We start from the raw sequence: 144,179 nt of genomic DNA on the forward strand, positions 1-144,179 counted from the left end.
AGAGGAGTGACTGAATGGATGACTATATTTCTAGAAAATAGATCTCAGTGAATGGGAGTAGGCTGAGCTTTATCTGACCCTGTAATAATTAAGAGGGGAATTCCTCAGGGCAGTATTATTGGGCCTATTTGTTTTCTTATATATATCTATAAATGAAATGAGTAAAGAAGATAAGTCACAAGATTGTGAGCAACTGCAAAACGACCTCGATAGTGTTGTGGGATGGACAGTACGCAATGGTATGATTATACTACAAATAATTGGAATACAAGAATCAGCTGATCTTTATTTATATTCTCTTGGTACACTACAGCCTTTGTTCACTACTGTAGCCAACCATGCCAATATTTGAATACGTGTTTAACTTTGTTGGTAATCCTTGAGTACCGGTAGTCCTTGCAAATATCTAACTTTAGGCCTAATTGGAGTTTTCATTTCTAGTTGTGCTTAGAAATAACCTATTGTAATTAGGATACGTCTAAACATAATTAAAAAATTATTGTAGTGTATTATAGTAACTTATTCAAAATTAGAGTGCTTATTCTATTGTTTTGAGTAGTCTTGCGAATTTCAAAGTTTAATTGTAATTTCCTTTTCTCTTTGTGCTTAGTAATAACCTGTTGCAATTAGAATAGTCTGAACGTAGTTTAAAATTATTGTACTGTATTGTAGTATCTGAACATAGTCTGAACATAGTTCAAAATTAGTATAGTGTATTAACATAGTTTAAAATTATTGTAGTGTATTATAGTATGTTATTGGAAAATAGTGTGGAATATTTGAAAATACTGTGGTATCTGTAGTAACCCTCTTACTAGAATTCTGTTGTAGTAATTAGGGTAGACTTAACTGCAGTTGAGAATTGTGTAATTCTTGGTATTATTTTCTGTATCCAGTAATTAGCAGCAATTTTCATCCTGTTAGGGTTTTGTAGGAATAAAAAATCATACAACTAAGTAGTGTTGTAGTGCGGTAGTAGCCTATATTAATTACCTTTTTGTCGTGTGATCTTCGTGAACTATCCTAGACAATATTTCTTTCCTTTCCTTTTTATTTTCACAGAATAAGCTGTGTTATTTTTCTTTTCTTTAAATTATTCAGTAAAGAATGGCTAAGGAGTGCAAGTGTAGGAACTGTGGGTGTGGCCAGGCATTAAGGAATATGAGGGGGAGTTGGAGAGTTTGAGGGAGATCATTAGGATTCTCACAGAGGATAGGAAGGAAAGTAGGCCACCCTCAAACAATGTACAGGATATAGTTGGTGTAAGAGAGGGATGGGAAGGAAAGCGGGAAATTGTAGAAGACAGGTGGTCTGATGTTTTAAGGGGAAGGAGACTGCAGGCTAAGTGCTCCATTCAGGATCAGAATTCAGGACAGGTGTCTGTGAGAAATCGGTATGAGTCACTGCAGGTAGAAGAGCCGAGGGAAGATGAGGAACAGGGAACTTTTGCTGAGAAATGTGGAAGTAGGAGAATGGGAAAAGGTAGTAAAAGGAAATCTGGAGTAGTGGATTGGAAAAGACAGGGGGAACAGGGTCATGGGATGGAAAAAAGGGAGGAGGAATTAGCTTCTGCAGCTATCAGGAAGGATAGGACTGACCAGGAGGTGAGGAGATCAAATGAGGTGGGTAGGGTTGAGCCTCTGGCCATGGTCCATTGTTAGACATGTCGGGAAAGTGTGTGGAGGAAAGGTTACCAGGGTAGAGTGTTATCCAGGAATTAGGTTAAGGCAGATGTTGAGGAAAGTTGAAGAGGAGGAGGGAAAGGAGAAGGTGGTAGTGTTTCACGTTGGTATTAACAGCGTAAGACAAGCAGGTATAAGTACCAACATAGTTGGGGATGTGTGGGACCAAGTAAATGCAGCATGGGTGAAGTTTAAGGAAGCAGATATTATCAGTGGAATACTGTGTAGGAGGGCTCCTGACTGAAAGGTGATTGGGGACTTAAATGAGACTATGGAGTGGGTATGTGGGAAATGGAGTGAGATTTCTAGATCCTAATGGGTGGGTAGAAGATAGGGATCTGTGCTGAGATGACCTTCACTTAAGCCGCAATGATATATAGAAGGAAATTTGTTTAGAAGGGTTATATTGAGGTACATTCAGGGAAACCAGGTGGCCTAGGGAACGGTGATAAGGGAACAGGGAACTGGAAATCGAGTAGGGATGGCATAAAAATATTAGTGCTCAACTGTACAAGTATTGTAAAGAAAGGAATAGAATTAAGTAATTTAATATATATATACCCCCCATGGCACTACAGTTGTTGAAGGGCCTTGGCCTACCAAGTGACTGCTGCTCAGCCTGGAAGCCTGCAGATTACGAGGTGTCATGTGGTCAGCACGACAAATCCTCTCAGCTTTCTAGACCGGGGCCGCTATCTCACCGTCAAATAGCTCCTTAATTTTAATCACGTAGGCTGAGTGGACCTCGAACCAGCCCTCAGGTCCAGGTAAAAATCCCCGGGTAAGAGGCAGGCAGGCTACCCCTACATGACATAAAAATGTTAGAGTTGAACTGTAAAAGTATTATAAAGAAAGGGATAGAACTAAATAATTGAATAGATATATCAGATATTGTAATCATGGCTGAGAAATGATATAATGGATGCAGAAATTCTCTCACGGAACTGGAGTGTGTATCATAGAGATAGGATAGGAATGGTAGGAGGGGGAGTTTTCATTCTGGTGAAAGAAGAATTTCTAAGCCATGGAAAGGTTAAAGATGATGAACATGAAATTCTAGGTGCAAGGCTCATCTCTAAAGATAATAGGCAACTTGATGTCTGGAGTGCACAGACCAGGAAATGGTAGCTCAGACGCTGATTCAGAATTATTTGATAAGATAATCTGCTATATGGGAAACGATAAGGAAAGGAACGTGATTGAAGCGGGTGATCTCAATTTACCAAATGTCAATTGGGAAGGCAATGCGAACGACAGGAAGCATGACCAACAAAAGGCAAATAAGTTAATATGGGAAAGGCATCTGATTCAGAAAGTGATGGAACCAACTAAAGAGAAGAATATTCTGGATGTGGTGTTGGTAAAATCAGATGAGCTCTATAGAAAAACCAAAGTAATAGATGGTATTAGTGATCACGAAGCTGCTTTTGTGGTAGTTAAAAGTAAATGTGAAAGAAAGGAAGGTATTAAAATTAGGACTATTAGGCAGTACCATATGGCTGATAAAACAGGCATGAACTTTGGGATGGGTTTAAAGCGATTGTTGGGGAATGTGAAAATATGTTTGTACCTTTAAAGGTGGTAAGGAGTGGTAAAGATCCACTATAATATAACAGAGAATTAAAGAGACTAAGAAGGAGGTGCAGGTTGGAAAGAAATAGTTAGAAATGGCTGTGGAAATAAGGAGAAATTGAAGGAACTTACTAGGAAATTGAATCTAGGAAAGAAGTCAGCTAAGGATAACGTGATGGCAAGCATAATTGGCGATCATACACATTTTAGTGAAAAATGGAAGAGTATGTAGGCCTATAGGTACTTTAAGGCAGAAACAGGTTCCAAGAAGGATATTCCAGGAATCATTAATGAGCAAGGGGAGTGTGTGTGCGAGGATCTTCAAAAGGCAGAAGTATTCACCCAGCAGTATGTAAAGATTGTTGTTAACAAGGATGATGTCCGGATAGAGGAGGTGACTAATACTAAAGAATTATTAAAATTTACTTATGACAACAATGACATTTACAGTAAGATACGGAAGTTGAAAACTAGAAGAGCAGCTGGAATTTATAAGGTTTTAGGGAATATACAGAAGAGCAGGTAGCAGGTAGGGACCCTCTTCGGATGCAGCCCCTGCCTATGTGAGTCCCAGAGCACACTGACCCGGTGTGTAACATCTGGTATGGGTCCCAGCTCAGGGTTACGAGTGAAGACCTCAATGGTATCTACGGCGGAGAAGGTGGACTTCTGTACAGTGGAGATGGCGAAAGGGGCAAACCCGTAGTGTCTGTACTCCAGAGGAGCGGCTACGAAAGGCGTCTGGTTCCATGTTAGGGGTGGCCTAATTTTGAACCTGGCAGTATGTATAAAATGCCTTTGGGTGTGGCGAGCCCATCGTAACAATAGCCTATATGGACAAAGCAGATATGGTGCCTCCGAAAAGGTTAGGGCGTCCCCTGCTAAAAGCGATGCGCAGCTCTTCAGGTGCTGGGGGAACTGTGAGAAATGGGCAACCAGCACCAAACTTCATGAAGATTGCAACAGCAAACGTCCTGACACTGACAGGAAAGACCGAGGAACTGGTTGACTTTATGAAAGAAAAAGATATAGCCATACTTGGACTGTGTGAGACGAAGAAAAGGGGCACAGGAGAGATTCCTCTGAAAGAAGGATACAGGCTGTATTACAGCAGGGTCCTGCAGCAAAAAATGGAGTGGCCATCATACTTAGAAAAGATATCCAAGAATATGTGGAATAAAGAAAATCTGTCAGCGATAGGATGATGGTGATGAGACTCCACTTTGAAAATGGTGTGAAAGATCTATTTCAGTTGTATGTGCCACAAACGGGGTGCATAGATGAACATCTGGAGGACTTTTTAGAGGAAGTGGAGAGACAGATAGAAGATAAGGAAGTGATATTGATGGGAGATCTAAATGCACAAGTGGGAATGGAAAGACAAGGAAAGGAAGATGTTGTAGGGCCCTTTGGATATGGAAAGGTAAACCCAGAAGGTGAGGTGTTGGTGGATTTTTGCATGAGGAACCAAATGATTGTTGGAATCACCTGGTTTAGGAAGAAGAACAGTCAGAAGATTACAAGGTATGGTTGGGGAGACAGAAGAACAAAGACCATGATTGATTATATAATCATAGAAAAAGAACATCGGAAGAACCTTGTAGATGTTACAGCTATGCCAGAAGAAGCCTTTGGTGGAGATCATAGAGTTGTGGTAGGAAAATTGAAAGTGGGAAAGATTGAAAAACCCCCATTAAGAAGAGAGAAAAGAATTGAAGTGTGGAAGTTGAAGGAGAAAAGCATACAAGAAGAATTTCAAAGGGAAATAATACCCTTGGTACCCAGGACGGAGGTGGGGAGTGTTGAAGATGAATGGGAAAGATTTAAGGAAGCACTGGTGGGATGTGCAGAAAAGGTATGTGGTAGAACATCAGGAAATGTGAAGGACAAAGGGACACACTGGGGTGGAATGATAGGGTAAAGATGAAAGTGAAGGAAAAGAAAATGGCATGGAAAACATCTAAGACTGAAGAAAGTAGAAGAAAATATGTGGAGGCCAAGAATTTGACCAAGAAAGTAGTGGAGGAAGAAAAGAGGAAGAGCTGGGCCTTATTCACACAGAAGTTGAGAGATGATATGCAGGGCAGCAAGAAATTACTGTATGGTATCCTAAGAAACAAAAAGAGAGATCAAGTAAACACCAGATTTGTGAAGAATGAGGACGGCATAATATTAACGATGCCAGAAGAAATAAGGAATAGATGGAGAGAGTAAGAACTGATGACAGTCATTCAATGGACGACCAGGAAAGGCAATTAGTCGATGAAGAAATCGATAAAGAAATTACATTGAATGAAATTGAAATGGCAGTAAGAAAGATGAAGAATGGAAAAACTGCTGGAATAGATGAAATTTCAGTGGGGATGATAAAGGCAGCTGTAGCTGTAGGCCTGCAGTGGACATATTGAGTTCTCAGGATTGTCTGGGAGAAAAAGGAGGTCCCTGATGATTGGCAAAAAGGAATAATCATCCCAATTTTCAAGAAAGGCGATAAGAAAGTTTTGAAGAACTATAGGGGAATTACTATAATATCCCATGTTGCTAAGATAATGGAGAGGATACTGGAAAGTAGGATAAGGTTGAAGGTTGAGAATCAGATACTGGAAAATCAGTTTGGTTTCAGGAGTGAAAGGTCAACAATAGAGCCCATTTTCAATATGAGACAGCTAATGGAAAAGCAATAGGAGTACGGGAATGGTATGGTGATGACATTCATCGACATTGAAAAGGCATATGACAGTGTCCCCAGGACTAAAGTTTGGGACAGTCTGGTGCAAAAAGGAATTGGACAGGGATTAATAAAAATTATCATGGCAATGTACAAGGAATGTTGTAGTTGCGTTAAACACAAGTTGGCAGGACAAGTTGGTTCAAAATAACTAGTGGGCTGAGGCAGGGAAGTGTTCTATCACCAATCCTGTTTACCGTAGTAATGGATGACATAATGAGAACAGCAAAAGCAGAATATGGAGGAAGAGAAATGAACATGCTGTTATTTGCAGCAGATATTGTGATTTGGGGAGAAGACGACAGGAAGGTTCAAGAACAGTTGGATGTGGTGATTGGGAAAATAGAAAAATGTGGGTTGAAAATAAGTGTAGAGAAGAGTAAAACCCTTGTTATGACTAGAGGGGAGAAAGGGAAAGGTCAAATTAGACTAGCAGACAAGCCCCTGGAAGCAGTGGAAACATTTAAATACCTGGGGAGTGAATTAATGGAGAATGCCTGACTGGATGCTGAAATTAGTAAGAGGATTCAAGCTGGAAGCTGTTTCTATCATAGTGTAAGAAACATGTTATGGGACAAAGATGTGCCAATTGAAGCAAAGGAAACTATGTACAAGATGTATTACGTACCCATAACTATTTATGGGGCAGAAACTTGGACAGTGACAAAGAAGGATGAGAGTCGAATACAGGCAGCCGAAATGAAGTTCTTGAGGAGAATGTTACAGAAGAGTAGAAGAGACAAAATAAGGAATGAGAAAATCCTGTAAGAAATTGGAGTGGAAAAAATGAATGATAGAATTGAGAAGAGCCAACTAAGATGGTTTGGGCACATAAAGCGAATGAGTGATGAAAGAATGCCAAAAAAGGTGATGGAAATGCAAGGAAGGAGAGGCCGTGGTCGACCACAATTGAGATGGATGGACACAATCCAACGCAGTATTATAGGAAGAAACCTGGTCTGGGACACAGTGTTGGAGGTGGAGTGGTGGAAAGACAGAAGAAAATGGAGAGGAACCATATTTGCCCCTACCCGGCTACAGCTGGATAAAGGGAAATGATGATGATGACAGAAGACAATGGGTTGGGATATAGTATCATATCTGAAGTGCTTATTTGATTATTGTTTGCATGAAGGAGCTATACCAAATGAATAGAGAGTTGCTATGGTAGCCCTGTGTATAATGGAAAAGGTGTTAGATATAAAGCAGAAAATTACAGGCCAGTCGGTTTGACATGCTTTGCATGTAAGCTTTGGGAAATCATTCTTTCTGATTATAATAGACATGATTGCGAAATTAGTAACTGGTTTGATAGAAGGCACTTTGGATTACCATTATAGACTGTTGTGCCTTTCAGCGTTCAGTCTGCAAGCCTCTGTGAATTTATTAAACGTCGCCTCAATTTGCAACTAGTGTTGTGGCCTCATTTAGTTCTATACCTTTTATCTTTAAATCATTAGAAATCTAGTCTAAACATTGTCGCCTTGGTCTACCTCTACTTCTCTTACCGTCCACAGCAGAATCCATTATTCTTCTAGGTAACCTATCCCCTCCATTCGCCTCACATGACCCCACCACCAAAGACGGTTTATGCGTACAGCTTCATACATTGAGTTCGTTCCTAAATTAGCCTTTATCTCCTCATTCCTAGTACCCTCCTGCCATTGTTCCCACCTGCTTGTATCAGCAATCATTCTTGCTACTTTCATGTCTGTTACTTCTAACTTATGAATAACATATCCTTAGTCCACCCAGCTTTCGCTCCCGTAAAGCAAAGTTGGTCTGAAAACAGACCGATGTAAAGATAGTTTCGTCTGGGAGCTGACTTCCTTCTTACAGAATACTGTTGATCGCAACTGCAAGCTCACTGCATTAACTTTACGACACCTTGATTCAATCTCACTTACTATATTACCATCCTGGGAGAACACAGAACCTAAATACTTGAATTTATCGACCTGTTCTAGATTTGTATCACCAATCTGACATTCAATTCTGTTGAATTTCTTACCTACAGACATCAATTTAGTCTTCGAGAGGCTAATTTTTATACCATACTCATTGCACCTTTTTTCAAGTACCAAGATATTACACTTCAGGCTTTTGGCACAGTCTGCCATTAAGACCAAGTCGTCAGCATAGGCCAGACTGCCTACTACATTTCCACCTAACTGAATCCCTCCCTGCCATTTTATACCTTTCAGCATATGATCCATGTAAACTACGAACAGCAAAGGTGAAGGATTACAGCCTTGTCTAACCCCTGTAAGTACCCTGAACCAAGAACTCATTTTACCATCAATTCTCACCGAAGCCCAATTGTCAACATAAATGCCTTTGATTGATTTTAATAATCGACCTTTAATTCCATAGTCCCCCAGTATAGTGAACATCTTTTCCCTCGGTATCCTGTCATATGCTTTCTCTATATCTGCAAAACATAAACACAACTGCCTATTCCTCTCGTAGCATTTTTCAGTTACCTGGTGCATACTGAAAATCTGATCCTGACAGCCTCTCTGTGGTCTGAAACCACACTCGTTTTCATCCAACTTCCTCTCAACCACTGATCGCACCCTTCCTTCCAAGATGCCATTGAATACTTTGCCTGGTATACTAATCAATGAGATACCTCAATAGTTGTTGTTGTTGTTGAAATCCTTCCTGTTCCCTTTCTTATAGATAGGTGCAATTACTGCTTTTGTCCAATCTGAAGGTACCTTAGTAACACTCCATGCTAATCTTACTACTCTATCTATGGAGCCATTTCATCCCTGCCTTCCCACTATACTTCACCATTTCAGGTCTAATTTCATTTATTCCTGCTGCCTTATGACAATGGAGTTTATTTACCATCCTTTCCACTTCAAGCATAATTTCACCAACATCAATTTCCTCCTCCCCTTGAGCTTGGCTGTTCTTAACACCACCAGGACGATTTCTTTTTACATTGAGAAGATGTTCAAAATATTATCTCCACCTCCCCAGTGACTCCCTGGGATCTATTATGAGTTCACACCGAGCTCGAAACCTGCAGTCAGTTAAGTGCGGCCGGTATGCAATTTTCGGGAGATAGTGGGTTCGAACCCCACTGTCGGCTGCGCTCAAGATGGTTTTCTGTGGTTTCCCATTTTCGCACCAGGCAAATGCTGGGGTTGTACGTTAGTTAAGGTCACGCCACTTCCTTCCCACTCCTAGCCCTTTCCTGTCCCATCGTCACCATAAAACCTATCTGTGTCGGTGTGCGTAAAGCAACTAGCAAAAAAAAAGAAAATTATGAGTTCACCTGAATTGCTCAAAACACTGTTCATTTCTTTTTTCCCTGCCTTCCTAAGAATCTTTATTACTGTCCAGAAAGTTTTCCCTGCTGCTTGACCTAGCCTTTCCAGGTTATTACCAAAATCTTCCCGTGACTTCTTTTTGGATTCAACAACTATTTGTTTCGCTCTGTTTCTTTCATCTATGTACAAATCCTTGTCTGCCTCAGCCCTTGTTTGGAGCCATTTCTGATAAGCCTTCTTTTTACGTTTACAAGCTTCTCTCACTTCATCATACCACCAAGATGTTTGCCTTTTTCCATCTTTACACACAGTTGTTCCTAGGCATTCCCTTGCTGTTTCTACTACAGCATCTCTGTATGCCACCCATTCACTTTCTATATCCTGAACCTGCTTATTGTCTACTGTTCGAAACTTCTCACTGATTTCCTCGTCCTGGAGATTTTCTACCCTTATTTGTTTGCAGACAGATTTCACTTTCTCTACCCTAGGCCTAGAGATACTTAGTTCACTACAGATCAGATAGTGGTCTGTATCATCGAAAAATCCCCGGAAAACTCATACATTCCTAACAGATTTCCTGAATTCGAAGTCTGTTAAGATATAATCTATTATGGATCTGGTACTCCTAGCCTCCCATGTGTAGCCTTATGCTTGAAGAATGTATTCGTAACAGCTAAACCCATACTAGCACAGAAGTCCAGCAAATGCTTCCCATTCCCATTAGCTTCCATATCTTCCCCACATTTACCAATCACCCTTTCATATCCTTCAGTTCTATTCCCAACTCTCGCATTGAAATCGCCAAATAGCTCTATTCTATCCTTGCTGTTGACCCTGACCATGATGTCACTCAATGCTTCATAAAACTTGTCAACTTCACCTTCATCTGCACCCTCACATGGTGAATACAGGGACACAATTCTAGTCCTAATTCCTCCAACTGACAAATCTACCCACATCATTCGCTCATTTACGTGCCTAACAGAAACTATGTTGCGTGCAATGGTATTCCTGATAAAGAGCCCTACTCCAGACTCTGCCCTTCCCTTTCTAGTACCTATCAAGTACACTTTGTAATCTCCTATCTCTTCCTCATTATCTCCCCTTACCCGAATATCACTTACTCCTAGCACATCCAGATGCATCCTCTTAGCTGACTTAGCCAGTTCTACTTTCTTTCTTCCATAAGCCCCATTAATATTGATAGCTCCCCATCAAATTCCATTTCGTTTGCCAAGTTGTTTCCAAGGAGTCCCTCGCCTGTCAAATGGGAGTGGGACTCCGTTACTCCCATAGGTCCGAGGCTTTGTCTAAAATGTTCCGAGCTCGGTCTCAGTTTGGGTTTAGGAAAGGTTATTCCACTGAAGCTCAGCTTGTAGGATTCTAGCAAGATATAGCTGATATCCTGGATTCAGGAGGTCAGTTGGACTGTATCGCGATTTACCTAGATCTAAGGCATGTGACAGGGTAGATCATGGGAGACTACTGGCAAAAATGAGAGCAATTGTACTAGACAAAAGAGTGACTGAATGGGTGGCTATGTTTCTAGAAAATAGAACTCTGAGAATCAGAGTAGGCGAAGCTTTATCCGTCCCTGTAATAATTAAGAGGGGAATTATTCATGGCAGTATTTTTGGACCTTTATGTTTTCTTATATATATAACAATGATATGTGTAAAGAAGTGGAATCAGAGATAAGGCTTTTTGCAGGTGATGTTATTCTGTACAGAGTAATAAATAAGTTACAAGATCGTGAGTAACTGCATCAAGAATGTTGTGAGATGGACAGTAGGCAATGGTATGATGATAAACGGGATTAAAAGTCAGGTTGTGAATTTCACAAATAGGAAAATTCCTCTGTTTTAATTATCTCGTTGAAATAAAAGAAATAGCGTATGGCTTTTAGTCCCGGGAGTGTCCGAGGATATGTTTGGCTCGCCAGGTGCAGGTCTTTCTATTTGACGCCCGTATGTGACCTGCGCATCATGAGGAGGATGAAATGATGATGAAGACAACACATACACCCAGCCCCCGTGCCAGAGAAATTAACCAATGATGGTTAAAATTCCCGACATTGCCGGGAATCGAACCCGGGACGCCTGTGACCAAAGTCCAGCATGCTAACCATTTAGCCATGGAGCCGGACATTACCCCATTGATGGGGTGAAAGTTCCATTTGGCGATCATTCAGTACCTAGGTCTTAATATAAGGAAAGATATTCACTATGGTAATCACATAAATGGGATTGTAAATAAAGGGTACAGATCTCGGCACATGGTTATGAGAGTGTTTAGGGGTTGTAATAAGGATGTAAAGGATAGGGCAAATAAGTCTCTGGTAAGACCCCAACTAGAGTATGGTTCCAGTGTGTGGGACCCTCACCAGGATTACTTGATTCAAGAACGGGGAAAAATCCAAAGTAAAGATGCTCGATTAGTTCAGGAAGATTACTGACAAGAGAGTAGCGTTACAAAAGTGTTGCAATGTTTGGGCTGGGAAGACTTTGGGGAAAGGAGATGAGCTGCTCGATTAAGTAGTATGTCAGTTTAAGATATTACCAAAATTTATTAGGATCAACCTATTCAGTACAATTGAATTTCCAAAGTTAGGACTTACATCCTATTACACTAAAATTTAAGGGACATGTTTCAGCCTTTTTACACTCATACTTCAAAGATAAAGGGCGAAACATGTCCCTTCAAATTTTAGTGTAATAGGATGTAAGTCCTAACTTTGGAAATTCAGTGTATTGAATAGGTTGAGCCTAATAAATTTTGGTAATATCTTAAACTGATGTACATTTCAATACGGACCAAACATGAAATTTGATGTAAGTAGTATGTTCCGAGCTGTCAGTGGAGAGATGGCATGGAATGACTTCGGTAGACGAATAAGTTTGAGTGGTGTCTTTAAAAGTAGGAAAGATCACAATATGAAGATAAATTTTGATTTCAAGATTACAAACTGGGGAAAATATTCGTTCATATAAAGGGGATTTAGGGATTGGAATAACTTACCTAGGGAGATGTTCAATAAATGTCCAATTTCTTTGCAGTCATTTAAGAAAAGGCTAGGAAAACAACATATAGGGAATCTGCCACCTGGACAACTGCCCTAAATGCAGATCAGTAGTGATTGATTGATAAACTGTGTTGAAAGTCAGGTTGTGGATTTCACTACTAGGAAAAGTACTCTCAGTTTTAATTATTGTGTTGATGGTTGAAAGTTCCAGATGGGAATCATTGTAAGTACCTATGTGTTAATATAAGGAAAGATCTTCCTTGGGGTAATCACATAAATGGTATTGTAAATAAAGGGCACAGATCTCTGCACATGGTTATGAGGTGTGTTTAGGGGTTGTAGTAAGGATGTGTAGAAGAGGGCATATAAGACTCTGGTAAGACCCCAAATAGAGTAATGGACCCTCACCAGGATTACTTTATTCGAGAATTGGAAGAAAAAAAAAAAAAAAAAAAAAAAAAAAAAAAAAAAAAAAAAAAAAAAAAAGCAGCTCGATTTGTTCTGTGTGATTTCCGACAAAAGAATAACGTTACGAAAATGTTGCAAAGTTTGGGCTGGGAGGAGTTGGGAGAAAGGAGACAAGCTGCTCGACTAAGCACTATGTTCTGAGTTTTAAGTGGAGAGATGGTGTGGAACAACATTAATTGACCAATAAGTTTGAGTGGTGTCTTTAAAAGCAGGAAAGATCACAGTATGAAGATAAAGTTGGATTTCAAGAGGTCAAATTGGGGCAAACATTTGTGTATAAGAAGGAGGGATAGGGATTGGAATAACTTACCAAGGGAGATGTTCAATAAATTTCTAATATCATTGAAATCATTTTAAAAATAGGCTTGAAGAACAACAGAAGGTTATCTGCCACCTGGGCGATTGCCCTAAATGTAGATCAGTAGTGATTGATTGATAGTGAAACTTGAACAAGGCCAAGGACACCAGTCATCATACCAGACAGTGATGGTGAAATGGAAGTTTCATTAGACAGTGATGACTATTTCAATAGTAAAGATGATGTACCTCTGTCAACATTAGGAGGTAACTGGGGAAAAATCACTGCAATAAGATCGAGTGTCCAAATCTTTTAGAGTAGAGTATGTGGGTGTTTTATGTAATATGGAAATAATCTCTATCTGAGGTATTTTTTGTTTTTATTCAGGGAGGATTTCATAGATCATATAACTTTCCAGATTAACTGGTATGCTACCCAGGGAGGCAAACCTGCTGGTCTTCTCACAAAGATCTTACAGACGCATATGGGGTTAGAGGAGACAAATTGGGTTAACCCTCAACTCGAAAGATCGGTCTGTCAGTCTGCTAGGTTATTTTATTTCTCCGATACTGGCAACAGCGGTGAGCTTTTATTCTTTTTTGCTAGGGGCTTTATGTCGCACTGACACAGATAGGTCTTATGGCGACGATGGGATAGGAAAGGTCTAAGAGTTGGAAGGAAGCGGCTGTGGCCTTAATTAAGGTACAGCCCCAGCATTTGCCTGCTGTGAAAATGGGAAACCATGGGAAACCATCTTCAGGGCTGCCGATAGTGGGATTCAAACCTACTATCTCCCGGATGTAAGCTCACAGGCGCGCACCTCTACACGCACGGCCAACTCGTCCGGTTGGTGAACTTTTACTTTGTTCTTTGACCTTTCAGCTAATAAACTACAGTGTGTTTGTTGTCACCAAACTGTTTAATGCATTGTTATTGGAGTTATTTGCCAAGAGTATCATTGTTCCTTGCTTAACTTGTCCATCTTACATCCCTGTATGTCGTATAATGTAGTATTTATCAAATACAGCATAGCTGGAAATTCTGTTTGAAGTTGATTTCTCTTAGGTAATTGTATTTATTATATTCCCCAGGCATGGAAAATATCTCTTGCCATATTGCAACGACAACGAGGCCAACCGATGCTGGTTTTTGCTCGAGATTCAGAGAATGGTTGGATGTCGATAACGTTGAGGTGGAAGATTCTGACCAAGATCCAGATTTCATCGTCAGCAAGTAGCTTTTAGCTTGTGTGAAATGAAGGACAAGAGTACAGTGATGTTCTTGTGAACTATTGAATCACCAACAGAATTAACCACAGCAAACAGAAAAAACTCAGATGGTAGTGTTACAGAAGTAACATTGCCTGAAAGTAGCACTATCTTACACAGCAAATATGGGATGTGTAGCCAAGGCAAACATGCTAAAATCCTTCTCTGCTCTTGACAAACAGTTAAAAAGATCATGGTTGTGATTATGTTGATATTTCATTGACGTTTCACTTGTGAATGGTCACATTTTATACTGCTTGTCTAATGCAAGTAAGAATATGCATCTGAAGGATTTTCGTAGAAATGTTGTCTCTGGCCCATTTACCACTCCTGAATTGATGTATTTTAGAGAGGTGCTTTGAGTAGAGGGTTAAGGACATTTTTCTCTTATCGGTACTAGAAAGACAGAATACAAAATAGAACATAATGTGGGAGAAAGAGTTGTGCTTGATTTTGAAGGCTTGGAATACAGTATAAGGGTTATCACATCTATTTTAGACAATTACTTCACAGTCCTAGCACTAGTTGAGAAACTGAAATGAAAGGGACTCCGTTCCTGTGGAAAAGTAAGGAGTAACCGGAAAAGGATACCAGTGCAGAAATATGACAAAGAACTCGAGAGGGGTGACTGACAGGCAAGTAGCTTGTAGCTTGTGTCAAATGGAAGGACAAGAGTAAAGTGATGTTCTTGTGAACTATTGAATCACAAACAGAAGTAATCACAGTAACATATGAATAGTAACACAGTAAAGGTTTCCACCTATTCAATACTAATATGTATTTACAATATTATAAATTACATGGAACTAGTTTCGACCCACCTAGGGGTCATCATCAGCCATATTAAAGCATACATATGTTTTTTGTCAAATCCTAAAACATGTTATTTTTAACTGTAATAATTTATAAAGTGAAGTGTGGTAATGAGATGAGAAATGTTAGTATGGTACAGGTGAGTAGTAATTAATAATAATATGAGAAATATATATACAAAGCAGTTTGGAACAAAGTACAAGTGGTGTAAAAATATAAACTCATGGATATCAGTAGTCCTCGTACTAAAGAATACAATGTAAAATAACACATATAAACATATTTACAAGTATGTACAAAGTCTGGAGAGTAAAAAGGGATACTCTTTTAATGCCGAGTCAGCTTGACACTGATCAGCTTAAGCATAGAATTAGGCATTTGGTGTATTAAAGCTGTGTTGACCGGCTGCGTTGTTGATTGTTGGACATGAAGTTATTTTTGAATTTCTGGTTAAGAAGAAGGTGGATACTGCGCGTGGATGTATTAATTCTCAGTTCTTAGCGGAAACCAAATTGGACCTGTTAAAATGGAGTAAGCCGGTAAAAACAAACAAACAAAAAAAAAAAAAAAAAAAAAGGAGATAGGAAAAGGTTAACATAAAGTGAAAGGACGCTTACCTCACACTGCGGTGTGTGTAGTATAGCTGATGGTGTGCGACTGGTGACGGGAAGTGAAATGTGGGTAGAGAGGGGGCAGGCGCGTGCGGGTTAGGAGGGGGTTAGGAAGAGTGGGGGTGGCTTGGGGCGGGGTGGGAGCCTTAAGGCAGGACTGAAGGGTGCGGGAGAGAGGGTAATTGTCTCGGAAAAGTACCTTTGATTAGACTTAGGATTGAGTTTTGGTTGGCTGCGTTATTGTTTCTGAGGAAAGTGATGAATAGATCGAAGAGTATGTTGGGTTTCTCTGAGATTTCATTGAGATTGTCACTGGCGTTGAAGTATTGGTCTAGGTGTATGTAGTAATTTTCCATTATGTTGAGTAAAGGGCCCTTGTTTGCTAATTCGAGGATGTCCATGTCCTGTTCGATATTGGTGAAATTATGGTTATAATCATGCATGTGTTGGCCGATGGCTGAAAACCTGTTGTATTTTATTGCGTTAGTGTGTTCGTGGTATCTGGTATTGAAGTTTCTTCCGGTTTGTCCGATGTAGGATTTTTCACAGGTGTTGCATTTGATCCTATACACTCCTGATTTTAAAAAACTGCTGGTCTTGTTGATGTGTGAAGTATTGTGTAAAACGTTCGTGTAATTATTGTTGGTTTTGAAGGCTATTTTAACGCCTTGTTTCTTGAAGATATTGGTTAACTTGTAGATATCATTGTTGAACGTGAAGATGGAAAATGTTAGAGGTTTAGTTACTTCTTTTTTGAGGGTAGTTTTAGGGCGATGTTTGTGTTTATTGATTATCCTTTCTATAAAATGATGGCTGAAGCCGTTGAATTTTGCCATTCCGCGGATTGTGTTAAGTTCGTTCTTTAGATCTTTCTTGGACATAGGTATGCTGAAGGCTCGGTGAACTAGGTTATTGTATGTGGCTCGTTTGTGGGACTGGGGGTGCACTGAATCTTGGCGAATGGTGGAAGCTGTTTGAGTAGGTTTTCTGAATATTTTATAACTGAAAGAATCTGAGTTTCTAGTGATAGTTAAATTTAGGAAGTTGATTTTTTTATTTGATTCGGATTCCAGTGTGAATTTGATATGAGAATCAATAGTGTTGAGTCTTAAGAGGGTGGTGGAGGTGTTAATTGATTTCTCATTCATGATTACGAAGATATCGTCAACATATCTGGCCCAAAAGAGAATGTTTCCAAATTCATTGTCAATTTTGGTGTGTTCGAGGAAGTCCAGGTATCGTAATCATTTTTGTTTGAATGCTGTTGTTATAAAAAAATGATGTTCAATGGAAAATTATTCCCAGGTTTCAGATGGACTTGCCAGAATGAAACATGAAAAATAGGCTGCATGTGTGGAGTTGCCACCGCTGCGTTGTTTTATTGCTCAAGGTCTGGCAGTCATCCTATTATTTCTGTCTTATGTGTATTATTGATGTTTGTATGAAAATATGCACAGTAAAATACACTGATTTCAGTAATATATGGATTACATTTTCCTCATTTTATAATGAAAGAATCCCCCCAGGCAATTTTAGTGGGGGGAAATATTTGAGATGAAATCATCGGTGGGAGGGAGGGGAACCCTCCCTTCCCCCCCCCCCCCCCCCCCCCCCCGGCGATTTTGCACCCTGGATGGTAGCGTTACAGAAGTAACATACCTGAAAATAGTACTACCTTACACAGCAAATATGGGATGTGTAGCCAAGGTAGACATGCTAAAATCCTTCTCTGCTCTTGATAGACAGTCAAAAAGACCGTGATTGTCATTATTTTGACATTTCATTGATATTGCAGTTGTGAATGGTCACATTTTGTACTGTTTAGGTAATGCAAGTAAGAATATTCATCTGAGGGATTTTCATAGAAATGTTGTCTTTGGCACAGTTACCACTCCTGAACTGGTCCAGTAGGAAGTAAGAGTTTCAAAGACCCTTGTGGCAACAGAGAATAGAAAGTCTGAATCAAAACACATGCCAATACATGGCTCTTCAAAATGCTGTGCATGCTGCAGTACGAAGAAGGCACCTCTCAGAACAAGATGGCCATGCATGACACGTGGGGACGATTTGTGCCTTTCATCTGTCAGGAACTGTTTCCTCCCTTTCCATCAGTAATTATTCATTTAGTGAAGACTGAACAATACCTTGTGTCTTATGTAAAAGTTTGTGTAATTAGAGTAAATGACTTGTATTGTTAAGCACTGGCCTACAGGCACAGTGGTCTCAAATAAAACCACCCCATAATTTTGGACCTTTTATTGAAAATTTTTTTTTAGAAATATTACTTTGTGTTGATGACTTGCATATGTGATTGCCACTTTTTGTTTCAAAATTGGAAAAAAATAAAATAAAAATATTTCTTTGCCTCAAGGAGTTAATGAATCCCACAAGAGGAAACCTCTGACTTAAATGTCTGGTAAGTGGGTTAGGATATTGTTATCTGTATTAAATTCTTGGAATTTATGCACCATCTTTTGCCACTTGAGACAATATTTTAGTTTATCATTTATCACTAAACATGACATCTTACAAGATCCTCTCTAATTCAGTTCCATTCTTTTTTTAAACCAAAATCATTCACTTAAGTTTACTCCATAATACATAAAATGCATAATAACCCTTTCCAATGGTCAGAAGGCAGGATCCACAACTCTACCCTGAGGTTGGATGTAATTGTTGATATAACAATGTGGCATTTTTTTACCGATGCACATATCACCACACCAAGTGCTACTTTTTAATACCACGTTAGGGACTTTCTCTTTGGATCATAATAGCTTGAAAGCTGATCAGACACATCTATGCCTTACAGCTATTGAAGTCTAGCCTAGCCTAGCCTCTGGTTTAGGTTTTGGCTGATAACTGGCAGACATCTGCATCTCAGCCCCATAGCAACTTGAAATCATAACAACATTTTGCTTGTCTTTCCATTTCAAGACAGTTATATTTTCTTTCTGATGTGCAGTAACTTCACCTTTTTTGGGGTGACCTTCTTTACTTTTATAGCCCATGGGAAGTCTGCTGTATTCGTGCGCAGAGTGCCACACAAATCTGTCTTTCGCTGTAGTAGATATTTAGCTAATCCAACACTGTTGTAAAAGTTATCACGCACCATAATCCGTCCAGTTTCCAGAAAATCATTGCACGAAAGAACTATTACACGTCCTGGCTTATCCAAATTGTCAATTACAGGGTCATGTCCTATGTAGATACTACAGTTCCATACATATCCATCGTGTGTGCACAGTTTATAGATCTTGAGACAATATTTGTGGGATTTTGATGGGTTATATTGGCAGAAACATATTTTACCCCTAAAAGGCATCATAGATTCATCAATGACAATGCCCTCTCCAGGTGTCAATAGACCCTTCCAGTTGTTGACAACAGTGTCTTAGTAGTGGCTTTATTTTGTACAGGCGATCAGTTTAATCTGTGGGAAGTGTATTGTCGGCACAACGTACTATCAATGAGAAATGGTTGTATGACATATTTACATTATGAAATATTGGATGATTAATATATTGGATCTACCTTCCAGTGTGAAATATGAGAAGCTGCACAATGCCCATCAACATACAAAAGCCTATAAATTTTAGTAGTTCCTCTCGTGTCACATCTGTCCACAACTTAATGTGGCTATACGTACCATGTCCACCTTTTTCTTCAGTTGGACCATATACAAGTTAGTCTGCATTACCATAAGGTCGAGTACTTCATTCAAAATTTGCCGATAAATAGACACAACAGAATGTTCACCTTGCATATGAAGGATTGGCCTTTTGTCACATTGTTGACGCAACAATGGTAATATTACATCACTCCACCCATTTTCTTTATCCTATTTATTTCTTCATGGGATAGGCATATTACCTCTTTGGCTATCCACTCTTTGGGACCAGCAGACCATGTGGACGGATCTTCCAGACTACTTGTACCTACCGTAGATTCTACTGCAGGTGGTTCCACAACATACGACACATTACTATCTGAATCTGAAATTTCACCAGCATTGAAATCAGGATTGGTGATATCATCACACAAAAGAATACTTGCTTCTTGGATATCGCTGCCATCTTTGTCTGATACAGACTCATTGTCACTGAAATCATAATCACTCTCCTCCAACATCAGCTGCTATTGCTCGACTGTTACTTTACGAGACATCTTCTCAAAAAATCATAATAAGACAAGCTGTAACCTTCCAGCACATACCCTCTAAGGCATACTTGACTCAGTGCTGCCAGTAATGTAACAATGTAACAAACGAAGAATCGGACTGTGAAACACGTGGTTCACAGGCCTGCAGGGACTAAAAGGTTTTACCACGCCCACGAGCCACATGTTGTTCACTGAAGTAATACCTTCCATTAGTAAAAAGTCATTGGGACTTGCTGGGATGTTTTCATGTTCTGTTTGGGACAGGGAACGTGTTAAGGACGAGAAACATGAGATTCTAGGTGTAAGAGTCATGTATGTATGTTGGGTATTCAGCCCGAAGGCTGGTTTGATCCTCTGCAGCTTCGCCAACAGCTGTCAGAAATAGCCTAGGCGTCACTGAAGAGGCGTACTAGGGAAATGAGGAGTGAGGTAGTTTCCCATTGCTTTCCCCACCGAGCCAGCCGTTGCTATTACATATCAGTCTGCCAAGCCCACTGAAATGCATGCACCAACCAACCCTATGAGCGATATTTTCACACCATTCATAACAGGGACTGGCTGCATAAGGAATGGTATTACTAGCATCACTCATACCTCAGTCACTTTCATATTGTCAAAGCCAAGGATGAGACTGAGACAGGTCAATGAAAGTAACAAATTTGATATAGCCCATACCAGGAGACACAGTGCACTGTAAACACTACAACTCGCCAGCAAGGGCGTGTAAGAGTCATATCTTATGATAATAGGCAACTTGTTTATGGGGGGTATAGACGTGGATGTTGTGGCACTGACACTGATGCAGAATTATTTGATTAGACACAGAAGGGAACGTGATTGTGTTTGGTGGTGTCAATTTACCAAATGTTGATTGGGAAGGTAATGTGAATGACAAGACGTATGACCAACAAATGGACAAAAAAAAAAAAAAAAAAAAATCATTAATCTGTTAAGAACACCTGAATCAGAAAGTGATGGAACCAGCCAGAGGGAAGAATTTGATGGACGTGATGCTGGTAAAACAAATGAGCTCTGTAGGGAAACTGAAGTTATTGGTAGTGTAAATTACACCAGCCTGCAAAGATTTTCCGGAAAAATTAGTCGTATGTGATATACGTTCTATTTAGTGTCCTTATGTAAAAAAATAATACCAGTTGTTTTGTATCACATACATATTTGTCACAAGTCCGTCTCATGTTTATGCTAATGGAGCTTCGTTGTTGTAAATGAGGTTTGGATTGGTTGTATTGAATGCAGGTATGGACATGTCTGAGAGAAAATATTGTATGTGCTCTGCTTTGGAGGGGAGTAGGTAATCATACAGGAACACTGGAAGAACAATTAGAGCAGTTGCAGTTCGTGCATGCACAATGTCAGACAAGGTCAAAATGCCACGATCGCATTTCTCCATAGTCTGAGAGGAGAATTTGAGAACGTGTATCACGCCTTTGTCTACAAGTTACAATGTGCACTTGAAGTCAGTTGAGTGAATAAGTGAGTTTGTGTTAAAATGGTAAGTGGCAGTGATGTTTGGAGGCAAAAATGTGTGAACAATCCCAGCTCTTTCTGTTATATATGTGGCCAGTATACAATTAAAGGCTAGAAGCAAAATATTACGCCATTTATAAAAAGTCTGTACTTGGCATATTTTAACATGAATTTAGGTGATCAGGACAAGAATTTCGCACCCCATATTGTGTGTAAAACGTGTGTAGAAAACCTGCAGCAATTGTACAGTGGGTTGTTGCCGTCAATGCCATTCGGAATCCCAATGGCTTGGCGGGAACAAAGAAATCATTTTGATGAATGTTATTTTTGTATATGTAAAGTGTCCGGGTTCAATACGAAAAACAAAAGGCACATTGTTTATCCCTGCCTTCCATCTGCCGTAACCCCTATACCACATGGACCTGATATTCCTGTCCCAATACCACCAATACAGTTACCAGAGAGTGTGTCTTCATCATCTTCAAGTGCGGAGGATGGTGGTGATGATACCTTTGTACCGTCTTTATAATCAGTGTGATTTAAATGGTTTGGTGCATGACCTAGGCCTCACTAAAGAAAAGAGTGAACTTTACTTCCTGGGACAAATTCATATTGTTACACAAATCGGGCAGAAGAATTCCGGCAGTTTTTTGTTCACAAAGACGAACTTGTGTTTTGCTGTGATATCCTTGGCGTGATTCATCGTCTTGGAACTATTTACCAAGCAAAGGACTGGCATCTATTTATTGATACTGGTAAAAGAAATCTCAGAGGTGTTCTTCTGCACAATGGAAACTTGCTTCAGTGCCAGTCGCCCATTCAACATCTCTTCATGAAAACTATCACAATTTATCTGTGGTGTTGCAGAAACTGAACTACAATGAACACAGATGGTTACTGTGCTGTGATTTAAAAGTGTATTAGGCAGCAAGGAGGATATACAAAGTTCCCGTTTTTTTCTGTGTGAGTGAGACTCTCGGGACAGAGATCATCACTGATTAGTGTCTGAGTGGCCCAAGAGGAAACAGTTCGTGTCTGGAGAAAAAAACATTGTAAATCGTCCATTAATTGATCCTCAAAGTGTGTTATTGTCCCCTTTACATATTAAATTGTGAATTATGAACCAGTACTTGAAGAGTTTGGATGGAGGCAGTCCCTGCTTTCGGTACCTCTGTCTGAAATTTCTATGACTGTCAGGTGGCAAAATTAAGGAAGGTGTTTTTGAAGGCCCCAAAATTCGGAACCTTATGAAGAATCTGACATTCACTGAGCTCGATAGCTGCAGTCGCTTAAGTGCGGCCAGTATCCAGTATTCGGGAGATAGTAGGTTCGAACCCCACTGTCGCCGGCCCTGAAGATGGTTTTCCATTTTCACACCAGGCAAATGCTGGGGCTGTACCTTAATTAAGGACACGGCCGATTCCTTCCCACTCCTAGGCCTTCCCTGTCCAATCGTCGCCATAAGACCTATCTGTGTCGGTGCGACGTAAAAAAAAAAAAAAAATCTGACATTCAGTACGACGATGAACAAAACACAGCTTCAGGCATGGGAATCATTCAAGGATGTTTATAGCAAATTCCTGGGTAATGTTAAAGATGTCAACTACCAACAGATTATGGAAACCATGCTGTACCAACTTCCAGAAATTGGGTTGCTGCATGAGCTTAAAATTAAATTTCCTGCACAGTCATGTGGATTATTTTCCTGCAAATTTAGGAGCATTCAGCGAGGAGCATGGCGAGCGGTTCCTTCAGGATCTAAAAGAAATGTAATGAAGGTATCAGGGGCGATGGGACGTCTCCATGATGTCAGATTACTGTTGGTGTCTGGTGTGAGATAACACTACTGAGGAACACAAACACAAATCAACACAGGGTTTATTCACATCAAAGTGCAGCAAACAGTAGTGTTCTTGTAGTGAGATTCATACATTCTAGCAGTGAACATGTTACTTTTTTTTTGTATATTCATTGCAATTTGATCATATCCCATCAAAACTACATATATATGCTCTATTATGGTGTTTTCTATCAAAATTACAATATGTCAAATAGCAAAAAAAAAAAAACTGTGTGTGTTATAGGCAAAAACAGTTCAACCTTTCACCGGAGAGAATTTTTTTTTTTGCAGGCCGATTTTATCACAAAGCTTTGTTGTAGTTAAAAACAAATGTGATAGAAAGGAAGGTTACAAAACTTGGAATATTAGGCAGTACCATATAGTTGTTAAGACAGGCATGAGAGAGGTTTTAATTAGTAATCATGATCGGTAGAAAATGGTAAATAAAAATGTAAACAGCTTATGGGATGGGCTTAAAGCAACTGTTGAGGAATGTGAAAAGGTGGCAAAGAGTGGTAAAGACCTGCTATGCAATATCATAGAAATAAAGGGACTAAGGAGGAGATGCAGATTGGAAAGAAATGGAGTCAGGAATGGTTGTGGAAAGTAAGGAGAAATTGAAGGAATTTACTAAGAAATTAAATCTAGTGAAGAAGTCAGGTAAGGAAAACGTGATGGCAAGCATAATTGGCAGTCGTATGAATTGTAGTGAAAAATGGTAGGGTATGTATAGATACTTTAAGGCAGAAACAGGTCCTGAGAAGGACATTCTAGGAATCATTAATGAACAGGGGAAGTGTACTACCGGTACTGTATATGGTTTACAGAAGGCAGAAATATTCAGTCAGCAGTATGTAAAGATTGTTGGGTATAATGTCCAGATGGAGTAGGTGACTTATACTAACTGAAATTTACATATGACGAAAGATTTACAATAATTTACAAAAGTTGAAAGCTAGAAAAACAGTATAAGAACATTTACTCTTTTGTCGGAAATCACCCAGAATAAATTGTATTGAGAATGTTTGCTCTTACAATCATGTTGGCACAATGACAGGAGGGCATTCGAAAAGATATTGGATTGGAAAAGTATTGCTGTAGGCCTATTATGTATTGTGACAGCATGGGATTTTTAAGGTGCCTGTTCATTGAGAATGTTAATGCTTTTGAGGTAAGGTATGTGTTTGTATACTTTAACATTGTTCTAGAAGTTTATATAGAGGTGACATTAGGTGCCAATAGTGAGAGGTAGGATTGCGAGAGCAATGTGATATTGACAATGAAGAGGCCATAGTAATAAAGTAATCCCGGTTTATGTCGCCCTGTTTGTAGTATTTTCAAGAAAAACTGTGAAACAAAGGGGTGTGAGAAAATATTTAATACAATTTTATTTCATTCAGAGGTGCCTGTGAATATTCACAAGTTGTCACAGAGAAGTTGCAACAAGTGTTGGAATGACTCATTTGGCAAGAGGAAGCCATTGTGCATGGAAGTTTTCCACATGACCAACATAGATTTAAGGTTATAATAGTGGGCAAAAACCACGTTTAGTATTCCTGTGTACAAATCAGCAAACTCACATCCTGAAAATGATATTGGGATAAAGCTGTATCCAGGACGTGTTTTTAAATGGTATAAAAAGTTAAAGAAAGTGAAGAAAACCTTGATGATGTCCGACATTCTGGACAGGCATCCACATTGAAAATTGAGGCGAACACCACCACCACCATTATATTGCAAGAAGATTGTTGGTCAAAGATGGCAAAAATTTCAGCCACGGTGCATATCTCCTATGGATCAGTTAAAGATATAATCTGCAATGATTTAAGCAAAATTTGTTCCAAGTTTGCTTAACGAGGAGTGCATGTTTCATCTGGTCATCAAATGCCAGCAGTAGTTCAACAGACTTTCGGGACTCTTTTCTCACAGGTTATGAGTCCTGCTTTCATCACTCTGATCCAAAAAAGAGGGAGCAGAGTGCTGATTGGAAACATGCATCCAGCCCCAAGCCCCTCCCCAAAAAAAAGTGCAATCAAGTGCAGGAAAAGTCCTACATTGGTGTTGTTTGTGATCAAAAGATTCTTAACAGTATACAGTAACATGCTGAACTACAGTGATGTTTGATATAGTTTTGGCTGAGTTTAGATGCTATGGTAACGGAATAGACCCCGCCAGATAGCGGGAAATAACTCAAATCCGTTAGGAGTGGCTTTGAGTGAAGGAGCCACTTTATGTAGAGTGGTTGCCCCCTCAGTGGAGGAAATGACACTGGAAGCCATCAAGCATTTTGGCCCGATAGCAAAGTGGACAGAGAAGGAACGTTCACAATTCAGTTCCCAATGGTTGTGGAAGCAGAGATGGATGCCAGATGGATTGACTGAGAAGGTGTATGTCAAATGTATTTTTGGTCTGCAGATACTGTAGTCTTTTGCAGTCCCTGTGTTCAACCCTGCATGTCTCATTTCATGTGTGCTGCAGCATTTGGATGCGAGATCATAGTGTTTGGGTCACTCCTCAGCAAGTTGGATTCCACCTTAAACAAATCCACGCCAATTGCACATTTTCTTGCATATGTTCTCTCATACTATGAGGTTCAACAACAGCAATAGGATAAGGATAGGAGGAGCAGATTTCAGCTAAAACTGGGAGTTTCTAGTCTGGACCTGCACGTTTGTGGCAGATATATGATGGTCATCTTTCTGAGACCTTTGACTACTCAGGATTTCAGACCTGCATCTTTGTCTGGGCAGGAATATTCAAGAGTACTGCTGCTCACTCCAAATGGGGAAGGCCCTAAATAATTGGGGCTAAGCCCTTGCAGTCACGCTTTTTGCCCTGCTGGGTGGACGTATTCAGCAGATCACCCCACATGCAATCAGAGAACTACAAATCATCTACTAATTACATTTGGGATATGGAATATTAAGACACCCTTGGATGTAAATAATGAAGACAGACTTCAAAGATGAATGGCACTTGTCACACACAAGGTTAATAAATTGGACATCATTGTTGCTGCCTTGAGTGAAACCAAATTGTGTGGTGGTGGAAAAGTTCAGGAGTTTGGATTAGGCTGTACCATCTTTTGGAAGGGAAGGGAGGAAGAGAGTCATATGCATTGTGTTTGCCATAAAGACAAACCTGGTAAGTGTCGTCTACCTCACTCCCACAGAAATCAGTGAGCAGTTCATGACTCAGTATACCACTGTCGAGATATTTTCATCACTCTCATCTCCTCATTTGCTCCCACTTTAAATGCTTATGAAGCTGTTAAGAACAATTTCTATTACCAGCTGAATACACTTATCAGCAATTTATCACCTAAGGACAATCTGTCATTGCTTGGAGATTTCAATGCCAGAGCTGGCAGTGGTAATTGACTGTGGGAAAATGTGAAGGGCAAACAAGATCTTGGAAAAATGCAACATCAATAGGTTATTACTTTGTGGCCTGTGTGCTGAGCGTGAACTGTTCATTGCCGCTACTTAGTTTTTTTTCCTTGCTAGTGGCTTGACGTCGCACCAACACAGATAGGTCTTATGGTGACGATGGGGTAGGAAAGACCTAGGATTTGTAGGAAAGCGGCCGTGGCCTTAATTAAGGTACAGCCCCAGCATTTGTCTGGTGTGAAAATGGGAAACCACGGAAAACCATCTTCAGGGCTGCTGACAGTGGGATTCATACCCACTATCTGCAGGACGCAAGCTCACAGCCGCGCGCCCCTAACCGCATGGCCAACTCGCCCGGTCCAATACTTAGTATTGGCTAGCTAACTGTTTAAGACAACATTGTAAGCAATGGCATTTTCTTCACTATGTCATTACCTGGTAATGTAATAGAAAATACAGTGCTGTTTGGAGAAAGTAAAACATCAAGCCCGAGAGCTGTGATCACAATGCAATTTATTTCACAGATTAGGGACATGACAAGACACAAATGATTACAATTACAGACCTGTACATGCATGGTGACTATGGAACTTCAACACGACATAGCACCACCACGTGCTGCAATCAGAGCTGCTAGACGTCGTGCCATGGAATCAAAGAACACCTGAATATGCTGCTGGGGAATACTCTGCCACACAGTTTGTAGGCGCGTCCACAAATTATCAACAATGGCTGCAGGAGAACCTGAACGAACAAGTTGCCGACCGACCATATCCCAGACACGTTCGATTGGCGACATGTCGGGCGAACGTGCAGGCCAGCGAAGCAGTGGCATTTATTCAACTTCTTCGAACAAGGCTTGCATATTCCTTGCCACATGCAGCCGGTCATTGTCCTGCTGGAATATGGCGTATGGAAAAGCCTGCAGGAGACGCAGTGCCTTGGGATGTAAAATCTCCCTGATGTAGCGGTAGCTGTTTAGAATGCTCTCAAGATGTAGGAGGCAAGATTGCATGTTATAGGCAAAGGCTATGCTATGTGCTTTACGTCGCACCGACACTGATAGGTCTTATGGGGACGATGAGACAGGAAAGGCCTAGGAATGGGAAGGAAGCGGCTGTGGCCTTAATTAAGGCACAGCCCCAGCATTTGCCTGGTGTGAAAATGGGGAAGCCACAGGAAACCATCTTCAGGGCTGTCGACAGTGGGTTTCGAACCCACTATCTTCCAGATGCGAATAGGCAATGGCGCCCCAAACCATCACACCTGGCGTTTGTCTGCTATGCCGCTCTACAATACAGTCTGCTTGATTGTGTTCACCACGGTGGCATTTAACGTGTATGTGTCCATCATTTTAGGACAAGTTGAAGTGGGAGTCCTCCGAAAACACTACATTTTCCCACTCGGCACACCAGTGTCGGTGTTCACGTGCCCACTGCAGCCTGCGGCGTTCGTGGCTGCTGGTCAATGGAAGCCGGAGCAATGGTGTAACACCAGTCCAACCCTCAGAGGACGGCATCGAACCGTCAATGCAGACATGTCCAAACCCGTCGCAGTGCTCCAACGTCGAGCCAACACTGTGGACGAAGCTCTTCTGTCTGATGCAGTCAAGCGGACATGGTAGAGGTCATCTCGCACTGTGGTTACATTGTGTCATCCCAGTACCCTGTCGGGGCTGTTCCACATACGCCTCATTGTTGAAGCAGCATGCCGTGTATGAGCCAAAGTGTCATGGAACGACAGACCCACCTTCCGGAGCCCAATCATTCTGACCCATTCGAATTCATTCACATGCTGATATTCCACCCTGTGATGTCAACGAGGCATAGTGGCAGTTAGGTACAGGTTTCCACTTCGTATAATGGCTCCGCACTGACTGAGCACTTTGTAACACCGACCTGGCCGGTCACATACAGGAGGGCACTGCTGGGCCTTCGTTCACGCTATCTCTTTGCAAATTAAATCATTTATTATGGTTCCACATGTGCTTTGATTTTGGCTTGTTTCAGACCATTGGTTCGGAGTGTTTCACTTTCTCCAAACAGCAGTGTACTTTTTGATCACCAAGACTGCAGGAAATATTGATGACTGTTGGTAAGCTGGACAGATCACAAACTTCTGATCTGCTGACTCAGAATCTCTTTCCACCAGAAATCGCCTGTGCATCGTTCTTGTTCGCACAGAAGGAAATTTAACATCCCTAAACTTTTAGATCAATCCATTATTGCACAATTCTGGCATCTAACACAAATACCACAATTGATTCAAACTGTTCTTTTTGAGTCAGCTATGGAAACAGCGACTTCTGCAGAGTAATCATAAAGCATAACTGTTGTTTAACAAATGTGAATTCAAAACCTTGTTCTTCATTATGTACACTTTGGAGACATTCCCAACATCAGGGAGGAATCCATTACTTTCATAGGTGCTTTTTTAGATGAGACCAAGACTGATTCACTATAAAGTGATCTTGAACTAACAGATGTCTTTGAAGAAGAAGAAGACGACGCAGCCACAACTGGTTGGGAAGACGTTCAGACAGTAGTTAATGATAAAACAGGTAAACTCATGTCCTCATCCCAAGGTGGTGCAGCTCTTTTCAGGCACACTCCCATTGGAGGTGAGCTGCATGTACCATTTTAACCACATACCAGCCCTCCTGCCATTCTTAAATTTCTGGCAGTGCTGGGGATTTAACCCGGACCCCCGAGGAGGACGACAGCTGACAGTGCTAACCATTATGCTACCGAGGCAGACAGTAGTTAATGATGAAGTTTAAGTTGTAATTCTTTTCTTCTGCTGCTTTTCCATCACATTGTGGGGTCGCGAGTGCGAACTGTGTTGCACGTGTGGATTTGGCACTGTTTTACTGCAGGATGCCCTACCTGATGATAACCCGATGTGGAGGGATGTAATCACTATTGAGTGTTCCTCTGGTGGTTGTTATTTTGTTGTATTGTCTGAATACAAAGACAAGAGTGTTGGGATAAACACAAACACCCAGGCCTCCTGTGGGTGGGGGATGCAGACGAAGAATACACCCACGGTATCCCCTGCCTGTCGTAAGGGGCAACCAAGGGATGATTGTAATAGAACCATGAAACTACTTGTGATTAGTACTACCACGCAGGGAACACCATGGGTCGCTTTTACTTGCACGTAGTACCACTATGTTAAGTATCATATAGGTTTATGATTACGAGCACCGTGCAGTCAGCTCCCCACTTAGAGTGCACTGTCAGCTTTTACAGTACCTGTGATTAGTACCGTTACATGAGCGACACCATGGTTCTGGCTAGCCTATGATTAGTACCCACTATATGAGGGATACCACGGGATAGTACACTTATGTGAAGAACACCATAGGTTTGCGTTGCCTGTAAATTGTGCCGCAATGTGCGAAACACCATAGGTCTGTATTACATGTGCGAATTTCATTACCTGTGAGTAGTACCATAATGTGTGGAATACCGCGAGTGTACTTTACTTTTGTTTAGTACCGCACCGTGCTAAATACCATGGTTCTACTTTCCTAGTGATAAGTACCATTATGATGGCCGGTGACTTGGATTTTGCACCCCTTTAGACTGCAAGTATCATCGATTCAGTATTGTGCTTTAGAAGGAGTCCCTTGTTCAGTAATACTGTTGTTTTCCGTCAGTTTCTGTGGATGTGAGGCACTGGGGGTAGGATCCACTGATTGTTTTAAATTCATATCTATCCATTCATTCTTTGTCCTTACATTTTGAATTCTGATTAGTGGAGGATTCTGGACTTATAATTTGTCATTACATTTGGTCTCATTTCGTACCATTAGGGGGTCAATGACCTAGATGTTAGACCCCTTTAAACAACAAGCATCATCATCTGTCCCTGTGTATTTGTGTTAACTGTGCTTTTATCACATTGATTCTATTTCACTTCGTGTTTGCGTATTTTAATGTGTTACTTTAACTTCTCACTTGAATTATATATAAAAGAACATGTCCTGACTGACTGACTGACTGACTGACTGATTCATCACCGCTGAGTCAAAACTACTGGACAAAAAGATATGAAATTTTGAGGATACATTTATATTACAATGTAGGTGCTCACTAAGGGAGGATTTTTGGATATTCTGTTGCTAAGGGGGGAAAAGTGGGGGGGGGGGGGGTGAATTTTTAAAATGAGTATATCTATATCCCAAAAACTTTAAAATTTACAGATGTAAAAATTGGTATTTGGAATCTCCTTTAAACATAAAGAAACATGCATTTGGGAGGGGAGATCATCTTGGTAGGGGGGATGAAAACGGAGAGGAATTCCGTTTACGAGGATACATATAATTCAAAACTGAAGATGTTACAGTCATGATAATTGGTATTTGGAAGCTCTGTTAAAGAAACGGGTACTGTTTGTTTATAGAAAATTCACTTGAGTGGGGAGTCTGAAAGGAAGTAAAAAATTGAATTCTTTTTCTGGAGAAACTTATATCTCAAAACTGAAGGTTACAGATGTGGAAATTGGTATTTTGAATCTCCTTAAAAAAAAGAACACACATTTTTTGGGTGGGGGGAAACCAACTTAACGGGCGGAGGTGGAGTGAAAAAGGAGTTGAATTCTTTCCATGAGGATACTTATAGCTCAAAAACTGAAGATTTTACAGAGATGAAAATTTCTGTTTGGAAAATCCACTTCAGGGGGGTGAATTAATTGAAAAATTAGTTGAATTCATTGTATGAGGATATTTATATCTCCAAAACCAAAGATGTTACAGATGTGAAAATTAGTATTTGGAATCTCCTTTAAAAGTAAAGGAATACGAATTTGTTTTGTATTTTTTTTTTCGGAAAATCGACGTAAGGTTTGTGGGGTTGAAAATAAGTAAATAAGGAGTTGAAATATGCTTATGAGGATACTTTATCTTAAAAACTGAAGCTGTTACAGACATGAAAGTTGGTATTTCGAATTTCCTTTCAAAATAAAGAAACTCGTATTTTTTGTTTTCGGAAAGTCCACTTAAGGCAGGAGAGGGGTGGAAAGAAGTGAAGAAGAAGAAGAAGAAGTTGAATTATTCTTATGAGTATACATTTATCTCAAAAACTGAAGGTGTTACAGACGTACAGGCTTGAAAACTGGTATTTCAAATCTTCTTTAAAAATAATGAAACCTGTATTTTTTTGTTTTTGGAAAATCCAGTTAAGGGGCTGAAAAGAATTGCAAAAGCAGGTGAAATTTTAAAATGAGTACCGGTATATGTACATTATATGTCAAAAACTTGACATGTTAGAGACAAAAAAACCTTGGTATAGGAAAGTCCTTCAAAAATACAGGAACACGTACCTTTTTGTTTTCGGAGAAGGCACTTAACGGGGTGAAAAGAAGTGAAAAATAGTTGAATTATTTTTATGATTTATATCTTAAAAACTGAAGATGTAACAGACGTGAAAATTGGTAGACTATTTGGAATCTCCCTTAGAAATAAAGAAACATGTATTTTGTATTTTTGGAAAATCCACTTAGATGGGGTTGGGGTGGGGAAAGGACTGATAAAGGGGTTGAATTCTTTTTATGGGGAAACTTATATCTCAAAAACTGACGATGTTACAGATGTGGGAATAGGTATTTGGAATCTCCTTTAAAAATAAAAAACATGTATTTATTTTTTCAACTTGAGAGAAGACCGTTTCTCACATGTACAGTTCTGTGTCGTATGGTCGTCATAGCCCCAAAAAGGTAATACCACAAACATGCTTTACAAAGAATTTCTGGGGTAAATCGAACTCAATTTTTAGGTGAGTTTTTATACTTTAGGAATTTTCAGATAATGTCTTAGTACAAAGCAGAGGAACGATTACTTTGATCAAATTATGAAATTCACGCGAGCAAAGCCGCGGGTAATTGCTAGTGTACAGTGTATATCTGTACTTGCAGGCAATGTCATATTCCATTGCCACCTGTATTTTCTTCAATTTTACTAGAAATTAAGGCATTGTGAATTAGATCCACTGATTGTTTTACTCTCATAATCATTTTTCATCACCATTTATTTTAATCTCCAGTCTTCACTCCTATACCAAGTTTTTTGTCTCTAACATGTTAAGTTTTAAAATTTTAATCATATCATATCATGTCGTCCATCTCGTACCATTAGGGGACGATTGACCTTAGATGTTAGGCCCCTATAAACAACAAGCATCATCATCATCATCATCATCATCATCATCATCATCATCACAAACACCCAGTTCCCTAGCCAGAAGAATTAATCACATGTGATTAAAATCCCTGACCTGGCCAGGAATCGAACCCAGGGCCCTCTGCACCAAAGGCCTCAACGCTGACCATTCAACCAAGGAGTCAGATGTAAGTGGTAATTGCCTGGGCGAAATTGTGTTGAAAACAACTAATGAACTGCATTTGCATCTTTCCCAGTATGTAGGTATTGGAACAGATGGGTGTGGAGTAAAGCTTTTTGAGTGAGGGTCAGGTCAAAAAATTCAGAAAGTGGCAACTAATGCAATTGTGACACCTTACTTTAGCCAGTAGCTAAACAACAGCATATTAGAAAGTTCTGAAATGACCATCATCAAGAAAACTATGAGTGTGTTAAAAGAGGCGATTTCTTTCCCCCCCCTCTCATTCAAGAAAGGCTGGCCCCGTGGTGTAGGGGTAGCATGCCTGCCTCTTACCCGGAGGTCCCGGGTTCGATTCCTGGCCAGGTCAGGGATTTTTACCTGGACCTGAGGGCTGGTTCAAGGTCCACTCTGCCTACATGATTAGATTGAGGGGCTATCTGACAGTGAGGTAGCGGCCCCGGTCTTGAAAGCCAAGAATAACGGCCGAGGGGATTCGTCGTGCTGACCACACAACACCTCGTAATCTGCAGGCTTTTGGGCCGAGCAGCGGTCGCTTGGTAGCCCAAGGCCCTTCAAGGGCTGTAGTGCCATGGGGTTTGGGGTTTTCACTCAAGAAAGAAATTCAGCTCATCATAATTTTCTAGGGAAGAAATTGTCTCATCTATCTAAAACAAGACGAAGTGAATGACACAGTGGATTTCTACAGTTCACCACCAGCTTGTCCGACATAGTCTCAGTTCTAAACAAGATTGCTGAAAGGAAAGAAGAAACATCAGCTGGAAGAGCATCCATATTAGTGACAGCTTTGTAGAAATGCAAATTTATAATAGGAATATTCTGCCCTTGCAACATCCTAGCTTTGACACTTCCACTAAGTGGTATCATATTGCCAGGGCATCTCAGTTGGCCACATGTTTTCTGTTAACACTGAATAAATGAAAATCTGCAGAAATACTTCACGCAGGACAGGATGTTTGTCAGAAATCCCTGCCAGTCTCGTAATATTTACTTTCATTTCTCTAGACAGATTTTGCACTGTGATCCAAACTGAGTTCCTTCCTTTGCCAGAGTTTTTAAGTAGTTCTGTCTAGCCATAATTTGCTGACTTAGTCTGATGAATGATGAAACTGTTTTATACTATTACTCTTCATCATGGCATAAACACAGCGAGAGTCCACCAATTTGTCTTCTTAGACACAGTATATTGTAGTATATTGTAGCCTTCATTTCATCAATCGTGTCAATACCTCCATTTGTAGTACAGAATGTTAGAATCGTTCATCAACAGTAGCCTGTCAGCAATGTGCGTGGAGGAGAGCAGAATATAACCATCCAATTTCTCTTTGGTACATACAAAAGTATTGTCATATTTTCAGCAAATCCACATGGACTGCTAAATTTTTCACAGTACTTTTCCTCATCGAACATTGTGGGAATTTCCCATTTGATTTGTTCTTCCTGAGAGGTAGTCTTTGATGTTGCAGTTCAGCTGGCAGTTGTATAGAACCGAACCAGTTATCTGTTGTAACATTACATGCTGCTCCTAATATTGGTTTAGCTAATTTCAGGACAGTTTGGTGGGGTTTGTTATTCTGTTGGAATGGCCCGGTTGGTTATTGACCCTCATATATTACCACATTTATGACAAACATTGTGGCATTATACATGGAAAATATTTTTTGTGCTGTAGGCTCTACCTCGCTGGTGTTTGGCTTCATATCATTTATATTCAGAAACCACAGCGTCCTCAAAAAATCTCCAGCGTTTTGTTTATGGTCGTGTACTCACCAACAGAACACTTATTCTTGCAGCACATATTGAACTTTTCAAAATTGTGTCTGATGGGTGCAAGCTTACCAAGCTGCTATCTCTCCTTTCTGCCAGTCATTTCATCAACGTGAAGTGCATTCAGAAGGAATTTGAGCCTTCTCGGAAGCATCACTGCTGGGAAATACTCCACCACTTGAACAATCCTAGGCATGAACCTCATTCAATTTTCAATGCCTGCAAGGTACGAAAGGCCAAACAGTTCCTTGATTTCTACTATATTTGTATTTATGGCTTCCCTCTCTCTACTACAGTATTTCTGTATAAAGAAATCCTTGGATTTGTATACTCAACTGTTTTCCCCAACATGCTGTCAAGGTAGAACACATTCCATGATCTTATAGGTGTTCTTGCATCTGTAAGGTATTGAGAACTACCAGTGAAGAACAAAGTGAATATTCCAGTCCATTCTCTATTGATGAAATAATGACTGCACTTAAAGATGTGAAGGCAGGTAAGGCACTAGGACCTGATGGAATTCATCCAGAATTTCTTTTGAACTGTGGCAAATACTGCAAGAAGTGTTTGGCAAATTTCTTCTCTGACATCAAAGGAGCAGGCATAATTTCCCTAGAGATGAAGCACTCAAAAATTGTTGTTCTTCTCAAGCCAGGTAAACCAAGTGACCAAGCAAAGAGCGTCCAGTTGCAATATTAAGCACTATTTACAAGCTGCTTGAAAGACTTCTTTATAACAGAATCAGCTCATTGATACTCCAACGAATCCCTGTGGAGCAAGCTGGTTTTTGCCTAAAGCGTAACTGTATTGATCAGGTGATGTCACTAACAACCTACATAGAAGCAGGTTTCCAAAAGAAGCAGAAGACATCAGTTGCCTTTAAAGATCTACCTGCTGCATACAATATGGTATGGAGAGATGGCATCCTTTACAAATTCATGAAAGTATTATCTTGCAAAAGAACAGCTTGACTTATTAACAGTATGCTAACTAGCAGGACCTTTCAGGTCTAAAAATCTTAGTAACGGCTTACCACAAGGCTCTGTGTTGGCTCCACTGAAGTTCAGTTTGTATATTGCCGACATACCAGACACCATCTCGAGAATGTTTGCGTTTGCAGATGACTGGGCCTTAGCCACAAGACGTCAGAATTTTGAGACAACTGAAGCTACTTTAATATCTGATGTATCAGACCTCGGTATATATTTTCGCAGATGGAAATTGCAACTAAATTCTGTAAAGACAGAAACAGCATGCTTCCACCCCTGTAGAAGATTAGCAAACAGGCAAATTTCTGTCTACTTTGAAGGCCATCAACTCAAGTACAACACCCAACCCAAGTACCTTGAGATTACTTTAGATAGAACGCTCTCCTACAAGATGCATCTGGAAAATACTGCAGCCAAAATAAGAACCAGAAACAATATCCTCCGTAATTTATGTGGCACTACATGGGGTTCCTCCACTGACACACTGTGCATCATTGCACTTGGATTGATCTATTCACTGGCAGAATATTGTTCTCCAGTGTGGCTAAACAGCGCTCACACAAGAAGACACTCAGCTAAGTACAAGGAAATTTTAGACAAACCCCAGCGTCCAATACATAATGACATGGAGGATTTACAAAGACACTGGCTAGTATCTAGGCATCTACCAATGATCACTGGTAGGGAAATAACTAAGAAAAACTTCAAATTATTATTTCCTGGAGGCAAAGCTGGCAAGAAAACTGCCTTCCAAGCTGTCAAACTCTACCCAGCATCACGAGGAAACCTCCTGCATTTGAATAGCCTTGCAGAATTTGGTCTTTCTTAAATAGAATAGCAGGTGCACAGATGCTCTCCGTAAGTGGAATAAATTATGATCTCAAAAATGTGACTGTGGAGCTGACAGGCAGACAATCCGCCACATTATACAGGACTGCACGACCAGGTCCTATAATGGGGACTTCACTGAGCTCCTGATGGCATCTAATGATGTCATAAAATGTGTCACGAATTCAGTAGTGTTGTATTTAGAATATAACAAAAATTTTATTCATTTTATATGCCTAATTGTCACGTGTAGCCATACGATAAAGAAATAATAGACCCCTGATAAATGGTATTGAAATTGGTAAAAATTGGTGAAAATGAAAATGGTATTGAAATTGTAGCTTTTAATATGTTCACTCAAGATGGCTCTAAAATGAGCCAAAATATGTCTCATTGAATTATTCCATCTAAGATAGTTATACATGTAATGGAGAGCATAATAAATCTTTTTTCCTTTGTAAAGTGAAACCTGATAAATGGGTTACAATATTCTGTCACATTGCTCTAATATTTTGGCAATGGCAGTGCACAAACCACTTTGTTAAATACCCGTGTAGAGGAAGTGGGTTGTGATAATTCTTGGTCTTGCAGTGACCAGGTGACTCTTGGAACACAGTCAAATATTCAGATGCCAATTCTTCACTTCCAGAATTATGCTCACTATCTTCTAGTATATCAGCATTAGTTCTTCTTCTTCTTCTTCTTCTTCTTCTTCTTCTTCTTCTTCTCCTTCTTCTTCTTCTCCTTCTCCTTCTCCTCCTCCTCCTGTGCCAATATCTTCATTAGAGTGTAACAGCTCAAGTAGTAAATTTCATATTTTTTTTCTTCTTTTCTACTATAATCATCCATTCTTCTGCTGTTATAGAAGATAAATCACATTCAACAAAGTTTTAACACAGGAGTGCAATTATTGTCTGCCCAATACACAAATAAAATTAAATGACTAGTTGTAGTTGTAAGAATGGCAGTAGCGCACTATATTGCATACAGAATTCTACTTCACAACAATGTATATTTCAAATAAAGCAATAAAAACTCTCATCCAATTCATGCAAGAATGAAAACTTTATATTGTAGCCAACAAGGAGAGATAAAGAAGCAGCTGTATGAGACCTGAAGTTTTTCAATTGAAACAAAATATTAATGAAAATATTTCTATACAGAACCAAATTCTGGATGTGACTACTTATATATTTTTGAATTTAAGTATACATCTTGTTAGTCACATCACTGTCAATTAAAATATTTGCGTAAATGACTGTTTCTGAAGTCGAGAATGTGTTGACAAGAATACATGAAGTGTTTAGGTCACCAAGAGCATCTGTACAAGGTTTTATGTCAGCACATCTCATTTCTGGTTTCTCTGTAAATACTTTCTTTGAAACTTGGTCTCTACAGTGAGACCAGCAGGAAAGAGACCACAAGGAAGGTCTCAAAAGAGGTGGATGCATACAGTGGAGCAGTATATAAAGTAGAGAGGAGGAAGGCTAGAAGAAATATTGGAGGCAGGAATAGAGTGGTGCATAGACAGGCAACAACAGAGGCTCTTGATTCATAATGTGACCCAGAAGAGAACTGGAAATGGGAACAGAAGAAGAAGAAGAAGAAGAAGAAGTAGTAGTGAGGGGTTCATTTCTGGGTCTGAATTGGAAAAGTGTCCTAAAACCTGAAATACAATTCTACTCTCATAATTTTTGTCGAGTCTGTGGAGAAATTCCTTGGAAAAGGGAACTATTTAGGTAATTAAGAAAAAACTGGCAAATTTCCAATTTTCCTGCTGTACGTTTTATCAATAATTTTCACAAGAAAAAGAGATATACAGTATATACAAACATACATATATACATAGATGAAATTGATTTCTTAATGCACAAAGATTCTCCGTTTGCTTGAAACACAGTTATGCAATATCAGTGTACATTATTTAGGCAAACAATGACGTCATTACAGTACAATCCCTCTAGTTCAACTTTGGGTACATCAGGCACCGGAAAGTCTGGCTGGCACCTAACCTTGAGTCATGTGTTCTTCCTTATCTACCTTTCTGCTCAGACAGACAGGTCAGATCTTGTTTCCGGTTATGTACACAGTAAAAATAGATCAGTTGGTTGATACGGTAGTTTCGTTAAAGTGCAGATATACTGTACTGTGTGTTCTCAATATAATGAGTGTTAAAAAGGAAATGTACACATGTCAGTATGGAACAAAGACTAAATGCTTTAGTGTGCATTGATAAAGGTGAATACCGAGCTCGAAAGCTGCAGTCACTTAAGTGTGGCCAGTATCCAGGTATTCGGGAGATAGTGGGTTCAAACCCCACTGTTGGCAGCCCTGAAGATGGTTTTCCGTGGTTTCCCATTTTCACACCAGGCAAACGCTAGGGTTCTACCTTAATTTAGGCCACGGCCGCTTCCTTCCCACTCCTAGCCCTTTCCTATCCCACCGTCGCCATAAGACCTATCTGTGTCGATGCGATGTAAAGCAGCTTGCAAAAAAAAAAAGAGAGAGAGAGAGAGAAGATAAAGGTGAATCAGTACTAACTACGGGTAATCTTCTTTATGTTGGTAAAAGCACAGTTAATGACTGGCACCATAATAGAAAGTCTGTTCAGAGTTTCTGTACTCATATGGAAACAGAGGAAGAACTTTCAACACATCACACTGTAACACATTCACTCACATATCCAACCATGGTCAGAGAAGGTTTCACGTGCATAAAATACAGTATCTGACCTTAGTCAGATTTGAATTCACGCTAACCTTTTATGTTCAAATGTATGTTAGATGACACAGTGTATCGGTTTACTGGTAGATAGCCGACACATGAACATTTTACTACAGCATGTGTTAATTTCCCACATTGTTTGATGTACGATCTAAATAAACACATGCCATTCCCAAGGTCTTTGAAGTACGCGGTTGGAATTCAAGTGGCGCTGAGTGATGAAACAATAGTCATGGCAAGTATAAAGTCATACAAGATCATCTTGTGAAGGTATGTACAGATTTTTAGGGTGTATATTATAGGAGTGAGACTAAGTTAAAGCCATGTGTTACTTGCTACCCAGCGAGTCAGGGTGGTACCTAAAAACCGGTGGACTGCATGATTAATTAACCGTGGAGGGAGGTGGGAGTGAACGTGTTAAGAAAACCTAAAAGTGAATTAGTAGACGATGCGTTGTGGGTTTGGTTTATGCAAGAGCACCAAGGAGGAACTCCATTAAGTGGCCCAATTTTAAAAGTGAAAGCAACTATCCCCCACTAAAAACTTCAAAAAAGAGGGCACATTTTTGGCTTATGATGTATGACTTACATGCTGGAATTAATTTCCTTAGAATGTGAGGCAAAATATTTCAGCAGGCCAATCTGCAGCAAGTGATTAAAAAAAAAGTTCAGTGATGTCATTACCAAAGAAAACCTTACTCCAGAGCAAGTGTATAATATCAATAAAACAGGACTGAACTTCAAACTTTTGCCTAAAGGACCTTTTACTTGAGCTAAGGAAACTTCTGATTTTAAGGCCAGAAAAGAAAGCATTATGGTTGCTTGTGTTCAAATGCCATAGGGACCCATAAGTTGCTCCTTTTTGTGATTGATAAATTGGCAAAACTAAGGGATTGTATGAATTTGAACACTTTATCCTTTCCACTATACTATAGGTCACAAAAATAAGCTTGGATGAACTCTTATCTGTTTAAGGAGTGGTTTATTATTGAATCTGTTCCTAAAGTGAAACACTAATTAATGAGTTTGAAGTTGAGAGTAAAAGCATTGCTAGTTCACGGGAACTTGAATGTGAAGGTGAGAGTGGTATTAAACTCTTATTTCTGCCACTGAGTGTAACAAGCCAGTGGATCATTGGGTCATTGAATGTTTTAAGAGGAAGTACCTCTGAAAGCTTCTTTCAGAGATTTTAGTAAAGCTAGATACTAAAGATAATGCAAATCTAATTGATGTCTTGAAGGAAATCAACATGACAGATGTGATATTCACTGCCTGACAAAAAATAAAAGCACCCAGAGGAAATGATCGGATGTTAATGTAACTTCGTGCACTTGCACACCATCAGCGGGTATGTAAATGATCAGAGTTGCAATTCTCTGTGACAGGTAGAATGGCCACCAGAGTACATTAATGTTGTTCATGTTTAGTATAGTTACCAGGCCTGGTAGGGTATATAAGGGATCACTGTGAAGGACAAGGAGATGCAGTGTACTCATGTGAGATAGCGTTACCAGCACCTGACAGAGTTCGAAAGGGGCCTCATTGTGGGTCTCCATTTGGCTGACTGGTTGAATTGTGCATATCTAGATTTGTGTGGCATTCAGATGTGACAGTGGCCCAGTGTTGGACTGCATGGGAACATGAAGGCAGGCATACGTGTTGTCAAGGTACCGCTCGACTACGTCTGACTACCACAAGGGAGAATCGCTGTATTGTACACCAAGCTCATCGTAACCTATTGACATGTGTGCCTGCTATCCAAGAACAAGTAATGAACTCCCTACAACATCCTGTGTTTTAGAACCTTTTAGAACCAAGCCACATAAATATTTGTCCTCTTGAATTCCAACTTTATCTTCATATTGTGATCTTTTCAACTTTTAAAGACACCACATAAATTTATTCGTTTACTAATGTAATTTCACGCCATCTCTCCACTGACAACTTGGAACATTCCACTTATGATGTAGATGTTGATTCCCAGGATCTGTTGATTAACAGGGTCTGTTAAAGCTTTGCCTACTCTAATTCTCTGAGATCTATTTTCTAGAAATATAGCAACCCATCCAGTCACTCTTTTGTATAGGCCAATTGCAGTCATTTTTGCCAGTAGTCTCCCATGATCCATCCTATTAAATGCTTTAGACAGGTCAATCATGATGCAGTCCATTTGACTGCCTGAATCCAAGATATCTGCTGTATCTTGCTGGAATCCTAAAAGTTGAGCTTCAGTGGAATATCCTTTCCTAAACCCGAACTGCCTTCTTTCGAACCAGTTATTAATTTTGCAAATATGTCTAATATAATCAGAAAGAATGCCTTCCCAAGGCTTACATGCAATGCATGTCAAACTTACTGGCCTGTAATTTTCAGCTTTATGTCTATCACGCTTTCCTTTATACACAGGGGCTACTATAGTAACTCTCCATTCATTTGGTATAGCTCCTTCATGCAGACAATAATCAAATAAGTACCTCAGATATGGTAATAAATACCAACCCATTGTCTTTAGTATATCCCCATAAATCTTATCAATTCCAGCTGCTTTTCTAGTTTTCAACTTTTGTATCTTATTGTAAATGTCATTGTTATCATATGTAAATTTTAATACTTCTTTAGCATTAGTCACCTCCTCTATCTGGACATTATCCTTGTAACCAATAATCTTTACATACTGCTGACTGAATACTTCTGCTTTTGAAGATCCTCACATACACACTCCCCTTGTTCATTAATGATTCCTGAAGTGTCCTTCTTGGAGCCTGTTTCTGCCTTGAATTACCTATACATACTCTTCCATTTTTCACTAAAATTTGTATGACTGCCAATTATGCTTGCCATCATGTTATCCTTAGCTGAATTCTTTGCTGGATTCAGTTTCCTAGTAAGTTCCTTCAATTTCTCCTTATTTCAACAGCCATTTCTAAATATATTTCTTTCCAATCTGCACCTCCTTCTTAGTCTCTTTATTTCTCTGTTATAATAAGGTGGGTCTTTAGCATTCTTTACTAACTTTAAAACTCCCTCATGCCTGTTTTATCAGCCATATGGTACTGCCTAATAGTCCTACTTTTAAGACCTTCCTATCACATTTATTTCTAACTACAACGAAAACAGCTTCTTGATCACTAATACTTCGGTAATTTCGGTTTCTCTATAGAGCTCATCTGGTTTTACCAACACAACATCCAGAATATTCTTCCCTCTAGTTGGTGCCATTACCTTCTGAATGAGCTGTTCTTCACATATTAACTTATTTGCCATTTGTTGGTCATGTTTCCTGTCATTCGCATTACCTTCCCAGTTAACATTTGGTAAATTCAGATCTCCCGCTACAATCACATTCTTTTCCATGTCGTTTCCCACATAGATGATTATCTCATGACATCATTCTGAATCAGCGTCAGTGCTACCCTTTCCCGGTATGTACACTCCAAAGACATCAAGGTGCCTATTATCTTTAGAAATGAGCCTTACACCTAGAACTTCATGTTTGACATCTTGAACTTTTTCATAACTTACAAATAGTTCGTTCATCAGAATGAATTCTCCCCCTCCTACCATTCCTATCCTATCTCTATGATACACACTTCAGTTCCATGAGAATGTATTTCTGCATCCATTATATCATTTCTCAGCCATGATTCAACTCCTGTAACAATATCTGGTAAGTATATATCTAAATGTATATTACTTAGATCTATTCCTTTCTTTACAATACTTCTGCACTTCAACACTAGCATTTTTATGTCATCCGTACTTGACTTCCAGATCTCTGTACTCTTATTACCACTCCCTAGACCACCCCATTTCCGTGAATTTACCTCCCTATAACCCTTCCAAACAAATTTACTAACTTATACGTACCACTGCGATTTAAGTGAAGGCCATATTTAACGCCATAATATTATCAACCAGATGAGCTCCAATATTGTATGTGAGCCTCCAATCCTGGAAGTGATATAGAACATCTGAAGAATCACAAAACTGTAGGCAGTGATAATATATCTGGTGAGATGATTAAAAGTATGGGTGGAGAGGGTATTGCCTTATTCCAATTAATCTGCAGTAAAGTGTGGAGTACGGGATTATGGCCTTGAGACTAGGTTACTTCCATATTCATACCCTTACACAAAGAGTGATCCACATTGGACAACAGCAACTATTAAACTATCGCTTTGGTCTTGCATGTCAGCAAAGTTCCATTACATATACACCAGCACCTAAGGCCATTTCTGCAGTGTAAATTTCCTCCAGAACAGGAAGGTTTTGTTCAAGGTCGAGGCACAAGGGAGTAGATACTTAACATCCAACGACTCATTGAAAAGATGAATTTATAAATTCAACATACCAATGTTGATTTGCTTTTTAGATTACAAGAAATCATTTGACTGTATTCACTGGTGCAAGCTTTGGGAAGTATTGCATTAAATGGACATGCCTCCTCATCTTACTGCTTTGATAAAAAGCTTATATGAAACTGTCGCCACTCAAGTTAAGCTGGACTGTGGCTTATTGGAAGCCTTCACAGTGTCAAAAGGAGTGAGACTATGTTGCATTCTGTCCTCGCTGTTGTGCAACATATACAGGGCTCAGGACAGCTAGCATGGTGGAGTGTCAGTTGGAGGAATACATGTTTTGCTGATGATACTATCCTATTGGCAAACAGTGAAGATGAACATGCTAAATTGTTGCAGCAGGTAGAAAATGAAAGTCTTCAGCTTGGATTGAAAGTGAATTGCAGCAAAACCAAGATGATGGTTGCTGATAGAGGAAAGAAGCCCCAATTTAGTGGTCGTCTAGGAGGCCCATATGTTGTTAGTGAATTTACCTTGGCTCCTTGCTGAGCAAACTGGCAGTTGTGAGAATGAGATCAGAAGAAGAAATGTTCTTGGAAAAGTTGCTACGGGTAAGCTTTGAATGATCTGCTGTGACTAAGCAATCAATAAAAAAACTAAAGAAATATCTGGTTTTTGTCTTAGTATTTTCAGTCTTCTTCTATGGCTGTGAAACATGGTCAGTGAATGCCAAGGACAAAAAGCGCATCAACGCATTTGAAATGCGTTGCTGGTGGAGGATGCTACGAATACCTAGGATAGAGAGAACGTGTAACTCTTCCATAATCAAAGAGCTTGGTAACCCAAACTGACTTTCCACTCTTGTTAGATGGAGAAACCTGCAGTTCTTTGGGCATGCATCAAAAGAGAGAAAATAGCCTTGAAAAGCTAGTTGTTCAAGGAAAAGTAAACGGTATCATGCCGCATGGAAGAGGTCCCAGAAAATGGATGGACCAGATCAAAGACCCAGCTCACGCACCTCTTCGAGTGAGAATCTGGAAAGCAGAAGACTGTAGACAATAGCGACTGCTGGTGGACACCATTGAATAGTGAAGTAAGCATGAGATCACGATACTCAGACATGAGTTATGTGACCGAGAAGAAGAAGACACTTATTTAATACCATCTTAGAATTTATCTTAGTATTTATAGCATACTGAGCGGAGTGGTTGCATGTGTTAACATGCTACGGCTATGTAGTCAAGCTCTACATTTGGGAGATGCATGGGTTCAAATTCCACTGTCGCCTGTCCTTACCCAACTTCATTCACCATCATTCATTTCATATTCATTAGCTCCTCAACTAAGGTTGGCACAGGAAGGACATCCATCCATTAAAATAAATGAAAAAACATATAAATTCATCTCATCTCATCCCTGACCCCGTATCAAGAAGCATATTGCCAGTTATTCGGACTAGGGTCTGGACCCGAGGTGGCCGAACTAGAGGGAGTGTACTGTATACTGAAAGCAATTCAGTATAATTTTTAATGGGAAAATGAACCATTAAAATTAAAATATAAATTATGATAATGTTTTCTTAACTATGTACTAGGCAAGTTCAGGAGATGGTATGGTAACTTTCCAAATATCCATATTTACATTTTATCCATGACAGCCGAGATGATAATTGACTAGATTGTACTGTACATCAAAGCTAAGGAAATTGACAAGAAATATAAAATCATTTTGAATGTCATAGAATAGTCCCAGAGAATAATTAATACTAGAGCCTAAATTGTCTCCGTATCAAGTACCATTTCGGCTTGAGTGAGCAGTTACTTAATACAGTTTTTCTGTAATTTTAACACTTTTTAATTAATACCACTTCTCATTAGATGATGTTCCAGTTTTCATTACATTTTCTTGCAGAGGTGATGATGACCAATGCGCCTGTTGTGATCGGTTTGAGATATGAACAACAACAGGTGTGGCAGGAGCTTCGCCTTTATGATTTCTTTTTGTAGGTTTTCTATTACAATTCTGCGGCAAAGAGTCATTTGTTCCAGGAGATGTTGGAGGTAATGGCATATTGACAGACTGCAAACTAGCAGCTCTATGAAGAGATAACCGTAGTGGCTTCTTGGGTGGAGTTGGTCTCTGCATCTTTGTTTCCCCAAGATGATGCTTTTTGGGATGACTTATAATATGTGAAGATGATTCTGAGCTGTAGTCTAAGGATTTGGTGCTGCGAACATCATGAGGCCTAACAGCGTGATGTCTACCTTCATGCCGATGCTGGTGACCGCTGGTTGGTTCCGAATCAAAATCTAATGATTTTACACTTCGTGCATCATGGGATTTGTGAAACCGCTGAATGCCTGATGAAGATTCTGATGCATAATCAAGAATGGACTTCAGACTTTTTGCTTCAGTAAGCTGATATCTACCCTCAGATCTTCTATGATGATGAATTTCAGCTGGCTTTCTCTGCTGTGATTTCTTATGATCTGTACTTGTGGAATGATCTGAGCCATAGTCCGACACTGAGTGACTATTTTTTATCCTGCATGAATCAGAAATCTGTTGCTGAGAAGAATATTTGTATTGAGGAGATGGTTCCATGCTGCATATGTCAAGTGAATTAATATTCCTTCCAGTGGAAGTAAGCTGAGAGTACCGCTTTTCATGCTTGAACGGACTTTGGAGATGCTGGATGCCTCCAGAAGAGCAGTCTGAGCCAAAATCTAAAGACCTAGTACTTCTAGTATCATGGTTCTTCATTGGACTGTTGTTAACACTTGTTGAGTTGGCTGGTTTGGGTCTCAGAGTTGGTAGGTTTTGACGACATTCTGCTGGACTTTTATTTCCTACATCAAGACCTGGGAGATTGGCAATCAAAGCTGTCACCTGAAACAACAAAATTTACAGTATTTTATATTACATTGAAAGATATTTTAAACCTGAAGTTATGAAATTTTTAATATGTAAATCAAGAAAAACATCTAGATCTTTAGAAATAGTTACTCGTTTGTAGATTTTAGAAATATCATAATAATGTTATTTTTTACATCCCACTAACTATTTTTTTAATTTTTTTTTTTACGATTTTCGGAGATGCCGAGGTGCCTGAATTTAGTCCCGCAGAGTTCTTTTACATGCCAGTAAATTTACCAACACGAGGTTGACGTATTTGAACACGTTCAAACACCACCGCACAGAGCCAGGATCGAACCTGTCAAGTTGGGGTCAGAAGGCCAGCGCCGCAACCACCTGAGCCACTCAGCCCAGCAGGAAAAAATATCTTAGCAAGATCAACATTAATGGCAGCCCTCAACCTGAAAGTTATTTGGATCCTCAACAGACCCATCATCAGCTGTTAAAGTTAGCTTAGGTGTCACTGAAGAGGTAGTTTCCAATTCCTTTCCTCACTGACCCAGACGTTGCTTGTAAGTATCAGCTTGCCGAGTCTACAGAAATATGTACATCAACTGACCCTATGAGCTAAAATTCTGCACTGGCTGAATAAGGAATAGCTTTGCTAGTATTGCTTGTACCTCAGTAACCTCCATATTGTCAAAGCTGAGGATGAGAAAGAGAAAGAAAAGTGAAAGTAACCAATTTAATCTAGCCCATATCAGAAGACACTGCACTCTGCATACCATATCTCACTGGAGATGTATCTAGGCAGTCGTGAGGAAGAAAATGTAGAAAACATTGTCGTAGATGAACGAAACACAAGTCTGTGTTACAAAAACACATTTGAGATGGAGTATACAGAGTATAAAGTGTATGATAATATTATAGAATATTCAAAAGAATGATATTTACACTGATCCTTTGACTTTAAATACAGGAACTCTTCACAAGGGATGGGATAAGCCATTAACACTGTACCACATCTTCATAATTGGGAAGTAATTGAGTAAAAGTAATGAAATTACTTGTTACAAATACTTTTAAAGTAGGTTTTACTTACAATCACTACTTTTTCCCAAATGCAATGTTTATTCATAATTTACTTCTTTAAATACAATTGTAATTGTTACATTCTGATAATTGATATACTCGTATCAAGAGTTTGGCGAAGTTAAAGCCCCAGGTTTTGCAAGGGGTGACACCAAGGGTATAAACTAAAGTCAAGAATATGTAGGAACATTGTGATACCATATTCAGTATGATAATTAGGTATCCATCCTCAAGTCACCAAAAAATATCGATACTCTAATAATATCAGGCACAGATATCGATACTTATAGTATCGTTTGATATTAGCAGTACTGTGCAGGCAGTTTCAAAACTAGAGACAACAAAAGAGCAGTAATGAATTAATGATCAATAAAACTTTCAAAACTATATACTGGGTGGTTCACCAGCCACTTGCGAATTAGTTTATGCATCCCATCACGTTTATCACAATTCTGAAATACATTGGACCCTCTCCCTAAACCATGGTAATATAACGAGATGTGTGGTTATGGGCTAAAAATGAGCAGGAATAATGAGTACCACTATTAATTCATTGCGAGTACCCCGAATGAACCGGTAAAAAGAGCACATACAAAGAGTATGTACCTTGCAACACACAGAACAGGAACAGGTATTGTATATGCTGGAAACTGGACATCGCATATTAAGCCTTGCTATGGCTCACTTGGCAGTTGTGATAGTGGACAATGCACAAAAGTTAAAATCCCTTGCAATTATCTTTTAATTTTTTATTTTTATTTTTGCCATCAATTGCTTGGGATGTGATTGATTGATTGATTGATTGATTGATTGATTGATTGATTGATTGATTGATTGATCGATCGATTGATTGGGCAAAAGCAGTAATTGCGCCTATCTATAAGCAAGGGTGCAGGAAGGATTGCAACAACCAACGAGGTATATCATCAATCAGTATACCAGGCAAAGTGTTCACTGGCATCTTGGAAGGGAGGGGCTGTCAGGATCAGATTTTCAATATGCACCAGGTAATTCAAAATGCGATGAGAGAAATAGACAGTTATGTTTTGTAAATCTAGAGAAAGAGTATGACAAAGTACTAAGGGAAAAGATGTTCACCGTATTGGGGGACTATGGCAATTGAGGGTAGATTACCGTATTAAAACCAATCAGAGGCATTTATGTTGACAATTGGGCTACAATAAGAATTGATGCTAGAATGAGTTCTTGGTTCAAGGTACTTACAGGGGTGAGAAAAGGCTGTAATCGTTCACCTTTGTTGTTCATAGTTTACATGGATCATCTGCTGAAAGGCAGTAAAGTGGCAGGGAGGGATTCAGTGAGGTGGAAATATAGTAAGCAGTCTGGCCTATGCTCATGACTTGGTCTTAATGGCAGAACGTACCAAAAGCCTGCAGTCTAATATCTTGGAACTTGAAAATAGTGTAGGTGCAATGAATATGGTATGAAAATTAGCCTTTCCAAGGCTAAATTGATGTCAGTAGGTAAGAAATCCAAGCTGGAATAGGTAGATAACTACAAGTATTTAGGATGTGTGTTCTCTCAGGATGGTAGTATAGTAGGCGAGATTGAATCAAGGTGCAGTAAAACAAATGCAGTGCGCTCACAGTTGCAATCAACAGTAGTCTGTAAGAAGGAAGTCAGTTCCCGGGCGAAACTATCTCTACATCGGTCTGTTTTCAGACTAACTTTGCTGTATGGGAGTGAAAGCTGGGCGGACTCAAGATATCTTATTCATAAGTTAGAAGTAACAGGCATGAAAGTAGCGAGAATGATTGCTGGTAAAAACAGGTGGGAACAATGGCAGGTGAGCTGCATGTACCATTTTAATCGCATACCAGCCCTCATGCCATTCTTAAATTCCTGCAGTACCGGGAATCGAACCCGGGCCTCCAAGGATGGCAGCTAATAATGCTAACCCTTACGCTACGGAGGTGGATGTTTAGCAAATTAAAGCCCGGCTGTGTGGCTAAATGGATAGAATGCTTCCCTTTGGTCTGATGGCCCCGGTTCAATTCTTGGGATCAACCTCCTCGTACAAGCTTCCTTATTCCAGCAACATGTTGTGATTCACAGGTGATGGAATTTGTGTTAATGGTAATTATTTTATTAATGTGAAAATAAAATATTCTAATTTTTGAGATCAAGGTATTGTAGGAATTGATATCATATATTCAAGTGTATTTGGTACCATAATTAATTACATATAATTTTAGAATCACTATTTCTCTACAGCCATATTTATTTTAAAACAATATTTTCATATGATGAGAACAGTTCAGTTACAATTCACAGAGAAGAAGTGGTGTGCAGCTGTGAGCTTGCCTTTGGGAGATAGTAGGTTTGAACCCCACTGTCGGCAGCCCTGAAGATGGTTTTCCATGGTTTCCCCATTTTTACACCAAGCAAATGCTTGGGCTGTACCTTAATTAAGGCCATGGCTGCTTCCTTTCAACTCCTAGCCCTTTCCTATCCCATCATTTATACCTATCTGTGTCGGTGCGATGTAAAGCCAGTTATTAAAAAAAAACAGAGAAGAAGAATTCTTTACTATTGCAAATGAAGAAGATGCAATGCTGCAGGTAGGCTGTTGGAGATCTTAGATTTGCAGTATGACATATTAGACATAATTCTAACAGAAATAACATTCAATTGTTGATATAATTAGATTAACTGAAAAGTTAATATTACCTGTGGCCCTTTCTGAAACACTTGTAGTTCAGTCTTGCCAGTTGATGAATTCTGCTCTACAGATGCTGTAGATGAAGTTTGAGTGGGAGGTGGAGTAAGTCTGCTCAATAGTTCAGCTACCTGAAACATTATACTGATTGTCAAATAAAGGCAGAATAATGGAAATAAATAAAACTGGATAAAAAAATACTGAAGAGGGAAGTATTTGTGTTTGATTGCTCCAAATTAGATGAAAATTGGTAGGGTAGCTGAAATTTCATCGCTGAAGACAGTTGTAGGATTCTTTTCTGTGTAAAATAACACGTTTGATCAAACAGGTAATTACAAGTAGCTGTGGTTAGTAACATTATGCTATAATGTTTGGTCGCAATATTGAAAATGACTGGAAGCACCCTATAGAATTAATAATATTATCAATTGCAAGTGTAATACGTAAAAGGCAATTGCTTGCATAGTGAGCACTTAAGTGTTGATATGGACAAGACATGTTTCCATTTATCTTCAGTCAACATCAAAATAAAGATGCGGCTTTCAGTGAATTGTTCAACACATAATGCAGTACAAAAATGAACACATTTGACAATAGCCACATCACTGTACATATCACCTTAATTGTTGTGACCAAACGTCATAGAATTATGTTACTAACTGCAACTACTTGAAGTTACTTGTTTGATCAAATGTGTAATTTTACACAGAAAATAACCCTACAGCCGTATTCAGCAACTATATACTTCCCTCGTGAGAAGAAGAACTACTTATTGAGGCAAGGGTGTGCAAGACATTTACAGTAAATGGGAGATTAACCTCTTAACTTAAACCTTGAGAGATATCCTGGGAAAGTAAAACCCAGAGAATATTCAGGCAACCTAACAGCACACAATAAGTAAACCTAAATCAGTAAACATAAATGTTTTGAACATCTAGTTACATAAGTAGCTAGAGGATTGTATATAAAAATACTGACAATTCTGACACAAATTCCTGTCATAGTGCAAAAGGGAAGGAAACGGGAAGGGAATCGAGATATATTTGTGAAGGCTGTGATGCAGCTCTGTGTATTGTTCCTTGCTTCAATCCATATCATACGGCAACAAACATCTGAAAGTAATTTACATAGAATTATTCAGATGAATTCTGCACACCCACGAATATTTGCCAATTGCAGCTGCACACCCACTATAGAACCAAGATAGAGAAGTTGCCAAAATAACCACAACTAAATGTACAACATAGTCAGCTTTTCATTCGGTTTATAACACTATGATATCGTAAGTATCTTATTACACTTTGGCTAGTTTAGTGTTTGTCAAATTTTACTTTCTTTAGCTTATCCCACTTATTTCTGGGGTCGCTGGAGCCATGAAAGCTCATTTTGGTTTTGGCCGAGGGTGACAACATATGATTTTTGTGATGAAAATTTCAACCCAGGATCAACTGGGATTCGAAGCTCAGCCTTCCAGATGGAAAGCCAGTAGTTAAGCCACTGAGATAATCACGCCCCCAGTTTAGTGTTTTTCAGCATGGAAAGTTTAACCTTTAAGTACATTATACACTTTTACTATCACACGAGCAAAACTGCTGTACAAACTCAGACAAAAATTTGTGCTGTTTATAGTGAAAACGTTGTACTGATCAGACATGAGTGGTTTTCAAGATTCTTGTCAGGATATTTTATTTAAAAATTAAATCTTGCACTAGCAGACCTATGAGTACTAAAGCACAAAGTCTGAAGGAGTTATCTGAAAACAACCCAAGGATAACAATGAAGGAATGAGCACAAGAACTTAATATATCACCCCGTAATGTGAGGAACCACCTGAGTAGGTTTGGTTGTGCTCTTCACTGTGATAATTGAGTACCACATGAACTGAGTGAACAGAATTTGGTTCAGAGTGTGTCTATCTGTGATTCTTTGTTGAGACTTTCTTGGGCTTCTTTTTCTTGACAGGAATGATGGGGAGCATTATCAGTGGTTACTAGACATTTAGGGGACAAACCAGGCAGAAGTTTTTTGTGAAGCCATTTCTCAAAATTCTGAGAATTCTTCTTGTGGTAATCTCTGCGTTTACTCTTTGTGGTAATCTCTGTGTTTACTCTTTGCTTTAAAAGTCAGTCAGTTTGCTTCAATAAAACTCTCTATCACCACCTGAATGGGTGATAACTAGTCTCTGTTCCAAACTAGACTCCGTCCCAAGCTATCTTAAGGGATGACTCCAGTTTCATCCTCATATTACGAATACTTCCTAACCATGCAATAAGGTTGAATCCACATTTCATCAACATACCGGGCAAGTTGGCCATGCGGTTAGGAGCGCGCGGCTGTGAGCTTGCATCCGGGAGATAATGGGTTCGAATCCGACATGGGCAGCCCTGAAGATGGTTTTCCGTGGTTTCCCATTTTCACACCAGGAAAATGCTGGGGCTGTACCTTAATTAAGGCCACAGATGTTTCCTTCCAACTTCTAAGCCTTTCCTATCCCAGTGTCGCCATAAGACCTATCTGTGTCGGTGCGACGTAAAGCCACTAGCAAAAAAAAAGATATTTTACAATATCTCGGAGGTAGCGAGTTCTCCAAGCAACTCCACTATTCTTTTCCTTTGACATGGCACTAAAATTGTTGCGTTTTTTGAAACTAGTCGCTACTTCTTGATACGTCTTCTTCAATATCTCCCTGCCCTCTTTGAAATCAATTGATTCCTTAAGAACCCTCAGTAGTTTCCTCATCATAGGAATTTCTTCTTTATCACTTGAAATCGATGGACCTTCCCTCTAATTATACATCCATTCATGTTGTCCAAAATTATGTGCTCTAGGCCTGTTCTTGCTGGGTGTGATCAGCTTCTCATTTCGCATGTAGTCCCACTCTTTTTAATTTGTAGTTGATACAGATACATCTAAATTAGGAAATGTTATATTTTTGGGTACATAAATGTGTAAAAGTTTATCCAGATATTAATATTCATTCAAAATTGAAAGAAAAATAGGAAATACCAGTCATTTCAGCTGCTTTCTTTGTTACTTGGGAATGTGGAATAACATAATATTTTGCTGTCTCTGCCATACGGTGAAATAACATTTTAAATACACTCCTCTCTCCTCTGTACCAGATGTTCTTAGCCATGTATGTGCAAACCCTGAACCACGTGATAAGCAACATGCAAAGCCGGCAAATACCATTTAGTTTAGAATAATAAATAACAAAAATTGACCTTAATTATAATTTTTAATTATTTTTTTTAACTTTTGCAAGTATTTCAATAAAATCTCGATTTATTTCAGTTAAAACTATCTTCAGCTATGCCAACAGATGTTGGTCAGTCAAATGGGGTCTGTACTTAGACTTGGCATAGCTCATTTATGAAAACAGTCGTTCACACAAACAGAAGCAAACATAGCCAAAACACATTAGCAATTTTGAACAAAAAAGGCTAAAGACATTGTCTCCTGGGAACACAGAAAAATTTATCTTTCCATTCATCATGAAGTTCACATTTAGATGTTGATTTTGTTGACTTTGAATATGCCATAATAACTTTCAAGTTGGAACTGTGCCACTGCCCACCACCAACTGTTATTCAGTTTTACGACACGAAAGTGTGATGGATGAATAAACACTGATCTCCCACAGTGCCATCTCTTACAGACTGAGTGAGGGTCAAAAGCTACTTGTGGTTTGTGAGCCAGAAAATGCCCATATATGTGCTTATCTCTGGACCCCTGCAGACCAGTGAACGTTGAGTGAGAGCTGAAAATGTCCGCATGATGCCAGGGGGACTGATGAACAAAACTGTGCTTATGGGAGTGGGAGAGGGGAAGAGAACGGGTATTTCTACTCCTTTCTAGTTCTCAGGACTTGTTGGAACACAGTGACTTTAGCCTATAGATTTCCCTTTTAAGTTTCTCTAACCTACCCCAATGATTTGACTTCTAATGGTCCATACTGCAACTCACAGAATGTCAATATCCACTTTTCTGAAGATTGCTTCCACTCTGGTAGTACTCACTCAGAGATCCAAATGAGGAACTATGTTATCTCAGGAATACTTTGCCTGGGAGCAAATGATCCTCAGTACATCATATACTACACTCATGTTCATAAAAACCAGAACACCTTGAAAGACTTGAGATAGGATGTTCACATTCACATGACTTGTGCATTAGTATATTCTGAAGAAATGATTAGCATTTGAACCATGTCGGCCCTCAGGTTCAAGGTCCACATCGATATCTCGGCATATCAATACAGACTGGTATAATGTGCCTGCGGCTCTCATTGTTGCTATAAACCGAAGGTAATGGATCAGTGTGACTTGAGCAGACATGAAGGATGGCTCGCAGACTGCATTCGCACAAGACATACAGCACCAAATCCAAGGCCTTATGGTGTGAGGTGGTATTGGGTACAACCATAAATCACCGTACCATCAAATGAATTTGAAAGAGGATGCATTATGTGCATGAGATAACGTGATGCATCCGTCCGGGAAATTGCTGCTCATGTGGGACAAAGTGTGTTGGCAGTGCAACAGGTGTGTACAGAATGGTTCACAGAAGGCTGTAGAACACGACAAGACCCCCCCCACCGAGAAGATCAACACCTCATCCGAATGGCATTGCAGGACAGATAAGCATCCTCCTCGGCTCTGGCGACACAGTGGAACAGTGTAACACATCGTAAACTATCAGGAGTGACAATCCGTCACTTTTTAGTACGGTCTGGGTTACCAGCGCGTCGTCCACTTCTCCACCTATCTTTGACTAATGTGTATAAATATGCTAGACTGCAATGGTGTATGGAATGACGTCACTGGGGACAGGAATGGCAGCAGATAGCTTTTTCGGATGAATCCAGGTTCTGTTTATTTGAAAATGATGGCCGCATTTTGGTACGCCGCAGACAGGGGGAGAGGCATCACATTGACTGCATTCGCACAAGACATACAGCACCAACTCAAGACCTTATGGTGTGGGGTGCTATTGGGTACAATCACAAATCACAGTTTGCGCGTGTCCAGGGCACTGTGACCAGTTTGACCCACATGAATGACATCCTGCTACCTGTAGCCATACCTTTTCTGCACTACACCCCAGACGCCATATTTCAGCGGGACAATGCGCGACCACATGTTGCTGACCGGACACGTGCTTTCTTGTTGTCACAGGATGTCAGACTGTTGCCCTGGCCTTCCCGATCACCAGACTTGTCACCAATCGAAAATGTGTGGGATATGGCGAAACGATGGATGCGGCGCTGTGACCCAATACCAACCACCAAAGAAAAACTGTGGAACCAGGTGAATTCAGCATGAATGGTTATACCCCAGGACACCATTCGTGCCGTATACACGTCGATGCCATCATGTATGTCACAGGTTATCAGTGCCCATGGAGGACCTAGTGCCTACTAGGCAACAGGACACATGCCGAACCTAGGTGACTGAAATGCTAATCGTTTCTGCAGAACATACTAATGAATATGTCCTGTGAATATGAACTTCTTATCTCTGGTCTTTCAAGGTGTTCTGTTTTTTATGGACATGAGTGTACATAGAGAGAACTGCATGTTATTGGTAAACACAACTGTAGTTCCCTGTTGCTTTCAGCTGTGCAGCAGTGTTAACATAGAAGAGCCATGTTGGATAAAATTACAAGACTGCTTCAATCATTAGACTTCTGCCTTTGCATTTTCTTCTTACAAAATTGTGCAAAACTGTTTTAATCCTCCTAGTCATTACTATTTATTTTACGTCCAATTAAGATGAAACTTCACACATAAATAGACATTTTTCGACCTGGCATTGGGTCATCCTCAGTAAGACATGTAAAATGAATTAAAAACATAGGAAACACACAAAATGAAATGTTCGTTAAATAGTCTTTTAAAAAGCTGGATGAAAGTTAAAAATATGTGAATTGTTGATCGTTAAAACAGTCTTGAGCTGGAGGTCTTTCTGTTTCAATGTTTTTGTTGTCCTTTGGTGTGGTTTAACTGGTATCTGTATACTATTGTGTTTCGATATGGGCTGATATACATAAGCATCATTGAAGTTGAACCGTTTGATTTTAGTCTGTAAAATGGACGATACAAATTGAATTAAGGTTGAAATATGGTCACTAACAGGAACAATATTTAGATTAAGTTATGAAGAACGAAAATTAACTTACGTTATGTGGCCGGCTTGTATCACCTGTGTTCTCTGACTATGGAGTCCAGCTCTCGACTGACTTGCTTCCACAGTCGAGATACAAGACGTGTTGCTACAAAGAAGTGGAGTGGGGAAATGGGGTGGGGCTTGCGAGAGAATGGGAATTTTTAACTTTATAACTTTCATCATGCTTTAAAAATTTTTAACTAACATTTCATTTTGTGTGTTTCTTATGTTTTTAATTTATTTTACATATCTTACTGAGGATGACCCAATGCGGGGTCAAAGCATGTCTATTTATGTGTGAAGTTTTGTCTTAATTGGACGTAAAATAGATAGTACTGACTAGGAGGATTAAAATAGTTTTGTACAATTTTGTAAGAAGTTCAACCGTCAATACGGATCCAACATGAGATTCATAGTCTGTAATTTTCATTTTCTGCAAGGGCTGCTGCCTCCTTTTAGTGAAACACTTGCTTCAACAGATACCTATCCAATGTATGAATGCACCTACAGCATAGCTATTTGTTTGACTGAGACATGCAAAGCCTCTCCACTATGACAAGGTTACATGGTTTACAGGGGATAATCAGTTTAGCTAGTTAAATAAAAATCTCAAGGATGCATTCTGTTATAAAAATTTTAATTTAGTTTTACATATTCTGGAGTTAAATAATGTTTGTTTGTATGGCTACATCTTAATCCCCTTTTATTGGTATGGGGTTGGGGATGAGGTGAGATGAATTTATATGATATTTTCTTAAGGATAGATGCCCTTCCTGGTGCCAACCTCAGTTGAGGAGCTAATGAAGATGAAATGAATGATAGTGAATGAAACTGGGTGAGGAGGTAAAGAAATTGGCTGTGGTCTAAGATGATACAGATGTTGATTCCCATAAGGAACCTGAAATATTTGTTCTGAATGAGTAAATTTATAATACCAATATAGTTGATCCGTTATTGGACATTATAAATTTTCCAGCTAACTCATTCCTGGTTGCTAGTGTTTCACCCCATGGCTAGTGCATACCGTGGAGGCCACTGCGTAGACTACTTGGAGCCACCAGCAGTGCCAATGCACTACGAGAGACTTTGTCTCACTTTTAAAAACTGAGCCATCAAATGATACAGGTGTTGATTCCCATAGGGAACCCCATAGGGCTTCCACAGTATGCGTCTTGGTGGGTGTGCTATTTACCAACTGATGAGCCCAACTTAGCACACTGGCAACCAGGAATGAGTTAGCTGGAAAATTTATAATGTCCAATAACGGATCATCTATATTGGTATTGTGGCCTAAGAATTGGACCTGTCCCAGCATTTGCCTGGAAGTGAAAATGGAACACAGGAAACTATTCCCAGGGCAGTCGACAGTGGGGTTTGACCCCAAGCATCTCCTGAATGCACAGCTTGGCTCCACAGCCATAGTGCATTAATATGTGTGGCCACTATTCTGGAGTCTAATAATAATAATAATAATAATAATAATAATAATAATAATAATAATAATAATAATAATAATAATAATAATAATAATATTGAAACATTGAATCAATGATCTTCGTGATATGTAATAATTTCTGCCATAGATGCACCAATGCCAGCTGCAAATACAGTATCAGACTGAATCTTGGAAAGCAGAACAGTCCAAAATGAAAATGACTCTGTGCACTTCGGATGACCAAAGATTAATTTTGACTTTAGGAAAGGTACTATAATTCATAATAGTAATGAGACTTTCCCCAATTATTACAGACAGAGTTGAAATTAACTTCAAGCCCAGCACAAAATTCAAACTCTTCCAAAGGCAGCACTATGAAATTCTTGACACTTTCAACAATATACCCATACGGGATTCAGGTGCACTGCTCTCCTGGTTGCGGATGGCGCCCGTATACCATATGGGCATGATTTTTGCGTGCATTTATAGGCAGCTGCATGTATCCCATATGGTTCCTGTCCCTTGCTTGGAGGTAGTAGTTTATCTCGTGTCCAATAGAATGCAGCAGATCACACCTAAACAATACGAAGGGTAGTTTCTCCTTGCCTTGACCCCTACCGAAGCACTCGATGTGCCAGGTGCTGAGCGCCCAAAATCTGTCGTGTTGTCAGCCGTGTTCCTGTACAAACATGTGCTCATGCCGGCTCAATGATAGTGATATCTTTGGTATTTTATCGGGAGAAGCGGGTTCAGAAATAGATGACAGTGATGAATACTCTGCTTATGAACCAGATAACATATCAAGTGATAGTTTGAGCAAGATTTTTATTTGTTATGTCACTTTCGAGTGCAAGTATTTTTAGCTGCATTATTTTACTCTGAATACACCTGATAGAAATACTTCACCTCTCCAGAAATTACGCTTATTTTTTCGTTTAAATGAAGAGACGCAGGCTGATGATTCACCTGTACTGCAAGAAAGAAAGCAGATGGTGGTGCAAGGAATGTTTTCAGGGCTACAATACTAAACCAAACTGCTCCTAAATAGGTTAATTGTGTATCTCAAATATGTTTATTTGTGGCTTAGGTAGCCACATTAAATGATTCATTTTTCTTGTTTGAGCAGGCTTATTGGTAAAACTTGAATGTGAAAGATTTTTCTCATATATTTTTTTTATGTTTTTCATAAGACTAGTATAATTAAAATAATTTGGATATGTACTTCCTTATTAACATCTTCGTTTTGGATGGCTGACACCTTCATTTGATACAAAAATCAGGTATGTACTATGTTTCGCTGTTATGTAATAATGTATTAAAATTCAGGAAAAAGACCCAGTTCACTGCTAGGGTCCATGTAAAAATATGGTAGTGTTGAAAGTGTTAATAATTTGTTATCTGTTAAATTAATCTACTGCAATGTGAAGAACTGAAACAGATTTAATTTATAGCAAATTCTTCACTAAATGCCATTGTCAGCAAACATCTGCAGCTCTGGAATATATTATTTGATTACATATTGCATATGATAACCTACCTGTTCTTCTAAGTAAGAAATTCGATGGGTCAGGCGCATATTGGCACTACGGAGACCATCTGCACGTTCTCTAGCTGCACCCAGCTCATCCCGCAGTGCATTTGTATGATCAGGCATGTCGTGACGAGTGCGTAATACTACCAGCAATGCTGGCTCTGGTGATGCAGCCAGAAGACGAGCGAGATCATCACGGCCTTTGGTGAGCACCAGCCTTCCATTTACTTCCACGAGTCTGTAATGAATTGTGTAAGACAGGTCAGTATGGGAAGAGGGAAGTAAGAACAAACATGAAAACATAAAAGGGCTGATTAAAAAAGATGTTAGGCCTTCTAAACAACAATAATCATCATCAAAATGTAAAAGGACAAGTCTAAGAAGTTTGAAAAGACATGACTGAATCACAGAAGGTGACAAAGCTTGTGAAAGAAGTGCAGACAGATAGGCAGGTACAAAGGAATTTTGCATGAAGTGTGAAGACATTACACATATATAATGGGAAAAATTAAAAACTAAAAGAAAACGAGCACAACTCATGAGAACATAGGGCAGTTACTTGGGAGGGCATATGGCAAAATATTCAGGAAAGGAATATTCAAAACAAGCAAGTAGAGAAGGAGGATATCATGATTACAAGCTCATAGCATCATTCAGAAGAACTAATTGGGTTAATGCTCTTTCAATGGCCAAAGAACTCGAGAGTGGAACAGATTTTCCAGGAAAAGTCTCGAGTTAGTAAACTGAATTGATATATACTGTTAGTAGCTATCTTAACATGAAAGATAATTTACTTCCAGAAGAATATTTCAATTATAATGTTCAAGAGAAGTTAATACAGAGGGAAATTTTATTGTTTTAGAATAAGGTAATTATTTCAGACTTATGGTTATTTAGCTTATAGTACAAGTTAAGCTGTGTACAAATTGAGAAAGAAAGAACCTGATGAAAAACACAGTGAAAAATTTATAAAACAAAATACATATAAAAGTGAAAGATAAAACTCAAAACAGAAATGGATATATATATATACACACACACACAATACAGAAAATAGAAATAAAAATTAACAATGAACTAAATACATACAGTAAATTAAACAAATGAAAAATGTGAACTAAACTAGGATGTCTAGTTGTTGTAGCCACTGAATAGCCATTGTTGATGTTATGAGAAGGCCATCACTAGTTCCAGAGAAGACTCTATGTGGGCTTCTGAAGGTGATGTGTTGCACTGTCTGTAATACATCTCCACAGTCACAACTTGGAGAAAGCCATAGGCCTCAAGAATGCATCCCAGAGACACTTATTCCATGTCCAGTGCACACTCTGTGTAGTAGGACCCATACACTCTGCGGAAGGTAAAATCCGGGCGGGGACTCCATAGGTTTGAAGATTGATCTCCATTCAGCAGTTCATTCTTCATTCCAGGTTCGCAGTCCAGAGTAATTTTCTTTCATCAGTTTTTGAACTAGCAGTTGGGGAGGGTGTCTGGATTTCAGTCAGCTTGATGCAATTCTATGGATGTCTTGGTGAACTGAAGTGATATATTGGCCTGTATTTTATTTGTTTCTCTGACAAGATTGTTCATGCGGCACAGACCTGGTGGAAGGATGTGGCTAAGGACTGAAAGCCAGTGCAATGGGGTTGTTTTTATGAGAATGCTGATAATCCACATTGTCTGATTCAGGACAATGTCAATTTTCTTGGTGTCGGTGCCATGTTATGGTAAATGTGAGATGAAAGTTAAGCAGGCATGCTCAATACACAAATTTTTATAAAGAAACATGCTCAAGGTCTTTTAGCCAAAAACGTTTTAAAGTATCTTGAGGTTTAATGAACTAATAGCCATAGTTTAAGTAAGATCACGATCAGTTGAAAGTTATGAACTGGACAAGGCTTCATATTTTCATTTGTAATTCTCAGTCCGGCTCCTTGACTAAATGGTTAGTGTGTTGGCCTTTAGTCACAGGGGTCCTGGGTTTGATTCCCAGTAGGGTCGGGAATTTGAACTGTTATTGATTAATTTAGTTGTCGTCTTCATCATCATTTCATCCTCATCTAGACACACAGGGCGTCAAATCAAAAGACCTGCATCTGGCGAGCCAAACATGTCCTCAGACACTGCCGGCACTAAAAGCCAAATGCAATTTCATTTATAGATCTTAATGGCTAATGCTATTAGAAGTTAATTCTTCTTCTATTATGAACTAAAATAATTTAGGTATTTGTAATATTTATTGTGCCTGTCAGAATATGTTGTTGTTATCGTAGTCGACTTCTCATCATTAAAGATATGGCATTCCAGTAGAGTTTGGTGATCAGTGGAGTAGATGTTCCTCATCCATTATGGAATGGGAACATGGGATGCTGGGCACTTGGACTGATAAATGCCAATTCTTATTAAATGCACACCAAGGCAGTAGTGTCCTGTCCTGAGCCTAAAATTTGCTACTGTTTCCTTCCTGGGTTTTCTCTTGTTTCCTTTCCATTTTTCATGGATATTCAAATATTTTACTTGTACAATGTTGGAATACTAAATCCCATAAGTCAGCCTGAAGAGCACATAACGTACCTCGAGATCTTCAGTTATGTGTAATTTATGAAAGAGACCACATGCAGCGTACTTAGTTCTGTAGTTCTTCCTGCAGTGTCAAATCACATGTAGCAAAAATGGAAAGTGAGGTATACCAGACTCAAGGAATAAAGAACATTTCCCCTCCAATATTTTCAAAAGTCTGAGAAAGTACAAATTAATCACATAATAATCACATATTATAGTTTGTAATATTTTGTCAGTATTCAAGGTAGGTACATCAAAGTTAGGAAATGACTTACCTGTCACCTTTCATCACTCCAGCACCCTCTGCTGCCCAGTCCACATAAAGGCCTGGAGCACCATCCCTGGGTGCTGCACCAAATCTAGGGCTTTTTGGATCATAATTCAGCTCTACAGCATGAAGGCTAGCATAATTTGATCCATTCAGGCAGCTGGAATGTAGACATTCAATTGTTGCTGTTAGGATTATTACCTGTGGTTCACTGAATCCAAATCTGAAAATTCACTGTTTTCAGAAAGTACAAATAAGATTCCAGACTAAGTTAGGAAGTGAAAAATTACCTATACATTGCAAACACTCACACTTGAGTCTCAGGCAAGCATTAATCTCAGGGGTGTTTGGTTCATCTTTAAAGGTCTAAAATAAAATATGTATTCAAATAAGGCACTCAAATAAACTATAGGGGTGAAGGGGGAATTCAAATTTAGAATAGGGGCAAGGGGCCATTCATAGACCCTCAAAGAAAAGCCTTCACATTAGGACTAGGACATGACTCAATTGATTACCATGGTCATGATTATCTATAATAAAAAGATAATGTAACTGTTTCCTTTGTAAAGACACAAATAAGCTATTCAGTCTCTCTATAACCTGCGCATCCATTTACAAAGGTTTATTTAGTTTCTTCAAGTATAATACATGGAAAGACTAATTTTGTACACCATAGATCATCTGTAATATGATATACAAACTCAGTTTCGTTTTCACTCTGAAATAAGCTGAACATTGCATCCCTGAACTCACAAACATGATTTAACCCTTGTCCTGTAGACAACCACCACACCTCAGTATGAAGAATAAGATTGTGGTGTTTTGCTCTAATTTTGTACCACACATGGGCAAATACAGTAGAACCTCATTAATGCGGATCCCATTAGTCTGGACTTGGCTTAATCCGGACAGCCATTTAATAATAATAATAATAATACATAAATGCAATTACAGTATAAAACTGAATTATGAGCCCAATATTGTAAATTTTGCAGTTTGTGCCACAGCTAGTGGCAGGTTGTTGACTTTCACAACACTGGAAGTTGTGGCTAGAAGCAGATGAAGATAATCCAGGTTATCACATTTTAACAGAGGAGGAGATTGTTGAAAGTGTGATTGCTGCAGAAAGCTCTGAAATGGATGAATATGACCAGGAAGAAGCAGGTGATATTAGTAACCCTAAGCCAAAATGTAGTGAAATGAAAGACCATCTAAACATTATCATTAAATACGTTGAAGAAAACAACGATGAATACATATCTGCATATTACGAACATTTGAGATATCTGTGTGAGTTAGTTATTAAAGAAATTAATGTCAAAGGAAGATCAGCAGTTTCTTCAAACCAGTAAGCATGTCAAGGTGATCAATGAAGGTGTGCCTTGATTCCCATGTTCTAATTCTGTATGGCACTAGTTATTCTGTACTTTGTAGGACCTATTACTGTATTGCGTTATATCTTGTATAACCTTTGTATTTCTTAAATTTAAAATACTGTACTGTACACGTTCTTTTACTGAACAGTGTGTTTAAATATATACCTTGGCTCATTTCATAAGTTATATTTTTTAATCCGGACTTTCATTAATTCGGACAACCTAGAGCCTCAGTCTGGATTAATGAGGTTCTGCTGTATGTATGATTTAAGAAGTCTGCTTTTAATAAAATTTGAACTTCTGCCAGGAATGGACAGCATGGCAGCTTGCAGATTGGTGATCAATGGTGTTCAGCGATGAATTATGGTTCTGTCTGTGTACAGATGACTGCCAAATTTGAGTCATGAGATATCCTGGATCCATGCTTCATTGTAGAGCAGCACACTGTCCCAGCAAGATGTGTCATGGCGTGGGGTGCCATTTCCTATGATTGCCATTCCTCACTGAATGAGTCCTAATGGCACAGTGATATGTCCAGGAAATATTTTAACCGTTTGTGTTTCCCTGCCTGGTGTGGTTCAACAAACCCATTTTCCAGCAGGATAATTCCTGGCCTCACACAACATGGGTGTCTCTGGTCTTTCTTTGTGATGTCAACATGTTTCCTTGGTCAACATGGCCTCCAGACCTCTCACCCATTAAAATATTTGGGATCAGATTGAACAGCAACTTTGACCGGCACCAACTACGGCAGATTGGGAGGGTCATTGGCACCAGCTGTAGCAGGATTTACCCCAGGTGAACATCCGATGTCCATATGCCTCCATACCCAACTGTATCGCTGCCTGTGTCCGTGCTATGTTTGGTCCAACACCATACTAAGTGCATCCTGCAAGTGTTTGTTAGCCTGCAATAAATGTTTGGTGTGTTTTCCTTATACTACCATGCCCTGTGCCTACACCCATGTATAGTCCGCGCACCTTTTAGCGACATTTCTTTGTACGGGGGGGTGGAGTAAGGAGGGAGGTCTCATGGTTCCGATAATACTGCCAACTGAATGAAAATGAAATCTGAATTGGATCGATAATATGATCGATCGATATGAATTTTCTAAACCCTTATTATCTTAAGCCAACAACTGTGTGATACACACTTTATATAACATTAAATAACATTTCTCGATGTGAATGTTGTTCCCAGCATGAATTCTATAGTTTGGCTTTGCTGTGTAAACAACAACAGTACTAGTATGTAAAGTGTACGCCAGATGTCACACAGCGATGCATAAGTGATTCATAGTTTGTGTTTCAAAGGTTGCCAATACGAATCTCAAAGATACCCGAGGTCGACCTATTCAGCACTAGGGTGTCCAAGTATCGCTAAAAGGTGCGCGTATGGTATATCTCCCTGCTCTAGACCAAGGATGTATTTAGCAAATTTAGCAAGGGCAGCGAATGCAAACACTCTTCTGCCAGAAATAATGGCAAATATTATTTTTCCCTTATATTTACCCGTAACCCTAGATGGAATGTTCAATTTATTTATGACTTCTTGACAGTGGAAGCAGCTCAACATTCACTAGAATTGGCATTGACTGTATAATGTCAAAATAATGTATAATAAAATACACTAATTTATAGTACAATTTAGAAATTTAGATTGAATTTATACTGGCAACCTACAGTGATCTGGCCTTGAGCTGGATGTGTATCTTTCCTTTTGTTATTGGGGTGGGGCAGGAATGCAGGTCAGTAAGGAGCTAATAATGAATGGGGAACACACTATATTGATAGATTTAGTGGCAGTAGCGTAGCCAGGATTTCAGTTTGGGGGAGGGGAGGAATTAAGGTAGTTCTTTATCCAGAATTATTTTATTCTGATAGGTGTCCAAACTTCCAAAGTTTAGGTAGTACAGAATACTTTAAAAGGAAATTAGTGTCTTTGGATCCAAGTAAGAGTGGTGGATTCGTGCAGATTTCAGAAGCTAATAATAATATACATTATATATAAGGTGCTTAATAAAAGTACAATTTGCTAAAACTTCTGGGGTGTCTGGACTCCTTGGATGACAACCCCCCCCACCTCTGCCAACCTCTGTTATTCCCATCCCAACATAACTGCAGCATTTCGTATATTCTGAGTACAAGTGAAATAAATGCAAGAATATATAGTTTGAGTAAAGATAAAATATTCTGGTTTAGAATAAATACGGTAATTTTATTATAATAATGGTCATGTGATAAGCTACAAAGAAGTGACATTTGATACAAAAAATGCAGCAAAGAAACACACACACAACATACTGTATATATAGAATGTAAGGGGTATGGGTATAGATATTTTGTTAGTTGGTAAAGAAAAATATATGTCACAACATATGCCAGGTAGGGTTTAACTTAGCCTGTTAGTTTGCCCTCACACCAGGCGAGTTTGCCGTGCGGTTAGGGTTGCGCAGCTGTGAGCTTGCATCCGGGAGATAGTGGGTTTGAACCCCACTGTTGGCAGCCCTGAAGATGGTTTTCCGTGGTTTCCCATTTTCACACCGGGCAAATGCTGGGACTGTACCTTAATTAGTATTTTTACAAAGGTTTTATGAGGAGCATTTATTAAGGTATACATTTTCCAACTGCCCTAAATGCACGAGACCGGACAGAAGAACTAGCTGGAGGCTGAAGAGCGTTGCAGGGATAGCGCTTCCTTCTGTTTACTTTTCCACACCAAACTCCATGGCGTAACAGCCCCGAAAGGCCATCGCCTACCAAGCGACCGCTGTTCAGCCCGAAGGCCTGCAAATTACAAGGTGTGGTTTGGTCAGCACAACAAATCCTCTCCACCATTATTCTTGGTTTCCTAGACTGGGGCCACCATCTCACCGTCAGATAGCTCCTCAACTTATAAGCACGTGGGCTGAGTGTACCTTGAACCAGCACTCAGATCCAGGTAAAAATCTCTGACCTGGCCAGCAATCGAACCCAGGGCCTCCAGTTAGAGGCAGGCACACTACCCCTATACCGCAGGGCCAACTGTTAACTTTTAGGTCTCCTTATTTTAGAATTTGAATTACGGCATCCTGCATTCAATTCCCGGCACTGACAGAGTTAAGAAAGGCATGGGTTGGGGAAGATATAGCCTTGTTTGTGGGTGCAATAGAGTTCACCTCGAGTCTCCTGTAATTGAAATATCTACGACCTGGAAGGTAGTCACCTTCACAGGGCATAGTACAAAGTGGTTCCTTTTTTTAAGAAGACAAATTGAATGAAGTTTCTACTTCCTCACAAACGAAGAACGATATTATCAATTTTACAAACAGTTTCAGTAACGCAGCTGGTTTATATTAATAGTACAGAAGCTATGATTTCGATTGTAGGATAAATTAGATGGTAACGATCAAAACCATCAATATCTACTGAAGATCCATCACCGCACTCGGTAGGACTGGCTTTCTTTTCATATTCACTGGGCGAGTTGGCCATGCAGTTAGGGGTGCACAGCTGTGAGCTTGCATCCAGGAAATAGTGGGTTCGAACCCCACTGTCGGCAGCCCTAAAGATGGTTTTCCATGATTTCCCATTTTCACACCAGACAAATCCTGGGGCTGTCCCTTAATTAAGGCTACGGCCACTTCCTTCCCATTCCTATCCCTTTCCTTTCCCACTGTCGCTAGAAGACCTATGGTGCAACATAAAGCAAATTCGAACTAAAAATAAAAAATCTTTTCACAACCCCTTCCAAGGAAATGTTGTATTCACGCTACTGGCCTGGACTTATATCCCACCCACTGAAATTATTTTGTGGATAAGCCACTGCATCCACTCACCATTTAAGGTACAAGGTAAGTCCGAAGAATGGGTGGATACTCAAAATACACCACCATAAATGATGTGGTTATGGCTCAAAATTACTAAAGAAAGGTAAGGGACAGGATCTAGTGTTTTAAGTCGAATCCGAATCAATAGAACATGACCTTCCATTTAAAAAAATGTTTCATGCATCGACTGCGATTCAAGCCTCGGTCGTCTTGATGAGAAGACAGAACCATTGGAACCGAGTTATCACGCCCGCTAATTACAAAGTAGTTACCGACACTTTTGATGGTGCCATTTGAGGTTCCAATCAGTCCCCGGGCATTTGACAAAATATATAGGCCTACCTATAGAACTTAGGCACGCATCCGCGAATAAAGAACCCATTTTTCATAACTTACCGAGGATGCACATAGTTTTGGTTTCTTTTTGACAAAATGGTCCATCTTCAAAAAATGTTAGTTATATGGCACAAAATGAGGAACTAACATGCAGCTCACAATCCTGTCACAGTCTTCCCAATGCTGCAACTTAAGCTCAGCACATCTCTCAGCCACGGTACAACCCCAGGATCCCTAGGATATGGTTGTTTCCTTTAACCGATGTGCAAAAGCTGACATGATGTTGTAAGCTTGCAACTGTTTCTGGCCGTGGCCCCCATTATCTCGGTGGTCACGTTCCGGCCCCCTACTGAGTAATCCCTTGCTAATTGCCCTTTTCCTCATCTCTTGACATCTCTTGTCAACACGCGGTTATAGCCCCAATACTGAGGCCTCTACAGGGAAATATCCCTGCACATCACAATCCTAAGTGTTTTCCTTTCATTCAAGCGGTACAAATATGGAGAATTATGTATGGCCCTACTGAGCCTTGCTAGTAGATTTTTTTGTCGCTACGTTAATTGAACATTTTGGTGTAAGTTTTTAAGTTGTCCGTACCATACGTAAAACTACGGCTGATCCTTGTTCTTGTTCTAGTTCTAGCGGCCCCCCTTGGACACCCCCTTGTTGGCTACGCCAGTGTTTAGTGGCAATATTTATATTCTTATTCAGGTGTAATTTGAATTTCATGTATGACAGAAGATGGATACAAGGAAGTTTACCATTCTGCAATTCATCAGGATACCAGGTGCTTCAGATACATACAGTTTGGTAAGTTGGGTGGCCTAAAGTAACGGTTGCTTTGGAGAAGCAGATTTTCTGTCCATACTCCTGATGTCTCAGCAAGATCTGTGCTTTATTGTGCAGAGGAACGGTCTTCTACTACTAAAGGCAAATTAGAAGCAAATGAGTTGAGTCTTTCTAATACTCACTAGATGAGGATTCAAGAATTGTGCACAAGGGGAGAGTTATTAGTAGAGATGACTTTGTTCACAGTAGAACATTAATAAACACTCTGGTTGCATGCTATGTTATAGTAATGACAAGTTGGTGGATATGCTGTTAGTATATGGGGAAATTTGAAGAAACAGGTTTCATTTTGTGGGGCTATATGCATGACATTATTTACACGACATTACCTTATAATAGGATTGGGACTGTAAGTGAAAGTTTCTCAACCCTCATGCTGTCGAGGGTGTACGAAAGAGTGCTATCTGTGGAACAGTATGGTGGTTAATTTAAACATGTTTATAAATAAAATGCCACTGCACAATAATGGAATTGCACTGTCTATTTTAATTTTTCTTCATTCCATTATTGGAGGCTTTCTCCTTTAGAATACACTGGCAGAAAAAAAATATCAAAACACCAAGGGGTTTTGCTAGATTAACGAATGTTGGTAGGCATGTTTATATATCTGAAAGATGACATTGATTCAAATTTCCCACAAATCGCATTAGCGTGGCGCTAGTAGCGGCCCCATGACATTGCCCATCAGATGTGCTTTAAATATGGGCAGTATGTACTATGCGCGAGCGTTAGTTACCTGTGAGATTGGACAGAGTGACTATGAGTGAGTCAAGAATGCCTTTACAATGATGATGAAGCCAGTATCAACAGCTCACTGCGCTTGAACGAGGCATATAACAGGGCCACATGAAGGTCGATTCTCCTTCAGTGCTATTACAGAACGACTTGGCAGGAATGTTTCCACTGTGCATGCATGCTGGCAGGAGTGGTCATGAAAAGGTACGCTCGCAAGAAGACCGGGCTCTGGACGACCCCGTGACACCACCGAGAGGGAGGACCGCCGGATTTACCGTATGGCTCTGGCACAGCGGACTGCGTCTGCAGCAGCAATTCGAGCGGTTGTTGGCACCACAGTTATGCAACGAACTGTTCGAATTCGGTTACTTGAAGTACATCTCCGAGCCAGGCGCCCTGTGGCATGCAATCCACTTACTCCAAACCATCAACGTCTGTGACTTCAGTGGTGTCAAGCGAGAGCTCATTGGAGGATGGAGTGGAGGTCCGTTGATGAAAGCCGGTTCTGCCTTGGTGCCAGTGATGGCCATGTTTTGGTTAGAAGGAGGCCAGGTGAGCGACCTGCATTCCACCTGTCTGGACCTACACCAGGAGTTCTGGTCTGGGAAGCAATTTCCTATGACAGCAGTAGCACTCTCGTGATTATCCTGTGCACCCTGACTGCAAATGTGTACGTCCGTCTGGTGACTCGACCTGTTGAGCTGTCATTCATGAACAGCATTCCTGGGGGTGTTTTCCAACAGGATAATGCACGCCCCCATGCCACTGTTGTAACCCAACGTGCTCTACAAAGTGTCAACATGTTGCCTTGGGCTGCTCGATCCTCCAATCTGTCCCCAATCAAGCATATATGGGACATCATTGGGCGACAACTCCAGCGTCATCCACAACCGGCATTAACCGTCCCTGTATTGACCAACCAAGTGCCACAGGCATGGAAATCCATCCCACAAGCTGACATCCAGCGTCTGTGCGATACAATACATGCATGTTTGTATGCCTGCATTCAACATTCAGGCGGTTACACCAGTTATTAATGGACCAGCATGGCACATTTGCAATGGCTTTTCTTGTGTGGATATTAACCTGTAGTCTTGTACCTTTAATCAATTAAATATGTTACCTCGACAAATGTATTGCCAAAATTTCTGTATTCTATATTCTTTATTTCATGGTGTTTGGATATTTTGTTTCTGCCAGTGTAGAATTTTTTTTGCTTTATATCGTGCCAACACACATAGGTCTTATGGCAACGACCAGTGTAGAGCAACCCATTGCACAGATACATAGAGATTACTGACACATTAGAAGTTTGGATTGAAAATCTACTTCTCCAAAGCACCTGTTACTTTAGGCCACCCAAATTACTGAGTTCTATATGTCTGAACCACTCAGACCCTGTTGAATGGGAGATTAGCAGACTGCCTCAAGTCCATCTTCTGCCATACATGAAATTTTACATTTTTAGAAACGAGTATGGTAGATTTTGCTTGCTTGTAAGAAACAGGTTCTGCAGCACATAACATAGGTGAAGACTACAAATTGGTGATATAGGCTCAAGGGATGGAAGAAACACAATGGCCATAGTTGTTCAACAAGAGCATCTTTCAGACACTTGGTGATACTGAATTCACATACTGACCTGTAGATAGTGGCTGCATCATTTCTGGACCGATTCTGCTCTGCATCTTCCAAGCACATTTGTAAATTCCTACTTTCTTCAAGCAATGTCAGTAGGTTTAGCTCTTCACGTCCAAGCTGATACTCTAATTCTGCCTGCTGTATCCGAACATCAATATTACTGTGAACAAAACATACCATAGGCTAAATAATACAGAGCAATCAACCTTACAACGTTAAAGAGTAGACAATATGTTAACTTATCAAGTGCTGACCATGCCCGTGGGGGAGAATGTTTTAACAAGTGTAGGCATTAGCAATTAATCCAGATACAACAAATGTTGTGAAAGTCAAGATATAGGTCACATGTATTCTGTAATGCAGTGGTTCTCAAATATTTCCAGCTCTTCAAAGCTCGTAGTTGGCCACCACCCTATGCATTTTTATTACAGTTTCTTTTCTCTTAGAAACCTTTATACTTGAGAATAATGTAGAATAAGTATGAGGATTTCAAAATTTGCAATAGTACATAAAGTTATTTTAATAAAAGCTAGGATGTGTGGCTGAAACAAGAATGTAAAAAGAGATATATAAAAATAATTTTACATCAACAAAGTGTCAATATTAAGCTGCTGATTAAATTGAAAAGTGCTGGCTTATAAATAAAATAAAATAAAATAAAATAAAATAAAATAAAATAAATAAATAAATATATATTGGATCATGGATTCGATTCTGGCTGAGGTACTCCGTATTTGAAGTGTTAGAAAAAATCACATCACATGCTCTTTTTTCTGACTGTGAATTAGTTGTTTGTGCCTCCCTTGTAAAGCTCTCATGCCTGCGGTCCCCTCTGACTTTGGGAGTGCCATACAAGCACTTTCAGGTGAGGTAGCAATAATGATAGTGAGGAGAAAACTGTTGTTGCAGTGTTCAAAATCATTATAAACTCAACAAGGGAACGAAGAGGAGTGTGTTGGGATGAACACAAACACCCAGTTCCCACATCTGTGGAATTTACCAGATGCAATTATAGTCTCCAACCTGACCAGGAATATCACCCAGGACTTTCTGAACTGAAGGCTGTGATGCTGACCATTCAGCCAAGGACCTGGCTAGAGACTTATAAAGATGAAAAAAAAAAAATAAATAAAGAAATGTCATATGGCTTTTAGTGCCGGGATATCCCAGGAAGGGTTCGGCTTGCCAGGTGCAGGTCTTTCTACTTGACTCCCGTAGATGACCTGCGCATCGTGATGAGAATGTGTCTTACACATAAACCCAGCCCCCTTGCCGTTGGAATATTAACCAATTAAGGTTAAAATCCCTGACCCAGCCGGGAATCAAACCTGGGGTCCTCTGAACCGAAGGCCAGTACACTGACCGTTCAGCCAACAAGTCGGACACTTGTAAAGATAAATAATCAAGAATGAGCAAGTGTATTTATCTTCATGTTTGTATTCCCTTGTACAGTATTTTCTGCCAAGTTTTGGGGGATCTGAGAAAATTTACTTTTTTTCTTTACATCCTTGCCTTAATTCCTGACATATTTGATTTCATTTCATTTGATTTCATTCACTATCTTGATGTATTTTCTTAATTACAATTTCTTGCTTTTATAGCTTGTGGACTTCGCTCTATACAGAAACTTATTTATTTTGTTTATGCAGTAAGGAGTTTCATAGCAGTGGCACTCCAGCTTTTCTATCATTTTTACCAGGATTCAACTCCGGCATCTTTTACCTATGTTACTAAGTCTTTGATCAAATATAGCAACATAGAGAAACTCATTCACAAATGATCAAAGATAGTTTTCGTCCAAGGTCTTTTATGAAGGATTATCAAATTTCTTCTATCCAAATTATCCAAGTTCTTTCACAGCATAATACTGGCCTTAGTAAAAAAAAAAAAAAAAAAAAAAATATTTGTCACTATATTGCATTTGTTGCTCAGGTACCGGGCTGAGTGGCTCATACGGTTGAGGCGCTGGCTTTCTGACCCCAACTTGGCAGGTTTGATCCTGACACAGTCCGGTGGTATTTGAAGGTGTCCAAATACGTCAGCCTTATGCTGGTAGATTTACTGGCACGTAAAAGAACTCCCCCGGGACTAAATTCTGACACCTCGGCGTCTCCAAAAACCATAAAAGTTGTTAGTAGAACATAAGCCAATAACATTATTGTTATTATTATTATTATTATTTTAACACGTATTATTTACAGAAGAATGGAAAAACAAGTTGAAGCTGAGTTGGGAGAAGATAAATTTGGCTTCAAAAGAAATGTAAGAACATGTGAAGAAATCCTGACTTTACGTTTGATCTTAGAGGATCGAATCAAGAAGGACAAGCCCACATACATGACATTCATAGATTTAGAAAAGGCATTTGATGATGCTGATTGGACCAAGCTATTTAAGATTCTGAAGGTGATTGGGATCAGATACCGAGCACGAAGAATTATCTACAATCTGTATAAAAAATCAATCTGCAGTGATAAGAATCAAGGGCTTTGAAAAAGAAGCAGCAATCCAGAAAGGAGTGAGGCAAGGCTGCAGTTTGTCCCCCCTCCTTTTCAATGTTTAGATAGAACAGGCAGTGAAGGAAATCGAAAAGGAATTTGGAAAGGGAATCACAATCCAAGGAGAGGAAATCAAAACCTTGAGATTTGCCAATGATATTGTTATTTTATCTGAGATTGCAGAAGATCTCTAGAAGCAGCTGAATGGTATGGACGAAGTCTTGGGTAAGGAGTACAAGATGAAAATAAATAAGTCTAAAACAAACGTAATGGAGTGCAGTCGAACAAACGTAGGTGATGCAGGAAATATTAAATTAGGAAATGAATTCTTAAAGGAAGTAGATGAATATTGTTACTTGGGTAGTAAAATAACTAACGATGGCAGAAGTAAGGAAGAAGTAAGAAAAGAAAATTGCTCACTTCAAACATTGATATAGGAATTAGAAAGATGTTTTTGAAGACCTTCGCGTGGAGCATGGCATTGTATGGAAGTGAAACATGGACGATAACTAGCTCAGAAAGAAAAAGAATAGAGGAATGCTGAAGGTGAGATGGATTGATCGAATCACGAATGAAGAGAGACTGAATCGAATTGGCGAGAGGAGATTGATTTGGCTAAATTTGACAAGAAGAAGAGATAGAATGATAGGGCACATCTTAAGACACCCAGGACTTGTTCAGTTGGTTTTTGAAGGAAGTGTAGGTGGTAAGTACGGTAGGGGTAGACCAAGGTATGAAAATGACAAGCAGATTAGAGCAGATGGAGGATGCAATAGTTACGTGGAAATGAAAAGGTTAGCACAGGGTAGGGTGGCATGGAGTGCTGCATCAAAGCAGTCTATAGACTGATGACTCAAGCAACAACACATTATTATTATTATTATTATTATTATTATTATTATTATTATTATTATTATTATTATTATTATTATTATTATTATTATTATTATTATTATTGTACCGGGAGGTACACCCCTATGCCGCACTTTTAAATCTTGCACCTTAAAGAACTCCTGTGCAGGAGAAACTATGAACTTGAAACTGGACCAACTTATAAATTTTCTAAGAAGATGTCACTACCGTAACTTTTTTTTATGGTGAAGTTTCCTGAACTGTGTGAAATTCTACCTGTTTTTGTTTTTTATTGATTAAGAAGTGTGGACATTCTCTCATAGATGTCTCTGCGAAAAACTATGATCATGCTCCCTGGTGCGAAGTGAAGGAACTTTTTTGAAGAAATTTTGTGCTCATAAGTTTTCCCTTTACTAAATTTCGTTCATTCTTTTGTGGTTGGCAATATTTGTCTTTTCCTTCCGCCAGTTTTGAATTCAGACAATCCAGAATTTCTGTGATTAATTTTCAGCCTATCACAGGCTTCTTCTTCGTTTTGGTGTGTAACTTTAGCTAACCAATAAAAGTAAGAGGGTGTGGCTGTTTTATTCATGAAAGGTCTCGAACTTTCCCCGAGGGTTTATAAACTGCTGATTTTCACGTCTCGGGGCCACTTGTTCAACATCTAACTAAGTGTGTGGACGTGAAGTAGGAGGTGGGAGGCGCCTCTTTCATCAGGCAGCAGGTCTTCAGCAAGGTAATGGCCATTTAACATCCTTATTTCTTGCTAGCTCAGCAGTTTAACCTGTGGGAAAGGTCCGAAACCTTTACAATGTAACCTACTTTTCTTAACATGAAATTTTCTGCTGGTCTATGTAAAATCTTTGTAAAATCTGTAACTGTAATTCGGGGATAGAGAGTGATTTACCCTCTCGAGCTCCCCTTCATTTTGGTTTGAGGTGACTACATTTTGGTAACTGATTTTCTTCTTTTCCTTAATGTTTTAAAATTTCCTTCTTATACGGGTCACCTCCATGGTTTGGGAATAGCCCCTGTTTTATCGGCCTAATGCCTTTTAGGTTTTAAGAAGCTACATAGAGGAGTGCAAACATTTGCCTCCTTTAATTTTTTGTTTGGGCCATTTATTTAACTGTTATTTCTTTTACACAAAGGCCCTGTAGGTTGGGTACGAGATACCCCTGTTTCATTTTTGTGAATTGTGCCTTGATGGCAAGCATTGTAATGTCTGATATTGCCTTAAATAGGCTTGAAAAAACTGAGAGCGTGTCAGCTCTTTTCAAGTTTTGGAAAAGTGCCTCTAGGAGGCTTGATATTGTAAATTAGGGAGCAAGTGCTCCAGGTATTAGGGGATTTCTGCCTTTTGTAAATTTATGCTCCTCTGTAAGGTTTGATCTGAAAGAACAGAAATTGTAAAACTAAGGGCTTGTAGCCCAAGTGTGTTAAAGATTTGAAATCTTGGATTTTTTTAAGTCTTGTTCTTGTTATCCATTGTTATCTCACTAAGTGAGAATTTGTTAATTTGTTAATTTTCAAAAATATAACCTTCCATTTCAGTTTAAATTCTTTCTTGACAAAGTAGTTAGACCCATTCACTCTGGCACCTTCTTTCACCTCTGCTCTTCCACCAAACCAAAGTAACAATTATTATTATTATTATTATTATTATTATTCAGGTTGTATGAAAAACTGCAAACAATTAACTGGGAGTTTACTGTAATATTTAAAAAACTTTTGTAGAGTACCATTTGTATTTTAATGATGCTTGCTTATCCCAGAGGAATTTTCTGAGTGGGTTATATATGTGTCTTCCTACTTGTACTCTATTTGTAATTTCATCCATTACCATGCTGCCTAGATACTGCTAATGGCTTACTCTCTCAAGTATTCTTTCATCTAAGGTGATGTTAATTTGTGTGTTTTGTGAACAGATAGACAGCACATCCATTTTAGAGTGACTAATTTTGAGGTAAAATTGTTTAAACATATTATTCCAGTTGTTGAACCTTTCGTGCACTTCCTGTTCAGTATAGTCACATATTAACAGATTGTCCACAAAGGACATGGAACCAATGTCAGGGAAAGATAACACGCTGTACCCAGTACATGTGAGTAATATAAATTTTGCTAGCGGCTTTACGTCGCACCGACACAGATAGGTCTTATGGCGACGATGGGATGGGAAAGGCCTAGGAGTTGGAAGGAAGCGGCCGTGGCCTTAATTAAGGTACAGCCCCAGCATTTGCCTGGTGTGAAAATGGGAAACCACGGAAAACCATCTTCAGGGCTGCTGATAGTGGGATTCGAACCTACTATCTCCCGGATGCAAGCTCACAGCCGCGCGCCTCTACGCGCACGGCCAACTCGCCCGGTAAGTAATATAAAAGTGGGACTCAATTGTATCATGTATGAATAATAGGTATATTCTTTATGATTCTTACAAAGATGATATGGTACATGATACTCACTCAGTTATGTCAAGACGTTCCAGTGCCATCTTAAGGTTCTTGATAGCCAGTCTCTTGTTATCCATATCCTGACGAAGCCTCTCCAGTCTCTCCTCAGCTGCTCGTCGTTCTTGTTCGTTGAGGGGTTGAGAAGGATGCTGCTGCCTTAAGTAAGATCCAGAAAGCCGACTCAGGCTGAGGGAGGTACTGAGCTGACCTTTCAAGCTGCAATATGCACCACATATAAATTCAGTATAGCAACAGTAATGTGCAAAGGCTAGTGTTTAAATGTTGCACTGGCTTAGTTAGATCTTTGGTGACGATGGGATAGGAAAGAGCTAGGGCTGGGAAGGAAGCGTCCATGGCCTTGAGAATGGAAAATCATGGAAAACCATTTTCAGGGCTGCCAACAATGGGGTTCAAACCTACCCTCCCCCAAATGCAAGCTCATATTTATCCGTCCCAAACCATGAATGTGCAACGGGTAATACCCAGGAGTCATATAAGTTACACTATAACACCTGAATGAGACCAGGTGAAGAATTTCACTTAGAATTGATGCTCATTTGGCTGTTGTTTACCATTTTCCAGGAAAAATGACTATTCTTCATTTTCTAGGTGCTACCATGGTGGATGACAAATGATAAAGACGGAAGAACCTGGAAGACAAGGGAGGAGGTATTTACTCCAAGAGAAGATTGATCAGGCCTTGATGATGATGATGATGGTAGAGAGTGATCCTTGATCCATAACACCATCCGTTCTAGCTTTTAAGAAGCTTGTTCTGTGATCTGTTTGAACTTCAGCTCCATTTCTTTTCTGGGTTTGGTAATATTACTTGCTGACAGACTCTCACAGTTAGTTATATGGCCACCTTGTATGTTCAAGGTATGGGATTGAATTCAAGTTTGGCAGATAAAAGACTCATATCAATAGATTTATGGGCACATTCAAGAACCATTTCTCATGCTATTGGTTTTACATCCCACTAACTACATTTTTCCTGCAGGAGTTCTTTTAGAGTAGCACTCATAAGTCTTTTGACATTGTCCGACCTCTAAACAATGGCAGCACAAACATAGATGATCCAACTGTAGTGTGTAAGAGTGTAGGGGTAAGTGGCAGTGCAGCAGAGTCAACAAGTCTAGGTACAGTAAATGTTTTCTAATGGGCATTAACATAGCAGTGAATGTTCAAAAGTCTTTTGACAATAACTTTTTAGATATTTCATTCTCAGTTGTGAATTTCTGTATGTTGCAAGGTAATTAAAAGTCATTAACTACTCCAATGTCACCTCCTAAGTATAAAGAGTACTCCATAGAGTTTAAGGAGACTGTAATTTGTGTCTTGCAGGAGGGTAGATCTCAGGCAGAGGTTGCTCTTACGTTTAACATGTAAAGACTACTGGTAACTGTCTGGAAAAAACTCTACACAGTATATGTGTTCTTGTGCACAATAAACCACAACAAGGTCAGCTTCAAGAAACAAGAGAATAGATAGGCTATTTAAAAGGCAATCAGCAACAGACCATAGAAAGACAGCTTGATATTTCATCGCTAACTTGACATAGAATTACGGAATAGATGTCCATGTACCTACTGTAAAATGTAGGTTAAAAGATCAGGTTTTGTTAGCTCACCATCTTTGCAAGAAACACTTCATAAGTGCAGGCAACAGAAAGAAGAGACTTGCCTTTTCAAAAGGGCACTGTACCGGGTGAGTTGGCCGTGCGTGTAGAGGCGCGTGGCTGTGAGCTTGCATCTGGGAGGTAGTAGTTTCGAATCCCACTATCGGCAGCCCTGAAGATGGTTTTCCGTGGTTTCCCATTTTCACACCAGGCAAATGCTGGGGCTGTACCTTAATTAAGGCCACGGCCACTTCCTTCCAACTCCTAGGCCTTTCCTATCTCATCGTCGCCATAAGACCTATCTGTGTCGGTGCGACGTAAAGCCCCTAGCAAAAAAAAAAAAAAAAAAAAGAGCACTGTAACTAGACACAGCAATGGTCTAGGGTATTACGGTGCAATGAAAGCAAATTTAATATGTGTCATTTTCTGATGGTATTCAATATGTTCATCGCCCTAGAGATAAAAGATACTATCCACGCTACTAGGTTCCTAATATAAAACATGGAGATGGGAATGTCAGTCTGCAGAGGCTTCTCCTCTAAGGGCATAGGTACATTATTGCACATCAATGGTGTAATGAAGTGTCTTGACTAAAAGGATATTTTGGACAAATATATGATATATGCTACCATATGCCAGAAAGGATACGCCTCGACAGTGGTGTTTGCAACATGATAATGATAAAAAATATTGATGTAAATGTGTAAAAGATAATGTGCAAAAGGAGAAGATAAAGGTTTTGTCTTGGCTAAGTCAAAGTCTGGATTTAAATCCAGTAGAACACATATGGGAGCTGCTGGACACATGTGTAAAGACGGGATTACATACATATAAAGCGGAGTTCTTTAAGAGTTTGAAATTTGGATGGGCAAAAATCCCTAAAGATAAAATTAGATGCGAGATGTGATACTGAGCCCATAATTCTACATTTGATTTGATTGATTGATTGAACTGCTGCACGGCTACGTAGGGCCAGCTGTGAGAGGGGAAAAATGTGCATCCATCTTTGTAAAATAGCTAGCTGGATGTCCATTGCTTGTTACTCACAGCAGGAAGTAAAACATTGAGCGAGATCAGAACATTGCAGAAGACCTCGGGAAATTAATAATAAAATTTTGGCTAATAATCGCTATTGGGAGAGATTTTGGCACTATCATTAGCGAGGAAGTAATTGAAGGTCCCCCCCCCCCCAGAATAAGCGTCTATGCCACAAAACGAAAATGTTCAGGAAACAGAAAAAAAAAACTGTTGAATAATGAGACAATGAAAAATATATATTTTGGAATAAAACAGATTACTTAAAGAACACTTGGAAATCAAATTATCACAAATTAACCTTATTGAGGTATCTTACTTTGAAATCATGGAATAAGGGTCTAAACCACATTTTCACTGTTTGATAGTTTTACTTATTGTCAAATGAATCACTTCAAATCACTATAGATAGAGCCCTGCACAGATGCAGATATCTGCAAAGTTAGGGTCTTGGTGGATAGAAACTGAATGACAGTGTGGATAATTTTGCTGATAATTTCTAAATAATTAAGTTTATTAATTTTCACTCAGGTATACTCTTATTTTTGCCGGACTCGTGGTGTAGGGGTAGCGTGCCTGCCTCTTACCTGGAGGACCTGGGTTCGATTCCTGGCCAGGTCAAGGATTTTTAGCTGCATCTGAGGGCTGGTTTGAGGTTCACTCAGCATACGTGATTACAATTGAGGAGCTATCTGACGGTGAGATAGCGGCCCCGGTCTATAAAGCTAAGAATAACAACCGAGAGGATCCGTCGTGCTGACCACACGACACCTTGTAATCTCTAGGCCTTCGGGCTGAGCAGCGGTCGCTTGGTAGGCTATGGCCCTTCGGGGCTGTTGCGCCGTGGTGTGGTTTGGTTTTATACTCTTATTTTTCCTTGTGATTATGCGACCCTTGTCAGTGGTATGGAAGAATAGTGATGTACAAAAAAGAACATTGAGCCCATAAAGCTATAATTCTGAACGTAGCCTAACTGGCTCCTGCCCGCAATTAATGGAAAGAAGGAACAAAGGTCAATACGCCGGTAGTTGTCGCAAGAGAAAACCCTCCTAAACCTGTGATTGTGGGGGGTCTGGTGTCAGGTATCTGGCCTGTTGTATTATGTAAACAGATCTATCCGTTTCAATACCTTGGGTGGAACATATTGTAGTTAAGTATTTACAATACCTGCGGATAATCATTCATGGATGCGGATGAAGGAAGTCCGGAGCGGATGCGGATAATGCTTTTTATATCCGCGCAGGGCTTTAACTATAGATTCCTCTGAATTATTGAGTCATATAGTCACACATCTTCAGTAGGTAATTCTTTTTTTCTTTCTTAATGGGCAGTGTTGAGCCGTAGATTTAAGGCAGGAGGAGTGGCTGATTCAGTCTGTTCTTGATACCATTAAAAAGGGCATATCTTTTGGGAATGTGGGATCCTCGCATATACACAGATGTGGGGTCATCTGCAGAAAACTTCAATCACATTGCTTCAGTAATCTTGAATTTAGGGTCTTCGATCACCATTCCCTGTAGCTGACTTAGGTATTTGAAGTTAGAACTCTGGAACACCTCTCGTACATGGAAAGGTTCCTTATGTATCAAACAATGACCAAACTTATTCTAAGGATCTTCCTTAGCACAACATAACCTATTTATTACACTGACTGACAGAGCAAATGCAACACCAAGAAGGAGTGGTTCGAAAGGGATGAAAGTTGGGGAGAAAACAGAGACGGCACGGACGAATAATTGATGCTTATTTCAAACCGATATGCAGGTTACACAATGCGCACGGCATCGACTCAGTAGGATGTAGGACCACCGCGAGCGGCGATGCATGCAGAAACACGTCGAGGTACAGAGTCAATAAGAGTGCGGATGGTGTCCTGAGGGATGGTTCTTCATTCTCTGTCAACCATTTGCCACAGTTGGTCGTCCGTACGAGGCTGGGGCAGAGTTTGCAAACGGCGTCCAATGAGATCCCACACGTGTTCGATTGGTGAGAGATCCGGAGAGTACGCTGGCCACGGAAGCATCTGTACACCTCGTAGAGCCTGTTGGGAGATGCGAGCAGTGTGTGGGCGGGCATTATCCTGCTGAAACAGAGCATTGGGCAGCCCCTGAAGGTACGGGAGTGCCACCGGCCGCAGCACATGCTGCACGTAGCGGTGGGCATTTAACGTGCCTTGAATACGCACTACCTGTAGAGGTGACGTGGAATCATACGCAATAGCGCCCCAAACCATGATGCCGCGTTGTCTAGCGGTAGGGCGCTCCACAGTTACTGCCGGATTTGACCTTTCTCCACGCCGACGCCACACTCGTCTGCGGTGACTATCACTGACAGAACAGAAGCGTGACTCATCGGAGAACACGACGTTCCGCCATTCCCTCATCCAAGTCGCTCTAGCCCGGCACCATGCCAGGCGTGCACGTCTATGCTGTGGAGTCAATGGTAGTCTTCTGAGCGGACGCCGGGAGTGCAGGCCTCCTTCAACCAATCGACGGGAAATTGTTCTGGTCGATATTGGAACAGCCAGGGTGTCTTGCACATGCTGAAGAATGGCGGTTGACGTGGCGTGTGGGGCTGCCACCGCTTGGCGGCGGATGCGCCGATCCTCGCGTGCTGACGTCACTCGGGCTGCGCCTGGACCCCTCGCACGTGCCACATGTCCCTGCGCCAACCATCTTCGCCACAGGCGCTGCACCGTGGACACATCCCTATGGGTATCGGCTGCGATTTGACGAAGCGACCAACCTGCCCTTCTCAGCCCGATCACCATACCCCTCGTAAAGTCGTCTGTCTGCTGGAAATGCCTCCGTTGACGGCGGCCTGTCATTCTTAGCTATACACGTGTCCTGTGGCACACGACAACACGTTCTACAATGACTGTCGGCTGAGAAATCACGGTACGAAGTGGGCCATTCGCCAACGCCGTGTCCCATTTATCGTTCGCTACGTGCGCAGCACAGCGGCGCATTTCACATCATGAGCATACCTCAGTGACGTCAGTCTACCCTGCAATTGGCATAAAGTTCTGACCACTCCTTCTTGGTGTTGCATATGCTCTGTCAGTCAGTGTATATACCTTTATTCCACTCACCTGTTGTGGCCTCTTTTCTGCTTCTTTTATAACTCCTTTCCTTTTTGCATAAGCCTCACCCTTATTTCTTTTCTTTTTCAATTCATCATCTTTCCAATTATCCACATTTATCTTCCTTTATTCTTGTTTTATTCAAGTTTTTTCCTCCTCTGCGAACCATGTGACCTTGCCACGGTGGGGAGGTTTGCGTGTCCCAATGATGCAGATAGCCGAGCCGCAGGTGCAACCATATCGGATGGGTATCTGTTGAGAGACCAGACTAACGAATGGTTCATCGAAAGGGGGGTAGCAGCCTTTCGGTAGTTGCAAGGGCGGCAGTCAAGATGATTGACTGATACGGCCTTATAATAATACTCAACATGGCTTAGCTGTGTTGATACTGCTACACGGCTGAAAGCAACGGGAAACTACAGCCGTAACTACCTCCCGAGGACATGCAGCTCTCTCTGTATGAATGATGTACTGATGATGGCTTCCTCCCGGGTAAAATATTCCGGAGGTTAACTAGTCCCCCATTCGGATCTCCGGGTGGGGACTACACGAGAGGGGGCGATCATCAGGAAGATGGACGCTGACATTCTGCGAGTCGGAATGTGGAATGTTAGAAGTTTGAATCATTGTGGTAGGTTAGAGAATCTGAAAAGGGAGATAGATAGGCTAAAGATAGATGTAGTTGGTATAAGTGAAGTACGTTGGCAGGAAGAACAAGATTTTTGGTCAGGCGACTACCGAATTATCAACACAAAATCAAACAGGGGAAATGCAGGAGTTGGTTTAATAATGAATAAGAAAATAGGGCAGCGGGTAAGCTACTACGACCAGCATAGTGAAAGAATTATTGTCGTCAAGATAGACACCAAACCAATGCCCACCACAATAGTGCAGGTCTTTATGACTACTAGTTCAGCGGATGATGAAGAAATCAAAAGAATATATGAGGAGATAGAAGATTTAATACAATATGTAAAAGGTGATGAGAATCTAATTATGATGGGAGACTGGAATGCAGTGGTAGGCCAAAGAAGAGAAGGTAGTACAGTAGGAGAATTTGGATTGGGACAAAGGAACGAAAGAGGAAGTCGGCTGGTTGAATTCTGCACTGATCATAATTTAGTCCTTGGCAATACTTCGTTCAAACACCACAAATGACGGCTTTATACGTGGATGAGACCTGGAGACTCTGGAAGGTATCAAATAGACTTCATTATGATTAGGCAGAGATTCAGAAACCAGGTGTTGGATTGCAAAACTTTCCCAGGAGCAGACGTGGATTCTGACCACAACTTGTTGGTCATGAAATGACATCTGAAGTTGAAGAAATTGAAGAAAGAAAAAAAAAAAGGATCTAGACAAGTTGAAAGAAAAGAGTGTGAGGGATTGTTTCAAGGAACATGTTGCACAAGAACTAAATGAAAAGGCTGAAGAAGAGTGGAGAGTCATGAAAAATGAAGTCAGTAGGGCTGCTGAAGAAATGTTAGGAAGGAAGAAAAGATCAACTAAGAATCAGTGGATAACTCAGGATATAATAGACCTGATTGATGAACGACGAAAATACAAGAATGCTAGAAATGAAGAGGGCAGAAAAGAATACAGGCGATTAAAGAATGAAGTGGCTAAAAAGTGCAAGATAGCTAAGGAAGAATGGCTGAAGGAGAAGTGCAAAGATGTCGAAGGCTGTATGGTCCTGGGAAAGGTAGACGCTGCATACAGGAAAATCAAGGAAACCTTTGGAGAAAGGAAATCTAGGTGTATGAATATTAATAGCTCAGATGGAAAGCCACTTCAGGGGAAAGAAGACAAAGCAGAAAGATGGCAGGAACATATCCAACAGTTGTATCAAGCTAAAGATGTAGATAATTTGCTTCTGGAACATGTAGAGGCTGTTGATGCTGATGAAATGGGAGACCCAATTTTGAGGTCAGAGTTTGACAGAGCTGTGAGTGACCTCAATAGGAACAAGGCACCTGGAATTGATGACATTCCTTCTGAATTACCGACTGCCTTAGGAGAAACCAGCATGGTAAGGTTATTTCATTTAGTGTGCAGGATGTATGAGACAGGAGAAGTCCCATCCGATTTTCGGCAGAATGTTGTTATACCTATTCCCAAGAAAGCCGGTGCTGACAGGTGTGAAAACTACCGCACCATTAGTTTAGTACATCATGCCTGCAAAATTTTAACACGTATTATTTACAGAAGAATGGAAAAAAAAGTTGAAGCTGAGTTGGGAGAAGATCAATTTGGCTTCAGAAGAAATGTAGGAACACGTGATGCAATCCTGACTTTACGTCTGATCTTAGAGGATCGAATCAAGAAGGACAAGCCCACGTACATGGCATTCGTAGATCTAGAAAAGACATTCGATAATGTTAACTGGACCAAGTTATTTATGATTCTGAAGATGATAGGGATTAGATACTGAGAACGAAGAATCATCTACAATCTGTATAAAAATCAGTCTGCAGTCATAAGAATCGAGGGCTTTGAAAAAGAAGCAGCAATCCAGAAAGGAGTGAGGCAAGGCTGCAGTTTGTCCCCTCTCCATTTCAATGTTTACATAGAACAGGCAGTAAAGGAAATCAAAGAGAAATTTGGAAAGGGAATCACAGTCCAAGGAGAGGAAATCAAAACCTTGAGATTTGCCGATGATATTGTTATTTTATCTGAGACTGCAGAAGATCTCGAGAAGTTGCTGAATGGTATGGATGATTTCTTGGGTAAGGAGTACAAGATGAAAATAAGTAAGTCCAAAACAAAAGTAATGGAGTGCAGTCGAACGAAGGCAGGTGATGTAGGAAATATTAGATTGGGAAATGAAGTCTTAAAGGAAGTAGATGAATATTGTTACTTGGGTAGTAAAATAACTAACGATGGCAGAAGTAAGGAGGAAATAAAATGCAGACTAGCACAAGCCAAGAAGAGCTCTCTTAAGAAAAGAAATTTGCTCACTTCAAACATTGATATCGGAATTAGAAGGATGTTTGTGAAGACTTTCGTGTGGAGCGTGGCATTGTATGGAAGTGAAACATGGACGATAACTAGCTCAGAAAGAAAGAGAATAGAAGCTTTTGAAATGTGGTGTTACAGAAGAATGCTGAAGGTGAGATGGATTGATCGAATCACGAATGAAGAGATACTGAATCGAATTGGTGAGAGGAGATCGATTTGGATAAATTTGACGAGAAGAAGAGATAGAATGATAGGACACATCTTGAGACACCCAGGACTTGTTCAGTTGGTTTTTGAAGGAAGTGTAGGTGGTAAGAACGGTAGGGGTAGACCAAGGTATGAATGTGACAAGCAGATTAGAGCAGATGTAGGATGCAATAATTACGTAGAAATGAAAAGGTTAACACAGGATAGGGTGGCATAGAGTGCTGCATCAAACCAGTCTATTGACTGATGACTCAAACACATTCAAGTTTTTTTAAACTCGTTGGACGAAACATTCATCACACGGTCATCCATCTTGAATGAGTGGCATAGACCTTTCTTCCAGGCAAAGGAGTTTAATAACAAACAAATTACCTATTTCTATTAAACACATGACTATCACAATTCGTATGCAATAACCTTAGATGGTATAGACCCTTATTCCGCAAAAAACTCAACTTGCTGAAAAATGTGGCTTAGACCATTCTTCCGGAGGGTGCGGGGGCTTCAATTAATTAAGAACTTTAGAATAATTTGAAGAAACTGACTTCATAGGGGTAAGTATATCTAATTATGCCCAGAGTTCGCTTGTCTGTCGGCAGAGTGAAAATAACATGAGGCATGGTCACCCAGTCGAGGTACGCGGGAATGTCACCCACGAAATTAATTAATTATGCCGTGAAAGAAGCAGGAGAAGTCAACGAACACCACTGTGATCGAGAAAACAGGCAGAATCTCTGGTGTGAGTCTCAGAGAAATCGGTCCACCGGTTAGAAGTTGGCATGATTGCACAACAGAGATAAAGCGATGTACCGCGTCCCTAGAGTGCGTATAAAATACCCCTTCTAAAAACGAGAGAAGCACTCAGCAATCATCGGTCCGAGAGGGCGAACCTGCGACGGTCGACACCAAGAAGAGGACTTACAAAAATTAAAGTGATAGAAGCTAGACTTGTAAATCTCAAAAGCCAATTGGCTTGAGAGATAGAAAATTTATAAACTTAACGAGGAATAGAGACAACTTTGATATTAAAACATTTTATTTACGACATTCATCCTGGTAGGTGGGAATATCATAGTGGCTACTTGTAGGATTCATGAACTTCCGCGAGGAAGACAGCGAAGTCCCAGATAGCTGTTTGAAAATATTATTAACACGGTTACTTTGACAATCGGCAAGGGAGAACAGTTGGTTTCTTGTGAGAAATAGCATCATTGTCGCACGATCATTCACGTTTGGTAAACACCAGCCAAAGAGGGTAGGAACTTTCCACGATTTCATCAGCTGACTGGTCGAGAACGGAGCGGTGTCGTCCATTTTGTGTTATGTGCATAATGAAATCTGTTATTATGTTAGTTCAGGCTCAATAAAATTAATTTGTGTTGCATCAGGGCAAATGCAGAGTCATTGTAATTGAAAGGTAGTATTTAAGTGAAGAATGCCACCTATCATTATGAGGAGCTATGTCGGAGGTTGCTGGCTTGCTAAATGCATACAAAATGTCGTCACATCATTCAGCACATTACAGGTCTGTCTAATTCAATATTTTGTCTTTGTAGTTAGAAATGTAAATACTTGTCCTATTAAATTAGTTAGTAAATCATAACACCGCGTTGTATATGTGGCGTGCGTAGAATTAAGCGTGTTGCGATGATGATTGTATGTCCTGTTGGCAGAATGTTCCAGGAAACACTGTAGGTGCGATTTTCGGTCATGTCGCCACGCGAGGCGTTAAACTGTGTTAAACTTCTTAAAATGTAAAGTTAAATATTACAATGGAAATCAGTTAAATCCGTTCATGCCGGTAAAAGTTATAATAACGATAATGATAAAGATAACAATTATAAGTGTAATAAAGTCTAATAATAATAATAATAATAATAATAATAATAATAATAATAATAATAATAATAATAATAATAATATTCACGTTAGGAGTAAATTGAGATAATATCAAGGCATTCAGCAGTTGTGTGAGGGAGGTTTACAGTTTGATATCGAAATCCAGTGAAGTGAAATAAATTTGGCATTTGAAAATTTAATTTTGTGACACCGTGTATTTGGAGAGATAGAATCACGGCATGCTAATTTCCTCCTGGTGTCTGGAAAAAAATTAGAGAATCTACTTTGAGATCATTATGAACCGCAGTGAGGAATGAAATATTTATGAGAATTATTAGGAAGAAATTTTGAGGCCCTGTAGTTTGATGGAGAGGATTTTTTGTGACAGGGTGTATATGTTGATGTGTGATATTTCCGAGACAGGCTGTATAAGAGGAGCGACATCCTGTAGCGATTCTGAATTATGTTAAACAGAGCGATTTAAAAATGTTAGGTTTGTCAAACCCAAGTGAGTGCGTTGTAACGCATATTTTAGGTGAAATGAAATGGCGTATGGCTTTTAGTGCCGGGAGTGTCCGAGGACATGTTCGGCTCGCCAGGTGCAGGTCTTTCGATTTGACGCCCTTAGGCGACCTACGCGTCATGATGAGGATGAAATGATTATGAATACGAAAATACACCCAGTCCCCGTGCCAGAGAAATTAACCAATGACGGTTAAAATTCCCGACCCTGCCGGGAATTGAACCCGGGACCCCTGTTACCAAAGGTCAGCACGCTAACCATTTAGCCATGGAGCCGGACACATTTTAGGTACAACTGATGTTCTCCCACGACTATTATTTTACGTAAGACTGTTGATAACGTCAGTTATGTCAAGTTGACAGTTCTATTTGATACCAGCGAAGTGCATTTTGTTACAGCGAACCTCACGAATAAAATACATTCTTATACACGGTCGAGATAATGCTTGCTTATTGGAAACTGAATTTTAATCTGTATCTTTACGAGGCGAAAATCATCGCGAATTGGAAACACTGCGGGCGAGAGAATGAATTTATCAGATTGAGAGTTTATCCTGCGTCTATGATGAGAGTTTACTTCACTGGGGAATTTACAATGACCCATGTTTGGAGTGTTGACATTGCAGGTTATTTGGAGCCTCACACTCTAAGCTATGCCGTGAATGTCATGGTGGTTGTGATTATTGTTTTCTGTAATATCACGTAATATCACACGCAATTTGAGTTTACTTTTATTTAGTGAACTTCACTGCATGTGTTTAAGTTTTAATGAGTGATATATTGAATTATTCAAACCCGTTATTTAATTTCGATTTCGCACTTTATCATAGGAAATGGGCATAGTTAATATTATTCCAGATTCGAGTTCATTTCTGTAGCGGATTTTACTTCATGTGTATTAGATTTAAATATCCGGACATTGTTTTAAATTTTCGATTTCGCCCGACAGTATCAGTGATGTGTAGATACCATAGTGTTGGCTCAACGATAGGTTCGGGATGCCGCATGTACATGATTATTGTTAGAGTTGTGTAGACACTGTAGCGTTGGCTCAACGATAGGATCGAAACGCCGTGTGTACATAGCCAAGTCATAGGTTAGGCATTTTTATGAATCGACTCGAACGATGATAGTGTGTGCAGTAGTGGATGCAACAGTGGCGAAGCGCGAACTATGTAAGGGGGTAGACAGAGATTTCTTTTATTTAAACTGTTTTAATCATATTATTATATGGAATTTTGTTTTCGACGCATACATCTGTATTCAGTATTATATTAATGACTCTGAAAATAAGACAAACCCTATAACAACCTATAACCCTACGTGCACTTGCTTTATTTTTTAAGTATAGACGAAATAGACCGCGGGAGCTGTGAAATAACAACATACTTTTAGAATAAAAATAGCAATATATTTCATTGTTATCTAGATTTAATAAGATAAATAAGAAATAAATAGTTGTTCGTACAAGTCACCTTAAACAATATTCTTGTAAATGAGTTTAATCCGCCTGTCCTTCATTTCGGCAAATACTGTAGCCTATATCTATTACTCTCGTCTTGAAGTCAGGCGTCTTGCTGAGATTCCACAGAAATTTATTCTCTGTAGCTGGAGTTCCCAAGTTAGACAGTCTCTGGTTGGTCATCCAATTCCTTAAATACGTTTTAATTAATTTGAATGCACTCATAGCGCGTTCACTAGAAACTTACTTTAACGGAATATATAGCATCAAGTTAAGCATTTTTTTCCGTATGCGTACTCTGGAGTAGCTTATTAAGATTGGAAGCCAATAGTTGTTGGGGTTATAATACCGCAACTAATATTCGTGGGCAAGAAAATGCACTTACTTGAAGGGTTTTGATGCTGTCATTCATTTATTAGGTGTGGGTTTACTATACTTCGTATTTAAATATTATTAATTTATTTTTAGACGTGTCTTATAATAAAGTAAATTCAAATTAATAACATTAAAAGCATGTCTAAGATGGTAGCCAATAAGAGCACCTTTATAAGAGAAATCCAAATAGGCCTACTAGCCAATGAGAGCAAGAAGAGACGCTGGTAAGTCTGTCTACTGGGCGGAGACATCTCGCTATAGGCAAAGCCTACTAGATACTAGAAGGCCTGGCCAGACACCCAATTTCTTGCATTAAAAGCGGGGTAGTAGTTTTTCTCTTCTCCACCGCTAGGTTCGCGTTTATGTTCTGTTGTTTGGCGTGAATTCTATGATTACGTGTGTTACTGCAACATGTTTTTGAGAAGAAATAACATATTAAACTTCATTTTATAAAGTAAGGCTTTATCTAATATGAAATATGAAGAGTTTTTTCGTTTTATAATGTATTTGGTCTCACGATTTGCAATATATGGATGGTTGCTGAGATGCATTTAACATTTGTTATGTGCTTCCAAATTACCGTCAAGGTGGTGGTGGTGATTATTGTTTTAAGAGGAAGCACAACTAGGCAATCATCCTCTATATAACACTTATCAGGGAGAAAAACTAGAAGGGATACGACACTTCGAAAATGAACGTATCGGCCAAAGGAAGAAGACAAGAACCACGAAGGGCGTCAAAATGAAAGACTCTCTAGCCCTCGGAAACCTAATAGCGTCGGGGTCGGAAAAGAAGTAGAATTGACCAAGGAAGGTCAGATAGGATAGATGAAAGTGAGGAGCCCGGCAAAAGTAAGCGGAAAAATGCCAGGACTCAGCTAAGGGCCCCGTGGTCGCCAACCACGCTCCGAAGTTCAGAGCCTCTGGGACCAATTACCGTCAAGTTTCTCTTTCCATTCTGTAGTTTAAGATGGTTTATTGTTGCGTGCCTAACTGCACATCTGACACAGCGAAGAAATATACACAAATATAAATGTTCATCTTTTTCCTAAAGATCGAGGTTAATGGGAGAAATGGAGGCTTGCTATTTCTCGACAGGGCAGCAGAAAAGGATCTCTTCGGGCTCCTAGTGATAACTCCAGAATATGTAGCTTGCACTTTGTCTAATCAGATTATGGTGTAAGAACTGTGAGGGGAATTCTGCTCCCCGACAAAGTGCCGACGCAAATTCGTCTTCTTAAAAGTGTATTAATATTTACAACGCGGGCGTTAGGATATCTCGGAAAATGTAACCTTGTCCGAAAGCTGAAATTCCTTACCGCTCCGAAGTTTTAGAGACTTTTCGGTGCCGCCACTGTGATCAAGCACGCATCACATACGTTATACTCACAAAGATTTTCAGGCCTGTTCTTGATATCAATGCAAAGAAAGTGACTAATGACTGTGATTTATTAAACAAATTCAAGAGCAAGCCTCAGAGCAGAAAAGTGTTGAAATTATAGAAATAGGGAAAAATCGGGTGAGTACTTGTATTTAGGCCTATTTCCCTATTCGTTATTCTTGTGTGATAAACAAGTGCAAAATGAAAGAAATCTATGAAGTACAGTGTGTTCTAAGTTGTTTTATCTATTTATATCTGATTCACACCGGGCATAATGCTAATAAAATGTATTATTTCGTGTTATTGTATGAATCTTTAATATAAGGATATAGGCAGAACATTAGAACAACAGAACATAAACACGAACCAAGCGGCCATTGCCTGAACTACTTTGTTCACCCAGAAATGTGTCGGCTTGTCCAGGCCTTCTATTATAGCGTAGGCAACGCTATAGGAGAGTCATAGTTCCACAGTCAGCACCTACAGATAGCGTTAGTGTTGCTCTATCTGAAAGCTTTGAAAATCAAAGGGAAAATACACAGAATGGACAGCGCCTACTTTCGCCTACCGGTACGTGCTTTGTGTAACTAACGCGAGCCTTAGCATTGCCGAAGTGAGACGAAAATAAGAAAAGCTGGGAATACAATAATGTCACGAATCTGGAAATAATTAATGTTCTAAAAAGTAATTGAATTAACTAGACAATATTTCTTTCACAAAATGTTACGGGTACACGCTGTCTACCCTGTCTCCCCTGACGCTTCGCCCCTATGCAGGTATAGAAAATAATAGCAGGTACTACTTAGGTCACGTTTTGGCTTAACCTTTCCTATCTGGAAAGTGCTTCTATCATAGCCTTGCATCAGTAGTGGCTTAAATGTAAGGGTTGTCCCACGTGGAAACTGACTAATGGAGACTGGTCCCTACTACTTAACTGCGTGCGTTCAAGTTCGATTAACTTTCGTTTTCAATTTTACATTGTTTTTCTTTTACTTAGAGATTTATTGTTCGGGTATACGGTGTGTTATGATAGAGCAGTGTGTTGACACTCAGTTAATTTTTTTGTATTGAGGAATTTACACTTCGACTGCGGTTTCGATTCGTCAGCTGTTATAATATTTTATTTTACCTTGTTTGCATTGCTTAGGTGAGACGTTGGTCTACCGATCACTTGTAGTTTAGTTTAAGGGGACACGTGTAGGTAGACAGATTTGTAATTGTACCGGTAGTTGTAGTTATGTAGGATTGGGAAGATTTCATGTTTTCTTTTTTTTCTTGTTTTTTTAATAGCGGACTTGTACTTTAATTAATTTAACGACGTAAATGTTTCATAACCTGAGTGTTGGTTTAGTAAGAAGACTTTTCGAGTGACTTATCACTTTTATTTAACTTCAGTGTTTGGCGTTTCTTCTAAACGCATAGTGAATTACTGTTTCCCTGCATTTCGCAGTTTTGTTCCTTCAGAACGATGTAACGTAAGATCTCCTCGGATCAAGTGGCGTTAGTTCATTCTGAGCAACTGTTTGGGGTGATGCATAATTCAGCATCGGGATTCATCTATAACTTGATGATGATGATGATGATGATGATGATGATGATGATGATGATGATGATGATGCTTGTTTTAAGGGGCCTAACATCGAAGGTCATCGGCCCCATCTATAATTTAAGGGTGTCACGAGACGACAACACATGGCGAATTTTATTCCATACATACATTACATTCATTTTCATTATAGACCATTATGCCTTTCAGCGTTCAGTCTGCAAGCCTCTGTGAATTTATTAAACGTCGCCACAATCCTCTATTTGCAGCTAGTGCTGTGGCCTCATTTAGTTCTATACCTCTTATCTTTAAATCGTTAGAAACTGAGTCTAGCCATTGTCGTCTCGGTCTCCCTCTACACCTCTTACCCACCACGACAGAGTCAATTATTCTCCTAGGTAACCTATCTCCTCCATTCATCTCACATGACCCCACCACCGAAGCCGGTTTATGCATACAGCTTCATCCATCGAGTTTATTCCCAATTTAGTCTTTATCTCCTCGTTCCGAGTACCGTCCTGCCATTGTTCCCACCTGTTTGTACCAGCAATCATTCTTGCTACTTTCATGTCTGTTACTTCTGACTTATGAATAAGATATCCTGAGTAAACCCAGCTTTCGCTCCCGTAAAGCAAAGTTGGTCTGAAAACAGACCGTTATAAGGATAGTTTCGTCCGGGAGCTGACTTCATTCTTACAGAACACTGTTGTTCGCAACTGCGAGCTCACTGCATTAGCATTACTACACCTTGATTCAATCTCACTTGCTATATTACCATCCTGGGAGAACACACAAATACTTAAAATGTTCTACCTGTTCCAGCTTTGTATCACCAATCTGACATTCAATTCTGTTGAATTTCTTACCTACTGACATCAATTTAGTCTTCGAAAGGCTGATTTTCATACCATACTCATTGCACCTATTTTCAAGTTCCAAGATATTAGACTGCAGGCTTTCGGCACAATCTGCCATTAAGACAAAGTCGTTAGCATACGCCAGACTGCTTACTACATTTCCACCTAGACTCCCGGCCACTTTATACCTTTCAGCAGATGATCCATGTAAACTGCGAACAGCAAAGGTGAAAGATTACAGCCTTGTCTAACTCCTGTAAGTACCCTGAACCAAGAACTCATTCTACCATCAATTCTCACTGCAGCCCAATTGTCAACATAGACGCCTTTGATTGATTTCAGTAATTTACCCTTAATTCCATAGTCTCCCAGTATGGCGAACATCTTTTCCTTGGGTACCCTGTCATATGCTTTCTCTAGATCTACGAAACATAAACACAACTGTCTATTCCTCTCGTAACATTTTTCAATTACTTGGCGCATACTAAAAATCTGATCCTGACAGCCCCTCTGAGGTCTAAAACCACACTGGTTTTCATCCAACTTCCTCTCAACCACTGATCGCACCCTCCCTTCCAAGATGCCAGTGAATACTATGCCTGGTACACTAATCAATGAGATACCTCGATAATTGTTGCAATCCTTTCTGTTCCCTTGCTTGTAGATAGGTGCAATTACTGCTTTTGTCCAATCTGAAGGTACCTTACCAACACTCCATGCTAATCTTACTACTCTATCTATGGAGCCATTTCATCCCTGCCTTCCCACTATACTTCACCATTTCAGGTCTAATTTCATCTATACCTGCTGCTTTATGACAATGGTGTTCATTTACCATCCTTTCCACTTCCTCAAGGGAAATTTCACCACCATCATTTTCTTTCTTCCCATGAACTTGGTTGTTCACGACACCACCATGAAGATTTCCTTTTACGTTGAGAAGATTTTCAAAGTATTCCCTCCACCTATCCAGTGATTCCCTGGGATCTGTTGTGAGTTCACCAGCGCATTTTTGCTCCTCATTTGACGTAGTTATGCTTTTCTCTGAACCCTGTCGATTGGTCAATGAAGTGACTGAAAAGAATACTACACGACCCCAAGATCTAAGAATCAATACTGTAATACCGAAGCAGCCGAGGCAGACGACCTACAATGGAACGGTAAGTTCAAGGGTTCAATACTGCGATACAAGCAAAAGGCTATGCAACAATTTATTAGTTGCCATGGTCACAAAATGAACATTTGTTTGATTTATTTGTCCAGAGGATCTTTGTCAAAACATTTATAATGTTTGAATTTCACAACTTTTTTTCCTTGCATTTACGTCGCACCGACACAGATAGGTCATATGGCGATGATGGGACAGGAAAGGGCAGGAGTGGGAAGGAAGCGGTCATGGCCTTAATTAAAGTAGGCCTACAGCCTCGGCATTTGCAGGGAAACCACAGAAAACGATCTTCAGAGCTGCCGGCAGTGGGGTTCGAACCACTATCACCTGAATGCAAGCTCACAGCTGCCCGCCCCTCACTGCACAATTTCACAATTTAATTTTGTAACACAATATTCTACTTCCAAAAGGTTAGTTTGTTTAGATGTATGTTCTTGTTGTTCATATTTTATGCATTGTACAACAGGCAAAACAATGTTGTGAATAAAAATATTGTAACATATGCTGTCAAAACACTCATGTGCGCTACTGTACATGTCATTAAATCCATGAACACAAAGCTAGGGTATTTGAGCACCTTCAAATAGCACCAGACAAAACCAATCAAAAGGCTGAGAAAGCCAGTGCTCTACCATCCGATCCTCTCAACATGGTCGTTGTTGTTATAATTTTATAGTTTGTGTATAAAAATGAAGACAATATTAATTCAAGTCGATGCAAGTGTACCATTTTGGTATATAAATTACATGTTGGTACAGTTATGTTATGTATTACTTATTATACAGCAGAGAAATATTACAAGAATAATATTTCGACTTGGGGACCGGAGACCTCCACATTTCTGGGCAGACATATTGAGCAGTTACGTTTTTCTCACACCATTCTTTAAAAATCTGATAATGGTGACTGATAATGACTGATAGTGACTGATAATGGTAATGCTGGCCTCTGCCTTCCAAGATCGTGGATTCAAATACGGCAGAGATAGTCGGATTTTCGAAGGGTGGAAATAAGTCCATTCGGCTCTCCATGTCGTAATATGTTGGCATGTAAAAGATCTTTGGAGGCACATTCGGTGTTAACCTGACAAAATTAATTTATACTGTCAGCCATACTCATTCCGTGAATTGGTTGTGGTTGTTGTTTTAACTTTACTTTATTATCACTTGTAGTTTTAAGCTAGTGGTAAGCTTAATCTACAGCATTGTAAGCTATAGTGTTAAGCACTGGAAATACTTAAGTTGTGTGTTTGTATATGTTGATGTTAAACTAGTAGTATTTTCTTTCCATGGAATTGCTTGCTTTACTCTTGTTCTTGTAGTAGTAGTAGTAGTAGTAGTAGTTGTTGTTGTTGCTGTTGTTGCTGTTGCTGATGTTGGGTAATTATGTTTAACCTTTACTTTATTATCATGACCATTGCCACCGGGATATTTTCCAATTGCGATGTATTTTAATAATAATAATAATAATAATAATAATAATAATAATAATAATAATAATAATAATAATAATAATAATAATAATAATAATAATAATAATAGATTGCCCAACAGAGATCCATCCATTTTTTTGCCATCTGGTAGAGTAAAGGCCGGTCTCCACTGATTAACATTTAACAACAACATGTTAAATGTTAAAAGTGTTAAATGTTAACTGGTGACACCATCAGCATGTTAAATGTTAAATGTCAAAAACTGTTTCATTTAACATTGTGTCCACACTTAATAAACATATTAAACTTGACATCCTTTGTTTATATACAGGTAGTTCATCATACAATTTATGGTAATACATTTAGATGGTGTCTAGTATTTTTAAATAAGGACAATGGACTCAGATGAAGAGGAATTGGCCTTTGTTATTGCCACTGTTGCTTCTTGTTTTGATTTAGAAATTCAGTTTTATTAGGCACATTTCCTCCCCTCACTCTGCTCATAGCTTTAAAAGCAAACCACTTTGAAGTACAGGGTATAAACTTCGTCCGCTCCCGACTACCGACTTTTCTGAACTTTCTGCAATTCTCGACTGTACTGGGAGCGGAGGGACGCTAGTTTTTTTTTTTTTTCGATTTACTCGCGGGAAGAATTATAGATATTTTCGAGTTCCTGGAAACTGTCGGCTTTCTTCGCTTTATATCTGTATTCCTCTGATGAGACATCCCACAAATAAGGCCTTTCTATTATATCATTTACCGGGCGAGTTGGCCGTGCGCGTAGAGGCGCGCGGCTGTGAGCTTGCATCCGGGAGATAGTAGGTTCGAATCCCACTATCGGCAGCCCTGAAAATGGTTTTCCGTGGTTTCCCATTTTCACACCAGGCAAATGCTGGGGCTGTACCTTAATTAAGGCCACGGCCGCTTCCTTCCAACTCCTAGGCCTTTCCTATCCCATCGTCGCCATAAGACCTATCTGTGTCGGCGCGACGTAAAGCCCCTAGCAAAAAAAAAAAATTATATCATTAATTAGGTCCAGAGTAATCTCCTTGCTCTACCCCATTTCTGACATTTTAGTATAGTGCAGAGAGAACGACACACGTGCGTGTACTGTATTTGTAGCTTAGAACAAAGAGAAGGAGTATTGCGGAGTGTTGTAATTATAATCCTACTTCATGAGGAGCACGTCGTTTGCATCGTTTAGGTTATGTGTTGGCATGGAAACATCATGGAAGTTGCCGAAGCTGTGCCGACAACGCACGAACAACGAATTGACTTGACATGTTTTCCACTTGGAGCGGAAAACACGCCAACATGTTAAAAGTGTTAACTCAACATTCTGAGTTAACATGCAAAGTCAATTGGAAGACACAATCACAATATACATGTCAACTGTAACATGTTAAATTTAACATGTTGGTGTTAAATGTTAAACAGTGGAGACCGGCCTTTAGATAAAACTTTGAAATTGACAGGCGGCGTAGATGAGGTAAAATCCAAATGCCTGCACATGATAGCTGAGGCCATACTTCTTATTATTATTCTACTGCTTTTCCCAGACTTTGGTGGTGTTCGTGGGTGCGAACTGTAACGTTGTGTGACTTGGTCATGTTTTAAGGCCAGACGCCCTTCCTGATACCAACTCTATGTGGAGGGATGTGATGTGCTCACTACTGCGTGTTTTCTGTGGTGGTTCGTGATGTAATGTGCTGTGAGTGTATGAAGAGGTAAATGTTGGGACGAACACAAACACCCGGTCCCCGGGACAGAGGAATCAACCATACGTGATTAAAATCCCCATCCACGCCGGCAATCGAACCCGAGACCCTCTGAACTGGAGGCCTAGACACTGATCATTCAATAGCTGAGGCCATACGATTATTATTATTATTATTATTATTATTATTATTATTATTATTATTATTATTATTATTATTATTATTATTATTATTATTATATTATTTGTATTATTAGTATGTGAACCTCAGAAACCACGCCTGGAACATGGATATAATTTGTATTTTTATAGGTTGCCGTTAACAGTGAGGCCATCGAAAGACTGTAGTCTACATCTCTCACCTGTTTATTCCTGAAATTTAAAAGGTAAAATAGTAAAATTAGTAGAGAGCGGTCCCACCGTTAGAGGCTAGTAGCCCACTGTCGGGTAAAACCTGCCGATAACAATAAAATGTACATTTCTAAGTTAATTTGACTAATGGTAAACTCAGATGATTAGAGTCACAGATTGGAGACATAAGAATGTAGACAGTAGCCAACTCGAGTATAGTTGTCACTCCTTATGACAATCCAGGTGAATGTTCGGATGAAATCTTGTTTCCAGTCCTAGGGTTCATTACTTAATTGCGTCCTCAAGTCAGTTACAATTACTAACACTGGTATAGACATTATGTCCGCCTCTGTGGTGTAGTGGTTAGTGTGATTAGCTGCCACTCCCGGAGGCCCGGGTTCGATTCTAGGCTCTGCCACAAAATTTGAAAAATGGTTCGAGGGCTGGAACGGGGTCCACTCAGCCTCAGGAGGTCAACTGAGTAGAGGGGTTTCAATTCCCACCTCAACCATCCTTCTTATCTTCCAGGCAAATGCCGGGATGGTACCTTACTTAAGGCCACGGCTGCTTCGTTTCCTCTTCCTTATCTATCCCTTCCAGTCTTCCCATCCCCCACAAGGCACCTCTTCAGCATAGCAAGTGAGGCCCACTTGCCCAAAGCCTCACGCTCCAGGAAACTGCCCTAGAGGCGGTTGAGGTGGGATCCCTGGCTGAGTCCCGAGGAAAAACCAACCCTGCAAGGTAACCGGATTAAGGAGGAAAGAAAGAAAGAAAGAAAGAAAGAAAGAAAGAAAGAAAGAAAGAAGTACAGATATTACAGTAATTTAGTTCCTGTCAGAACATCTGCACACTCCAGAAATCGGCTACAGTACACTAAGCAGTTGAGATTGCTACCGAAGTTGCTCTTAGTCATAAAGTCTTCCCAGTTTTTTGGGGTCGGCGCTGTGTATTTGGACCAGTGTTATGGCCTGATGCCCTTCCTGACGCCAACCGTAAGTGGAGGGATGTATTCACTATTGCATGTTTCTGTGGTGGTTGGTAGTGTGGTGTGTTGCATATGGATGAAGGGAAGTGTACTAAGACTAACATGTGCACCTAGTGTCCGAGCCAGAGGAATGAACCGGGCGCAGCTATAATCCTCGGCTCGATCACGAATCGAACTCACGTCCCTCTGAACCGAAGACTACTACTTAGCATCATTAGAAACACAACAGTTCCCATACCCATTAATGTATGTTCATTTCTGAGAGTTTTTTGTGGAACCCTTTTTCTAAATGAAGGATCTACAGCATTTAATACTTTACCTTTGAATTATGTTCTCCTTGTCTCTCAGTGCATTGCGGAGACTTTCTAATTCCTTGGCGAGGTCCTTTGTAGGGCGATGCAGAGGTCCACCGCTGCCTACACTTCCATTCTTCTTACGACGGGGTGTCGTCGACAGCGACACCTCAATACTTGCCATCTGCAGTAAGACAGACACGGTTAGCACATGACATGTCTCCAAGATCTCCACCTCCTACGCTATAGAAAAAATATTCCTGACAATTTTCCGTATAAAAATGGTTAAAATTATAACCCAGTGTCTTCCTGTAATAATAATAATAATAACAAGAAATATCTACAACTAAAGAACAGTGTCCATCAACGCCAAGCTTATACGTATGTTTCAGTCAGAGGCTCTGTATGCAGCAGGATGTCTTGCATTGAACAGGAAGGGTCTAATTGAAAAGTTAGAAGCCAAAGAAAGAAAAATCCTGAAAAAAGTCCTAGGACCAATCAGAGAAAATGTTGAGTACAGGAGACGGCATAACAATGAACTGTACCTGCTTTTGGAAAGGATAACGGAAACCATTCGGAAACGGAGGATTCATTTTTATGACCACATAACACGTAGGCTATGGCCTTGCAGATTTTGACGAAGCGGATCGTTTCCTACTCTGTAAACAAGAAAACCAAGGGATCCTGGTTCACCGAAGTTGAAAAAGACAATAAAAAAATAGGGATCACACATGAAGACATCCAGGAACGTGTTCCTCTCCAGAAGAAAGTTCGAGCATCCCAGCGTTTTCTAGAAAAGCCGAAGCTGAAAACAGGCAAGAAGTGGACTGATGAAACAAAGGAGGCTCAGAGAAAGCGAATGCGGGGATACTGGGAAAGAAAGCTCAAGGATGAAAACGGTTGAAATACCATGGTCCACAGCCGGCCGAAACGAAGCAGAGCGAATAATAATAAAGACATACAGTGTAAAGGAGTTATTTATTCGAGGGTTGATTGATAAGTCATGGCAACGACTTTTTATTTCCTGAAAATGTGCCAATACCAAACATGTAATATATATATTTGAAAGTGTGTCACTTGAACTTCACAATGGTGACGGCAGAAGGGGTATGGATGCAACAGTCTAGCGGTGATCACGTTCCGTATGTCGGCTGTCCGATGGCAGCGGTGCGTAATGGCAGTAACCAAAGTCGAGTAGCGTTCATACGGGGTGGGAACACTTGCACAGAGCTTTTCACTCTACTTCACAGCACTTGGTGAGTCAGAAGTAGAATGGTGACATTTGCACGGAGTGACACTTGCACGGAGCCGCAATTTTCATATACTCTGGTATTAAGACACGTACAGTGCATCATGTTTTTCTTTGTAATCACGGTAGTGAATCTAGATGCAATTTATAAGTAACCGTTAATTTTATACATTGTAAGAGACATTTAGCCAACTTTGCGCCATTTTCAGGGAACGCCACGAGGGGAGGTGGTCTCTTTGCGTTTCCCATATACTGTATATATTTGTTCAATTTAGGTAAGTTTGTCAAGTTTTTATTTTTTAATAATGATACAAAATACTGTATTTACATGATTATTCAGCGATATTCAGTTGTCAAGTTTTTCTTTCTTAATTCTGATTCAGAATATTTATATATTTACAACGTTTACATAATTTAATGGTCCAGTAATATTCCAGTTATAGTTTCACTATAATTTCTGAGCGTAGAATCCTCCTTGGGCCTCCGTACAAGTGTCACTGTTTGACATACCCACGCTTAGTAATTTCCTGGAATGTTCGACGTTCCGTGCAAATGTCAACACATTCCATCTCCACGCAAGTGTCACAACTTCGTTCATACATCTTAGTCCGTGCGACTTCTATCTTATTTCCAAAGTGAACTAGCCATATCGTGAGGAACGATTTTCCAACAAACAAAACAATGTACGAGAATTTCGACGTGAGACAGCACACAGTGACGAATCTCATAAAGCCGATGGTATATTCCGTTTTCCTCATCGATGGCAACGAACCATAGACAAGCTAGGAGATGTTAAATAGCTTGTACGATACGTACAAATGATTGCAAACAGGTTATACGACTTTAAAATAAATAAAACACTGATTTAAAAGTGCCATTTTATCCTTTTACCTCACCAGAGATTCTTGTATCCCCCCTGCCCCCACGTTGTGTCACTTTTAACAAGTATTTTTCATACACTTCCAAATTTACTTAGTACATTTCCTGTGTTGAAGATTTTCTAGAGAGAGAAAAAAAAATAGTTGACATGATTTCTGAATCAACCCTCCTAGCTGAGTGGGATTATGAACTAACCTTAGCTTCCAGAGTTTCTAGCTGAGCCATCCTAGGTTCAAGGGGTGTTGGTGCCGGAGGAACTTGTCCAGGATGAAGAGCCGTCTGAAAAACAAACAAACAAGGTACTATTGAGTACACACTGCTGCAAATGAATGTGAACACTTATAAAGAATACCGTACATGACAGAACACAGATTGCTATATTATATTGTACATAATCGTTACATTCATAATTCGCATACATTTCTTCAGCACCAACGGCCAGACCTCATTCCAGACCAGACGACTGCGGACTGGAATTTTCACCTGAAATTCTAAAGGGTGTCTTGAAAGCCATTAAATGCCTCAAACCCCTGGCCGAAACTTAATGAGACAAGGTGGCTCGAGTGGTTCTCAAAAATATGGGGCAACCTGAAGATTCTAGGCCTACTGATAAATCAGTGAACCGAAGACAGATGACTTACAAATCATATGTAAATGACTGATGCTCAATATAAAAGAAAATTCCATAAAATGTTTTTGTTTTCACATGCATTAATATGTGCATTTACATCACACATTTCATTTTACCAGTCTCTTCACAGGGTTGATATCGACTATTAACATTCCTGTCAGACAGTTTCTTTCCATGTGTAATACGTGGAAAACTGCCAGTCTCTTTCCACAAGAGATGTAATTGAAACATATAATATAACATTGATTCCACTCCGTAGTAGATTCAATGAAATCGAGAAAGGCGTCACAGGAAAGCTGCAAAATACTCAGAGGAAGCGTTAGAGCAGTGAATATATCAAGCTTCGTACATACAGTACAGTATAAGGGAAGATTCATGCAAATTATGAGAGAGATTTCAAATTTCGTACATATAAGGAAAGCTCTAGCCCAACTGCAAGGGAGATGTCAGATTTCGTACCCTGTATAAGGGAAGCTTCAGATATACTTCAAGAAATTAATATTCAATTCTATTTGTTTAACGTCCATACTAACTGCTATAGATCGTAATAGATGCCAGGGTACCAACATTTTGTCCCGCAGGAGTTGTATAAGGAGCTGGAAGGCAACGACCCGGAGTTGCTACTTTTAGCAGCCTCAAATACCATCGACGTGAGCCTAATCGAACCCGCTTTCATAGGAACAGAAAGCCAATGACTAAACGACTCTGTCACTGAGGATGGGAGATGCCGTGTTTTATACATATACAGGAAACTACGTACCGTAGTTAACAGCGAGGGAGGTGGCCACTTTTATAGATGTCTTATGGGAAGCTTCATAGTAACAGCAAGTGAGATGCCAAATTTTGTAGATATATGCTGAATGAAGCTTCAGGGTAACAGCAAGGGAGGTGTAAAGTTTTATGAATAAGCTAAGGGGAGCTCCATAGTAGTAGCAAGATAGGTGCCAAGTTTTGTAAATTCGTTAAGGGACGCTTCTTAGTAACAGGAAGGGAAATGAAAGATTTTGTAGGTATGTTACGGCAAAAGAGGTGCCAAGTTTTGTGTAAATGTTAAGGGAAGATTCATAATAACAAGGAAGGTGCCAAATTTTGTAGATATATTAGGGAATGCTTCAGAAAAACTACAATAGAGATGTCATGATTCGTATACATGTTAAAGGTAGCTTCCTAGTATCAGCAAGTGTCAAATTTCATACATCTACGAAGTGAAATGTCATAATAGCAGCTGCAGGAGCGAAATTTCTTATGATTGCCAAGAAGAGCAGTATATCAGGAGAAGGAGAGTCCGAAGATTTTATATATCACAGTTCGGCTTTGTCGTGCAGAAGAACCTAGCAGAAGCGGAAATAAAGTGGGAGAGCTCCGGGCGTTCTCTAGGAAGGAGATGGTCAAAAGTTTGGGGACACTGGTTTGTTCGATGGCTGGAACTGTACCCAAATGGCGAAATTGTAGGTTGCACTTAAGTACTCGTTCAAAATACTACAATAAAGATTTACACATTGTGATAGTACATATATCACACCCCCGAATTATATGTAGAAGTTAGAGATATTATTTTCAGTATTCGATTTATTATTATTATTATTATCATGATTATTATCAGTATTACATTTGTATATTTTGCCATTTATATTGGTAAGATGGAAGATATCCACATATGTAGGTATGAGTAATTTGTTTTGCACGAGTGGGAAAACATTGCTTTAATAACTCTGGTAATTTGAATGAGTCATATGGCTACCCCAGTGTTTGTTGTGATGTACTTGTGTCGGGAAATTCATGAGTCATGTATACAGGGTGTTAGGTGTATACGTGCAGATATTTCTTGTAGCAATAGAGAACGATGTGACGAACCACTATATATCAAACTTTTAGTAATCCGCGGAAGTTATTTTCGAGAGCAAAGGGATACGATGTTTTTAGAATAGGTAGTGTGCCTTGTTCTGTGAATGAATAGCTTTCCGTTGTTAACAGGCAAGTCACGCGCCATCCGTGCCAAACCGGTTTCTGTTTATGTTTCAGAGCAAATATACTACTGTAACAGCTGAACGCTAATGCAATGCCACGAGATGTTACGTAATATACTTGCCAAATTGGTTTTATGTTTACGAGCAACTGAACTACGATAACAGCTGAAGGCTGCTACCGGTGTACGTACCTACATTTCGTGCTTCCTGCCGGGCTGTATGGCTCAGACGGTTGAGGTGCTGGCCTTTTGACTCCAACCTCGCAGGTTCGAACCTGGCCCAGTCCGGTGGTATTTAAATGTGCTCAAATACGTCACACTCATGCCGGTAGATTTAGTGACACGTAAATAGAACCCCTGCAGGGCTAAATTCCGGCACCTCATCGTCTCCGAAAACCGTAAACGTAACGCAAATACCATTATTATTATCATTATCATTATTATTATTATTATTATTATTGACTACTCGCCAATAATGTCTGCCCAGAAAATACTTCTCATCGTTTATAACTATGGATCTCGTCAGTTGTATAATGTCCTAAATATGATGATTTTCAAAATTGGCTTTACGTCGCACCGTCACAGATAGGTCTTATGGTGACGATGGGACAGAAAAGGTGTAGACGTGAGAAGGAAGCGTTCGTGGCCTTAATAAGGGTTCAGCTCCAGCATTTTCCTGATGTGAAAATGGGAAACCACGGAGGGCTGTAGACAGTGGAGTTCGAACCCAGTATCTCCCCAATGATAGTTCACAATTTCGCGCCCCTAAACGCATGACCAACGTATTCCAAGCTCTAATGCCGGGCTGAGTACCTCAGACGATAGGGCGCTGGTATTCTGATCCCATCGTGGCAGGTTCGATGGAGGCTCAATTCGGGGGGATTTGAAGGTGCTGAAATACGCCAGTTTCGTGTCTGTAGATTTACTTGCATTAAAGAAAGTCCTGCGGTACAACATTCCGGCGCCTCGGCGTCTCCAAAACCAGTCAAAGTAGTTACTAGGACGTACAAAATTACATTATTATTTCGTGCTTACAAACGAAAAGCATATGTGTAATGGTAAAATAAAGGATAACTTACTGCTTCCTTTGCAGTGCTTAATAAATTTATCAAAATAAAAGTGGCCAGTCTGAGTTGCTCAGACGGTTAGAGCACTGGTTTCTTGGTTCCAACTTAGCAGGCTCGATCTTGGGTCAATCCGGTGGTATTCGAAGGTGCTCAAATACGTCAGCCTCGTGTTGGTAGATTTACAGGCACGTAAAAAGAACTCGTGCGGGACTAAATTACAGCGCCTCCAAAAACAGTACGAGTAGTTAGTGGGACGTAAAGGAAATAACATTACCGGTATTATTATTAATTTTCAGTCTTATTTTTATTGCTACTACTCATATTGAACTTCTTCTTATTACTTTCTTTCCTCGTCTGATTATTATTATTATTATTATTATTATTATTATTATTATTATTATTATTATTCACCTGTTCATATTTTCGTCTTATTCCTCTTTTTACTCTCCTTTTAAGTCGTATACTTGTCATTCATATTTGATATTTTGTTATTAATATTATTGTTATTTGTATATTATTATTATTGTTATTTTTACTATTTAGATTTAGTTTATTTCGTTCATTTATAACTTCTCTTTAGCTTCAAGTGACACAATACTTTTTCCGTCTTTAATTCACCTGTTGTGTCGTGTGCAGGTGTACATCTACGTTTCTGTCCTGTGCTTCAAGACAGTGCTGCAAGGCCTGTGTTTGTTTCCCCAGCCCGGGTTGCATTTCGTTTCTCATCTGTCACAGTTACATCTTACGTTCTGTTACATGTTTAAGTTTGACCTTGTGATACATCGCCTTTAATCTGCTCTGTAGCCTTTTAGCATGGTCAATGACCTCAGTGCTTATTTTGTTCACATATCTGGACTAAAAACTCGTCTCACTCGGCCCAGCAAGTTCAAGGCCAACTACTTCTCTCTGTTTGTTTGTTTATTTACCCATGTATGTATGTGAACATTGTACTATGTCAACATCGTACCATGAAAATTTACTCAATAAACGGAGTGTTTGGTGGGATCTCTGTCCTGGGTGGGGTGCTCTGCGGGCCTCCTCTGGGGTCCGTGTTGTTGCTGCGGTTATCTCTCTGCGCGGTCAGGTATTTACTAACAGGGCCGATGACCTCGATGTTAGGCCCCTTTAAACAACAAGCATATTTACTAACATATTCAACTCAATTTATTGTATGTACAAGACATACGTCCAACTTGAATTATTTCATACCCACAACTTTACTTCCTTACTACATGGCCCAAGAGCTACACGTATAGCTGACGGCCCACCCAGCCCTCTACGAGTGTGGGAATGAAATAACTAATTTGATTGATTTGTTTTCATATTTCAGTAGTGATGAATATAAAACAAGCATTTTTGAATTTTTATACGTGTTAATGATGATGACTGCTGTTTTAAGGTCATCGGCCCTTAAAAACGCAAAGTGTCTTCTGTTTTAACTCGTAGTGAATAAGAAACAAAATATAAATTTCTCGAATACACGTAAAGAATCAAAAAACCGAGCTCGATAGCTGCAGTCACTTAAGTGCGGCCAGTATCCAGTATTCGGGAGATAGTAGGTTCGAACCCCACTGTCGGCAGCCCTGAATATGGTTTTCCGTGGATTCCCATTTTCACACCAGGCAAATGGTGGGGCTGTACCTTAATTAAGGCATGGCCGCTTCCTTCCCACACCTAGCCCTTTCCTGTCCCATCGTCGCCATAAGACGTATCTGTGTCGGTGCGACGTAAAGCAAGTAGCAAAAAAAACCAAAAAAAAACATGCAGTGTAGGATTGAGCAACTGCCGAAATGCGTTCAAGGTCAATGTCTAGCGTTTTAACAAGCACGTCTTCCGCACTCGCGCACTGAAACTCTCGATTTATAATTTTTGTTACCGGTACATCAATTTCCCTGCTCGGATTTATGAGAATATCGACCTATCGAGACTCAAAATACTAAGGCGATACTGTACTGTACTCCCAAGCCATTACGTTGCAAAAATGGCGTAACATCTGACATACCAAAGTAAAACTCGTAGCAATTGTTCAAAGTGATCACCCTGGGCTTCCCTGCAGGCTTCACTTCTCCGAATCCAGTTGCGACGCATTCGAGCCAAGACACCAGGGTTGTGTCCGACTCGTTGGCTGAACGGTCAGCGTACTGGCCTTCCGTTCAGAGGGTCCCGGGTTCGATTCCCGGCCGGGTCGGGGATTTTAACCTTAACTGGTTAATTCCAATGGCACGGGGGCTGAGTGTATGTGTTGTCTTCATCATCATTTCATCCTCATCACGACGCGCAGGTCGCCTACGAGAGTCAAATGGAAAGACCCGCACCTGGCGAGCCGAACTCGTCCTGGAATATCCCGGCACTAATAGCCATACGACATTTCATTTCATTTCATTTCACCAGGGTTGTTCAGAATATCCTCTGCTGCTTAAACAATACGTTCACGGAAGTCGTCCGAAGTGGTTACTTCAGTTCGATATACTTTGTGTTTCATGTTCCCCCAGACATTAAAGTCCATTGGAATAACGTCTGGAGGCTGGCCAATTGATAGTTCCACATCGTCCTGTCCACCGTTGAGGAAATGTCTGCACCATCGTGTAAAATCCACGTGGTTCTGCGTAGTCGAAGCGACACGTCCTCTGAAAGCTCAAGTAACGTACTGTATCTACAGGAGCAAGGTAACATCAATAAAAAGATGATTAGTCCACGTAACCGACTTCCTACTACACCCATCCAGGTATTAATTCATAACCGGTGCTGGAAATTGCCTTCTCCTACTGAATGGGGATGTTCCACAGCCCATGAGTGGGATATAGTGGGTTCGAACTCCTCTGTCGGCAGCCCTAAAGACGGTTTTCCGTGGTTTGCCATGTTCACACCAGGCAAATGCTGGTGCTGTTCCTTAATTAAGGCCACGGTTGCTTCTTCACGATCCTAGCCCTTTCCTGTCCCGTCGTCGCCGTAATATCTATCTGTGTCGTGGCGACGCACATCAACTCGTAAGAAAATGGTAATCAGCTGTCAAAGACACTGCACCCGTTGAATATGGTCAGGATGCACTCGTTCTTCATGCAGTGCCCTACGTATGGTCCAAGTTGGTACACCAACGGCACGTGTTATACTACGCGTACGGCGCCCGGGATCATCGTTTACTATTGTTAGGATGCCCGGCTCCATGGCAAAACGGTTAGCGTGCTGGCCTTTGGTTACAGGGGTCCCGGGTTCGATTCCCGGCACGGTCGGTATTTGAACCATCATGGTTAATTTCCCTGGCATGGGGCTGGGTGTATGTGTTGTCTTCATCCTCATTTGATTATCATCAAGATGCGCAGGTCACCTACGGGAGTCAAACCAAAAGACATGCACCTAGCGAGCCGAACCCGTCCTGGGATCTCCCGGCACTAATATCCATACGCCATTTCATTTCCATTGTCAGGATGTCTTCTTCCGCGTCTAGAATTACACGTGGCCGTTTAGGCCATCGCTTCTGAAAGCGTGATGTAACACAACCTGCATCGCGAATACGCTGCAGTACAGCAAGTATCGTTGCTGGATTCGGCACCCGTCTGTTGGAAAGCCTTTTCCGATTTTCCGATAGATTCATTGAGGGCGACCCGTGTTCTGTTCTGCCACACGATACACTAGCAGCATATCATGGTATTCGTGGTATTCATACACTGGCATTATTCAAATACTACTACTACGAAGTAACTCGCGTTCTAGTACGGACGATAATTCGCCTCTCTGACAGCTGTTATTCAGGTCAAGGTCAGACAGACAGCTCATACCTCTAGTCCGGTGGTTTCATGTAGGGGCGGGAACCCGTCCCACCACACCCCCGTCGCTAGAAACAGCAGACGACCGACCGGCCCGTGACAGGTCTAGTGAATTTGTCAAACTGCTTACGTGAAATATTCTCCCACAGTGTGATTTCAATACCATGGATTCTTGGGAGACCAACTCGCCGTATGCAGAAACACCCCGTGTTGACGTGTACGTAAATAAAGTTTCTTACGTCAACGAAAGAATGCGTGGGATAGGATTTCCAAGTGAGTAGTATCAGAACTGAATTGTCAAAGCACATCGAACGTTTTGCTTCATATCAATAAGGGACATGTTATAAAAATAAATGAATTAAACGTACTTCCTTTTCGTGCTTCCAAACGAAAAGAACTTGTTTAATGGTAAATTAAAGCATTCTGCTTTTGCAGTGCCTATTAAACGTATCAAAATAAACGTTGCCAGGTTGAGTGGCTCAGACGGTTCAAGCTCTGGTTTCATGAACTTAGCAGGCTCGATCCTGGCTCAGTCCGCTGGTATTTGAAGGTGCTCAAATTCGTCCGCTTCTGATCGGTAGAATTACAGGCACGTTAAAGAATACCCGTGGGCAAAATTCCGAAACCGCGCGTCTCCATTGCCACGTAAACATTTATTATTATTATTATTATTATTATTAATATTAGTATTATTACTGAGCGAGTTGGCCGTGTGATTAGGAGCGCGCGGCTGTCAGCTTGCATTCGTCGTAAAGCCACCTACCAATATTATAATAAAAACTGTGTTAGTCCATTATTACTAACTATTACGAAAATAAAAGTTAAACGCCCCACTCAAACTTCGTAGCTGGTAATCTGTCAGAAAACACTAAAGAAAATAGTGAACTTTTAACAAGTCCGAATTATTATTAATCTTATAATTGCGGACATGTCTCCGGAATTACCGAAACATGTACTTACAAATTGTTTTACGTCGCACCGACACAAGTAGGTCTTACGGCGACGATGGGAGAGAAAAGGGATACAAGAGGGGAGGAAGCGTTCGAGGCCTTAATAAAGGTACAGTCCCAGTATTTCCCTGATGTGAAAATGGGAAATTACGGAAAACCATCTTCCCGGGTGCCGACAGCGGAGTTCGAATCCACTATCACCAAAATGCAAGCTCACAGCTGCGCGCCCCTAACCACACGACCAACTTAATCCAACCTCTAATGCCGGACTGAGTAGCTCGGACGATAGAGCGCTGGTCTTCTGATCCCACCTTGGCAGGTTCGATGGCGGCTCAGTTCGGTGGTATTTGAAGGTGCTCAAATAAGCCAGTCTCGTGTCTGTAGATTTACTTGCATTAAAAAACACTGCGGTGAAAAATTCTGGCATTTCAGCGTCTCCGAAAACCGTGAAAATTAGTTAGTGGAACGTAAAGACATTATTATTATTATTAGTAGTAGTAGTAATATTATTATGATTACGGAAGTTCTAATTAAGCGGGTCCATTACAGTCATCACTTTACCTATCGGCACTTACTGTCCAGTAATAAGCCTTCTGTCCGCCTCTGTGGTATAGTGGTTAGTGTGATTAGCTGCCACCCCCCGAAGGCCCGGGTTCGATTTCGAGCTCTGACACGAAATTTGAAAAGGGGTACGAAAGTTGGAACGGGGCCCATTATGCCTCGGGAGGTCAAATGAGTAGAGGTGGTTCGATTCGCACCTCAGCCATCCTGAAAGTGGTTTCCCGTAGTTTTCCACTTCTCCAGGCAAATGCTGCGATGGTACCTAGCTTAAGGCCACGGCCGCTTCCTTCCCTCTTCCTTTTCTATCCCTTCCCATCCCCCCGCAAGGCCCCTGTTCATCCTAGCAGGTGGGGCCGCTTGGGCGATGTACTGGTCATTCTCCCCAGTTGTATCCCCGACCCAATGTCTCACGCTCGAGGACACTGCCCTTGAGGCGGTAGAGGTGGGATCCCTTGCTGAGTCCCAGCGAAAATCAACCCTGGAGGATAAAAATATTAGGAAAAAGAAGAATAAGCCTTATATTACAAATGCCCGGCGGCAATTCCACAGTACTGGTAGCTCTTTTTCCTTCGAGCAATGTTCACGATGGATGAAACTACGGTTTTTGAAATTTGTCTCATTAATAACAATTTTACTGAATACTTATAGCCTTTTCTTTCAGTGTCCACCGTCCTTTCATTGACCTGAAAAGTTTATGAATAAGCATGGACAACTCGCATTGTCTATTGTCAGAAGTTCATCGTAGACTGTCGCAATAACAGCACAGAAATGTTGCGCCCATTTTTCATTACTTATTAACTATTTCCTTTAATTTTGTCAGCTTGGATCACTGAGTAATGCCAATGACGTCTTATAAATCACACACAACTACACAACACTTGATTCGCATGCATGTGCTGGTACGGATCTTCGACGTCACTGCAAGAATTCCGTGTACTTTTCAAACAGACTACCCTAGATCGGTTTTCGAGTACGGCAAGTGGCCAGGCACGTGAGTCAACCTCTCCTACTTGCCAAGCCTTTAGGGGAAGTGCACAACAACATGTGTTGGCCTGCGATAAGAAACAGGTTCAACAAGCCCTATACTCTGCTACTTTACTTCCACTACGCGTGGACAGAATGACGTAACCGGCGCATCCTGCTATGGCCGTTCAAAACACATTAGGTCCTGAAATATTTGGCTCTGTTATGGGCAAACTAATAGGACAAGGTAAAAAGTACATAGCATATATTGTGAGATGTATTTTTCTTTGCCGACTAGCTTAATATATGCACGTATACCCCTAACACCCTGTATATCCCAGCCTGATGAGATGAGCTTGTTGTTGTATTAGGAAAATTTGGTGATTCGTGGAATATACCCCAGAGTTTGTTATTGTCTTGGGAGGAAGAAGTAGTTCAGGGCTTGGGCTTGAGAAGAGGACCATCCATGATTGGCTGGCAAGCACCAATCCAGACGTATCATCTGAGAGGAGGGGGATGTTGATGTCTATAAAGATTGATGATACGGCGGCAACCAGAAAAACATTGTAAAGGGACATTGTAAGGGCGATTGTAGAGGTGATTGTAAAGGAACGAGAAGGAAGACAACTACAACTACAACTGACGCACTGTACGGGAAGGAAGTGGTGCTGATACACGGTACTGGAGTGACACGGCTGCAATGGACTGGACTTCAAACGTTTGTGGAGCGTAGTCTTGTTATGTTCGTGGAAAGTGGCTGATTGTGGAGAGTGCTTGCGCATTAAGTAGTGTAGCACTTGTGGCGGCCTAGCATTATATGTTGGTGAAAGCTATCTCAGACTTTCCATAATTTATGTTGAGGATCGACAGACGTGTGTATATATCTTTACAACAAGTGTTAAAATATGTGAACACAGTAGTACAAGGTACAGTATCTGTGTGATGTGATAACTGCCGATTATGAGAATCGGTAAGTCGAATTGATATAGAGACAGTGAAGGGTATTTATCTTCATACATGTACATTGTTCATCGGACTATCTACAAATGGTAGCTTAGTTCTCGCTTTCGTTTTCCCACGATTTTCATTATTATTGTTGTTGTTGTAAATATGGAGTCTTCCAGCAATATTTTATGTGTGAATTATATGTATAATGTTGTATGTTGATGAGGTGTTCATGCACGGAATTTGTTAAGAATATAGTTAGCTATTTTAGAATCAGTGTTATTGATGAACCTAGGTGCAGTTCCTACCTAATTAGTCGTTTTCAGAAGGTTAGGTAAGGCCTGCAGCAGATGTACCAGTACGCAGCATTATGTACACGCCCTGGGATATAAAGTTTATCATGCTCTTATCGAAATTCGAGGGATCCATTCTGGTGAACTCTGGCGCCCATACTATGGACATTTCGGTTAATTATGCTTATTAATTTTATTAAGTTTTTGAGTAATTTTATTTATATATTTTTATTTATGATTTTATTTATTATTATCATCATATAAGTTACAACATGACCTGTGAAAAGGAAACAGAATAATAATAATAAAGATAAAAGGAAAGGATGGTACAATGGTGTGTGTAAAACAAAGAAAATGGAGGTGATTAGAGCCCTAAAGGCATATAGAAAAGAGGGGGAGCCTAAGGTTCGGGCACACTATTGTAAACTAAGAAAAGAATATAAAGTGTTGTTAGTAGAGCAAAAGAGGATATGGCAACAGGAGGAGGAAAAATTAATAAACATAGACTGTAAGAATAATCAAAGTGGTAAGGTATGGAATAGAATTAATAAAATAAGTAGAGGTGAGAGAGGATATGCCAATGTTAAAATTGAGAATGGAGTCTGGATTGATTATTTTAATAAATTGCTAGGAGGACAGGATACTTGGATAAATAATAGAACATGTATGGATATCTCGAGGGGCTTAGAGATTTGTATCCCCTGCTTAGATGAAGAAATAACAGAATGTGAGGTTTTAGAAATGATTAGAAAGGTCAAATGTGGGAAAGCGGGGGGCTTCAGTGGTATAACTAATGAATTTTGGAAAGAAGCAGTAAAAAGTCAACAAATGCTGGAAATATTTGTAAAATTGTTCAATAGGATATTTGATTCTTTGGAGTTTCCTAAGGCATGGCAGACAGGTATAATATGTCCAATTTACAAGAAGCGTGGGGAGAGAAGTAATCCAAACAACTACAGAGGTATTAACACTATTGGACTCCCTAAGTAAATTATATACAGGAATTCTGGCAAATAGACTGATGAAATGGGCGGAAGAATTCTCCATCCTCTCGAAATATCAAAGTGGTTTCAGAAAACGCAGAAGAACAATAGATAACATCATGATTGTAAAAACAATAATAGATAAGTATATAAAACCGAAAGCAGGAAAATTATATATATCGGCTATAGATTTTGAAAAGGCCTTTGACACAGTCAGCAGGGGTGCATTGTTCGCAAAATTACGCCTATTAGGGGTATCTAGTAAGATGGTACAAGCATTGGAGGCAGTTTACCGAAGGGTGCAATGCAGTATAAGGGTAGGTGATGGGGTAGCATGTGGTCAAATAGATTCTTTATTGGGTTTGAAACAAGGATGTAAGCTATCTCCTATTTTATTTCTGTTATTTATAAACGATATATTAAACGGACATGGAGGTGATAACTGGATGAATGCTTTATGGAGCTGAGCTATGGGGTGTAGAGAAAGAGTGTGACATGCTGAATCAGGTTATAAGTAAGTACTGTAAAATTGTAATGGGGTTACCAAATTGTACAGCAAATTGTGGAGTAAGATTAATATGTGAAGAAAATATCCAAGTAGATGTTCTTAAGAGAGTTCTGAAATATCTGTTGAGATTGAAAGGAAGAGAGGGTGGCGAGCTTCTGCAGATCGCATATCAACATCAGAGAGATAATATCCAGGTAGAGTATTGGTTAACGAAAATCAGAAGTATATTGGATAGGTTGGGATATGGAAGTTATTGGGAGAGGTTGGAAAGATCAACGAATAAACTAATCATTAGACGACTCAGAGATATTCAAAGACAGTGGTTGGTATCCGAGTGTAGAAGCAAGGCGACCCTCTCAGAGTTTATTAGGATAAGGCAGGATATGAACATAAATATTGTGAGTGTAAATAGAAGAGAAATCAGGGGTTTGATATGGTGGTTAATGGGAATTTACAAGAATAGGGGATGGATTAAAGTGAAAGATGCAACAAGGTGCCTTCTCTGTGGTGAAAACAGAGAAGAATTTCACATGTTGAAATCATGTAAAGAAACCATAGCGGTGAGAAGGAAATTTTTGAATAACAAGGAACAATATATGATAAATGAGGATGAGAATGGCTATAGGATTATTAAGATGATAAGCAAAGAATGGTATAAACCTGGTAATCTCAGTAAACTGTTAATTGTAATTAGAAATTCATGTAGAAGAGTGTTGAAAGAGCCTACAATGAGGGTAGGTCATATTACGGATGGATGATTGTGTTGCGAACCGATTAGTTAAGAAATTGCCAATAGGGCTATGTAGTAAAAGGAATATTAGTATACGTAGCACTGTAAAGTCAATATGTTAGTAAGCCATAACGTAATTAACTGTCAAACTGTTTGTAATGAGACAGGGCACAATGGATATAATGTTTCATCCTCAGCTGCTGGCGATCCGTGGCTGTAGGTTGATAACATTCACTCATTCATTCACTACTCATTCCACATATTATTCATTCAATCATTTATTTAATTCATAACAAGGGCTCTCTCCCCAATTACTGGTTATCCGTACTGGGAGGGATGAGTATTTTTTCCTAACATGCATGCATGAATATCCATATACCCATTCATAAATCCATCCATACGTGTTTTCTCAATACAGTTAGGGAATTGGTAATTAATTAATTAATTCATTCATTCATTTATTCATACACTCATGTAGATAATCGTAGGCGTGGCCCTTGCATGTGGAATGGCGATCCGCCTGTGCAAAGGGCACTATTTTAGATAGGGAATCATAGCCAATTAATTAATTAATTCATTAATTCATACACTTATGTAAGGCTATAACCGAAGTAGGACGGGCCTATCCCAATCGAATATGTAGAGTGATCTAAATGCAACAGGGAAAGAAGAATAGGGAGGGGGCACATGAGGTGCGGGATTTCCGCTTACGTGTGCCTCGCAGAAATTAGGGAATGGTGAGAAATTAGTGTTTGACAGCTATTAGATCAGGTGGGGTCTTCTGTTTGGGCCTCAAGGGAAAGGGCCGGACGTGTTATCCTTGGGAAGGTGGCTCCTTTTTCTCACCAGGGGTGGATAACACGACCGGGCAGTAGTCATGCATAATCCCATCCATGCATTTATCCTGCCAACTGAATGCTCTCTCCTCAGTTGGTGGCTATCCGTGACTGGGGGGGAAGTGTTCATTCATTTATTCATGCATGCATGACAATATTATTCGGTCATGGAATCATTAAAAAAAACCTCATTCATGCATTTATGTACACCTATGTATAGTGTCTGTGAAAATGGAGGAGAACTCTGTACAGACTTATGATAAATAAATAAAGATTTACACATGACCCCTTCTACGTAGGCAGCAAAATTGCCTGGTATGTGGTGCTTGTTTTGTTTTTTATTTTGCTAGTGACTTTACGTCGCACCGACACAGTTCGGCAGCATTACACAAGAAAATGACACAACAAATGAATTGCCAGTTAACAGTTCTGAAGATGAAATAACCACAAAACGGAAGAAAGATCTGTTATCGTCCCTTTCATGTGTTTATATTTATTTTCCAATAATCGTAAAGTTTCAAAATCTGCGAAAACTAGCTGTGAAATATTTATGTATACCACCAATAACTGTATTTCCTGAGAGACTCTTTAGCACAGCAGGACTTATATATGGAAGAAAATGAAGTAGGCTTGTCCTCGACAGAGTTATCGGTATCGAGCATCGACAAAAACTGGTATTGACCACCACCATCATCATCATCATCATCATCATCATCATCATCATCATCATCATCATCATCATCTTCTTCTTCTTCTTCTTCTTCTTCTTCTTCTTCTTGTAAATGACGGCATAGTAACAGCGTTCGAGTTCAACAAGGTAAAGGGTGTGATGACCGCATTATCTCTGTACCCTTAAGTGAAGCTATATTTTCAAGAGGGGTCTTGGAAAGCTGCGAGCGGAGCAGATGGCAGTGGGTACGCCCTCTCCAGTACAGCTGACAGATCAGTTATTACAATTATTACAAGACACTGGTTTGGGAAGGGGCCGTTTTATCTACCTCAGCTGAGAAGTTGGTCCAAAATCCTTTCTTTACCTTCTGCTTTCTTAACACAGCTTTAAGATCACCGGTAATAATCCATTTTCTTGACAACCAACAAAGCCGAGAAACAATATGTTCTTTCTCCATTATTATTATTATTATTATTATTATTATTAATTTTACTACTTAATAATTTAATTTCCCTCCACTTTTTGTAGATTGTGAGAGATGCTGGTTAGCCAGAATTTTGTCCCGCAGCTGTTCTTTAATATGTTGGAAGCCAGCGAGTTGGCGTATTTACACATCGTATATCGGAGATCACGTTCGGCTGGACGTCGACCTCCGACTTTTGGCAAGAGGGCTTAACTGTAAGTCTAGTGTTGTAAACTCGTGTCTTCGCGTTCTTCGAGGTGGTGCAGATCTTTTCAGGCACATCCGTAATGGAGGTTAGCTGCATGTACCTTTTCACTCACACCCCTCACCCCGCTCTGCCGATCTAGCGTGAAAATGAGAAACCACGGAAAACCATCTTCAGGGCTGCCAACTGTGGGATTTGAACCCACTATATCCCGAATGCAAGGTCACAGACACGCGACCCTAACTGAACGGCCAACTCGCTCAGTTTTTGAATTCCTTTGACGGCTATTGGACTAGGCAAAAGAGTGGTTGAATGGGTGGCTAAATTTCTAGAAAATAGAACTCAGAGAATTAGATAAGGCGAAACATTACCTAATTCTGTAACGATTTAGACGGGGGCCCTGCAAGGCAGTATTATTGGACCTTTAAGCTTTCTTGTAAGAAAAGAACTGGAAACAAAGATTAGTCTTTTTGCAGATTATGTTATACCATACAGAGTAGTAAATAAGTTACATGATTGTAAGTGACTGCAGAAAAGTCTTCTCAGTTTTAATTACTGTGCTGATGGAGTGAATGTACCTCACGGCGATCACTGTTAATACTTAGGTGTTCATATAAGGAAAATCACATAAAATAGGTTGTAAATAAAGGTTGTAGACCTCTTCGTATGATTTTGAGGCTATAAAGGGGTTGTAGTAAGGATGTAAAGGAGAAAGTCTCCGGTGAGATCCTAATTAGAGCTCATGGCACCCACACCAGGATTACTTGATACGAGAAGTGGAAGACATCCAAAGGAAAGCAGCACAATTTGTTCTGGGAGGTTTACGACAAAAAAAGAGGAGTGTTACAAAAATGTTGCATACTTTGGGCTGGGAAGAATGGGAGTAAGGAGACGAACTGCTCAAGTACGCGGTATGTTCCAAGCTGTCAGTGGAGAGATGGCGTCGAATGACATTAGTAGACGAATATACTGGGCGAGTTGGCCGTGCGGTTAGGAGCGCGCAGCTGTGAGCTCGCATCCGGCAGATAGTGGGTTCGAACCCCACTGCCGGCAGCCCTGAAGATGGTTTTCCGTGGTTTCCCATTTTCACACCACCTTAATTAAGGCCACGGCCACTTCCTTCCCATTCCTAGACCTCTCCTATCCCATCGTCGCCATAAGACCTATCTGTGTCGGTGCGACGTAAAGCAAATAGACAAGTAGACGAATAAGCTTGAGTGAAGCTTTTAAACATAGCATATATCAAGATATTAAGATGAAGTTCAAGAAGGCAAATTGGGGATTAATTTTGGCCAATAATCATTTATAGCAAGAGAAATAAGAGATTTGAGTAGTTCGATACATTTCCAAGTTATATGCAATCATTAAAAGATGACTAGGTAAGCAATTGATTGAGAATATGCCATCCGGGCGACAGTCCTAAATTCAGATCATTGATGACTGACTGATTGATTGATTGATTGATTGATTGATTGAATTTGTACCTAAGTAATCCATTGACGTGAACGGTCAGACATTCTTGGAAGAATAAAACACCACCATTTCTTTCTGTCCTGGTCTTCTCGGCACTAAATGTGGATTAAGCCTTGTTATATGCCCAGATGTCCTTCCTAATGCCAACGCTATATGGAGGGATGCTTTCTCTATAGCGTTTTTCCGTTGTGGTTGGAAATGCGGTGTGTTGTCTAAATATGTAGATATGCAGATTTGGGAAGTACGTAGTTGAGTAAAAATAATCGAATTACATTTAACGAATACTTATTAATTTTTACTTGTAAACTTTACTTTTTATGAAATGTGTATTTACTCGTCGTTTACTCTTTGAAATAAAATCGTTACGGTTTAGTAATCAATATACCTTACATCGCATCGGGAGCTTGGCAACCAACCAGTAACTTTATCTGTGCTGGATGAGATACTTTCTTTCCCCTCCAGTGCTTCTGTAGGCATCAAACGAATCCTACAATATCCACCACTACTGGTGAAGTTCTTAAAAATTAAAAAATGGTATTCCATACAGTGCCCTTGTAGAGGGTCTTTTCAGCAAATACAAAGATATACTTTCGCCCAAGAAATCGAGACTTGGCGATGCGAATTTTGAAAACCAATTATTTTGTAAAGTAAATTGGAAATCATCTGAAATGTTAAAAGTCACTAACTAGAATAAAAATATATGGGAAAAATCATTATGAAAGTTCCAAGGTACCATCTACAGTACAGTAAAATTTAGTGATGATGGTCAGTTCACAATTTGCTTTACGCCGCACCGACACACAGCACCGTCTTATGGCGACGACGGGAAAGGGCTAGGAGTAGGAATGGACCGACCGTAGCCTTAATTAATGTACATTTGCCTGGCGTGAAAATAGGAAACCATGGAAAACCGTCTTCAGGGCTGCCGACGTGATAATGGTCGCTTAATGTCTCTACACTAATAAACACAAAATGAAGTAATGGTAATAGGCTTGTATTTCTCCTTGCAAACTTTGGTATCATTCCAGCCCCATGAAAAATGATGTCAACGATTTCCTTAAGATTGTCGTTCTGTGAAGTAATTCTTCTTCTACCGCTTTTCTCACATCTGTGGGGTCGCGGGGGCTTTGGCCCTGTTTTATGGCCGGATCCCCTTCCTGACGCCAACCCTATAGGTAGGGATGTAATAACTATTGCGTATGTTTGTGGTGCTTGGTAGTGTAGTGTGTTGTCTGAATATGAAGAGGGAGAAACACGAACTCCCCGTCCCCGCGCCAGTAGTATTAATCAGACGTGATTAAAATCACCAAACCGGTCGGGAATCGAACCCGGCACCCTCTGTACCGAAGGCCTCAACGCTGACCATGCAGCCAAGGAGTCGGACGAGTGAAGTAGTTATAATTTTATTGATTACTTGTTGAAAAAGTAATTTATAATCGTAATTGAATAAAATATTTCTCAGATAACTATAATTCAACCCAACTTCTTTTTCTTTGTACCTTCTCCGTCACTTAAGATATATAAGAAGATGAAGACTGACGCCCAGCCCTTCTGAAGAGCCAAGAAACCGGGCAAGATTAAAAAAACACAATCTCCGTATAAACTGGGTTCTCTATCTGTGTAGATCGCTCGTCTAGTGAACATCTGTGCGTCGACATCCGAGATACTGGAGAACTAGTGTTTTCTCAAGTACTAAATCATAACTAGCACCCTCTCCAAAACAGGTGTGTCAGATTCCTACCAGGGAAAGGTTCTGGATTCAGGTCTAATGCAAAGGAAGTATGATGTAGCCCAGGTGGGTGATCGGAAGGTAACGAAGTAATTTTGTTTCTCCTTCAGATAGCTCAAATGATTTGAAATAGACTTTAAGCTTATTAATTCGAGTCGAGTATAAAGTAATGTCGAAGATGTCAAGCACAGAACAAAAATGGACAACAGGACATCGCTGGGAACTGTACCCACAACCTTCCGATTTCGCATCGGATACTCGCACGATTGAGGTACGGTGGTCTTTGGCCATTCTTACTTTGTAGGCAGACGTTGTTTCATTGTTAATAATATTGCCCTGCTTTGTCAAACTGTTCACTCTAATTATCGCTATAATAAAGCAGTAGCGGCGATTAGGGGTCAGGCGGGGAAGGGGGGAGGGGTGCATTTGCCCCACTTTGTGGAGAAAAAATTACATTTTTATTCTAATTCAACCGCTTGAAAGTAGGAAGTATAAAAAATGCGCGAACCCTGTTGTCTTTTTCAGCGAATTCTTTTGTTTAATTTATTTAATTATTAAGAAAAAACTTGTCGGAAATACGCAGAAAATGTCGTTCGTCGAGGCTAACCGAATTGTACAGTGCCACAGCAAGTAGCGGAGACCCGCGGAGCTATGTGTAGCATCTTCTCCGACGAAGGGTACCAGGGGTATATTTTTTTGCCAAGGACACCCGCTTGCCGCGCGTATTCGTCAGTCTGGCAGCCTCACTCAGCTCAGTCAACATGTCTGTTCAGTTCTATCTAGTGTCTGTTACTTTCTTACTGTGTAGTCAAACATTAAATTACTTTTTAATTGTATAATCACGCCGCACTTCTACTTAATTGTAATACATGCGTAATTATTGTTCCTTTGGTGAAAGTTTTATCGTATGGTACTATCATTACCGCACTTATGTTGGCAGACTTTTTTTTACTATTTGTTTTACGTCGCACCGACACAGATAGGTATTGCGGCGACGATGGGATAGGGAAGGCCTAGGAATGGGATGGAAGCGGCCGTGGCCTTAATTAAGGTACAGCCTTAGCATTTGACTGGTGTGAAAATGGGAAACCACGGAAAACTATCTTCAGGGCTGCCGACAGTGGGGTTCGAACTCACTATCTTCCGGATGCAAGCTCACAACTGCGCGCCCCCTAAACGCACGGCCAAATCGCCCGGTTGTTGTTGGTAGACTGTCAACCTTTATGTCTCTATAGAAATTCGCTCAGAGAGCATCAAAACTTACCATTTTATGGCTATTTTTTTAATGTTGACGTCTAATCCCTCCCCCTCCCCCCTCGCCCGCTATATCCCCCAGACAGCGTCAGCACTTTTTTGCTGAATCAGCACCCGAGGTCTCGTAGTGTAGCTATTCCGGTTCCAATGCAAGGTCATTGACCCCTAGTAGAGTAGGTGAGCAATGACGATTCGCGAATTTTGCATAAGAGAGCGAGCCTAACCTCACAGTCGCTATATTGAGGGTTGCCCTTCCCGACGCCTAAGAGAGCAAGCCTAACCTCATGGAGGGGCCTAACCTTAGTTTTACAGCTATATATTTCTGTGCCCCCCTGCTTCTTATTTTCAGTCGCTGCAACTGTAATCAAGTACTTTACGCCAGACCCATCTCTGCCGAGATACCTGTGATATTTACAGAACAAGTTTTCTTTTTCGTCGCCCTGTCATAGTATGGTTTTTCGCTCTGACAATATGTATGTGACTGAGGTAGGAGCGATATCATTACTGTTTCACCTAGTTTCTGTGGCGAATTTTTTGAAAGTACAGTAATATACTGTAAGTTTCAGTGGATTTGGCCGACTGCTATAAATAATAGTTTCTGGCTCAATGGGGAAAGAAAAGGGAGACTACTTAGCTCTTCATTTAGCTAGTACGCCTCTTCAGTGATGCGTGACATTTCTCTGTTCGGTGATCATCTAGCTATTGGGGATCAATCCAGCCTTCGAACTGGGGACTTAGTATAGCGACATACATTCGTCAAGAAAATATTATTCCACCGACTATCGATAATCTCACAAATGCCGGAACATTTTATTCATCAAGAAAGAAAGAAAAAAAAGAAAGACAAAAGAAAGAAAGCAATCTTGTAATCGTATGCAACTTTAAGTAAGTATCTTCATTATTAACTATTGGTCACAAATAATTATGTGAAATGCGAATCACTGTGCAGTGACTATTCATTTTGAAAATTCCACATGCCTTTCCCGGAAATCGAACAGCAAATGATTTGAAGACAATCGAGAAACAAAAAAGTCATCTGTCGTTGATGAACTCATCACATCTCTTAAGACCAACCCAAATATCGTGGGTGCCTTCATGAGAAGAAAAGCAGACAATGAATGTTCCTTTCTACTTACGTGTTTGATTTCTAACAATATCTGTGAAGCTGTGGTGTTTGTACTTGTTATACCTATTCCCAAAAAAGCGTTGCTTACGAATGTGGAAACTACCGCACCATTAGTTTAGAATTTCACGCCTGCAAAATTTTAACACAGAAAAATGGAAAGACAAATTAAAACTGACTTTAGAGACGACCAGCTTGGCTTCAGAAGAAATGCAGAAATACGTGAAGCAATCCTGACTTTACGTCTGATCTTAAAGGACCGAATTACGGAGGACAAGCTCCTGTGTACGGCGTTTGTAGATCTACAAAAGGCATTCGATAATGTTGATTGGACCAAGCTATTTGAGATTCTGAAGGTGATCGGGATTAGATAACGAAAAAGAAGAATTATGTACAATCTGTACAAGAGTCGGTCTCCAGTGATAAGAATCGAGGGCTCTGAAAAAGAAGCAGCAGTACAGAAAGGAGTGAGGCAAGGCTGCAGTTTGTCCCCTCTCCTTTCAATGTTTAAATAGAACAGGCAGTAAAGAAAATCAGAGGGGAATTTGGAAATGGAATCACAATCCAAGGAGTCGGAATCAACACCTTGAGATTTGCCGATGATATTGATATTTTATCTGAGTCTACAGAAGATGCGGAGATATTGCTGAATGGTATGTACAGTGTCTTGGGGGAAGGAGTACAAGATGAAAATAAGTAAGTCTAAAGCAAAGCTAATGGAGTGTAGTCGAACGAAGTCAGGTGATGCAGGAACTATTAGATTAGGAAATTAAGTCTTAAAGGAAGTAGATGAATATTATTACTTGGGTAGTAAAATAGCTAATGATTGCAGAAGTAAGGAGGACATAAAATGCAGACTAGCGTATGCAACGAACACCTTTCGTAAGAAAAGGAATTTTCTCACTTCAACATTGATATAGGAATTAGATGATTCTGAAGAATTTCGTCTGGAGCGTGGCATTGTATGCAAGTGAATCATGGACGATAACCAGCTCAGAAAGAAAGAAAATAGATGCTTTTGAAACGTGGTGTTACAGAAGGATGTTGGAGGTGAGATAAGTAGATCGAATCACGAATGAAGAGATACCGAATCGAATTAATGAGAGGAAATCGATTTGTAATTTTGACGAGAAGAAGAGATAGAATGATAAGATAAATATTAAGACACCCAGGTCTTGTACAGTTGGTTTTTGAGGGAAGCGTAGGCGGTAAGAACGGTAGGGGTAGACTAAGGTATGAATACGACAAGCAGATTAGAGCAGATGTAGGATGTAGTAGTTACGTAGAAATGGAAAGCTTAGCACAAAATAGGGTGACATGGAAGCTGCATCAACGTAGTCTATGGACTGATGACTCAAACAATAACAATTAAATGGGACTAGGATTAAGGTTTTGAGATGTCACGTTTTAGGAAATTAAGTAAAAAAAAAACAACAACATGGAAACGTTTTCCAAGGAGGATAAACATAGTGATCGAATCCACTTGTCACCAGACAAGTCACTAAACCCTCCAGCGGTTTAATCGTAGAACTGTTTTGGTTGGTCGTTTGAGGAATTTTCTGGGTATATTAATGAGGTAATTCCTGCGAAATTCGAGAAGTGGGATAGACAGTTTATTACGTTATTTAGTAAACAGCTGTTCATACGTTATTCAAATTTCTTGTTCTCTTTATGGTTTAATAATGATGAAGCTATTTCGGAAACAATGGATAATTGATCTTTTTCTCATTTCATTCATAAACATAAGAAAATTATATTATAGAGATATCCAGCTTCCCACAATGAAACAATTATATTGCATTTTTAATAAATTACAACTTCCCACATTACGCGATAAGTTTGTTTTCATTACGACTACAAATAATTACACACGTATACTATCTGTCATATAGCAAGGAGAACGCCACATTATTACATTAATTGGTGTGATATGAGACTTCCACTGGGAGTCTTGACATTAGAAGCCAAAGGAGAGCACTGATACTGTAGATGTCGAAATACTATTTCAATGAAACTAATCAAACTGAGGCTGATATAAATTGTAAAAGTGTATTCTTCAATTAATGTTGAAATGTTTGCATGAGGGAGCTATACCAAATGAATGGTGAAAACGGTTGCTAATATAACCCATGCGTTCTCCGATTTTATCTTGTTTGTACGCTTAGCGTGGTCAGGTGGTTGATGATCATCGCTATGTAGATGCTATGAACAGGAACGGTGGTGGCAATGGTGGCCCCTGCCTTTAGTGATACTGCCGAAACACACCGAAGCTTTCCAAAATATCGAGTAGAACCCGTGGAGGCGCTACTTCTAGAATTTCGTAGGCTTCGTATTAGGGAATTCCCCCTTTTAAGACAACTTCAGGCAGTTACCGTCTGGCCCTGGCGCCTCGCATAGTTCGACTGACTGAATGCCGACGTCATGCCACCTGAGTATCTTCGTCATCATCTTGACGGTGAGTGATAAAATATTTTTTCATTAAAATGACTGTTTTCCAAAACATACGATAATGTTAATAAGAAATCCATAATTTTTGAAAACTCAGTGCGATAATTTTGTAAGCCAAGGTCAACAACTCGGACTCCAAATTAACTTCAACTGTCTGAAACTTTAGTACTTCATTTTACTCAGTTGATCATGGATCTTATCTGTCAGTATGCGTCCCTGCTGCACATAAATATTAAGACATTTCTCACTTGTCGAATTAGTAGCCACTACTTGTAAATTTAAGTAGAAGCTAATCCTGATCTGTGTAAATGTATATTTTACTCTGTTATAGGCGTCATGCCTATTTCATGAAACTAATCAAACTGAGGCTGATATAAATTGTAAAATTGTATTCTTCAATACTTATTACCAGTAAGCAGTGATGTAGTTGGAACAAAATATTTACAGGAACTCACCTTATTAATTCAGCAATTTCCAAATCGACTCGTATTAGGTGTCAAAATCAGCGGCCTTATGTTTCCGGAAAGTTGTTTCATCAGCTGAACATTTCCCCTTTCGTAGCCATGACTTGACATATGGTTGTGGGTTAAATATATGCACAGGGGGTCCAACGCTGCTTATGAAAATAAGTAAGCTTGATCTTGCAACCAGCAGCCTATTTCTCTTTTCGGCGTGGATCTCATTGTACACCCATGACGTTTCAGCGCTATGTATAGATATAAGATATTCTTACTGAATGTAAAAATGTTACGTCATTCTAAAGCGGCAAAATATTTTCCGGTCCAACGAAACCACTGCCAGTAAGTAATAAAATCCAATGACGAATCTCTATTCAAGTCAGAGTTTCGGCCAAAGTACATTGGGCTCAAGACTTAACAAGTGAGACATTAACGTGCATGCAGAGTATCATCTCAGGACGTATCTTTGTTTGCAAAAGTGATATAACTAGAGCACTCTTCAACTAACCTAAGAGGAACAGTACTGGGTCTTCCCGACCCAGCCTCACCGGGTTGAGGTTACATGTAATTAGAGAGCTCTCGTAACAAGAGAAGTATACAAACTGGCTCTGCTTTTGAGGACATGACAGTCGTGCGTACATATCATTATAGCGCGTCCCGTAGAGTTTTAATTAAAAATACTTCAGCAGAAACACTTGAAGTTTTATGTTAAACATACGAGGACGGTTACGTACAGAAAGGACTTAGTCATGGGCTCATGCGATCAGGATAATAGCTCCAATGACCGGCAAAATGAATGAATCACTTGAATTTTCAAAGGAAAAACAAGTATGTAAAATTGTGGAACATTTGTTTTATGATTTATATTGATTATATTCATGAAAAGATTATCAAAGTAGCCAAGGGTAGTCATATCAGACAGATAACATTACATAAATCATATTTAAGCCTAAAGGGTAATTCGATCCTGTTTGATAAGTAAGTAGTAGGTGTATTCTTACTATTATTGCGACAATAAAAGGGAATACAAAATGGAAGTTGGAGAAATGTGTTAAGGTTGCATTGTCGGCAGCGAATCCTCAACGTCCATCAACATGTGCCACATTAGTAAATGGCCGACGATATCATTTATTTGGATCGACTTACATACGGTATTCTACGACCTCAACCCTGTCAAACAAGATTGAACGCACTCGGGATGGAGCCATCCAGGAGTTTTATATGGCTTTAGTGCATGAGCGGACCGCCACACTTTCAGTTCTGCTAAATATCCTTGTACTCACCGTGAAAGCCCGATATACTACATGTGCTGCTGTCCATTCACTGCTTACAACACAATCCCAAGCCCATGGTAGGCCACTGGACTATTATCAACAGAGAACAGTGTGACCATAAAAACCAAACCAAACCCCATGACGCAACAGCCCCGAAGGGCCATGGCCTACCAAGCGACCGCTGCTCAGCCCAAAGGCCTAAAGATTACGAGGTGTCGTGTGGTGAGTACGACGAATCCTCTCGACCATTATTCTTAGCTTTCTAGACCGGACAGTACGGCCATAGTCCAGTTATTAATGTCAATGTGTGCTGAACGAGACTGGCAAATTCTGTTGTTTCTTATGTCTATGAAAAATGTACTAATTTCTTTTCTTTGAAAATGAGTTTAGATGTTCAGGAATAATAATAATAATAATAATAATAATAATAATAAAAAAATTTAAGACCACGGCCGTTTCCTTCCCAGTCCTAACCCTTTCCTATCCCATCGTAGCCATAATACCTCTGTGTCGGTGCGACGTAACGCAAATATAATAATAATAATAATAAAAATAATAATAATAATAATAATAATAATAATAATAATAATAATAATAATAATAATAACGTCCGCCTCTGTGGTGTAGTGTTTAATGTGATTAGCTGCCATCCCCGGAGGCCCCGGTTCGATTCCCGGCTCTGCCATGCAATTTGAAAAATTCCACGAGGGCTCAAGAGCAGTGTCCTGGAGCTTCAGACTCTGGGTCGGGGGATACAACTGGGGTGGATGACCAGTACCTCGCCCAGGCGGCCTCACCTGCTATGCTGAACAGGGGCCTTGCTGGGGGATAGGAAGATTGGAAGGGATAGACAAGGAAGAGGGAAGGAAGCGGCCGTGGCCTTAAGTAAGGTACCATCCCGGCATTTGCCTGGAGGAGAAGTGGGAAACCACGGAAAACCATTTCCAGGATGGCTGAGGTGGGAATCGAACCCACCTCTACTCAGTTGACCTCGCGAGGCTGAGTGGACCCCGTTCCAGCCCTCGTACCACTTTTCAAATTTCGTGGCAGAGCCGGAAATCGAACCCGGGCGTCCGGGAGTGGCAGCTAATCACACTAACCACTACACCACAGAAGCGGACCTGATGCTTCTCTTCGTCCTAATTTCCGCTTCCATATAGCGCCTACTCGTCATGATGGTTAATAGACCGAGTATCTTGAATCTAGAAAGAAACACTTTTAGCTTTAAAAAAAATCGCATTTGGAGGGTAAAGGGCATGAAAATACAATACATTTTGGTCAGATATTCTTTATTTTGGAAGGAGCTTCTGATTCTCCAACTCGCGCGGTATATCATCGTCAGGTAGTGAGATAGTGACATATCTCCAAGCTTGTAACTGGTTTCAAGGCCACGCCTAGTCAAGCTGTGTCAAGTGATCACCGTTTTAGCGTAACGTTGCCAAAACATCCTTCTTTGTGTGTAAATTAAGGGATATTCAATAAACACTGTATTATACAGCATCATAGCGCCCGATTGTTAGGGCTGGAGCATGCCGCAAGACGCGTGGAGTATAAAGTGCTTTATTGACAATTCTCGAGTAAATAATTACGCAGTGCCATAATTTGACCTCATGGTGATGGTGCCGCCGCATGCTTTACAAGTTGCTTTACGTCGCACCGACACAGACAGGTCTTATGGCAACAATGGGACAGGAAGGGGCGAGGAGTGCGATGGAAGTGGCCGTGGCCTTAATTAAGGTACAGCCCCTGCATTTGCCTGGTGTGAAAATAGAAACCCACGGAAAACCATCTTCAGGGGTGCCAACAATGGGTTCGAACGTACTATCTCCCGAATACTGGATATTGGTCGCGCTTAAGCGACTGGAGCTATCGAGCTCGGTCTCGAATCCTTTAGCCTGCACGGCCTGAATCGATACCCAGTTCTGCTATGAATTTTTGTTGATGCTATTGTTGTTGTGTTGTGTTGTTTAATGCATCGCTCCCTGCTACCCTACCTGTGCTAACCTTTTAATTCCTACATAACTACTACATCCTGCTCTAATCTGTTCGTTACATTCATGCCTTGTTCTTACAGCCTACATCTCCCCCCACAAAATCTAACTGAACAAATCCTGGGTGTGTCAAGATGTGTCCTATTTCATCTTCTGGTCAGATTTCGCCAGATCGTTCTCCACTCACCGACTCGATTGAGAATCTATTCATTTGTGATCTGATACGGTATATTAATATCACTTTTATCATTCATTTTTACCACCATATTTCAAAAGCTTTTATTTTCTTTTTTCTGCACTAGTTATTGTCTATGTTTCACTCCCACCCAATGCTACGCTCCACACAAAAATCTTCAAAACTATTTCAGTCACTGCTCAGTCACCACTGATAGGCATTTAGGGCTGTCGCTCAGGTGGCAGATACCTTACGGGTTGTTCACCTAGCCCTTTCTTAAATTATATCAAGGAAGTTGGTCATTTATCAATTCTGAAATGATATTTTCTGTATGTGACAGTTTTTACGGCGAACTAGAACTCGAATATGTAGCTAAAATTAAACAGAAAGAAAAAGTAGGAATACTATGCTTGTGTGTAGGCTTGCAAGTTATTATGTCTTCAGCTTTACGACTTAATATTTCATGTTGCAAGACGGAAGAAATCCAAAATAGAAGTAATTGGGCTCAATTACAATTACCTGAAAAAACGTACTCAATTATACCATTACAATTTACAATTACTTTAGAAAACGCGAGGTCTGTAACGAATCATCGACATTTTTTCACCTAGGGATGGAATGATAAACTTACCAAAGTTTGCAAGGAAACGTACATTACTCGATTTTATGAGCATAGAGACATTAAGCAACTACTATTTTTTCTAATATGCGTATCTATGTTTGAAGCGAGAAAAGGAATTTTCTTAAGAAATCTGTACCTGAGAGCTAAACCACCGTAAGTCACATTTAATAATTTTACAGGAGAGAGAGGGAAAACGTCAGTTGTAGAGCATTTTTGCTGCATTGTGACTTAGGCAAAGAATGTACTCGTACATCATTTTTCTTGATATATTTTGTGTAATTTTGGTTGCTGAACACATTCATTAATATAATTTACACTTAAAATGGCTAATTATTATTTTATTGCCATTGAAATAAAATTACAGTGGACCTACGTTTATATGGCTCTAAGTTTACTTTGCTACTCCGCACTTACAGCGTTAAGTATTATGAAAATATTTAATAAATACAATCTGGAATTTTGCCTGCTGCTATTTCTTGATGGATACAGCACTTTTGTATCCATCTCTTAGCAAGGCCAGAGTAAAGTGTAGCTTCCACCGAAGTCCCAGTCTCATCCATGGCTGTGACAATATGGAAGCTGCTGGGGTATGGGTGGTGCTGAGTAATGACATTCAGAGCACAACTAGTGCATCTGAGTGTTATGAAAGGTGTTGCTCATAGGGTCAGTCGTGCTGCAATAGCACTTTCTGACCCAGTGAGGAAAGCAATGGCAAACTACCTTACTCCTCGTCTTGCCTAGTACGCCTCATTTTGGTGCTGCCATTGGTTTTTGTGGTTTCCTTATAACCGCATAACCTTTGGTGGTGCTATTTGAGGATCCAACCAGCCTCTGGGCTGATGACCTAACAGACAGACAGACAATCTGGAATAACCACATCCACCTATTAATACTTAATATTGTTTAGCATTGTGATGAACAGGCGCCTCCATGGCTCAGGAAGCAGCTCGCCGGCCTCTCACTGCTTGGTTCCGTGGTTCAAATCCTCGTCATTCCATGTGAGATTTGTGTTGGACAAAGCGGAGGTGGGACAGGTTTTTCTCCGGGTACTCCGGTTTTCCCTGTCATATTTCATTCCAGAAACACTATCCAATATCATTTCATTTCATCTGTCATTCATTAATCATTTCCCCCCGAGGAGTGCGACAGGCTTCGGCAGCCGGCATAATGCCTATTCTCGCCGCTAGGTGGGGGCTCCATTCATTCCATTCTCGACCCTGTCGAACGACGACTGGAAACAGGCTGTGAATTTTATCATTGTGGTCTGGGGAAGGAACAGCAAAGAAGTACAAGAACAACTCAACTTAATGCACTGAACGAGAAAACTGAAGAGTGTGGTATGAAGATCAGTGCAGAGGAAAGGAATGCCATGGCGATATCTAGAGGAGAAAGACAATGGGAAGGCATTATGAAAATTGGTGGTCAAAGCCTTGAAACTGTAGACAGTTTCAAATACCTAGAGAGCGAATTAATGCAGAATGCAAGGCTGGACATCGAGATCAGCAAGAAGGTGCAACGGGGCGTTCTACCGGAGTGTAAGAAACTTTGTCTGGAATAAGGAAGCGTAAACAGATAATGTACAAAGTGTGTTATACACCCATATTGACCTATGTGGCTGAGACCTGGACAACGACAAATAGGAAGGAGAGTAGAAGTGAAGCCAGCGGAATGAAATACCTAAGAAGTAAGGTAGGAAAGACAAGGGAAGACAGATTGAGAAACGAAGATGAGAGAAAATAGGTCGAAATGGTAACTCTAAATGAGCGAATTGATAGGAGTAAACTAAGATTGTTTTGGACATGTAAAGATGATGGAGGAGAAAAGAATACCAAAACAGATGATGGAGATGAAGCGAGAGGGAGACCTAGAACGAGGTGGAACGATTCAATAAGGTCTAAAGTGGATTTGAGATGTAACCTGGACTGTAAAATGATGGAAGAGGAATGGTGGAAAGAGAGAGGAAACAGTAGAAGTACCATAAATGCTCCGACCCGGTAGGAGCTAGATAAGTGGGGGGAAGGGGGGGGGGAAGGATGATGATTATGATGATGATGATGATGATGTTCTTGAAATTAATTCTGGCTTCATAAATTCAACATGCTTATAATTCATCACATAATTAAATATACATTGAATTAATTGTTCTGTATTTTATGTTTTACAGAGGTGTTACATATTACATTATGTAATAATAATAATAATAATAATAATAATAATAATAATAATAATAATAATAATTCATTCTTCCACTCCCCCTTCCTCTCCCGCACTCACTCCCACTTCCAGTCCCACACTCACTCACTCCACTGAGGTACGTGAGCCGCCAAGGGTGAGACCCTGAACTATTATGATGATGATTATTATTATTACATCTTAGTAGACGCCGGGATGATGGAACTTAATCCCGTAGGAATGTTCTAGCCAACCTTTCGTTAACATTTCCTCGAAGGACGTGGAGTTATAGATTTGTGGATTTTTTTTTTTTGCTAGGGGCTTCACGTCGCACCGACACAGATAGGTCTTATGGCGACGATGGGATAGGAAAGGCCTAGGAGTTGGAAGGAAGCGGCCGTGGCCTTAATTAAGGTACAGCCCCAGCATTTGCCTGGTGTGAAAATGGGAAACCATGGAAAACCATCTTCAGGGCTGCCGATAGTGGGATTCGAACCTACTATCTCCCGGATGCAAGCTCACAGCGGCGCGCCTCTGCGCGCACGGCCAACTCGCCCGGTGTGGAATATTTTATGAGAATTTCAATGTTCGTTGGTCAAACCAGTTCTCTAGATCGGATTGTATGGAATTTGGGGATGCCTAACTGGGATGGTAAATGCGTGTTTGATTCTCATGCAAGGCCATGGATTCGATTCACCTTCAGGAAGTGGAGGTATTTAAACACTAGATTTACAGATGGACACATTGTTTAGATCCACTCAGCCTACACAGAAATTAGTACCGAGTTAAAGCTTGTGTGCAATCCGAAGACAGTGCTCCCTGGGGGTCCTTGTGGACCACTGCCCTTGACCATGGGAGTAACGAACGAGTTTTGTTGAATTTCTCCCATACCCTAGCAGTTGCTAATCACACACATTTACCAATCTAAATACTCCACCAGCAGCCCTCATCCTATTGTATCTCACGGATTCTTAGATTAATCTGTCATTGTTTTCACCTATTTGCGCAGGCCTGTCACAACCTTCTAATCCAAGCTCCCTTGGCCAACACTTGTTTTTCTCCGACTTGGATTGTATCAGGTTTGTGAAGTGTAAGGTGAAGAGTACTTCATACCTTTCTTTAGCCGATACCCCATTTTTCGGGAAGGACATGATTATGATGACGATGATGATTATACATTTCTATTATGGTCTTTGGAGACGCTGAGGTGCCAGAATTTTGTCCCGCAAGAGTTCTTTTACGTGACACTGAGCAACACCGAGCGAGTTGGGTACGTGGTTTGGGTCGCGAAGCTTGAATTCGGGAGATAATATGTTCGGACCCCACTGCTGGCAGCACTGAATATGGTTTTCCGTGGTTCTCATTTTCCCCACAAGGCCACGGTCACTTCCTTCCCAGTCCTAAGGAGGCCAGCATTCTATCGTCTGAGTTATTGAACTTGAAACGGAGGGTGGTCACAGCAGGCAAATCGTTTCTGGCTTGTCACCCAGAGCATTGCATGTAGGATTTTTGAATGATGCGTCACGCGTGTAAAACTGTGGATTTCTCTTCCCGATATAGTGGATTTGATTACAGCTAATAATGGTGGCATTCTGAAGGTGTTTAAATGTAGTACCTCCTCTTCGTTGGCCTCCGGAACGATAAAGGAATCTCCTGTTGACCAGAAGTGTGATAGCCAGGCGTCTCTTAAAATAAAGTCATTTGAAGGGACATTACTTGTTACTGAATTTGTAGGTACCGTGGTTAAAACATACTTTTGCATTTTTTGATGGGTCGGAAATCTTCGTCTTTTTGTTACAATTAATATTAAGAGGGACTGCCCCTTCAGACAATAGTGACCACCATCACAGCATTCTTAGGTCCCATCAAATTAATCGGTCTTCTGTTTCTGTGTATCACTATTAATAATCTTGACCATAATGGCCAGTATTGGGTCCGTATTGACTTAATCACAGTAAATAGAGAGATGGACGATCCGCATAGTCAATAATATGTGTTAACATTTTTCAATATTTACCTTTCACATTTACATTATATCTAGTACATGTTTCGAGAATATGCACATTCTCTTCTTCAGGTAGTTAAGTTAAAATTCCTGTATACAATAAGACCTAGTAAAAATGGGGGCACCGGGCGAGTTGGCCGTGCGCGTAGAGGCGCGCGGCTGTGAGCTTGCATCCGGGAGATAGTAGGTTCGAATCCCACTATCGGCAGCCCTGAAGATGGTTTTCCGTGGTTTCCCATTTTCACACCAGGCAAATGCTGGGACTGTACCTTAATTAAGGCCACGGCCGCTTCCTTCCAACTCCTAGGCCTTTCCTATCTCATCGTCGCCATAAGACCTATCTGTGTCGGTGCGACGTAAAGCCCCTAGCAAAAAAAATAACGGGGGCCCCTTTAAGAAATCTAAAACTATAACAAGTACAATGTAACATGTTAAAAATTGATGGATGGTGGCATGGAATTAAATTTCATCTTATCATATATAATACAATAATAGTAATATAGTTGCCTGCTGCCATTTCTTGGTGGATACAGTACTTTTGTATCCATCTCTTAGCAAGGCCAGAGTAAAGTGTAGCTTCCACCGAAGTTCCAGTCTCATCCATGGCTGTGACAATATGGAAGCTGCTGGGGTATGGGTGGTGCTGTGTAATGACATTCAGAGCACAACTAGTGCATCTGAGTGTTATGAAAGGTGTTGCTCATAGAGTCAGTCGTGCTGCAATAGCACTTTCTGACCCAGTGAGGAAAGCAATGGCAAACTACCTCACTCCTCGTCTTGCCTAGTACGCCTCATTTTGGTGCTGCCATTGGTTTTTGTGGTTTCCTTATAACCGCATAACCTTTGGTGGTGCTATTTGAGGATCCAACCAGCCTCTGGGCTGATGACCTAACAGACAGACAGTAATATAGACATCATCCTACTGTGTTTTATTATATATGACAAGAGGGAGTTTAATTCCATGCCACCATCCATCAATTTTTAACATGTTACATTGTACTTGTCATAGTTTTAGATTTCTTAAAGGGGGCCTCCATTTTCACCAGGTCTTATTGTATACAGGAATTTTAAATTAACTAGCTGAAGAAGAGAATGTGCATATTCTGGAAACATGTACAGTACTAGATACAATGTAAATGTGAAAGGTAAATATTTAAAAAAAATTAACAAATAGTATTGAATGGGCGGATCATCCATCTCTCTATTTACTGTTCTGTGTATCGCACGAACACCATATAAATAAAGAAAAGCTTTGTTATGCAGGATTTATTTGTAGCCTATGTGTTGAGACGTGCCCTTGAGGTGGAGAACACGGCCGACCAGCCAGCCGGGCTAGTCCATGCGTACCTGTAATTATTTCTCCAGCCACAGCCGCAGGGCCCCCTGGACCGGCCGTCCATCGGCTTGGAATTCTCTTAACAACGGTTTAAAACATGCCTAACATAGTAAGATTCATGCAGGCCATCCTCCCCACTCCGTGCTGTCACAACACTGAGCTCCAAGCTACCAAGTGATGGAACTCTTCATGGCAAATACGATGTGTAAGTTTCAAATAGGAACAATAACATGGTGCAGTAAAACCGGGCACTTCAAAGCACGTCAAACATTATCGGAATTCATTTGACTGATCACATTTCTTACCAGTAGAGTAGACACTCGAATACATGTCAAAATATATCGGAATACGTACAAGTGGTAAGTTTCCTTACCGGTAGAGTATGCACATTCTCCAGCAGTCAGTTTCCTCAATTGCAATGGTTTTACTCTTCATTACGTGACTTTCCACTAAAAAAAAAATCCCCAGAAATTTCAACGAACATCCGAATAATTCCGCTGTAAGGCGAATTTCTGTAGCTCCTATAAAAGATTTTTGGGCACTAGGCCTAATAGATTAGAAGGAGCTGCTTCTGTGGCTCAGGCGGCAACGCGCCACCCTCTCGCCTCTCGGGTAGTATCGAATAGTGATGGGACATTCGATTCATTTTACTGAATCGATTCATTTGATTCCGTTCACGTTACTGAATCGATGCAGTGATCCGATTCACGGCACATTAGAGTCACCGCTCCTACTGCATCTGTGTAGTATGTACTGGTAAGACAGCATCAACAGCATTCAGTGTTCGCTGCTGCCATCTGGTCTTCATACTATGAAATCCTTTAAAAAAATGCTAGTCACTCTACTACATCGAAGGTTTCCGGCGACGCAGGATGGGAAAGGTCTGGGATTAGGAAGGTAGCAGCCATGGCCTTAATTAAGGTACAGTTCCGGGATTTCCTGGTGTAAAAATGGGGAAACTACGGAAAACCATCTTAACGGCTGCCGACGGTGGGATTCGAACCCACCATTCCCCGAATACAAGAGCATAGCTACGCGATACTAACCGTACGTCCAACTCGCTCAGTCATTTTTGAAAATATGTGTTTTTGTATCAGCAGAGGATTTTGTTAAATCGTCATATTTTGTATAGGCTACCCGAATGTACAGTAGCCCACTGGTTTTCTGATTCAACATACTGTTGATTGTGTTATTGCGTCACTCGGCTCACTTACTGTCCACATATTATTGAAGTCTTGTGCGACGATGTGACATACGAACTGAGAGAATACTGAGTCATTCTTCCCAATATAAAGCAGGTACTTTTGAGTGGTCATGAGCATGACTCATAGCCATACGGCAGGCTAGAGTCGAGTTTAAATAATTGTCAAATGTCAACTTAGTTATAATGCTAAGATTCATTAAACTAATAAATAGTATAACCTAATAGCCTACCTACTTACTAGCTACTTTAGAATTATGTTTAGACTACCTTTTTTAACACTGCAAATAAATCAATTTAAACCTCCCTGTAAGAAGAGGACAGTGAATGCAATGAACCGTGTGTGTGTTGTGTCTCACTGCATACGATTCTTTCGGTGTGCCGTGGCTCACTGTATGACTCGCTGCAGCGGAAGCTCGGCTCTCCGCCAATGTCCAGTGTGCCGATAAGGAGCCGTGTGTATCTTGTGTCTCACTGAGCCGTGCTGCGCGCACGATTCTTTCGGTGTGCCATGATTCACTGTCTCGCTGCAGCGGAAGCTCGGCTCCCCGCCAGCACTCTCCGCTGGGAGTAAGCTGAATCATGTGCCGTGAGCTCGCCGTTTCTGTGAATCGATTCACTCGGACACTTGAATGAATCGATACACTGCTTCGAATCATGCATTAAGTAGCCATCACTAGTACTGAACTGGTCCGACGGTCAGAACATTCCAAAGATATTTTTGTTCCACAACGAAAAGTCGCGGTTGAACTGGTCCAACGGTTAGGGTTTTTTATTGCTATTTTGCTTTACGTCACACCGACACAGATAGGTCTTATGGCGACGATGGGACGGGAAAGGCCTAGGAATGGGAAGGAAGCGTACGTTGCCTTAATTAAGGTACAGCCCCAGTATTTGCCTGGTGTGAAAATGGGAAACCACGGAAAGCCATCTTCAGGGCTGCCGACAATGGGGTTCGAACCCACTATCTCCCGGATGCGAGCTCACAGCTGCGTGCTCCTAACCGCACGGCCAACTCGCCCGGTTCAACGATTAGTTGGCAGGTAGAAGCAGGAATTCCCGAATGGGTTACGAACCTAACCCCTCAACAACTGCCTCGTTTCTCTACACTCAGTGTCAGTTCTCAGAGAGTCACAGTGCAGTGTAGTACTAGTAGAAGTGTACAATGTTTTCTATGTTAAGTGAGAGGAGCTTTAAATTAGTCGTTTCTAAGGGATTTCGCTATTCAAAATGTGACAAGACACAATCGGTTCAAAAGTGGCGAACCTGGCCGAAAGGCCACTACATATATTTACTATATTGTCCTTTGTAATTTTATTGGGGCAGTTGGTATAATATATGAGAGGACGATAAGGCTTCTTTGATCCTTGGTTTTGATATTTTAGCGTCGGACCAGTTCGACCCCACTAATTGGTTGACTCCAAATTCCTATAACCATCGGACCAATTCGACAACACCGCTGGGTTCCGTGGTTCAAATTCCGGTCACTCCTTGCGAGATTCATGCTGGACAAAGCGGAGGCGGGACAGGTTTTTCTCCGAAAACTCCGGTTTTCTCTGTCGTCTTTCCTTCCAGCAACATTCTCCAATATAATTTCTTTTCATCTGCCAGTCATTAATCATTGCCCCAGAGGAGTGCGACAATATATCATTCATTCCATTTCTGATCGGGTTGAAACTGGAAACAGGTTGTCGATTTTCAATAGACTAGAATGCAAACGTCTGTAACCAAGTCGCAAGTATCATCTATTCCGTTCTACAGTTAAGTAGGTGAGTTGCATGTACAGTGAGTGGCCAAACGTCACGAGAAGGGGTGTCCCATTAAAAAATGTGCCGTATGTGACCCCTGAGCGTTACGGCTCGCTTCGGCGTAGCTGAGCAGTCTGTCACAGACACCAGTGTCGTGAAGATGGTAACCCGTCGCGAGTTAACCGACTTTGAACGTGGGATGATCGACGGCACACGGTACATGGGTCATAGCATTGCAGATATAACACGCAAATTCAGGTTTCTGAGGTCAACAGTGTCGAGGGTGGATTTTAAGTTATAGCAAAGAAAATGTTACCACCCACGTAAACCGCCGCACTGGAAGACCACAGGTGTTGAATGAAGGGATGTCACGTCGACTCCGCAGAACCATACTGGGCACTGGACGGGCTAAAGAGAGTCAGATCACCGCGCAGTTGAATGTTGGGAGTCAGAAATCTATTTCTACCAGGACTGCAAGGAGGCAACTGCACCACATAGGCTTCATCAGCCAGCGACCAACTCGTGTCCCTTTGCTGACTCCTCGACGCAGAGTTCAATGACGTGCATGGGCCCGCGAACATCGGTAATGGACCATGGAACAGTGGCGGCATAATATGGTCCGATGAATCCCAGTTCCAGTTTTATCGAGCTGATGTGCGCGTGAGAGTGTGGCGGATGCCCCTTGAAGCTATGAATCCTGCGTGTCAACAAGGGTGTGTCCAGGCGGGAGGTGGCTCAGTTCTGGTCTGGGCGGCGTTCTCATAGCCGCAATTAGGCCTCATTGTCCGGCTGCAGGGAGCACTGACAGGTGCACGTTATGTGGATATTCTTTCAGAGCATCTGCATCCTTTTCTGGCCCTAGAGTGCCCTGATGGAGATGCCACGTTTCAACAGGACAACGCGCCATGTCACCGCTCTGTGGTGGCACGCAGGTTGTTGGGGGAGCGTGCCAGTGAAGTTACGACCATGGATTGGCCCTCCAGATCCCCCGATCTTAATCCAGTCGAACATTTATGGGGCGCTGTTGATGCTAGTGTACGCTCCATGAACCCCGCACCAACTGCACAAGACCTATTGTGGGTAGCAGTGCAAAATGCGTCGGTCCAGATCCCTCCAGAACGATTCCAACACCTTGTAGAGTCGATGCCTGGTCGTACTGCTGCCGTTTTGTGGGCTCTCGGAGGAGCAACTCGTTATTAAAATTACAATCAGTGTCTTTCCACGACGTTTGGCCACTCATTGTATTAATCTATGCATTTTAAGTAATGGCATATGAGTGCAAACTCATTCACCGTGTGGAGTATGTGTTCGTATTATTTTCGAAAGGCTTAACAGAGACCGATCGTCCTGCCGACACATTTTCTGTAAGGGACTGCGGATAGGTCATTTTAATTACTCTGTGATGAGATTGATGAGTTGATGACAACATTTGGATCATTTTTCAGTCAATTATTTCGAAAGCATTCACTATTCGATTGCCTCATTCATTCGAATGGTGTTTCGAACGACTAATCGAGAAGTAATCGAGTGGAAAATATAATCAAATAGGGACTAATCGAACAAAATGGAATAATCGAATAACCGATTATTTTGTATTCTATTATCCCATCACTAGGGTGAAGTACAGAGGATATAGGTTAAGTAGTCCGTTCACTTCAATGTGCAACGTAAAGAAAATAGAAAAAAATAAACAAACTTCAAATGTAACGAAATTTTGGTGTATTTTCATTTCTGTTCAGTTATTTGTTTTACGTCACACCAACGCAAACATATCTTATGACGACGATGGGATAGTAAAGGGCTATGACTGGGAAGGAAGCGGCCGTGTTCTTAAATAATATACATCCTGGTGTGAAAACAGAAAACCATGGAAAGCCATTTCCAGCGCCCGTGCAACTCAGCTAACTTGCTCGCTAATTTCGGAAATAGTTGCTATATTTAGGCAAAATTATTTTTTTCAAATTAAAGCTACATCATATTAATGAACTCCAGCAATTTCTAGTTAATTGGACTAAACTTATAGAAAATAAGAATTTCAGTAGGGTCTCATCTTAAGACTGATAAATATCTATTGTAACGGTATGCGGCAAAACAAACAGTATGATAATTACAAACATGCTCTGAACATTTGAATGTTTTAATGATGTATCTTGAGGTTCAGAGCATGTTTGTTATTGTTTCTATGTCCTACTAACTACTTTCAACGGTTTTCGGAGACGCCGATGTGTCGGAATTTTGTCCCGCAGTTCTTTTACCTGGCAGTAAATCTACCGACACAAGGCCGCCATACCTGAGCACCTTCAAATAACACTGGATTGAATCAGGATCGAACCTGCCAAGTTGGGGTCAGAAGTCCAGCATCTCAACGGTCTGAGCCACTCTGTCCGGCACGCATTTTTGCAATCTCGGTACTGAATGTGTTGCCACATTTTTTAGCTGAAGGGACATTAAAGATCATCATCATCATCATCATCATCATCTGTTTACCCTCCAGGTTCGGTTTTTCCCTCGGACTTAGCGAGGGATCCCACCTCTACCGCCTCAAGGGCAGTGTCCTGGAGCTTCAGACTCTTGGTCTGGGGATACAACTGGGGAGTATGACCAGTACCTCGCCCAGGCGGCCTCACCTGCTATGCTGAACAGGGGCCTTGTGGAGGGATGGGAAGATTGGAAGGGATAGACAAGGAAGAGGGAAGGAAGCGGCCGTGGCCTTAAGTGAGGTACCATCCCGGCATTCGCCTGGAGGAGAAGTGGGAAACCACGGAAAACCACTTCGAGGATGGCTGAGGTGGGAATCGAACCCACCTCTACTCAGTTGACCTCCCGAGGCTGAGTGCACCCCGTTCCAGCCCTCGTACCACTTTTCAAATTTCGTGGCAGAGCCGGGAATCGAACCCGGGCCTCCGGGGGTGGCAGCTAATCACGCTAACCACTACACCACAGAGGCGGACATTAAAGATACGGCGCTAAATTATATTTTCTGCCAAATTGGGTAATTCTTGAAGGGGTTTTGAACAAAATAAAAAAAGTCAAAGCTAAAATAGGTCTACATTTGTGATTATCTTTGCTCAGAAGAAAGGTGATTGCCCTTACGTCTCCCACCTTTCTCATTCTGTCGATGAATCAGCGTGATTTGGTAGTGCCGTAACTACGGTACACTTCAAGCGGCTTTGTTAAAATCTTCACAGTTTAAAGGGAAATTATAATAATTTTTCGTTGGGATTAGTTTTGCTCAGCTGTGTGGATACGGGTTACCACGTAATGAATGAGCATTTAGTGTGATAACAGGTCGGTAGAATGGAGGTTACACTAATCATCAGGAATACTCACTAATAAAATTATAGGTTGCTCGTCTACCATTTCAGGTAAACGCATTTTTCATTAAGAGTGTAAATAACAAATGACAGGCGGTGTGTTGAATGTGTGTAATAATTGCAGACACCGAGTAAGACGTATTTTACTATGAGTTTGGGAAGCGAACCTCTGCCTCCAATGGTACATTCACTAAGCTGACCTGCCGGAACACATTGTACCTTGCGGGTAATAATAATAATAATAATAATAATAATAATAATAATAATAATAATAATAATAATAATAATAATAATAATAATAATACGCCCGGCTTCTTGACTGAATGATCAGCGTTGTGGCCTTCGGTTCAGAAAGCTCTGGGTTCGATTCCTGCTCGATTCGGGGAATTTAGGCGCGTTTGGTTAATTCGTCTGGATCGGGAACTGGATGTTTATCTGAATACACAACCATTTATATGCATAAAACACTTCACAAAACAACCACTTCAAGAGCACGAAATAGTGAATAAATCTCCCCACATCACTGAAAGTAAACTGACAGAGCTCGATAACTGCAGTCGTTTAAGTGCGGGCAGTATTCTGAACACAGTGTGTTCGAACCCAACTGTCGGTAGCCCTGAAGATAGTCTTCCGTGGTTTTCCGTTTTCACACCAGGCAAATACTGAGGCTGTATAATTAAGGCCACTGTCGCTTCCTTCCCAGTCCTAGCCATTTCCTATCCCATCGTTGCCATGATACCTGTCTGTGTCGGTGCGACGTAAAGAACTTGTAAAAAAATAATGTACAAGATTGTCTGCGTCTAACATTCGCCGAACAGGTTGCGGTTCATAAAAGGTCCTGGAAGTCGAGGACCCAAGTCAGTTGGTAGTTCACTCGGAACTCTTTGTATTCACGCCTCATGGAATGCAACAAACAAGGCAAGAGTTTACGTGATACCTCACAATCACGCAAAAGAAGTTTGAGCACGAAGGTCGGTAAAGCGGATGGAAGTGGTAGCACGAAATGAGCCGGAACGCTCAACACAATGCAAACGTATATCAAAGCTTGTTAAATACCCTGTTTCTCGCTGTTCACAAGCTACGTTGGCAATTATTAGACATTTAGTTGAGGCATTCGTACTGCGCATGTGGTTTTAGGTGACCTATTCATGAGAGAAGAGAGAAAGAACTGCCTCGAACTTGCTGACAACATTACGGAGGGATGATAACTGCTATCAGTAGTCTGGCGCTTTGGCTGAGTGGTCAGCGAACTGGCCTTCGATTCAGAGGACCCCTGTTTCAATTCCCGGTCTGGCCGGGGATTTTAATCGCGTCTGTTTAATTCTTCTAGCAGGTGTTTGTGTTCATCTTAATACTCATCTTCAAATACATGGAAGGCATCACACAACAAACCACCACAAAAAAGCGCAATAGGGTTAATGTCAGGAAAGGAATTCGGCCGGCTAGGCTAAATCCATTCGAAGTGCCGTCCTCAGGTAAGTGGGAAAAGGTCAGGAAGAAGTTAACTACCAGGGTGATTCAATAAATAAGTCGCAAGACTGAATTGAGGCAAAAATAATCAAAGTAACTTTCTGACATTTGTTTCACTTTTCCACATATTCACCCTGTACATTCAGGCACTTATCCCATCTCTTTACAAGTCCTTGAAAGCCAGCAGCAAAGAAGTCCTTTGGTTGCTGTCGCAGCCAACGTGTAACCTCATAGATTACGGCATCATCTGTATCAAAATGACGGCCACCCAAATGATTTTATAGGGGCCCAAACAGATGAAAATACTGGGGGCTAAGTCAGGACTGTACAGTGGATGTTTCAAGCGTTCTCCGCAGGACGATCAGGACGCTCCCATCTCTGATGCTTTTGCTTCCATGGTTAAACTTCTGGATCCAGTTGAACACAGCTTTCCGTGAGAAAGAGTTTTCACCATAGACGGGATGCATTTCGCGATGCACTTCTTCTGTGGACAGTCCTTTGGCCCACAAAAAGCGCACAACTGCACGCTGTTCTTCTCGTGTACAGTCATGCAACACATGTGACATCGTGCACTAACAGTCTCTGACTGACTGAGTGCCTGCGAGATGTACGACACAAGGTCTGTCTAGGGAGGTCAAGTCACGAATGCTACTTATGGAGCCGCCATATTGGGTCTTTAAGCGAGCGTAACCAAAGGCAAGTGTATTCGAATTTAGAGGATTTCGGTACCGTACATTGAAATAAAAACAAAATACCAACTGTTTTTCATAAAATATTTAATTGGGCATCTACTGGTCATGTATATATAACTGTATAACACTTAAATGATATGAATACATTCACAGCTATTTGTATAGGAAGATAATTAACAGAGCTTAAAATTCTTTTTTGAGAAACAAGAATCAACAGAAAAGCTCATGTTCTTCTCTTTTACTTCCTTACAATTTGGTCTTACTGTGTTTCTTATTAATATCATCTGTCAAATACGTAATCTTATTGACAGAAACATAGAAATCTGTACAGTACCTGTGTCATATTATGATTACCGGGACATGAAATACTGAACTTGAAGTACTGTGTTTAAAGTACTAAACGACGGTTGTAATAAATTACCTTCAGCGTTTTCTTTATTAAGAAAGTAATTTCCGATATCTACTGCGTTTCTAAAAGGT

At 40.4% G+C, this 144,179-nt stretch overlaps 1 protein-coding gene across 1 annotated transcript; it reads right to left on the reverse strand.

Moving 5' to 3' along the window:
• Positions 1-45,363: 45,363 nt before the first annotated feature.
• sprt (PDZ domain-containing protein sprite) lies at positions 45,364-101,918 on the reverse strand. Its single transcript, XM_067142034.2, has 8 exons — positions 101,875-101,918; positions 99,578-99,735; positions 76,737-76,940; positions 70,923-71,081; positions 62,184-62,336; positions 59,349-59,584; positions 50,225-50,340; positions 45,364-46,474 (listed from the first exon to the last, which is right to left on the reverse strand). Exons 1-8 carry the CDS (start codon positions 101,902-101,904, stop codon positions 45,443-45,445), a joined length of 2,088 nt encoding a protein of 695 aa, XP_066998135.2. The 5' UTR covers positions 101,905-101,918; the 3' UTR covers positions 45,364-45,442.
• Between the last annotated feature and the right edge of the window lie 42,261 nt (positions 101,919-144,179).

The sequence above is a fragment of the Anabrus simplex genome, chromosome 2 (assembly GCF_040414725.1).
Source record: "Anabrus simplex isolate iqAnaSimp1 chromosome 2, ASM4041472v1, whole genome shotgun sequence".
In the NCBI taxonomy this organism is placed as follows: Eukaryota; Metazoa; Arthropoda; class Insecta; order Orthoptera; family Tettigoniidae; genus Anabrus; species Anabrus simplex.

What these genes read in the sequence shown, in the direction of transcription:
- sprt (XM_067142034.2), bottom strand. Translation starts at nt 101,904, where the DNA reads ATGGCTCAGCTAGAAACTCTGGAAGCTAAG. An exon ending in GGAGTGATGAAAGGTGACAG is followed by an intron (nt 59,585 to 62,183) that starts GTAAGTCATTTC and finishes AATTCATTACAG; the next exon opens with ACTCGTGGAAGTAAATGGAA. An exon ending in TGTTTCAGAAAGGGCCACAG is followed by an intron (nt 46,475 to 50,224) that starts GTAATATTAACT and finishes TTGTTGTTTCAG; the next exon opens with GTGACAGCTTTGATTGCCAA.